Genomic DNA, 144,179 nt, shown 5'->3' on the forward strand with positions numbered 1-144,179 from the left:
CACTGATTAAATAGTATGTGAAACTTTCAACTGTTTGTGTAAAACTTCTTGCCCCCAGCCACGGTCCGTCCCTACCCGCAGTACAATTTCATTATTTGATTATTAGTCCGATTTCCTGAATTACAAGGCCAATAATTAAACCACTCAACACAGTGAATAACTTTACAAAGAATTACAAAATGGTGACCAAACCTAATACCAACTAAACATTCGGATCTTGAACTGAGATACTATTGTCTTCAATAACAGCAAGAGGTCTTACAACGCCAGGTTAAAGTCCAACTAGTTTATTTGGAATCACTACCTTTCGGAGCGTAGCTCCTTCATCATGTGAGTTATGCTGCTCCCCGAAAATTTGCAATAAAACAGCCACCAATCCTCCATTTTGCTGGGGGCTATCAGCCGAGCAGCGTAGAGCACCCGGCTCTAACTTTTGGTACGGCCCGGAGAATTGGCAGGTCCTTGGCCACGCATGCACATGGCGGGAGCCTGCAGCGGCCGTGCAACATGGCGCCGGCCACTCGCGGACCCAGCCTGCAAAATAGTGCTCCCCTTTGGCCGGCTCGCGAGTCCCGGACCACCCCCCCCCAAACAGTGTCCCCCATCCCCTGATAAATTTCCCCCCCTGCCCGCGTATCGGCCCTCCCTGACGGTGGCAGCGCTGGACTGAGTCTGCGGGCACCACGCCGAGTTCCCGACGATTGATAGCACAAGTGACCGACGCCTTCGGGAGCTCGGCCGGTCGGATGCGGAGCATCGGGAGGGTGGGCCTCAGGCAACGTCCTGAGGCTGTCGGTACAGTGAGTGGCGTAGTCTGCGATTATACCACTTTGGAGGGGGTGCCGAATGGTCGTGACTATATCTTATTCGATTACATTTCGAACTATCCCGAGATGCTGAAGCTGCCAAACCTCACCTCACGGACCGTCATCAAAGCGTGTAAAGAGACATTCTCACGGCATGGCATCCCAAATACCATCATGAGCGACAATGGCCCGTGCTTCCACAGTCGAGAATGGTCCACATTTGCCAAGAGCTACAATTTCAGGCATGTCACCTCCAGTCCACAGTCCAATGGCAAAGTCGAAAAAGGGGAGCACATCGTTAAGCAGCTCATCCGCAAGGCCTCGGTTTCCGCTTCCAACATACACCTTGCACTATTTGCGTACCGGGCGACTCCCTTGTCCACTGGCATGTCACCAGCTCAACTCCTGATGAACAGGGACCTGCGGACGATGCTTCCAGCCATACACCTGCCCAACCTTGATCACATCCCGGTGCTGCAGAAGATGCAGCAGCTTCGCGACAGCTAGAAGCAGGGCTATGACACACATGCCATCGATCTGGACGTGCTATCCCCGGCAGACACGGTCAGGATCAAGCTACCGGATGTTGTTGTTCGACAGGCCGTGCCCAGATCCTCTGTCATAAGTATGGCTGATGGCTCCATTATGCGAAAGAATCGAAGGGCACTGCAAAAAATTGCTTGCCCACAACCACTTTCCCCTCCATTTCCACATGTCGAATTGCCATCTCCAGCCACCTCGAACCACAAGGCCACCAGTCGTGCCTCCCACTGGTCTGTCAAGGCATCGTCATCCCCTCCACCACCTCTCCGGTGATCGACGAGGATCAGGTGCAAGCCTCAGAGACTGGACTTATGAGCATTTGTTTTGTTTGTTCTGTTCTGTATTCCTCATTCAGTCACATTAGGCAGACACATTCATATGTATATACATCTTTTAAAAAAAGGGGGAGATGTCATGATATGCAAACATGCAACCAATGAACACTCAGAATAGGATACAACCAATGGGCAGTCAGGACACTCAGAGGTGGCATCACCACAAGGGGGCATGACATAAACACTATGAAAGGGATGAGGCACTCACACCCTGCCTCGTTCCACAGACAAGACATTGAGAGAGTTAGACAGGGTTGATCAGCAGCATCACACCCCAGCACGTGGCTTAGAGGAGGCTGGTACAGTTAGACTGAGTTACTACAGTTAGATTAGCAGAGAGTCAAACTCATTTGAGAACTGTGTTAATAGTTCAATAAACACGTTGAACTCATTTCAGGGTCTGGAGCATCCTTTAGTTAAGACTGCATCAAGTAGCAGCCTGTGTTATCCGAAGCAGCATAACACAACACTGGCCTCTTTGGGACTCAAAGTTAACCCTAAAAAAGGTCTAGCTGATGAGATCCCAAGTTATGTCTTTGGGAACTATGGTAAGCAGAAAACTGAGGCTAAATGAACATTACAATTATCCCTCCTGAGGGATGTGAAATCTCTCATCCTTTCCAGCATTAGTAGGATATTGACAAAATAATATGGATGGCTTTGCCCACTGTCAGACCTGCGAAAAAAAAAAACCCCACGGCAATGGACTGAACAACATACTGCGAGAACTAAAATTAGCCCTGGTAAAGGCCTTGGAAGTATCAGATCCAATCCTCTCTTTTGCTTTGGAGACTCCACAGACACTACTATATCGGTGGTCCCCTTGTAGGAGTGAGTGCCGTGGGGGATTCGGACCTGTTGCATATGCGTCCCAACTCCGATGCTCTGTGGAACAGAGATTCTCAGTCTGCGAGCGCCACCTCCAAATGTTTTTTGGATAGTGCAACATTTTACATATATAATTGGCCTGAATCCCTTAACCATTCTCACAGGTCACACACCCATCCAACTGCTCCTGGAGGGGAGGATTAAGGACGGTACTGTCGGACAAAACCAGGTAGCCCAATGGACCCTCATGTTACATGGTCACGATATTGCCGTCAAGCAAACTAAAACACTAAAAGATGGACAATACGTAGTACCAAAACCAGCCAGTAGGTAAATAATCTATCAGTGCCATGACATTGAGGGACATCAGGGAACGGAGAAAACAATTGAATGGATTAAAGACTTATGCTGATGGCCCAACAGAGGAAACCTATGACCACTATTTCGTAAGGATACCCTTGTAAAACCTTGTCCGTTCTGTTTCCTTTTTAGTTCTTGTCCTGCTGGCTGCCTTTAATCCAGTCTTCTTGCTAGCTGCTGCAACATTGAGACCTTTGCTTAAGCTAGACTTTAGGCAAACTGAAACATCCCTGGTCTAATGAACTAGCCCACGACTTCCCCTTTATACTCTGTGGCAGAGCCCGTGATGTTAGTTTGATAGACTTGGCAATCAGTCCATCTGGAATTCTGAGACATCGCCTGTTCTCGCTTGGAATTGGTGGAGCCATTCGGAACATTCTGGAAGAAAGGCGGGTCATGTGAAGAGCTCCATTTTGTCAGTTCTGTAAAAATATTCAGCCAGGAAACAGCTTGAAGGCACTCTCTCTGCCAGGCTATTTAAGGGACTCCCAGCCCAGCATAGAAGGTACTATTTCAAAGACTGCAGGTAGCAGCCAGATCTGTGAAGGGAACTAAGGGAATGAAAGGCTGCAAGCAGGTTCTTCAACCAGGTTTGTAACAGTTTAATCCTCTGTCTGAATGTTTGGGAAAAGCCAGGATCGCTGCACCAAGATCATACCAGCAGAAAAGTCTAAACCCTCAGGTATAGAGCTCCAGGCAATATCTCAGGGAGATGGAGGCTTCATCCAGTGGTCAAAGAATAGGATTACACTGACCTAAACCTCCTGTGTCAGGCTCCATCTGATGATCAAAGGATAGAATTGCATTGACCTTAATCTCCTGTGTGAATCAATTCCCCAGTGGGTCACATTCAAAAAAGACCAGTGCCTACAGAGACCACAACCTCAGCAGCAAAGATTAATCTCAAACCTTTTCCTTCAATTGCCATTATTCAATACTTTTCTTAACCCTACCATTTGTTTGCCATGTTTGGCTGGAAGGTGGGATGTGGTTTTGGGAATAGGTTGACTAGTAGACCCATTGTCCCGTTATTTCCATTATATTAGGTGGCACGTTGACACAAAGGTTAGCACTGTTGCTTCACAATGCCAGGAACCCAGGTTCGATTCCAGGCTTGGGTCACTGTCTGTGCAGAGTCTGCACGTTCTCCCCGTGCCTGTGTGGGTTTAGTCAAGTGTGCTGATTTCCTCTCAAGTCCTGAAAAACGTGCTTGTTAGGTGATTTGGACATTCTGAATTCTCCCTCCGTGTACCCAAAGAGGCACTGGAGTATCCCAACGAGGGGATTTTCACAGTAACTTTATTGCAGTGTTTTTTTATTATTTAGAGCACCCAATTAATTTTTTCCAATTAAGAGGCAATTTAACGTGGTCAATCCACCGACCCTGCACATCTTTGTGTTGTGGGGCCGTAACCCATGCAAACATGTGCAAACTCCACACTGACAGTAACCCAGGGCTGGGATCGAACCTGGGACCTCGGCGCCATGAGGCAGGAGTGCTGACCACTGCGCCACCGTGCTGCCTCATTGCAGTGTTAATGTAAGCCTACTTGTCACACTAATAAAGATTATTATTAGATTATTATATGTTCACATTTGATTCTTGTTATAAAGAAACAGTTTGCAACTCATTGGAGCAATCAAGGGTTAAGCATTTCAGGAAAACACACAAATTATTGGTTAATTCATTTTGTTGGGACTCTAGGGTCGAACTGACCGTGCATTCACCCAGCGTATTGTAACAACGTGGATAATTGTCTAGTGTGTGCCCAAAATAATCCAGATCATTAGGCCAACAAATGAGAGCTCAGGCACAAGACCAGTAAATGGACCCTGGAGAAACCTACAGATAAATTTTGTAGGCCCTTGTCACATTGCAAGGGGATATATGGATTTGCCACGAGAACAAATACGGCAAAGACACCAGCTGATATATCGGTGCAACTGGTGTTTACCAGGTGCGGATTCCCGTGCAGTATCAAGTCCGACCAGGGTACCCATTTCACTCAGCTTATGCAGAATTATTGGGAATCAACCACAAATTGCAAGTAGCCGATCATCTAGTCTAGTGAAAAGGATGAATAGGCCCCTGAAAGGCATGATTCAAAAAACTGTTAAGCAGAATTAACTCGAGCTGGAATGTGGTCCTACCCTTTGTCCTAATGCTGGCATGCAACATCGTATCAAACTCAAGAGGTTCTGCCCCACATGTCCTGATGGCAGGACATCCTGGAGTGGAATTGAAGCCTCCCCTGGATTCGACCCCTCAGAATCTGAGGCTCACAGTCACAAGAAATCCATGCAACAATTATTGGACAATGCACAAATGGAAGCCGCAGTTAAAACAGGACAAAGAAAAGTGCAGCAAAGTCTGTTTCGATGGCATAGTGAGGCCCATCGAAAATGACATTTGACAGTCATGCTCCATGTTTAAAAGCCAGGAACGTTTTGTCCTCTAGATATATGGGCAGCAGGGTAGCATAGTGGTTAGCACTGTTGCTTCACAGTGCCAGGGTGTTATGTTCGATCCCCGGCTTGGGTCACTATCTGTGCAGAGTCTGCACATTCTCCCCCTGTCTGCGTGGGTTTCCTCCGGGTGCTCCGGTTTCCTCTCAAGTCCCAAAAGACGTGCTGTTAGGTAACTTAGGAATTCTCCCTTGGTGTCTCCAAACAGGCACCGGAATGTGGCGATTAGTGGTTTTTCACAGTAACTTCATTGCAGTGTTAATGTAAGCCTACTTGTGACAAGATAGATTATTATTATGGCCACATTCCATAGTAGGCAAAGCTGGTCAGTCGGTATACAAAATCCTGCCGGACTCTGGAAAGACTGAATGGTGTCATGTGAACCAACTAAAACTATTCGGTGCCCAGGCCATCCATCACATTCGCCTTGATGTTATGTCATCAGCTTCAGGTCCACTGACACCGGTTGCAGTACCCATTCTCCCAGCCTCAGAGACTGTCCGTGGAGACAACAAAGATTGGGGTCCCCTGCATGGGGAAGGGAAATGGGAAATAAGAGACGCCTGGTACACCTTGATCGAGATTATGCAAAGTCCCAGATCCCAGCCAGGAAACTAATGTCACTGAAGAATTTAAACAAACTTTAGATAAATACTTTGGAAAACATAAAATTAGCATTATGCTTGTACTCAAGGATTTGCAAAGGATCAAAAAAAAAAGCAGCTAGCCAAGACTCACCAAACATTTGTCAGTCACTCAGAGAGCCGAGGGAACCGGGCAAAAGCCTGAAACGATTAGAGTAACCAACTGGTGGGATGATAGTTGGAACTGAATGAAATTAATGAAAATCGCTTATTGTCACAAGTAGGCTTCACATGAAGTTACTGTGAAAAGCCCCTAGTCGCCACATTCCGGCGCCTGTCCGGGGAGGCTGGTACGGGGGCCTGCCTTGGGCTGCTTTAAAAGCCAGCGATTTAGCCCAGTGTTCAGTGGAACTGGGATAGGAACTTACAGATATACCCGTGGATAAGAATTGCTTCACACCTTATGATTGGGATATTTCTGATTTTGTTGCATCAAATGTATACTTTATGTTTAAACGTTGAAAAGTAAAGATAAAGGGGAAAGTTAGCAATGGCATTATATGTGCGAAAACATGAGCGAATTACAGATTTAACTAAAATGTAACACGGCATGGACTTGAATGTCTGCTTACACGATATGGGGTATGATCACGAATCCTTTATGACCCAGTTCACTAACGCTTAATGGATCAAAGGGTAGATTGTAGCCATATGGCCAACAGCTAAACCTCTGCAAAGCCTGATGGGAAACATAGCCAACCTTACGGAACGCCTGTGAAACAGCTTGTTGTACAAGCAAGTGTGATGTGTGTAGTGATCTTTACATGGGTATGTACAAAAGGGTCTGATGGATAATGGAAAGACCACTAGGGGGCAGCACTGGCGTGTATAAAAGCAGGACGCAAGCAACCCTCTGGTCTCTTTGGCTGATTTGACTGCGAGGACGACAGGGGCAGAAATTTAGATCAGAGCTGCTAGTGTGGTCAGGCCTAGTTGTAGAACATAACCTTTCTGCTAGTACAGTTCTTAAAGTAAGAGCTCACGCAGATATTTAAGTTGTGTTGCTCAATAAACCTTCTGTAAAACTTCTGGACGACTTCGAGCCTTCTTCCAAAGCCTCTACTGTAACTGAGTTCAGTAGCACAGATTACCTGCTTTACAGATAACAAAACAAGGTGCTCAACAGAGAAAGCAAGCCCAGCAGATGTGTGCTGTTTTTGCAAGCTAACATTGAGGAAAACAGGTAATAGGTCATCAGTGTACATGGTAAAAGGAAAATCCTCAATGCTGTAAGAACTGGATTAAAGGGAAATTATATCAGCCTTAACATTGAGATCTGCAGGACCAACCATTGCATTAAAAGACATCCCCGAGTACAGAACAGATAGGAGAAAGACCAATCCAAGTTAAGAAGGGGGATTGGTCACCTCACTTGTAACGGGTAGTATTTGAGCCCAGGGTGAAGCCATACCCGAAAGTGGCAGTCTTCAGGGTATCAGACCAGCCAGAACTCTTTCTGGTGAGGAGGGCCGGTGCCCTAGCCTTGGCTTTCCTAATCACCCGCCAAAGAATTCTGCCTAGCTGGTAATCAGCAGCACCACTTAAAGCTGCAGACTGGCTGTCCGACCTGTCGGAATTTCTCCAAATGGAAAAAAATCAAATTCACTATCCAGAATCAGAAGAGGGCTTCCACAAGGTGTGGAGGTCATTCACCAACCTGTTCCAGAACCTGTTTGTAGCCAACAGCCAATAGACTGGGGGGGGGGGGGGGGGGGGGAATAGGGAGGCACACAAGTCAAACACACCCCATGCAGGGGGGCACTCCCCACCCGCCAGACCGCACATTTGTAAATACAGCAACTAAATAAGAACTACCACAGTGTAACCTATGTATCATTATACTACCCCACTATGTACAGGATTGAAGAACCAGTGAATAAAGAAAACACGCCCTATAACAAGGGTGGGGGTTTCGGGGAAGTAGGAGCTCGGAGGCTATCTCTAATGTGAGGCTTTTGTAAATTGTAAACTGTAACTGGTGTGTACAGATTGGTTTAAGTTTATATTTGTTGTGCATAAAAGAAAAAACTCTAACAAAAACATATTTTGTTTTATAAAGTGTTTGAGTCCAACTGTTTTGATGAGCCATGAGTCTTGTGGTTCATTGTCACAAGTAATCAGTACTTCAACCAGTAGAATAGAGAGCAGTTCAGTATTTATCTAGTGTTTGAAACAGTAATAAAGATTCAGTTGTATGAAATATCCTGTGTAAGAGTTTCTTCGTCTGCCACATCAAGTGATGCCTCAGTCAGAGGGCAACAAACAAGAGTCCGAGGAAGACTGAGGTGGTGAGGAGGATTGTGGGAATGGGCAGGAACAGATGAGCAGTAAAACCCGACTAGCCCATGCAGACACTTGTGTAGGATGCACGTATGGTACCGACCCATCCAGTCCACAGGTACGTAATCAACACATCAAAAAGAGATACTTTAATCCAATGGAATTTATTAAATTATAAATTTACAGTCCCACGATGTACAGAGAACGAACAGTCCTTTCCTTTCTGAATGTAATCATTTGCTGACTTCATCAAATTTTGGTTCTGAATAACAAACAAAAAAATACATTTTATTTTAAATGCAAGTTTTTAACCTTTCATTTAAAAAATTTTTTTTTTTTTAAATATAGATTTAGAGTACCCAATTATTTTTGTTCCAATTCAGAGGCAATTTAGCGTGGCCAATCCACCTACCCATGGGGAGAATGTGAAAACTCCACACAGACAGTGACCCGGGGCCGGGATTGAACCCGGGTCCTCAATGCCGTGAGGTAGCAGTGCTAACCACTGAGCCACCGTGACGCCCTACGTTTTTAACATTTAATGCACTGCTTGTTCCAAACCCACTCCTTCACTGGAGTCCAATATTCCAGCCCCAGTGCGCCTACTACTCTTGTGTTTCTCAGAGCTATCGCAGCAGAGATGCTTTACTACTCTAGTTGCGTTTAAAGTTAAGGCAAGTTATACAAATCATATTCTGATTGTTCAACACCAAAGAGGCCACCTCCAAAAAGCACACAACCTGTAATTGCTGTGAAATTAGCAAGTTAAATATTTTACAAAGCCTCTATGTAATTTGACATTACACGGCGCTGCCCAATATTTGCAGGTTGGAACCTCCATTGCCCGTTGGCATTATAGTAAAATGCTCAAACCCGCCAGGGAGCCCAGAGCCACATTTTTTAAAGATTCCTTCGGTTATGGTTTGCACTCATAAGAACTTACCCTCAAATTTAAAATCTGGGAATTTAATGAGGTCGCCTCCCCCATAGGCCCGCTGCAGTTTGACAATCTCCTCATCCATGTTTTTCTTGTATTCTGGACCAGCGTCAACAGGACCACTCCCTTTCCTGTTTTGATAGGGAAACGTGGAAAATGCAAAGACTTATGTCAAATACCTCACCACTGTGACCAATTCAGAGCCAAAGCAATTCGGCCAGTATCATTACCGAACATGAAGTTAAAGCAGCACCTCTGGCTCTGTATTGGCATGCATTCAACTCAATCCCCCAACCCACTTGATTAACACATAAATTAATCATATAATATACAAAATTTATATGTTAATCACATACCTCCTTGTGACTCACTTTACTATTTCCTACGGGAAGTAACTATTTCCACAGCCCCTCAACAGAGGATAACCGTACCTCCCTCAAACTGCTTATGTGTTTGTACAGTGAAAAACTGAGTCTTATTGATCAAATCTGGGGATCGGATTAAGAGTAAACCGCATTCTTCCCGAATCCAATCGAAGCAGTCTTCTTCCTCTTAGAGACCAAATTTAAGGTTACCTTACCATTCCTTCTCAATTTCTCATTTCCTCACCTGCTTCCCAGCTTTAGTGCTGTCGGAACGGTCTGTGTTTTGACTTGGGTTTCAATGGAAAAATGAAAAAAAAACTCCCGATTGCTTTGTTGTTTTTCTCCTCGCTAGCCTCTGGCCGAGGAGAAATTAGATGTGCAGTCTACAGCTCATTGTCGTCACAAAAACAAGAGGGCAGATCTCCAGGACGCTAGATCAGGGTCAAACTCGGGGGTTGCGGACGGGTGTCGGGAGGGTCGCGGAGCCGTCCGTCACGGCGTTCCCGTTCGTGCAAATCTGCGTGCAACAGCCGGCTGTTAATAACGCCAGCTGCAAGCGGCCTTCAAAATGGCTGCAAACATTTTTTTGAAAATGCGACCGCCAAAACTATGCGCATGCGCGCCGATGATCGGGCACGCATGTGCAGTGCGGCCGCTTTTCTTTTTTAAAATGGTCGCAGCTTTTTGTTTTACAAGTTCGGGGGGTTTTATTCATTTATTTTATTCATTTTTTTTACAAGTTCAGGGGGGGTTTTATTTGATACAATTTTACAGGAAAAAAAATGCAGAACTTTGGACAGATGGAGACTCCATACTTTCCGACACTGGAAGGCTTCACCTTCATCCAACAGGTTCCATTGGAGGAGTGTCTACGAGGGCCAAAGGGACGCAAACCATTTCCTCCATTTTTGTCAGCAGCAAACAAGGCAAGAGAAAATGGTGGGTCGCGCACGTCGGCCGGCTTGGGTCGCGGAGGTTGGCCAGCATGGTTCGCAAATGTCGGCCGAGTTGGGTCCTGAAGGTTGGTCGGTTGGTAAAAATGGGTCCCCGGAAAAAATGTTTGAAGAACACTGTGCTAGAGCAACACTGGTTGAATTAACTTAAACAGAACTTCAAAACAGGGAAGCTTTAAATGCATGGCATCATACTTTGGGAGTGAACACATTGTTGCGTTGTGTTGAAATAGTTAACCTGCCCTTAGGCACCAGAAGCAGCACTACAAGTGGCCTCAATGTACTTCCTTAGGGGGTGAAAACACAAGCAATATTCTCATTCCCATCTTCTGAGAAAGACTGCACAGCACCCGTAACGCACCTACATTTAAATAGCGCTCGCAAGGTCAGCCGTGGCTCAATTGGTAGCACTCTCGCCTCTGTGTCAGAGCTGAGGAGGTTCAGATTTCAAGTAGCTTGATGGGATCTTTATGTTCCCTCGAGCAGTCAGACCCTAAACTGAGGGCCCGCCTATCCCCCCAGGTGGATACAAAAGATTTAATTGTGCCATTTCAAAGGTGAGTTTTATCCTACCCAGTATTCAGCCCTCAAGCAACAACATGGAGAGAGATGATCTGGTCATGATCACACGGCTGTGTGCAGAAGCTTGCTGTACATAAATCAGCTGCTCCATTTTCTACAATACCAACAGTGACTACTATTAGGAACACAATAATAGGGTATTTTTAAGGGATTTATATTTGTATTGGTAAACATCGGAAATTAGGAATAGTTCTAAATGGGTTTAATTTAATGTTTCTGCGTAAGGAAGGGGAAACCTAAAGTTAGATTCATGTAAGTGTGGGGGTTGGTCAAGTGTGTTTCCATTAGAGAGGGCTACGGTGTGAACAATAAATAAGGATTGGCGGAAGTAGCAGGTGTTGCTTAGCAACTGGAGGCCCTTTTAAGGTGCAACAGCTTTTGAGTTGAAGTTGAATTTGTTTGCCATTGAAGATAGGTCACCAAGAAGTGAACATAAGAACTAGGAGCAGGAGTAGGCCATCTGGCCCCTCGAGCCTGCTCCGCCATTCAATTAGATCATGGCTGATCTTTTGTGGACTCAGCTCCACTTTCCGGCCCGAACACCATAACCCTTAATCTCTTTAATAAGACATCTCTCTACTCTGCCATGAGAATGCAACTGGACAGGACAAGGGAGCTGCAAAGCGACAGACTTCCCAAAAAAACTAAACAGTCCAGATATTAAAGGTAATCGAGTATAGAAATGGAGCATAGTGATCAATTCTGGTCGCCACACTTCCAGAAGGATGTGGAGGCTTTAGAGAGGGTGCAGAAGAAATTTACCAGGTTGTTGCCTGGTATGGAGGACATTAGCTATGAGGAGAGGTTGAATAATCTTGGTTTGTTCTCACTGGAACGAAGGAGGTTGAGGGGTGACCTGATAGAGATCTACAAAATGAGGGGTATAGACAGTGGATAGTCAAGAGACTTTTTCCCAGGGTAGAGGGGTCAATTACTAGGGGGCATAGGTTTACGGTGTGAGGGGCACGGTTTAGAGGAGATGTATGAGGTAAGTTTTTTTTTTTACACAGAGAGTAGTGGGTGCCTGGAACTCGCTGCGTGGAAGCAGGGACGCTAGTGATGTTTAAGGGTCATCTTGACAAATACATGAATAGGATGGGAATAGAGGGATATGGACCCCAGAAGTGTAAAAAATGTTAGTTTAGGCTGGCAGCATGGCCGGCGCAGGCTTGGAGGGCCGAAGGGCCTTTCTTGTGCTGTACTTTTCTTTGTTCTTTTGTATAACTTCTTAAAAGAACAGAGATCAAGGTATTGTTCAGGAGAAATCGAGAGAAGCAGGCAAAGTGTTGTGAGTGAAAGAGACAGTTGCTGTAGCGAGAGCTAATGTGGGAAAGCAGACTTCAGGGGCAAACCAAATGTTTAATGCTATTTTAATAGTCAGGAAATTGCAGGCAGCACGGTGACACAAGTGGCAAGCACTGTGGCTTCACAGCGCCAGGGTCCCAGGTTCGATTCCCCGCTGGGTCACTGTCTGCACATTTTCCCCATGTCTGCGTGGGTTTTCTCCGGGTGCTCCGGTTTCCTCCCACAGTCCAAAGACGTGCAGGTTAGGTGGATTGGCCATGCTAAATTGCCCTTAGTGTCAAAAAAAGGGTTAGGAGGGGTTATTGGGTTATGGTGATAGGGTGGAAGTGAGGGCTTAAGTGGGTCGGTGTAGACTCGATGGGCCGAATGGCCTCCTTCCGCACTGTATGTTCTATGTTCTAAAGCAATCGTGAACAGGTTGTACAGTATCAAGACAAAGAAATCCCGCAGAGGAAAGTGTAAAACCTGGATACTGGATTTATTGTTAAAAGTGGAGTGGAAGCTTTAGTTGAAAGCGCAATTTTGAAAACCTGGAGTGGATTTTGGAATGCAACCTGCTGATGGAAAGCATTGTTGTGAAAGAAGACTTTAAAGCGAGTCCTTTTGGAAGTGTCATTTGGAAATGCTCATGTGACAATCATCTGGGGGGTAGGTCAGAGGAGAAATCCACACTCGCTTTGGTTCAGAGCAGTGTGTACTTGACCACAGCCAATCTGTGGTGGAAGCAGGGATGATGGTGATGTTTAAGGGGCATCTTGACAAATACATGTATAGGATGGGAATAGAGGGATACGGACCCCGTAAGTGTAGAAGATTTTAGTTTAGACAGGCAGCATGGAGGGCGCAGGCTTGGAGGGCCGAAGGGCCTGTTCCTGTACTGTACTTTTCTTCGTTCTTTCTATATTTAAGAATGGACTTTTGTGTTACTGAGTCCATTGTAGCCCTAGATATATTAGTAATCCATAAAAACCTTAAAATGTGTGCGTATTTACGAAGCTAAGGGGGAAGTAAAGGAATATTGTATTGTAATCTAACTTTGCATATTTAATCAATGCTTAATTTTCCTTGTTGTTAAAAACTAATTTACGGTCCTGACTCTGTTCCTCCACATTTTCTAAAAAAAGCAAACATTATTTTTGGTCCATTGAGCCAGCATTCCATTCTGGGATCTTCCTGTCCAGTTATAATAACATCTGAGATTGCAACTTTCAAAAGAACTTCATAAGCTGCAAAGTGCTTTGACCTGCTCAAGGTCACGAAACGTACAGTATAAATGCGTTCTTTTTTGTTTTAGATCACTTACTGGCTCTTAGCATCGTAATCATGGATCTTATCGATGAAGAGCTTTTGGATTGGGTCGAGGCTCTTGGTCTTATTAAACATCACCGCCGTGAACCCGATGTTTCGCCGGAGCTCAGCAGAAAGGGAAGATCGCAGCATGTTGGAAAACCGGAACAAGCTTTGCAGGATCATGGTGGTCTGGTTAAACAGGGCAAAGCTAACACTGTGGAAAACAAAATAACATGGGACATAAAACCTCAAAGACAGACGAGCATTCACCCAGCTGCAAAATCTGCAAATCGCCTTCCTTTTCTCCCCATATAAGAGAGCAAATTCAATTGTAGCACCAAGCAAGATCAGCTCCAGCTGATTACTACCTAGCACCCTTTCTCAGCTGATGAATCAGTACTCTTCCATGTTGAACATCACTTGGAGGAAGCACTGAGGGTATTAAGGACCTAGGTGGTGGTGGGATGTACATCAGTGGTCATGTGGTAACACAACTATGGTTTGAGCTGGATGAGTCGTGAAGGACATATCCACAAATTGGACCCACAGCAGGCAAGAGGAAACCAAAGAGGGGAAAACCTATTCCTCACCAATCTACCTGTCACAGGTGCATTTGTCCAAGACAGTACTGGCAGGAGTGACCCTTGAGGAGGTGAATTCCTGTCTTCACAGTGAAGATACTCTCCATTGTGATATGTGGCCCTACCACCATGCTAAATGGGATTGATTCAGAACAGATCTAGCAGCTCGAAACTGGGCATCCATGAGGTGCTGTGGACCATCAGCAGCAGAGTTGTATTAAACCAGAATCTGTAACCTCATGATCTGGCACGACCCTCACTTTGCCAGGGATCGCAAAGTTTCGAGCTGCTAGATCTGTTCTGAATCAATCCCATTTAGCATGGCGGTAGGGCCACATATCACAACGGAGAGTATCTTCACTGTGAAGACAGGAATTCACCTCCTCAAGGGTCACTCCTCCATGATCTTAGGCCAGGGATCAACCTTGGATCAATGAACAATGCAGGAAGGCAAGATAGAAATAACAAGCATATCTAAAAAATGGTGTGCCAACCTGACACACAGGAGTATTGGCAATGTCAAACGGCATGTGGCAATGTCAAACGGCATGTGACAAAGTCACAACCAAACGACAAGATCAAAGCTCTTGGAATGACAAAGCTGAAACATTTACAATCATCTTCAGCCAGAGGTTCCAAGGGGATGATCCATCTCAATGTCCCCCTGGGAACTCCAGCACGGTTGCCGCACAGCGCCAGGGACCCGGGTTCAACCCCGACCTTGGCTGTCTGTGCAGAGTCTGCACATTTCCCCCCTTCCCAGTGCCTGCGTGGGTTTCCTCCGGGTGCTCCGGTTTCCTCCCACAGTCCCCAGGATGGGGGGGGGGGGGGGGGGTTTCCCGAGCTCAGGGGGGGGGGGGGGTGGTGTCCCGGACTCGGGGGGGCCGGGGGGGTCCCGGGCTCGGGGGGGGGGGGGGGGGGGGGGGTTACATTTTATCTCTCTCTCCGCTCTCACTCTCACCTTGTCCTGACTGACCGCCGCAAAGGATCAGGGGCGAGGAAGCTGAGGGGGAATAAATAACCCGGAGTTCAAACTGAGAAAACTGCAGGAAACTCCGCCCGGATCCGACACTCCCCCCCGGACCACCCCGTTCACGACCTCCGCCCGCCGCGATTCGGAAAATTACCGCAGCTTGACGGCGCAGCGACAGTGAACCGGAAGTATTCTCCTGCCGGGCAAAAGGGTCAAACCATTCATTTTCTTTTTAAAATGTATCCGACCTGCTGCTTTGATACCGAGAATGTTGAGGCTCATTGATTATCGATTGGTTATCAATAATCGATTGATTTGTCAATTGACGGTTGGAGGTTAACCCCCGGGAGTGACCTCCTGGCACCGGAAGTGGAGGATGGGCTTCCGGTTGTCGCGAGCGGGCTGGCGCAAGAAAAATCAGGAATAAAATTCCCGGCGGAGGAAGAGAGAGAGAGAGAGAGAGAGAGATAGGGGGGTGAGTGAAAGAGGCTTTGCCCCGCCGCGCAGTGTCTGTCTGCACCGGGAAACTGTCCCCTTCTCGGGGCCCAGTGTCTGTCTCCCCGGGGCCCAGTGTCTGCACCGGGCGACTGTTCCTCTCCCTGGGGCTCGCTGTCTGTCTAGACCGGGACCCTGTCCCTCTCCCTGGGACCCTGTCACTCTGTGTCTGTCTTGACCGGGAGACTGTCCCTCTTCCCAGGCTCGCTGTCTGTCCAGACCGGGAGACTGTCCCTCTGTGTCTGTCTAGACTGGGAGACTGTCCCTCTACCCGGGGCTCGCTGTCTGTCCTGACCGGGAGACTGTCCCTCTTCCCAGGCTTGGTGTCTGTTCAGACCGGGAGACTGTCCCTCTTCCCAGGCTTGGTGTCTGTCTAGACTGGGAGACTGACCCTCCCTCTGGGGCTCTGTGTCTGTCTAGACTGGGAGACTGTCCCTCTCCCTGGGACTCTGTGTCTGTCTAGACTGGGAGACTGGCCCTCCCTCTGGGGCTCTGTGTCTGTCTAGACTGGGAGACTGCCCCTCTCCCTGGGACTCTGTCTGTCTAGACTGGGAGACTGTCCCTCTCCCTGGGGCTCGCTGCCTGTCTAGACCGGGAGACTGTCCCTCTCCCTGGGACTCTGTGTCTGTCTAGACCGGGAGACTGTCCCTTGGGTCTCTGTCCAGACTGGGTGACTGTCCCTCTACCCGGGGCTCGCTTTCTGTCCAGACCTGTGTCTGTCTAGACAGGGAGACTGTCCCCTTCCCTGGACTCAGTTTCTTTTTTTTAGCAGACAATTTTATTGAGGTATTTTTGTCATTGTAAACAGTAACAATATACATTAGTGTGCAGATACCAATTACAAAAAACATAGTGCTAGTGCAAATAACAGTACCACTCTCGCAGATAGACTTGCCTATTCTTCCCCCCTACTCTACACTGGACTCAGTTTCTGTCTGGACTGGGTGGCTGTCCCCCTTCCCTGAACTAGGATTCTGTCTGGACAAGGCCACTGTCCCCCTTCTCTGGGACACAGTTTCTGTTTAGATGGGGAGACTGTCCCCCTCCCAGTAGTTGCTGTCTGTCTGGACGGGGATATGGTCATTCGCTCTCCTCTTTCTCCCGCCCCCCCCCCCCCCCCCCCCCGGAGCTCCATGCATGTCCAAATGACGGTCTTTGTGCCACCCCCCCTTGTATCTCATTGTCTGTCTGCAAGGGGAGAGTAGCCCTTGGACTGATTTGTGATGACTAGCAGTTCCTGTAGTAAGGGCGTGGAATGCCCTGCCTGCAACAGTAGTGGACTCGCCAACACTAAACGCATTCAAATGGTCATTGGACGATAAGGGAATAGTGTAGAGGGACTTTAGAGGGGTTTCACAGGACGGTGCAACATCGAGGACCGAAGGGCCTGTGCTGTGCTGTTATGTTCTATGTTTTGGCTTCATTACAGTGTGTTGTACACAGTCATGTAATATTCATAGAATCATAGAATTTACAGTGCTGAAGGAGGCCATTCGGCCCATTGAGTCTGCACCAGCACTAAGAAAGAGCACCCTATTTAAGTCCATATCTCCACCTTATCCCAGTAACCCCACCTAACCTTTTGGACATCAAGGGACAATTTAGCGTGGCCAATCCACCTAACCTGCACATCTTTGGACTGTGGGAGGAAACGGGAGCACCCGGAGGAAACCCACGCAGACACGGATAAAGTGCAAACCTCCACACAAACTGTCATCCGAGGCCAGAATTGAACCCGGGATCTTGGAGTTCTGATGCAGCAGTGCAAACCACTGTGCCACCGTGCCGCCCCTATTGTAGCCAGCGTGAAGCTCCTTGTAGATAATTTTTATTTAAATGTTTGGATGAATGACGAAGGGATTGGGGTAGCTGAACTGGTGCTACTTGCTATACTTTGCTCTGAGCTAAGGCACCCAATTGACAGTTTTGGTAGAAAAATGTAAAACAACCTTGGTGCTTAGCCATATAACAAAACCAACGGCTGAAGCCACAATTGGCTTCAGCTTCCATCCAAATTTAGGGCTAAATTCCCAGGATTCCTGCTATCTATTTGCGCACTCTTTGAAGATAAAATGAAAATCGCTTATTGTCACGAGTAGGCTTCAATTAAGTTACTGTGAAAAGCCCCTATGCTGTGCAATGCAACCATTGAGTGTGGAAATGTTGGACTTGACTGGATTAGACTACAGAGCAACTTGTCACAAGAAGAATGGTTACTTTGGTGACGTGTAGAACAGCACCAGCAGTACCATTTCTCAGGAAGTGTTAGCACCTTCAAGAAAGCAATAAATCCGGAACATAGCAATACAAGCAGATTTAATTCAAGATTGAATGGAGAGATGTGTTGTGGCTGAAATAAAAGGGCAAGTAGAAAGAGTTCTGCCTGCCTCTTGCTGCACATCCAGGAGGGATTAGCCTTACTGTGGGTGTTTCTCTGCTTGGTTAAGCCTGGTGTAGGACATTCAGAACTCAGCTGTGACAGGAAACTCCCATGAGGAGAGCGAGAAAAGGCTTTAGGGATGTCCTCCAAGCTTTGCTGAAAAGGCCAAACATTCCCGTTGACCCGTGAGAGACCCTAGCTTGTGACAACAATTGAGAAGGCTCATGAAATGAAATGAAAATTGCTATTGTCACAAGTAGGCTTCAAATGAAGTGACTGTGAAAAGCCCCTAGTCGCCACATTCCGGCGCCTGTTCGGCGAGGCTGGTACGGGAATTGAACCGTGCTGCTGGCCTGCCTGGGTCTGCTTTAAAAGCCAGCGATTTAGCCCGGTGTGCTAAACCAGCCCCTCAGTGCATTCAGGAATACACAGAGAGATCGAGAGACTGCATCCAGAGAGGGAGCACACAAGTCTCCAAACAACACAACTGCCCAACCCTTCATGTACCACCTTACCCACTTGTGGCAGTATCCGCATCTCACACATTGGACTTAACAATCCTCTCGGAACCCATTGAGCCGGAGTAGAGGCAAATCATCCTCTATCCCGAGGAACTGCCTAAGGAGAGGACAGGACATTGTACCTGAATCTCTTAAGCATCAGCATAGTTAGCATGTCAACGGCTCCACATAACTAAAGAGGAATTTCTGAGACTCAAAAGATTATTGTTGGAAAGCATTGTCAGGAGAAGAGATATGAGCTAACATGTTTGTGTGGCTAAGGTTTGGTGCCTTCATGACTTTGTTGCAAAGCAACAAACAGATGTTGCTGAAGTTCGCCTCCAACTGTGGAACTGCTGATAGACCAGGTGTGATGTGTGTTCATGCAGTGATCAGTGCACGACTCCATGTGTGTGTGTGTTGTGTGTTGTGTGTGTGGTGTGCTTCCTCCGGGTGCTCTGGTTCCCCCCCACAGTCCAACGCTGTGCAAGTTAGGTGATGGGGTTGAAGGGGTAGGGTGGGGGAAGTGGGTCTAGGTGGCTGCAGACTCGATGTGCCGAGCCCCTTCTCTCTGTAGGGATTCTAAAGTTCTTGTGAATTGTGATGTGACCTAAGCCATTTGACAGAGGTTCCTGAATTTGATGTGCATCTCACAGCTGATCAAATCTACACTTGTCACGGGTTAAAAATGGTATAGCTGGCTCTGATGGTCTGAACTAGGTCAGGCCTCTATGGGTGATTTGATAGTCTGATATTTGAGCCAGGTAGGCTCTTGATAATGTGCAGGCCACCAACAGTCTGGCTCAGTAATGGAACTCAAAGCATCGTTGACATTGTTAACACTTCCATGACCAAAGCTACTGTTCAGCTGGTAGAGTGGCCCTGTCCCAGTTTACGAATCAGTTCGGCTCATTCACACTTTGAGGGCATCCTATGACAGAGCAGTATGGTCACTGAACCAGCAATCCAGAGGCCCAGGCTAATATTCTGGGCATATGGGTTCAGATCCCACCAAAGTAGCTGATGGAATTCAAATTCACTTAATAAAAATCTGGAAATGAAAGTATCATTGATTGTCATAATTTATCTGGTTCAATAATATCCTTTTAATGAAGAAAATCTACCGTCCTTGCATGGTCTGGCCCACATGTGGCTCCAGATCCACAGTCTTCTGGGTGACTCCTAACAGCCCTCTGAAATGGCCTTGCAAGTCACTCTGTCCAAGGGCAATTAAGATAGAGCAGTAGCTGCTGGTCCCTTGGCAGTGACGCCCACATCATTTATAAAGCAGAAAATGCCTTTGCTGAGCAGAAACTGTAATGCAAGAACATAAATAAGAGCAGGAGTCGACCACACAGCCCATTGAGCCTGCTCCGCTATCGAATACCATCATAACTGATCTTAGACTTCAGCTCCACGTTCCCATCTGTTCTCCATATTCCACGATTCTCTGAGACCAAAAACCTGTCGATCCCAGCCTTAAATGTATTCGATGATAGAACACCCGCAGCCTTCTGGAGTAGAGAATTCCAGAGATTCATGACCCTTTCAGTGAAGTAATTGCTCCACATTCCAGTCCTAATTAATCAACCCTGTGCCTCCGTGCATAGGGTGCCCAGCCTACGGCACAAACCTCAATGTCTGCCCTGTCAAATTCCGTTAGAATTTAGTACGTTACAATGAGATCACCCCTTATTCTTCTAAACTCCAGAGAATATGGACCTAATTTACTCAGCCTGTTGTACTGCCTTCAATCCTTCCGTAAAGGCAGAGATCAAAACTACCCATAGTCTTGCCGGTGTGGTCTCATCAAAGTCCTATGCAATTCAAAGGTGCCGCAGGGTTCAGTCCTCGGACATCAACTGTTTACAATCTATATAAATGATCTGCAGGCAGGGACAGAGTGTAACATAGCAAAATTTGCGGATGATATGAAAATAGGTGGGAAAGGAGGCAAAGTAGAGGAGATAAAGATTTTAGAAACAGATATAGAAATGGTAGGGGAACAGACCAAAATTTGGCAGGTGGAGTTTAATGTGGATAAGTGTGAGGTTATCCACTTTGTCTGAAAAAATAGAAAGGCAAATTATTATCTAAATGGAAAGCGGATTCGAAATGTGTCTAGGTAGAGGGATCTGGGTGTCTTTGTTCATGAATCGCAGAAAGTCGGTATGCAGGCACAGCATGTAATTAAAAAGACAAATTGCATTTTAGTGTTTATTGCAAAAGGACTGGAGTATAAAAGTAGAGAAATGTTGTTGCAATTGTATAGGGTCTTGGTGAGACCACATCTGGAGTATTTTCTAAATGGAAATAGACTTGGGAAATGAGAAACGCAAAGGGACTTGGAAGTCCTAATTCAAGCCTGGGAACAAGAGGGCAAAGATCTATTCTCCACAGAAACTTCTAGACATCACTTTTTGAAAAAGTCTTTGGCAACATGTAATATTGGAATATAGAAGGTTATGGGCTGATTTGAATGTGGTTTATAAGAACATAAGAACTAGGAGCAGGAGTAGGCCATCTGGCCCCTCGAGCCTGCTCCGCCATTCAATTAGATCATGGCTGATCTTTTGTGGACTCAGCTCCACTTTCCGGCCCGAACACCATAACCCTTAATCCCTTTATTCTTCAAAAAACTATCTATCTTTACCTTAAAAACATGTAATGAAGGAGCCTCAACTGCTTCACTGGGCAAGGAATTCCATAGATTCACAACCCTTTGGGTGAAGAAGTTCCTCCTAAACTCAGTCCTAAATCTACTTCCCCTTATTTTGAGGCTATGCCCCCTAGTTCTGTTATCCACGACCTCCTCAGCATCGCGGATGCTCCAAAGTGAGTCCATCCGCAGCTCCAGAGCCGTCAAGCGGTCTAACAAGAGCTGCAACTGAACACACTTCTTGCACGTGAAGGAGCCAGGGACAGTGGACATGTCCCTGAGCTCCCACATCGCACACGAGGAGCATGACACGGGTCTGGGATCTCCTGCCATGTCTTAAACCCTTGGTAAACTTAAACAACTAGAATTTCAAAATAAAAATAAATAAATTAGACAATGAAAAGAAAAAGAGAGACTACTTACCAGTCACTTACCAGGGTAAAAAAGCACCTCCTTACACTCTGCACCGAATTACCTCACTGCACCAAATTACCAAGTTTCAATCCCCCACTCTGGATGAGTCTCACTCCGGATGTGTCTCCTGGAAAAGTGCTATATGATTTTTGAAAGGAATTTATCGGTAGAAGGAGAGAAGCTTTTTCTGTTTTGGGGAATTCTAGGGCAAGGAGATAGAACCTGAAAATCAGAGCTTGGTCATTCCGCAGAGAAGTTCAGAAACACTCTGTGGTGGGATGGGTGGTGTAAGTGTGAAACTTTCTCTATAAAAATCAGTATTAAAATTTCTCCTGAGACATTGGGTCAATGCAGTACCTGGTGTGACACTGAGCCATTACACAATACAAGTTACAGGTTTGGACTCTGGACTGAGCCTCCCTCAGCTTGGGCAGCAATTGGTCAGTGGACAGTGGATTCCCAGTCAGAGTTTGACCTTGAGATTTCAATTATGCCTGCTAGAAGGTGAAATGGACCAGACTTTGGGTGAGAATAATTTGTGTTTTTGTATATCTACATTCAGATGTATATAGTTGAGGTCGGGTATCAGTGAGAAGAGGGCTAGAAGAGGTCAGGAAAAGTAATTGGCAAACAGGGTTAAGGAAAAACCCAAGGCTTTTTACATGTACATAAAAAGCAAGAGGGTAGCCAGGGAAAGGGTTGGCCCACTCAAGGATAGGCAAGGGAATCTATGTGTGGAGCCAGAGGAAATGGGCGAGGTACTAAATGAATACTTTGCATCAGTATTCACCAAAGAAAAGGAATTGGTGGATGTTGAGTCTGGAGAAGGTGTATAGATAGCCTGGGACACATTGAGATCCAAAAAGACGAGGTGTTGGGCGTCCTGAAAAATATTACGGTAGATAAGTCCCCAGGGCCGGATGGGATCTACCCCAGAATACTGAAGGAGGCTAGAGAGGAAATTGCTGAGGCCTTGACAGAAATCTTTGGATCCTCACTGTCTTCAGGTGATGTCCCGGAGAACTGGAAAATAGCCAATGTTGTTCCTTTGTTTAAGAAGGGTAGCAAGGATAATCCAGGGAACTACAGGCCAGTGATCTTTACGTCAGTGGTAGGAAAATTACTTGAGAGAATTCTTCGAGACAGGATCTACTCCCATTTGGAAGCAAATGGACGTATTCGTGAGAGGCAGCATGGTTTTGTGAAGGGGAGGTCGTGTTTTTCGAAGAGGTCACAAAGATGGTTGATGCAGGTAGGGCAATGGATGTTGTCTATATGGACTTCAGTAAGGCCTTTGACAAGGTCCCTCATGGTAGACTGGTACAAAAGGTGAAGTCACACGGGATCAGGGGTGAGCTGGCAAGGTGGATACAGAACTGGCTAGTCATAGAAGGCAGAGAGTAGCAATGGAAGGGTGCTTTTCGAATTGGAGGGCTGTGACTAGTGGTATTCCGCAAGGATCAGTGCTTGGACATTTGTTGTTCGTAGTATATATAAATGATTTGGAGGAAAATGTAACTGGTCTGATTAGTAAGTTTGCAGACGACACAAAGGTTGGAATTGCAGATAGCGATGAGGACTGTCAGAGGATACAGCAGGATTTAGATCATTTGGAGACTTGGGCGGAGAGATGGCAGATGGAGTTTAATCTGAACAAATGTGAGGTAATGCATTTTGGAAGGTCTAATGCAGGTAGGGAATATACAGTGAATGGTAGAACCCTCGAGTATTGAAAGTCAGAGAGATCTAGGTGTACAGGTCCACAGGTCACTGAAAGGGGCAACACAGGTGGAGAAGGTAGTCAAAAAGGCATACGGCATGCTCGCCTTCATTGGCTGGGGCATTGAGTATAAGAATTGGCAAGTCGTGTTGCAGTTGTATGGAACCTTAGTTGGGCCACACTTGGAGTATAATGTTCATTTCTGGTTGCCACACTACCAGAAGGATGTGGAGGCTTTAGAGAGGGTGCAGAAGAGTTTTACCAGGATGTTGCCTGGTATGGAGGGCGTTGGCTATGAGGAGCGGTTGAATAAGCTCGGTTTGTTCTCACTGGAACGACGGAGGTTGAGGGGCGACCTGATAGAGGTCTACAAAATTATGAGGGGCATAGTCAGAGACTTTTTCCCAGGGTAGAGGGGTCAATTACTAGGGGGCATAGGTTTAAGGTGGGAGGGGCTAGGTTTAGAGGAGATGTACGAGGCAAGTGTTTTTACACAGAGTGTAGTGGGTGCCTGGAACACGCTGTCGGAGGAGGTGGTGGAAGCAGGGACGACAGTGACATTTAAGGGGCATCTTGACAAATACATGAATAGGGTGGGAATAGAGGGATACGGACCCAGGAAGTGTAGAAGATTTTAGTTTAGATGGGCAGCATGGTCGGCACGGGCTTGGAGGGCCGAAGGGCCTGTTCCTGTGCTGTACTTTTCTTTGTTCTTTGAGAAGGAGGCCTTAGATACCTGTGCAGCTGTATTGCTGCACCTGTTCTGTGCGCCAAGCCAACACCATCAGAATCCTTCCCTCTACTAAAAATGATGGACATGCAGAAAACCCACTCGGAGTGGCTAGCTTCATGTGGTGCACCTTTGCTGCTGGCTGAAGAAACCCATCTGTGAGATGCAGGTTCTGCCTCATGCTACACGTGAAGTGGTGATCAGGTGTTATTGTGGGTTTGTTTGTGCCTGTTGCCAACTGATATAGCCACTGATCATCCTGATGGCGCACACTGGCCCACACATGTGGTCCACCATTTTCCTCTGTCATCAGCTTGTACCAGCAAAGTCACCTCCGCTCAATGCGCAGCAATATCTTTGGGAGATTTGCCTTTGAGAAGACTGTTGCATTTGTGATTTTTGTCCATCCGTGAGCTCCCCAGAAAACGGCAAAGTTGGAAGTTGCTGAGCTTCCAACTTTAATTTGTCCACGTTTCACAAAGTACTGAGAATGCAGGACATGGCGCTGAGCATTGAAGGGAATAGTAGGGAAGAACTTTCACGTATCTTGGACATGACCTTTCTCTCCTGGAGTGCCACCAGTGTTCTGTCCCTGCTCTTATTTCACAACCCCCCCGCCCCCAGGGTTGTGAATGGAAAAAGGGATCAGCAGGAACCCCATCTCCTCTCCAAAGAGCTGCTGATGCCATGAAGTGTCTATGACAATTACCCACAAATATGGCACAAACTCCACTTCCTTCAAGGCCGTCTGATTAGTTTTTCTAAAATGACATTCTGCTACCTCTGCCACATATCTTTTTTTCCCACCTCCCTTGTGTCAGCCGTAGCTCAGTGGGTAGCGCTGTCATCTGAGTCAGAGCATTTCTGATTCAAGTCCAACTCCAGAGACTGGAACATACAAATCTCGCAGGCACTCCAGTACAGTACTGAGGGAGTGCAGCAACCTGAGAAGTGATTTGTTTCAGATGCAACATTATACAGAGACCACATCTGTCCCCTCAGGTATATCTAAAAGATCGTGCACTATTTTGAACAAAAGAAGGGAATTCTCCCCATTGTCCTGGCTAATATTTATCTTTAATATCATCAAAGCAGATTAGCTGCTCATTATCACTTTGTCTTTGTAGGAGTTTATTGTGCTCAAACTGATTGCTGTCTTTCCTACATGACAACGGTAACTATAGTTCTAAAGTACATCATTGGCAGTGTAGAACTTTGAAATGAAATGTGGTCCTGAAAAACACCTACGTAAATGTAAGTATTTGTTTTCCCATATCAACCGCATACCTCACTTCACTTTAGGAGTGCTTTGAATGTTCTGGTGTTTGGCATGTCTCTAATTCTACCCCACTTCCTCTCTGTGTGACAGTGATTTCCCGGCTGTGTGAAAAGTCCCACTTTGTTACTATTTCCTCAAGTTAAAAATAAGGGAGAACTGGCTTTGTGTTTGTAGCTTTCTTATGCTGTTAAGATTCAGCAAGGTGAGAAAGAATGATCAGTTCAAAAACAGCTCCAGTGGAGGCCCAGTACAAACTATCCAAATGCATTCCCCTTTATTGGAGAGCAAAATTAAATAAAGTGAAAACATATATTTAAAATTGTGTAATTCCTTTTAGTTAGTCATAACAGCGAGTGAGTGGCAGAAAAGTCCCTCCTTCGAAACAGAAGCCAGAAGTGTGCTTTACAGTAACACTGTCTGAGGCATGTTTTGACCACCCTGCCTCAACATGTTTCCTGTGTGTGGGAGTGCAGTGAGCATGAATTACTGACAGCATCAGTCACCCAACCTGAGTCAGTGCTTTAATAATGTTCCTATCTCTGTACAGTGGGAGCATGTTATGTTGAAGTAGAATTAACTGTCTCCAGAAACTGTGACAAGTAAATGTTTTCGGGTCAGGACTTGTACCAGTTGGTTAGTTTGATCATTTGAACTTTCCCGATTTATAAAGATAGATAAAACCTCTATTTGTTAACATGGGTTCTTGTGCAGCAGTAGTTGAATGCAGGTCTGCAGTGATTTGATTTTTGGGTATTGATGTTGCACCTTGCGCTAATGTACTGTAGCGCTGCATTTCGATGTGACACAGGAAGTTGTGTTTGTGTTCTTGCTAGATATGTTTTGAATGTTTGCAGCACATCATGTTATTGTGAGCTGGCACGATCTGTGTAGTACAAACGTGAAATGGTGTGGGTACTAGAAATTGAAATGAAAACATGGGCTATCTCCTGTCACTTTAGATATAGTTACATGCTACTGGATTGCCGGGTGCCACGGTGGCGCAGTGGTTAGCACTGCTGCCTTACAGTGCCAGGGTCCTGGGTCCGGGTTCAATTTGAGTGACTGTGAAGTTTGCACTTTCTCCCCATGTATGCATGGGTTTCTTCCGGGTGCTCTGGTTTCCTCCCACAGTCCAATGATGTGCAGGTTGGGTAGGCCTTACATGTTTGCCGGGATAGAGCAGGGAAGTGGGCCATCATAGGGTGCTCTTTCAGAGTGTCGGTGCAGACCTGATGGGCTAAATGGCCTCCTTCTGCACTGTAGGTATTCTGTGATTGTGAGAGAGATCGGGAAGGGGCATACCATACGGCCCCAGAACAGAATAATATATATTTAAAAATATATATATCTATATAAATAGATATACGCTTCCCCTGTGTATTTGTATTCCTTACCCAGTCTTGCTACTATGTGACTCCACGCCAATGTGATTTGTTTAAAACAATATTTTTATTGACGTTTACATTTTTGCACTGTACAGGAGATGACTGAAACGGTTATTATTTACAATTTATGTGCTGCAATGTGATTTTAATTGCCCTCTGAAGCAGCCTTGCACCCTGCTCAGTTGTATCACCATCCCCTCAGGGCAACAAGGAATGAGCGAGGCTATATTCAAATAGTGATTTATAAAAATGACTTGGTGTGCTGGCTAAATTTCTGTTGGTCATGAAGGAAGTGGATGAAGTCTGTGGTTATCCAGGGAAGTTTAAAGCCAATGTGGAAGCAATTTGCAGCCAGTGTCCAACTTGCAGCTATTTCCTCCTTTTGAGGCGGTTTTTAATTTTCAAAACGAGATGGAGCTTGCAGTCTACAGGGTATCAGTGCTGCCGGGAGAAAATCGTTTTCTAATTTAAAGATTTTTTTAAATTTACTTTCCATTGCACCATTGCCAGTCTCCCTCTGGCATCATATCTAAATGGGACATTGGCTGTGAAATTTGATATTCTGTTTGTTTCTATATGGTCCTACTGGCCCAGGGTCCTCATGTAATGTTTCCAAGTAGCCACAGCCCTGTACTTCACCAGGTAATAGTTTCCAGTCTTCAGTTGCTGGCTTGCCTTTGAACTTTGCAGTTTATATCCCAATGCAGTAGGTTGCTAAGTTGACATTTAGCTTTGCAGCATGTCCTGCGCTGTTTAATCCGTCTGAGATGAATTAGCCAAAGAAGCAACCATCCACCAAGTGATCATGTGCACAGCAAACCTATGAGCATGAAATGGCGAGAGTGACGTGTATAAATTTTTAGGTTAGACTGAAAGAATATTTGAAGTAAAGAAATTAACAACTTGCATGACAGGCGTGCGATGTATTTATATTTGAACATGGATTTGAAAATTGAGTAATTTAATCAAGTTTCCCTTGGCACTGTACGAATGAAAGTTGTTGATATGATGCTTGAATTTGTCTGACTTTTTATTTTTCAGAAGCGTTACTGGATCCATTTTCCAACCCTTTCAGAACTGGACAGATCAAAGTCCCAGCTTGACATTGTAAGTCAACTATACAGGATTCTTTTGTGTAACCTTTGCCTTTATAATGGAATTTGTGAAATTTGTTTATGCTCCGTGCATACGATTATAGGTATCTTATTACTGGAGCAGGTGATTTATGAGGGTATCAAATTCTATAAAATTCTGCATTTAACTTGCGTAGCTTGATTTTCTGCCCAAATGCTACAGCAGTGCATCAAAGCGCCTGCGCTAGAGCTAAAATCCGATTTTTGCTAAGTGCTAATAAATCACTTGTTCTTGTTATTCTGCCTCCTCGGGTGTAGATGGCAGCCCTGGCTTCAATAGTTCTTCCAGTTTGTACCACTTACAATGCAGGATAAACCTGTTGGTCCCTTTATTGTACAGAATTATCTGTACTCAAGTAGTTCTGTAATACATATTTTCTCAGGTGTTCTGATAAGTGTTGAGTTTTTGCTTGCGGTGACTTTGGGACGTTTGTGACGAGCTTAAACAGACCTGCTCTCTCATTTTCATGTTTCTGGTGATCTTTTCTCAATGGCAAGAGGGCAGATGTCAAAAGGAGCACTTGTAGAAGTGGGCCCAGCATGTAGACAGATAAAGTGTAAACCTGTTGCGCCACACCCTACATGTTCTGGAGGGGCCCTGCATATCACTTGGGACATATTGTTGCCTAAATCAAGTCTACTGTTGGTAACACAGTGAAATATAAAAGTATCATTAGAAATACAATGGTATCTGATATAAAGGTTGGATATCCGCAATTCAAAACAGTTGAACAAATAATATTATTTCATGTTTGTCATCTTGTGCGCAGGACAGCATATTTAGTGATGAAAGTGCTGAGTTCAAGAAAATTGTAGTCATAGAATATAACATAGAACATACAGTGCAGAAGGAGGCCATTCGGGCCATCGAGTCTGCACCCACCCACTTAAGCGCTCACTTTCACCCTATCCCCGTAACCCAATAACCCCTCTTAACCATTTTTGGACACTAAGGGCAATTTATCATAGCCAATCCACCTAACCTGCACGTCTTTGGACTGTGGGAGGAAACTGGAGCACCCGGAGGAAACCCACGCAGACACGGGAGAACGTGCAGACTCTGCACAGACAGTGACCCAAGCCGGGAATCGAACCTGGGACCCTGGCGCTGTGAAGCCACAGTGCTATCCACTTGTGCTACCGTGCTGCCCGTCTATGGACAATTCTTTTCTTGACTCCTGATTTCTGTCATAATTAATGTTGCTGTGTATGAAGATCATGAAGTTCATCTGAGGCATAAATGCAACATCCTTTGTAATGTATCTCTTCCTGACATCTTCACTGTTAAAAACAAGACTCTTTGCACTGCCTTCTCCTCTAAACTTGTTTCTTTCACTAGAAGTTCCAAACGTTGAAAATATTTTCCTAGTTCTTGTCTTTCCATCCTTTTAATAAAAACGAATAACTGCAGATTCCTTAACATTTCAAGTCTGTATGATTCTCCTTCAGACCTGCAGAGCTTCCCCAGCATTTTCTATTTCTATTGCATTCCTTCAGTGTCACCAGATCTTGATTTTGCTCCTTTATTTTATTCTTTAAACTTTGATCATACAATGCACTTTGGCCCACAGAGCACTTTTTTTTGGCGTTGAAGGCAGTCTCATGTTAGTTACAGTCAGATAATGTTTAGTCTACACGAACAGTGCATGAAGAGCAAGGAATGTGCTTTACGTTTACTGCTCGGCAATAATAATGATAATGAAGAGCCTAAAAGAATCCTTACTTTTGCAGATGCAAGCTACTGGAATCCATAAGAGAAAACCCTTCAGGATTGTTTTTGACCGGCCCAGGCACGATGGGCGGATGGTCTTTTCTGTGCTGTAGACCTCCGTGACTCTATGACCTTGCACTACATTTATTATTGTGCCACATGTGTGAATTTTGAATTCATTACTTCCAATCACTCGCAGTATCACTTTAAGATGTTTGTCACTGGTCATTGGGCTCAGAATAATGTCCCCAAGCACAGTCCAAATTTGCCGTCGAAGTATCCTCCCCGGAATCATTAACCTCCCTTTCGCTTACCAAAATGGATTGCCCTACTGTGCACTTCCAGCATCTTCCACTTTTTTCTCCACTTTTTCATTGCTTGCCTTGCTCTTTTTGTTTTGTCATGAAATACGCACAAATTTCTTCAATAATAATCTTTTTCGTGTCACAAGTAGGCTTACATTAACACTGCAATGGAATAACTGTGAAAAGCCCCTAGTCGCCATCTTCCGATGCCTGTTCAGGTACACAGGCAGAATTCAGAATGTCCAATTCACCTAACCAGTCTTTCGGGACTTGTGGGAGGAAACCGGAGCCCCCGGAGGAAACCAACGCAGACACGGGTAGAACGCACAGACTCTGCATTGACAGTGACCCAAGCTGGGAATCAACCCTGGAGCTGTGAATCAACCCTGGAGCTGTGAAGCAACAATGCTAACCAAGTACAATGATGCACAGTTTCCACACCTCTGCCCAAGCTAGTGCTGGAGTACATGCATTTGTAATGATACATGCTTTGTACTAGAATGTCTGATCATGAAATTGATTATTTAGTGAACACACTGACTGTTATGTGAGCTGGCATCCTGTAAGAAACTGTGTGATGAGCAAATAATTATCTGTTGGTGCTTGAGAGAGAAATTGTTGGCCAGGTACCAGGAGAACTCCCTACTCTTCAAATAAGTTCAAGGATCTTTAACAGCCCCCAATTCAGGCAGATGTTGTCTCAGTTTAATATATCACACAAAGAATGGGCCATAGCCCTCCAATGGCACTCTTGCTTCTGTGTTGGAATGTTGGCCTAGATTGTTCACTTGTTTTATATTCACAAAGGATCCAGCACAGAGACAGGCTATTAGACCGAACTGGACCCCTACCTAGCCGCCTCATTTATTTAACCCTATTAGCACAGCCGACTGTTCCTTGCTCCTTTGTGTGTTTATTGAGCATCCCTTTAAATGGATCTTTACTGTTTGCCTCAACTGCCCTGTGTGGTGCCAACTTCCACGTTTTAACCATTCTCAGTAAAGAGGTTTCTCCTGAATTCCCTGTTGAATCTCTGTGCTACCTACTTAAGGTTGGCTCACGGCTCACTTTAAGCTTTGCAAGTGAACATTACAAAATGCTCCTTATTTTTCCCTCTTCCTCCCAAAAGTAAATTATCTTTGCCACGCAGGTGAATTAATTTCAAACAGCCTCGCAGCTAGGGGGAGGAAATGATAGTGGAACTAATTGCCTTTAATTAAAAAAGATTCAGTGCCATTCATCAGCTGATGCTGCTGCAGTGACCTCGGGTCCCCACTCAATTGGGATTGTTTCAGAGGGTTTGAGTCAGCATGTGTGTAAGGGTGATAAATTGGCACGTAAATTAGGAAGAAGGTTTCTCCAAATTTAAGTCAAGATTTGTGATTATTGGAAAGATGTGCATGAAATGATTAGATTAGGCATGGATGACACGCAGCCCCCATTCTTGCCCTTCCCCATTATCCTTATTGAATTAACAGAAAATGCTGGATAAACTCAGCAGGTGTGGCAACATCTGTGGAGAGAAATAGAGTTAATGTTTAGGATGTAAATAAACCTTCCACTGAACCGCAATTGAATTGTTGTGCGTGCTCGCGTATGATGAATGACTACCTCTGTATGATGTAAAGAGTGGCTGTCTTGTACTGCTAAATGCTGATATCTCCCATAGGGGAAAATGTGAAGCGCAGGCTGTACTATCACCTGACGCAGTCTTAGGAGTCCCTTTGTTCAGGTTTGCCAAAGAAGGTGCAAATGTCTTTAAGGAAATTAGGGCTCCTATTGGTATCCGGTCACAGGTACAGTGTGCTAAAACTTGTATCCTTTCCATTTGACCATCATTGATCCTTGTGCTACCAAGTGTGCACTTTCACTTTGGGATCAGTAAATAGGGTTCCTACCTACTTTCTCCACCCTGATCAATCCCCCCTCTGCCTTCCTCCCAACAAGTCAGCTGTGTTGGGGTTAGTTATAGTACCTGTGCTATTGAGACTTGCCAGAGACTTGCTTGGGGAGGCAGTGGCTTAGTGGGCTTGTCACTAGGCTAGTAAGCCAGAGCCATGTTCTGGGGACCTGGATTCTAATCCCACCAGGGCAGATGGGGAAATTTGAATTCAGTTAATTTTTTTTAAAGTCTAAAGGTGACCATGAAACCATTGTCGATTGTTGTAAAAACCCATCTGGTTTACTCATGTCATCCTTACCTAGTCTAGCCTACGTGTGACTCCAGATTTACAGCAATGTGGACTCTTAAAATGCCCTCGAGGGATGGGCAATAAATGCTGGCCCAGCCAGCACTGCCCACATCCCATGAACGAATTTTTTAAAAATTGGTTAAGTTATTGCAGTATAGAGATCAAACGTGTGCGTTTCTGATCTGTGTTACTAAACCCTGAATAAACAATCCATCAGCAAGGAGTCAAGTGGCATAATAATTTAAAACTGTCTTCTGCACCAGAGTTGGGCATTTCTGCTGAATAGAGACCTGAAGATATCTAATTTGTAAAAGGGTGTGCATAGGAAAATATGGTCTATCGTAACCTCATTGATGTGCAAGTCAAGCTGGAAATGGGGTGGAGTTTTTTCAGTTATGGTTATGCAATTTACCAAACCAGAGTGTAAGATTGGTGTCTACGATGCAGGTTGTTAGTAATCAGTAAAAAGTCAGTGCTTATCTCTCTTTTCTCTCTCTCTCTCTCTCTCTCTCTCTCTCTCTCTCTCTCTCTCTCTCTCTCTCTCTCTCTCTCTCTCTCTCTTCTCTCCCCAACTTTGTGCTCAGAATACTCACCTCACCTGTAAAACTAGATAGCTGCGATAGCCTAGCAGTTACAGCACTGAAATAGCAAGCTGGACACAGTACTTAAAACTCCCACTTGCCCACCCATACTAAATTATGAAGCTGAATTCTGTAAATCTAGTGATTTCTGAGCTGGACGAAGGATAGAAAGCCATTGAGGCTGCTGGAGTGTCATTAAAACGTTAACCCATTCACTAATTCCCCCAATCCGACCTGCCCCCAGTCCCTTATTATTGCCCTTGAGACAATGAAATAGATAATATGTCATACCTAACATCACCAAGAATGATTTTTTCCCCCAAAAGATGGTTATTTGTGGGTGTTGGGGGGCATGCTCATTGCATTTAGATATTTTGGTTCTAGCAGACCAAACTGATAAGATCCTAAAAATGGTTAACCAGGACACGGCTTCCGGCAGAGAGTGGCAAGTCCTGGGCCTCGAAAATGCCACGGACCTAGATGCACCTGCTTGATCTGATTCAGTACTGCACTAATTAGAGTTTATAGACAGCAAGCTGTTGGTAGATTCTGAAGCAGTTTTATTTAAACCCCTTATGACAAACCAGTTGCTGATGATTTTAACATTTTGGTAAGAAAAACAGCAGCTGCTGATACATCACCAATTTGATCTGCAGAAGCAAATGTTTCTCCTGTTTTGCTTAGGATAGATCAGGAAACATGTAGAACAACAAATAATGTGACCGGTTTGAACCAAATAGCTCCCCCACTCACCCCCACCAGGTTTAGCGCAGTGGTTGAAGTAATACTTTGTTCACATTTGCAGAAACGTAAACAGTTGCCTTTGTCCGAAAATATCTTTTGAGTTCGTGTTTTCCCTCACCTCCGCACAACTCCCACTCCTGTGAATAAGTCAGTGCATGAACACACAAAGTGATCCAGTGCTAAATCATACAAACCGAAAAAGAAAGACGTGCATTTATATAGCACCTTTCACCGCCTCCGGAACACCCAACGCACTTTATATCCAATGAAGTACTTCGAGGTGCAGTCACTGATATAATTAATAATAATAACCTTTATTATCACAAGTAGGCTGCAATGAAGTTACTGTGAAACGCCCCTAGTCGCCACATTCCAGCGCCTGTTCGGGTACACAGAGGGAGAATTCAGAATGCCCAATTCATCTAACAGCATGTCTTTTGGGACTTGTGGGAGCAAACCAGAGCACCCCGAGGAAACCCACGCAGACACAGGGAGAACGTGCAGACTCCGCAAAGACAGTGACCCAAGCCGGGAATCGAACCTGGGACCCTGGTACTGTGAAGCAACTGTGCTACCGTGCCACTCTCATATGGAAAACACAATAGCTAATTTGCACTCGACAAGCTCTAATGAGCAGCAGTGTGACGATGATCAGTTTTTGTGATGTCGATTGAGGGATAAATATTGGCCAGGAAACCAGGGAGAACGTCCCCTGCTCCGCTTCATAATGGGATCTTTGACATTCATTTTAGAGAGCCTCAGTTTAATGCCTCATCTGAAAGGGGTATATGAACAGTGTCGCCTGAATAATGGAACAGCAAAGAGAAACATGCAACTTGAACCGAACATCAGTCAGCACCTTCACGCTGAGGATAGAATTGGGGAGGGGCATGAGAATGAAATAATGTTGTGGCAGGGGAACTGTAAACTGGTCATTTTGACAGATAGTACGTTTAATTCTGCAGCTTCCCAGCCCTCTCACATGTGCTTTATTTTTCCGATTAATTGCGTGGAACTTCCTTTGCTGAAAGATGTGTCTTGCTTTACTTTAAACACAGATTGTGAGTTCCAGATCCCACCACCATGACGAAGAGATCAGCGGAAATAGAAATAGAAATAGATGGCGAGGAGAAGCGGCATTGCACAGAAGAGAGGTAGACTGGAAAATGTTTCGACACACACCGCACTCTCAATGGGTGCATTGATCAGTGCTGTTGTTTGAATGTTGTATGGATTCTTTTTGCTCAATGATTTGTTTAAATTGTGTATTTTCTTATCAAGGATATTTTTTTTCCTGCATGGAGAGAAATCGTCTATTCCTGGGAAATGGCACATATGTAGAAATGGGGTAACGGCAGGGACGGAGAAAGTACAGTTGGATACAGAGTGAAGCTCCTCTGCTCCCAACAATGAGCCTTTACCATAATCTCAAAATTGTGCCTCCAATCAACATCAGGGATATTTCTGCTCTTGTCACTAGTCTCTCGATTTTCAATGCTAGCTGAGTGTGCAGTTAAGAGGCAAATGTATGCTGCGAACTCTGACCATAAATTCTTGACTTTAAATTCCAATACTCTTTATTAGTTTGGGTCCTTTTAATATTATTCGGATATCTTCACATAATACGAGTCCTTCCATGTTGTGAGTAATATTCCTTGTAGAATTTTTTGTCCTTCAGGAACATTTTTTTTTTAATGTTTTATTCTCCTTTTTCACATTTTCTCCTAAATTTACACCCAGTAATAAACAATAATCAATAACGAAGGCTACAACATCTGCCTCCGCAACTGTTTCCAACCCCGAGTATGGCTTCCTGAGAGCCCGGGCCCAGTTTCACGTGCACCACTTTAAAGATTACCCTAAACACTTCCTTCCAGTAAGCCTCCAGCTTTGGACAAGACCAAAACATATGAACGTGGTTTGCGAGGGCCCGCCCCCCCCGCAACGTTCACATACATCTTCTACCTCCTCAAAGAGCTGGCTCATCCTCGCCCTTGTACGGTGCGCTCTATACACCACCTTCAGCTGTATCGGTCCCAACCTCGCACACGAGGTGGAGGCATTCACCCTCTGGAGCACCTCACGCCAGAACCCCTCCTCCATACCCTCTCCCAACTCTTCCTCCCACTTTGCCTTGATTTCTTCTAGTGGCGCCTTCTCCTCCTCCAAAATAGCCCCGTAAACCGCCAATGCTATCCCCTTCTCCAGTGCCCCTGTCGTCAGCACCTCCTCCAGCAATGTGGAAGCCGGCTCTACTGGGAAGCTCTATATCGCCTTTCTGGCAAAGTCTCGAACCTGCATGTATCTAAATATTTCCCCCTGCTCCAGCCCATACTTCGCCCTCAGCTCCTTCGGTTCCGCAAAACGACCCCCAAGAAACAAATCTTTTAGTGTCCTAATTCCTTTCTCCTCCCATCCCCGAAAATTTCCATCCCACTTCCCTGGCTCAAATCTGTGCATTCACTCGAATCGGCATTTCCCGATTCGAGCGGCGCCTTCAATCCCGACCCCCCTACCCAAACTCTCCTCCATTCTGACCCATTGGGAGTCAACCCATCCGACTCAGCTCCGTACCTTCTCCACATTCACTGCCCAGTAATAATACATCAGGTTCGGAAGACTCAAACCCCCTGCCTGCCTTCCTCTTTGTAGTAGCACCTTTTTAATTCTGGCCACCTTCCCTCCCCATATGAACGAGGTAATCATCTCTTAAATCTCTCGTTTTTAAAAAAATGCCTTTTGGCAGGAAAATTGGCTGGCATTGAAAAATAAATAGGAATCGCAGCAGCCCATTCATTTTAACCGCCTGTACCTGACCTGCCTGTGACGGAGGGAGACCATCCCACCTTACCAGATCAGCTATCACCCTCCCCACCAAACTAGAAAAGTTTTACCTACGGACCCCCCCCAAAATCTTGAGCAACCTGCACCCCTAAGTATCTAAAGTGAGTCCCTGCTTTACGGAATGGCAGCCACCCCATCCCTGCCCCCACCCTGACCGAGACACCACAAAATACTCACTCTTGTCTAGATTTAATTTGTACCCTGAGAAAGACCCAAACACCCGAAGCAGCTCCAGTATTCCCCCTATTGACACACTTGGTTCCAACACGCATAATAACAAGTCATCGGCATATAAGGTCCCACGGTGGAGAGGAAAGTATTCTGAGCTGATATTATTTGTGCGGACACTGGCCCTCGGCTCCTTGTATAATAACCTTACCCAGTCCACAAATCTGGGTCCAATTCCAAGCCGCTCCAGAACTGCCATCAAGTACCCCCATTCTACCCGGTCAAACGCTTTTCAGCATCCAATGCCACAACCACCTCTGTTTCCTTCCCCTCCGCCGGTACCATAACCACATTCAATACCCTCCTAATGTTCGAAAAGAGCTGCCTCCCTCTCACAAACCCTGTCTAATCTTCACCTATCACCTTCAGGAGGCACTCCTCTTGCCTACCTGACAGTACCTTTGCCAATATCTTTGCATCCACGTTTAAAAGTGATATGGGCCTATACGGCCCACACTACTCCGTCAGATCCTTATCTTTCTTAAGTAACAGGGTAATCGATGCCTGCTCCAAAGTTTGTGGTAACACCCCCTTCCCTATTTCCTCCTCAAACATCCCCACCATCAGCGGTACCAGCTTATTTTTGAATTTTTAATAATATTCCACCGGAAACCCATCCAGCCCTGCCACCTTCCCCGACTACATCCTCCCAATCGCATCCTTTATCTCCTGCTCCAATATCGGCCCCTCTAATGTAGCCCTGTCCCCCTCCCCTAACCTCGGGTACTCCAGCCCATCTAGAAATTCTCGCATCTCCCGGCCTCCCCCAGTTGGCTCTGACCTGTACAACCTCTCATAGAATTCCTTAAAGACCTTGTTAATCTGATCTGGCGCTACCACCAACTTCCCTGCCCTGTCCCGCACCTGGACAATTTCCCTTGCCGCAACCTCCCTACAGAGCTCACCCACCAACACACGACCCGCCTTCTCTCCATGCTCGTAAACTGCCCCCTAGCTCGCCTCAATTGGCGTACCGCCTTCCTGGTAGATAGTCGGTCAAAGCTCGCCTGGAGTTCCTTCCTCTTTTCCAACTGCGCTGGGTCCCTGTCTTCTGCTTACCTCCTGTCTACCTCCAGCATCTCATCTGTTACCCTCTCCTCTTTGTCTAGCCTAGCCTTGAACGAGATCACCTCACCCCTCACCACTGCCTTTAAAGCCTCCCAGACAACCGCCTTTGACACCTCACCCGTGCAGTTAAAACCTTTCGCACAGTGGGCTAAACAGCTGGCTTGTAATGCAGAACAAAGCCAGCAGCGCGGGTTCAATTCCCGTACCCGCCTCCCCAAATAGGTGCCGGAATGTGGCGACTAGGGGCTTTTCACAGTAACTTAATTGAAGCCTACTTGTGACAATAAGTTATTATTATTATTATTATTACATATTCCTCTATTACTTTTCGAATTTTGTCACAGAACCCTCGGTCCCCCAACAGTCCCACATCTAGCTTCCACCCTGGTCTCTGTCCCATCCCCTTCTCCAGTACCATATCCACCCAATGCGGAGCATGATCTGATATTGCAATTGCCAAGTACTCCGACCCTTTAACCCCAGCCAGCAGCGCTTTCCCCACCATGAAAAAGTCAATCTGCAAGTACACCTTATGGACCGCTGAGAAAAATGAGTACTCCCGCTCCCTCGGATGCAGAAACCTCCAGGGGTCCACCCCTCCCATTTCCACCATTAGCCCAGCCAGCGCCTTTGCCCCCCCCCCCCCCCCCCCCCCACCTGATGGGACTAGCGAGCACGGCCATGACCTGTCCAATTTTGGCTCCTGCATCAAGTTCCAGACACAGACACACACACACACACACACACACACACACATCAGTTCGTGTGTGTCCCAAGTCGGGGATGGCCCCACACAACGTCTTCGCGAGTGCCACATCGTCCCAATTGGGACCATATACACTTCCCAGCGCCACTAACCTCCCCTCCAGCGCCCCTGTCACAATCACATACCTACCCCCCTGATCTGCAACCACCTTCTCCATCTGGAACTGTACCCTTTTGCTGACCATTACCGCTACCCCTCGAGCTCTTTCATCAAATCCAGAATGAAACACCTGACTAATCCAGCCTTTTTTAAGTCTCACTTGGTCCTTCACCCTCAGGTGAGTCTCCTGCAGCATTGTTGCATCGGCTTTCAAACTTTTAAGATGCGCCAGTGTTAATTCCTGATTATTTTGCTGTCAGTCTGGATTCAATAAAATCTGAGATGGATTTGCAGGTATCATATCATTTAATAATAACTAACTTGCAAGGCTGACTCCATCCATAGGACCTCAGGACACACATACCGTCTTCTGAGAACCCAGGATAAAGAGAACCTCAGAACAAAGGAACACTGGAGATATACTTCAAATGACATCAAGATTCGCATACAAACTTCCCATTGGTCATTTACACACCTCCTGACCTGGTCATATATCCTAATTGGCTCACTTATCCTGGGCCTCTTGTTACCCAGCATCCTTTTCACTATTCTCTCCACGAGGCAAAGCTCCCCTCCCCCTTCCTAGCCATGCTGTGCTCATCCCTTTGTTCTCTGTCTGTGAACTCATTACCCTCAGGGTCCTACTGTCCATCATATTCGTTTGCTCACTTCCTCATTCCCTCCTTTTATCATTTCATGATAACCCATCATTCCTTGCTGTAGTTATGGCCCCTCAGCTAAGAAAACTCGTTGCTGCATTTCTAAATCCTATTGCAGCACCCCATCAGCCGCTGCACCCTCGTGGACCCTAACAGTCAAGACTCTAGGGGTGGCTATCCGTTCCAGCGCACCCTGCATTTTACCCATCACGCATTTGAGGATTGCCAGGCCCACAAAGGTGCAGGTGAGATAGTCAAGAGCATATCGGTTCTGCATGGCAAACAACCCGAGTTGAGATAATTCCTTGGTTATTGCCCCGAGGGCCCCCAAGGTTTTATTGCCCAGGATGGTAAGGCCACAAATAACTGAACCTGCCCAGCGTGCCAACTGGTGGTGCAGTATCCACGCAGAGGGGCAAGGGACAGTAATAGGGACTAGAGTCCCGATAGCAAGTTGGTGGGGAAATGGGGCTGACAAAACATTGGTCCTCGCTCTGTGTACAGGCTAGCATCACAATCAGTATATTGGTGAAGTAGGGATTCCCCAGTAGCCCAGTTCATCCAGCTTCGGAACGCCCATTCAGGCCTCCTAGCAATGCAGACCCTTGACCCCCCCCCCCCTCCCCACTTGCTCGCCTCATAGGCTCATCAAAACCTGCTACCCAGGCTCCAATGTCCGCAGCTCTCCTCTCACCTCACCTCCATTCACTAGCCGACTTTAGTTAGCTAACGCGGGTAGTCCCCCTCTTCCCCCAAAAAAGCATACTGTCCCCTTCCACCCAGTCCAGGAAGAGAAAGAAAAACAATAACCCATGCAATTCAATGAAATAACACAAAAGAAAAGGAGCAAAAATGCCAATCAAACCAAACAAAAACTTTAACTCTGTAACAATGTGAAGTCAAGTAAGTTACAATACAGGACAGTGAAAAGAAAGTTATAACATTTATACATTTTCCAGCTCCCCAATCACGGTCCACAATCTCCCTTCCAGCTCCACTCCTCACTTTTGTCCCAAGCCTTCTGCCTTTATGAACACCTCAGCCTCCTCCACCGTTACAAAATAAAAATCTTTGTCGTGTACGTCCCCCTCAGCTTTGCCAGGTATACCATACCAAATTGCAGTCCCTTGTTCACTCGGCTGAATGCCACTCGTCTCTTTGCTGTCAAGACGTGGTAAATCCGAACTCTAGCACCATTCCACTGCACCTTCCGCTTCTTCTTCGCCCAATTTAACACCTTCTCCTTCATGTGGTATTTATGGAAGCAGATAATTACTGCTCTCGGCAGCTCATTGACTTTGGGTTTCGGCCTTAACGACCGATGAGCTCGATCCAGTTCATACCGGGAGGGGTCTTCACCCTCCCCCATCAACTCTGCCAGCCTCTTGGCAAAGTACTCAGTTGGCTTTGAGCCCACTGCCCTTTCAGGCATACCCACAATTCTCAGATTTTGCCACCTCGAGCGGTTCTCCAAGTCCTCAAGCTTTGCTCGGAGTCCTCTGTTGACCTCCACTACCCTCTGTAGTTCGTCTCCCATCGAGGTGAGCTGGTCACTGTGCTGCGACATGGCCTCCTCCACTTCCTTCATCTTTTCACTCTGTTGTTTTACCTCGGCCGATGTCTTTGCCACATCCACCTCACCGGGGCGATTGCCTCTTCCACCAATGATCTCAGTGCGACTGCCATCTCCTTCCTCAACGCCTCCATGTGTCTCGCAAACTGCTTCGCCAGCTCCACAGCCGTCACCTCAGTCATCCTTTCCACTAAGTAGTGCGGTCCCACCACGCGGTCAGGCATCCGCCATCTTGTCAGCGCTTTTACTGGTCCTCTCCTTTGGCGGTGAACCCGCGTTTCCTCCCTTCTTCACAGCTGCTTTTGGCATCCCTTAATCACTTAGTATTTTTCTCCTTCTTTCCTCAATCTCGAGATAAATAAAATACATAAACAAAATAAAAAATTTAATTAAACAAAAAAATAATAATTTTTTTTTTAAAACTTTTTTTAAATAAAAAGATTTTCAAAAATCAAAGTTCAAAATATCTCTTCTCCTGGGACCGGATTTCAAACACCCCAGACATGCATTTTCAGCGGGGGGCCACCCGGTGTGCGCTGCTCCCCCTCTACATCTGTGCTGGATCCAGGCCTCGCCTCAGGCCACGCTCCTCACCCGCCGCTTGCTTCAGGCTTGATGCCCCTGCTCCTCCGGTCATGGGGGTCTCCACCGGCTCCAAACCTGCCCGACCCGGCGCCCGTCCCTCAGGCTCCACCAGCCGAAGAAATCGCGACCGGCGAAACCATAGGGAAATGCCGGCGACCGGCGGGTGCCCCCCCTCCAGCGTGACTGCTCCCCACCTGAAGTCAAGTCCTTCAGTAACGTGTTCCACCATCTGAAACCTTAGCTTGTGTTTCCTTGCACAGAGGGTTCATAAATCATAGAATTTACAGTGCAGAAGGAGGCCATTCAGCCCATCGAGTCTGCACCGGCTCTTGGAAAGAGCACCCTACCCAAGCCCACGCCACCCTATCCCCATAACCCAGTAACCCCACTCAACCGACACTAAGGTCAATTTTGGACACTAAGGGCAATTTAGCATGGCCAATCCACCTAACCTGCACAGCTTTAGTTCATCTAATCAATGTGTTTAAAATGTTACAAGCATTTGATAGGATGATAAAAGTCTGGAATTCTCATTCCCTAAAGGCTGTGAATGCAGAGTAGGGTGAAGTCAAGGGGTGGGGTGAGTGGGCGTTGGAGCGGGTGGGCGGAGCAGCTGGAACTTGCTAGACAGAGCGTGGTAAATTTTTGTTAGTTGATGGTCACGAGCGATATGAAGCCACAATGGGTGAATGGAATTGAGATTCAATCTACCGCAATCTATTTGAATGGTGGAGCAAATCGAGTGGCTGACTGGCCTACTATGAACAGGGGGTGAAGGCCAAACTGTGTTGTCAGGGCCTAACACCTGTATTTTTTTCCATTTGTTGTATCGATTATGTACAGTATAAATTTTTTTAAAGTCTGATCTCAGTTCATTTATAAGAATAAGCTTTTTTAGAAAACTTCTTATTCCTTGATACTTGCTTTTCAGCATTGCAGAGCAGACAACCATCACCACTGCAGAGTTTGTGAGCCAGTCTATTGACATCAATGAGCCCGTTGGCAACCTCAAGAAGCTGTTAGAGCCACGCCTTCAGTGTTCTTTGGAAGCACACGAGATTTGTCTCCAAGATATATTGGTAAAGAATAAGAAGATTTTGATTAAAGTTTTATCAGGAGTGCAGTATTATTTTGGAGCATTGAGTAATGGCTGTCCAATTTCCTAGCTTGATGGGCTCCTAGTTTATGTTGCAGCATTGTGTGTGCTAGGTGGCGATCAGCAGGTGCCTCCAATAGAGTTGTTTCTGGTACTTTCCTAATCTTTTGCTTCCATGGGCTACGGATAGAAACTGAGAGCCACTTGCTCTCCCCTTTTTGCCACTGTTGGTACATAACCCAGGCTGACCAAAAGAAAAATGAAAAGAGTCTGATTTTAAATAAAATGTCATGCGGGAAATGTTACATGCTTGACCAGTATAGGAACCTGATGCTAATAGATGCAAACACCCCAGCTTCACTGACCTCCATTGGCTCCTTTCCTCCTTGAATCATCATCTTCCCCGTCAAGTCCCTTAAGAGCTTTTTCAAACCCCAGCATATCCTAAGCTGTACTTTTCCTCTGCTCCAATCTCTGAGCCTGAGACTTCAACTATAACATTATCGAGGGGATGAAGGTTTAATAGTAATGTCACTGAATTAGCAATCCAGAGATCCAGGCTAATGTTCTCAGGCAGGGATTCAAATCCCACTTGGCCCATCGGATGCTCTGCCATTCGATCATGGCTGATATTTTTCTCATCCCCATTCTCCTGCCTTCTCCCCATAACCCCTGATCTTATTAATCTAGAACCTATCTATCTCTGTCTTAAAGACACTCAGTGATTTGGCCTCCACAGAATCTGCTGCAAAGAGTTCCACAGATTCACCACCCTCTGGCTGAAGAAATTCCTCCTCATCTCAGTTTTAAAGAATCGTCCCTTCATTCTGAGCAGGTGCCTTCTGGTTCTAGTTTTTCCTACGAGTGGAAACATCCTCTCCACGTCTGCTGTATCCAGGCCTCGCAGTATCCTGTAAGTTTTAATAAGATCCATTCCCCCCCACCCTTCTAAATTCCAACGGGTACAGACCCAGAGTCCTCAACCGCTTCTCATATGACAAGCTCTTCATTCCAGGGATAGAATCGTAGAATTTATAGTGCAGAAGGAGGCCATTCGGCCCATCGAGTCTGCACCAGCTCTTGGAAAGAGCTGTCTACTTAAGCCCACGCGTCCACCCTATCCTCGTAACCCTGTAATCCCACCTATCCTTTTTGGACACTAAGGGCAATTTATCATGGCCAATCCACCTAACCTGCACATATTTGAACTGTGGGAGGAAACCGGAGCACCCGGAGGAAACCCATGCAGACACGAAAACGTGCAGACTCCGCACGGACAGTGACCCAAGCCGGGAATCGAACCTGGGACCCTGGAGCTGTGAAGCAACTGTGCTACCTGCTGCCCTCATTCTCGTGAACCTCCTCTGGACCCTTTCCAAGGCCAGCATATCCTTCCTTGGAAAAGGAGCCCAAAATTGCTCACGATATTCCAAATGGGGTTTGACCAGAATCTTATACAACCTCAGAAGTACATCCCTGCTCTTGTATTCTAGTCCTCTCAACATGAATGCTAACATTGCATTTGCCTCCCTAACTGCTGACTGAACCTGCACATTAACCTTTAGGGAATCCGGAACCAGGACTCTTGAGGTCCCTTTGTGCTTCTGATTTCCGAAGCATTTCTCCGTTTGGAAAATAGTCGATGCCTCCATTCTTCCTTTCGAAGTGCATAACCTCAACACTTTTCCACTTAGGGAAGAAAACCACCTAGTCTGGCCGACATGGGACTCCAGATCCATGGCACTGTGGCTAACTCTAAACTGCCCTCTGAAATGGTCTAGCAAACCACTCTGTTCCAGAGCAATTGGGGATTGAGCAACACAATGTTGGCCTTGCCAGTGATGCTCACATCCCCTGAAAGAACAATTTTTAAAATCCCTACGCTCTGCCTATATCCCTTGCAGTTTCCTTCTGCAGCTTCAGCAGTTCCTCAACTTGATTCTTTGACCTGAGTTTTGTTACCTCCCTTAATTTCTCTTCCACTCACTGCTTCGGCCCTACAACCCTATCATGGCTCCTTCCAGTGTGTGTATTTTTCATTCATCCACAGGATGGCAAGGCCGACGTTCAGTGGCCAAGCTTATACAACTGAGTGACTTGTGGTCTGGGATCACACGCCAGCTAGACTAAGAACAGATATCCTTCCCTGAGTTATAAATTATTTTGACAAAGCAAATAGCAAAGGACTGTGGTTAATGAATCGGGGTCATCAATTTAAAATTATTAGAGGGAGGAGAAATTAGAAGAGAAATTTTACACCAAGGATTAATGGACCACGGGATACTGGGCCATCGGGTACGGTTGAGGGAGAGACCTTGGCATCTTTTCAGGGGAAAATGGACATATGTTTGAAGTAGCAGAAGATAGAAGGTTATGAGGAGAGATCAGGGTAGAGGGATTAATGTGGGATTGCTTCAACAAAGAGCCAGTACTTAAACAATGGACCAAATGGTCTCATCCGTGCTGTAAACTTGAGTGCTTCTAATTATTTTAGTGAGAATTTTTCATTAAACTTGTCTGTTGCTGGGTGGAGATAGGAGGAAAGGTAACTGCTTGTTTTATATCTGAATACCTGTTTTAGGACGTTTAATGTGCCCTTTCCAGCAGACTGCGCAACGGCGAACTGATTTTGCGGTGTGTACAGTAGTTCTCTGCCTCTAGTTTATTGCCAACTTCAACTTGTATAACTATCAACTTTTCCTTCTGCTGCACAATCCCATCTAATGAATTACACTTGGAATGACCTTTGAATCTAATAACTTTTCTTGCTTTGTCCATCTTCTGTTATAGCTGGATCCTAACCGCAGCTTATTTGACCAAGGAGTGAAAACTGATGGCACTGTTCAACTCAGCGTGGAAGTCATTTCCAGACAAGGTAAGCTGGGTCTAAATCTTAAAACAACCTGACCTTGCATTGCATGCATGCTGTGTTCAAGGCCTAAGAACAAACATATTTTTCCTATTCAGGAAGCATGAGCTAATCGGGCCGATTGAAGGGAGCCTAATCAGAAATGTATTGGCACGTTCCCAGATTGTTTTTACTTATTTGCTCTCCGCCTCCTCCTCGCCCACCTCCCTCCAGCTGTCAGGAGCATTGCCGGACTGTATGAGGAGCGTGATCAGAATTTCATCTTAACCTGCCGATAATCCTGTATAAATAGGACACTGGTGCCACTGCTGGTGACAGCCCCCAAATTAAACTTACTGGGTTTGCCAAGGCTGGTTGCCAGTAAAACCCCCCAAAAAAAACAGACGGCACGAACAACAGATGTAAAAGCAGCTTTCCAGACTTTTCCCTGTAGGCTATGAATTTGTTTTACAATCACAATTTATTTAATCTCCCACTGCCTAGCCCAGAAACACTGAGACAATAGCAATTCTCCTACAGAAACCGTGGATGAGGTCAGTTGGCTTAAAGCGGAAACTGAGATCGGTGCTTTGCTGACATAAAACCACCGTTCTCTTATACAGAATATACAGTATGGAAACAGGTCACTCAGCTCCACTAGTTGACGTGCGCCTCCTCCCACTCTTCTTCTTCATATAAGTCTATCAATATATCACATTCCTTTATACCCTTGTGTAACCTCTCCTTAAATTAATCTATGCTATTCACTTCAACTGTTCCTTGAAGTGTGGCCACTCCACCTACCCTGCACATCTTTTTGGGTAGTGGGGGTGAAACCCACGCAGACACTGGGAGAATACAAAGTCCACACAGACAGTGACCCCGGGGCCGGGATCAAACCCGGGTCCTCGGCGGCGTGAGGCAGCAGGGCTAAACATGTGAAAAATGAAATGAAAATCGCTTATTGTCACAAGTAGGCTTCAATGAAGTTACTGTGAAAAGCCCTTAGTCGCCATATTCCGGCGCCTGTTCGGGGAGGCTGATACGGGAATTGAACCGTGCTGCTGGCCTGCCTTGGTCTGCTTTTAAAAGCCAGCGATTTAGCCCAGTGTGCTAAACCAGCCCCTTATGTACCACCGTGCCACCCCCTTTCATAATTTTAAACACCTCTATTGGGTCACGCCTCTGCCTACTTGAGGGGAAAAGATCCCCAGTTATTCAGTCTTTGCCGATATGTGTGAAACCACTGGGACTGGTATCAGCCTTGTCAATCTTTCTAGAGATTTTTGCAGTGCCGCTCCATCATTTGTGTAATATGGAGACTAGAACTGCTGGGACGATTCAAAGTGAGTTCTAACTAAGGTTCTTCACAAGTTTAATCCATCTCTCCAGGAATGATTCCCAGTTCCTTGTTATTTTTATGGCCTTATTAATGATTTGTCCATTTATGCTCCTAGATTCCTTTACTCCCCTATCTCATTTAGATTCTTAATAAAGAACTTCTTTATTAAACATAGAACAGTACAGCAAAGAACAGGCCCTTCGGCCCTTGATGTTGTGCCGAGCAATGATCACCCTACTCAAGCCCACATATCCACCCTATACCAGTAACCCAACAACCCCCATTAACCTTATTTGTTAGGACACTAAGGGCAATTTAGCCTGGCCAATCCACCTAACCCGCACATCTTTGGACTGTGGGAGGAAACCGGAGCACCCGGAGGAAACCCACGCACACACGGGGAGGACGTGCAGACTCCGCACAGACAGTGACCCAGCCGGGAATCGAACCTGGGACCCTGGAGCTGTGAAGCATTTATGCTAACCATCGTGCTTCCAGTTAAAATGCAACACCCCAATGTTCTACATTGAAATTCGTCTCCAGTTACACGCCCATTCTGCAAGTTCATTAATATTGTCTTGTTGTCGGGCAGTGGTTAGCATTGCTGCCTCACGGCGCCACGGTCCCAGGTTCAATCCCGGCTCTGGGTCACTGTCTGCGTGGAGTTTGCACATTCTCCACATGTCTGCGTGGGTTTTGCCCCCACAACCCAAAGATGTGCAGGGTAGGTGGATTGGCTCGATAAATTGCCCCTTAATTGGAAAAAAATGAATTGGGTACTTTTAAATACTGTCTTGTTGTTTGGCTCTTGTTCGTCTGCCTACCTTGTTGCTGGGGAGGGGCATATATCTTCTACGGTTACTTTTGTTTAAGCATTATTACTTTTAGCAGGAGTGGAACCAAAGTTGAACATCCTAGAGATCGTTAAGCCGGTTGAAACGGTTGAAGTTGTAATCGACCCTGATGCAGCACATCATGTGGGTGCCGAGGCTCAGCTTGTGGAGGAAGCGCAAGTGATAACGTTGGACGGCTCAAAGCAACTGACAGCAATACCAGACGAGACATCTGAGCAAGTTACGCGATGGGCTGCAGCCCTCGAGGGTTATCGGAAAGAGCAGGAGCATCTTGGAATTCCATATGGTACGGAACTGACTTTACCTAGTTCCATATAACATAATATACAGCATAGAACATGCAATTGACTGCTTTATCCAGTGATTACGGTGCTTACTGAGCTGGCTAAACATTAACCGGAGTTGAGATTCTTCACTTGCTCTCATTGCCCCAGAAAAGGCCAGAAAATGTCCACAGGTTCTCGGTTTCACTCGCAACAAACAAATACCACTGAAAATGCATTTGAGGATAGGATCAGGCTTTGCTGTACAGCCTCTCCTAGTCAAATGCCCTGTTGCCAGAGCCGAGGTGCCCAAATAATGGCTAAATGAGTGCGGTATGAAAAGACGACTGCTGGCGTATGGCCCGCTGGATGTCAGTGAGTCAACCACTTGGCAGGGGAAAAATGAGGGGGATTAAAGCCAAACCATCAATTTAGAAAATGCTTGTTTTGGTCCACTCCTCTTTCTAAAAGCCCTGTAGGAGTTTCAACAATTTAATTCCCACAGTGACTCATCACCATCGGCTGCATGTCCTACACCTCTATAACGTGACCTACTCTTCTATAGCAGTACCTACGCCTGGTCTGTAATTTTGGACTTTGAGCCAGTTTTGTCTCCAGTCTCTGACCATGCATATGTTTTTTTAACCCAATGTTGTTGAGACTAGGGAGATAAAGTCACAAGATGTGAACAGTCTAGACCAGAACACAAGTTTTCACTAACTTGCTAAATGACTTCCTGTCCTGCTTTCTAATCGGTGTCTTAGTAGGTGCTCCATCAGTTGGCTAAAAAGTCACAAAGTCCTTTGTTGGATTTACTACCGTTATTTTAATTCCTTCTTGGGCTGTGAACATCACTGGCAAGATCAGCATTTAGTGTCTGTCCCTGAGAAGGTAATAGTGAGCGCTCTCCCTACATAACTCCCATCCTGTCCTCGCTCATCTTTGGTCAGGCATCCCTCATCGATCCAAGGCCTATGGGGTGCATAACTGGCGGTTTCCACTACTCCTCTAGATACCCACCCCCATAAGGTCTTTGATCCTGACTGTTACTTAATCACAGAATTTACAGTGCAGAAGGAGGCCATACAGCCCATCGAGTCTGAACTGGCCCTTGGAAAGAGCATCCTGAAAATGAAAAATGAAAATCACTTATTGTCACGAGTAGGCTTCAATGAAGTTACTGTGAAAAGCCCCTAGTCGCCATATTCCGGCGCCTGTCCGGGAATCGAACCGTGCTGCTGGCCTGCTTGGTCTGCTTTAAAAGCCAGCGATTTAGCCTGGTGAGCTAAACCAGCATCCTACTTAAGCACACCTCCACCCTGTCCCAGTAACCGCACCTGACCTTTTGGACACTAAGGGGTAATTTAGCAGGGCCAATCCACCTAACCTGCATATCTTTGGACTGTGGGTGGAAACTGGAGCACCCGGAAGAACCCCACGCAGACACTGGGAGAAAGTGCAAACTGCACACAGTCACCCGAGGCCGGAATTGAACCCGGGTCTCTGGAGCTGTAAGGCATCTGTGCTAACCATTGTGCCGCCATCCCCACAGAAGGTAATGCAGGGCTCTCTCCTGCTCTCAAGCCAATGGGCAAGATCCCTGTCACCTGGATTAAATTCCACTCCATGTTACTGGGGAAGGATTACTGATCATGAGTAGTGGTGGACTTATTCTGAAGCTGGGGACAGGAGGTCACTTTTATCGGGAGGAAATCCTTCACAAATCTACCTACAGTATTAGGAAAAGACCACTTCTATTTCTGACTATAATGCGGAATATATCTGGTATTATTGTTGTAGACTTCATTTTGTTTTCATCAAAAACCTTTCCACGACTTGTGGGAGAGCCTTTGCCCGCTGAAGTCGATATTTTATCTAGCTGATGAGGTTTTTTCTCCCTGGTTTATGTAGAGCTTCATCTAAGCTTTTCTCTCTAAGGCCAGCACGGTGGCACAGTGGTCAGCATTGCTGCCTACGGCGCTGAGGACCCGGGTTCGAATCCCGGCCCTGGGTCACTGTCCATGTGGAGTTTGCACATTCTCCCCATGTCTGCGTGGGTTTCACCCCCACAACCCAAAAAGAAAAAATGAAATGAAAATCACTTATTGTCACGAGTAGGCTTCAATGAAGTTACTGTGAAAAGCCCCTAGTCGCCACATTCCGGCGCCTGTCCGGGGAGGCTGGTACGGGAATCGAACAGTGCTGCTGGCCTGCTTGGTCTGCTTTAAAAGCCAGCGATTTAGCTGAGTGAGCTAAACCAGCCCCTAGATGTGCAGGTTAGGTGAATTGGCCACGCTAAATTGCCCCTTAATTGGAAAAAATAATTGGGTACTCTAAATTTTTTTTTTTTTTAATCTAAGCTTTTCTCTCTGCCTTGCCTCTCCCCTCCCTCTCTTCCTAGCAAAGCTTTCAACAATTACACTTGTAATATCTCCATAGTTCACGCCAGTATTGGCTGGTCCCGGAGTGTGTGACAATTGCAGAGATTATGTACAAAATAACTCCTCAAAAGCCATGTGTTTAAATAGAACGTTCAGAGAACTGACATTGTTTACATGTGTTTCATCTGGTTGCGAGTCTGAATTATTTTTTTTTGCTTTAGATCCAATTCAGTGGTCAGTGGACCAGGTGTTGCATTGGGCTGTGTGGGTGATGAAGGAGTTTGCCATGATTGACGTGGATGTGAAGGACCTGAACATTCTGGGAAAAGACCTGTGTACCCTCAGCCAGGATGAATTTCTGCAGAGAGTACCAAAAGGAGAAATTCTGTGGAGCCATTTGGAATTGCTGAGGAAGTGTGAGTAAACCTCAATTTAACAAGTGCGTTTGCCAGATAACTGAAGATTAGAATTTTGATAATTGAACATGCTTTCAAAGAGAGTCACATTATGTCACTAGTATTCAAACTGACGCAGGCCCCAAATTAGCTGAATCTGCCCTCTTAACTACAGAAATGGTTGACCTCCACTCTTGTCTCCAGTTTCTTTCCATTAAGTTCAGAATTTTGTTGGATATCTGTTTTGTCCCGTTTATTTTTTCCTCGCTCATGTCACCCACTTTCCAAAAATTAGTTTCCAATCATAATTTTGTTTCCTCTTTCTTACATAAGTACATACGAATCAAGAGTAGGGCACTCAGCCCCTCGAGCCTGCTCCACCATTCAACAAGATCACGGCTGATCAGAATGTAACTTCAACCCCACATTTCCGTCTAGCCCCAATGACCTTTTGCTCCCTTGTTACTCAAGAATCTATCCAGCTCTGCCTTGAAAATATTCAAAGACTGTTTCCACCGCCTCTTGAGGCAGAGAGTTCCATAGACTCATGACCCTCAGAAAAAAATTCTCCTCATCTCTGTCTTAAATGAACGATCCTTTATTTTTATTTTTTTAAATTTAGAGTACCCAATTCATTTGTTCCAGTTAAGTGGCAATTTAGCCAATCCACCTACCATGTTGGATGTTTTTCACACAGAAGCCCCAAACATCATTTTGTAGATTAACCATTGTGTGTGGATAGAACCACAGCTAATCCTAGTCTTGCCAGACGTGCATGCAATATAACCAAGTTTTGAATTCACCCTTACATACTGGGCATTGCTGGCAGGGACAACATTTATATCCATCCCTCATTCCCCTTGAGAAGGTTGTGGTGAGCCTCTGCAGTCAGTGTGAGGAAGATCCTCCCACACTCATTAACTAGATAGATAGCTCCAGGATTTTGATCCAATGACAATGAAAGACGAGTGTTTGTCCAAGTCGGGTACTGTGACTTCAAGGGATCTTTGAAGCAATGATGTTCCTATATGCCATCTCCCCTTGTCCACCTACGTAGTGGAGGTCACGGATTTGGGACCTACCAAGAGATGCGAGTGTCCAAAAAAAATGTGCATCTGCCTCTGCCTTGGCCTTGACTGATGGTTCTTCACCTCCAACATCCCTGCTGGCCCCTAACACCAACTCCACTCATAAATATCCACGTTGGGGTTGTTGAGGCTAATTCTAGCATCAGTCGGCCCTGTTGAGCATCTGGCTCAGCACAGAGCTGTGACTGAGTCTAACACTTTCATTGATTGAATAAAATGTTGTACTCTTATCACAATTTTGTTCTGTTTTGGGCTATGGTGAAGTACTTTGGCAGATATTTCTATCGAATGGGATTAAAATGCTTTGGTCAATGAATGAATGAAGTCTCTTTTTTTCTCCCTTACAGACGTGTTAGCAAGCCAAGAGCACACAGGGGAAATAGCAACGGTTACCATTGACCAACGTGAGTTCTCAACTCGAAGTACAGCCATCCGCATTAGGAAGAGAATATATGTTGTGCATCTGTTGTTTTAACTCCGGTTTACCCTTTCCCCTGCTCATTTGGTCAATGCACAGCCATGTTTTACAATGGCTTTGTATTGATTTTCACAGCCTTTCAGCTACTATCAACCACACTAATGGCTCTCTGAATAAAGCTTTTAAATTTGCTGAGTTATTGATGAGTCAGGTGATTTGTTATTAAGTCTGTAATGTGTTTTTATTGTAGTCAAATTGCAAGGTATTTTGGGGACCACATTTTGCATTTCCACCATTTTTATATTTGTCCCTGTGCGGACATGGTGGCTGAGGCCAATTTGTGTTGCACACGATTATGGTATTTCTGATGTTTGAGGATCACGTTAATTTAGTCCTTCCAGTTTACCATGAAAATGATAAATTTAGGCTTGGGGTATTGCTCAAACAACGTGTTTGCACACAACTGCAACTGTGGTATGTGTGGAAATGGTTCGGTTGTTGTGCCACAGGGCTCCCTGGAGATGGTTATTTATATCCACTTGAAGTGAATTGAGACTAGTTTCACGCACATCCCTTGGAGCCAAAACTGAGAGGAGACTTCCATTCCGTCAGTCTGGCCTAAATTGGAGCTGTCATCGCTGGTTCAGTCTTTTGGGTATTGTTGCAGTCAGCAAGTTTATTTCAAAACACCAGGAGCCTCCCCTTGCAGGATGCTTGCAAGTCAACCTTTTAGAATGAGTAATGGACACTTGAGGAGTAGTGTTGTTTTTCTTTTGATAAATTGCAGCTTAACCTTGTTTTGCTTTTCTTAAAAAATTAAACAAATGTTCTAGTATTAGGACGAATAAATCCAATCGCTACAGAGGGTATTTACACTTGTGACGAAGAGCAAAACTGGAGCCCATCAGAATTAGATAACCACCAAACGATCACTTGGGGAATTCAGAAGACACTTCTTTACCCAGAGTGTGGTGAGAATGCGTAACTTGATACCACACGGGAGTAGTTGAGGTGAATAGTATGGATGTATTTAAGGGGAAGCAAGGTAAGCGCACGAGATAGAAGGGAATGGAACATTATGTTAATAGTGGAATGAAGAAAGATGTTAAAAAGCTCAAGTGGTGTCAACACCAGCATGGACCAGTGGACTAAATGGCCTTTTTCTGTGCTATATATTCTAGGTGTGGTAGCAAAGTGTGCCCATTGAGTGGAAGGTGGATTAGTGTGTGTGTGAGAAAGGAATAGAAAGGTATGTTGCTGGGATGAATTGAAGGAGAGGTAACTTGGGAATAAATACGAGCACAGAGCAATTGGACTGAATGGCAGAAATACCATGCAGCAATGCCCGGAGTGTGATGTACTGTTTATAATAATGTTGTTTTACTGTGTAACAAACAATATGTTATTCTGCTACGATGAACCTGTGTTCAATGTGTCCTGTGCCTTTAAGGCCACAGTCTACTTTCTTTAAGTCGGTGTAGCCTGAGGTCAGTCAGACTTTGATTGCTCTTTAGTGAAGAAAAATTGGAAGGTGCTTGTAAATTTTCAGCTCCAGGTCACAGCAACATTTTTTTCATTCTTTGGAAGTGTGGCAGACACTGTTGATTTTTATAAGAGAGTTTCTGCATTATGCTGCTGAAAGGCAAAGAGCTATTGGAATTTAAGCACCTTGTCTAGAGTCCATGTAATGGATGAACACAGTCCTGTAAATTTATGGATTTAATTTTGTGAGCTGAGCGTTGCCAGGAATAGTAGGAGTGAGGTTCTCTGCACCATCTGCCTGATGCAGCTCATTTAAATTTTACGCTTTCTTTTCAGCTGTCCAAATAATTCCTGCAACTGTGCAGTCGTCAGCTCCCACCACCATCAAAGTCTTCACTGGAACACCCAAGTCTGCCAAAGTCCCGCGTGCTCCGAGAATCTCTGGTGAAGACCGAAGCTCACCTGGGAATAGGACGGGTAAGGAGAGATTGATGCAACAAATGGGTTTGAGTGATAGTGTGTTGATCCTCGAGCAATATCAGGATACTGCAGTGTTCATGTTGGCGATAGGTGTCTTTTCAGTACTTTGTGCATGTTCTGCCATTGGGTTGGCTCATGGTTCAATTTACGCAAGTTTCCCTTTTCTTTCCTGCCTGAATCTACCAGTACTCCAACTCCTGGCTTTGTGCATTTCCCCTGACACCATTTCATTGTACATTTTTAATGGCAGAGCCTTTAGGTAGCACTTTCCCATTTCCTGCTGTAGCCAGTGATCCTGAAACTCTGCTCTTTTGTTCGTCCAATTCCTCCATTCACCTTCTCACAATTGATGGCAGAACGTTAGGTGTCTCAACTCCATATCCTCTTCATTTCTCCCTTCATCGTCTTTAAAAATATTCTTGAGGCTCATATTTTTTTGGATAGGCACTTGACAACTTTTCCTGTCACTTCTAATCTGGCTTTGTGTCTGCATTTATGACATTCAATTATTTCCCCTCTCCCTTCTCAATGTTGAAAATTCTGTATTAATGGAAGGTGTGCATTTCTGCATCCTAAAAAATATTTAGTCCGACAAAGGTTGATGCACGAGGCAAGGGCTCATGTTGAGGTAATCTATCAGCATGATGGAAAATTGGTTAACAGACAGGAAATAAGAGTTGGGATAAATGGGGCATTTTCAAGGTGGCAAGCAATGGATTGGTGCTGGGTCTCTGCTACTTAGTCGACATTAACTTAATATGCTCAGAATGTAAGCTGTGAGGAGAACACATGCTGCAAAGAAATATAAACAGGTTAAAAGAGTGAACAAAAAGGTGACAGATGGATCATAACGCAGAGAAGTGTGAAGCTATTCACTTTGGTAGCAAATTTAAAAAGCTGATTTTTTTTTTAAATCTGAAACTTCTAAATGTTGATGTTCAGAGAAACTTGTGTGTACTCAAACAAGGGGCACAAAGTTAGCATGCAGGTACAGCAAGCAATTGGGAAGGCACATGGCATGTCGACCATTATTGCAGGGGAGTAGAGTGCAGGAACAAGGAAGTCTTGCTACATTTGTACAGAGCTTTGGTGAGACCACACCTGGAGTATCTGCACAGCTTTGATCTCTATATCGAAGGGAAGGAAAACTTATCTTGGAGGTGGCAAAGGCTCACTAGATGGTAGCTGAGGTGAGAGAATTGTTTTATTTGGGCCTATGCTCTCGGGCGTTTGGGAGAGTGAGGGGTGATCTCATTGAAACATACAAGATTCTGAAGGGGCTCAATAAAGACATTAAGATGTTGTTCTCCCCTGGCTGGGGAATCAAGAACACAGGGGACACAGGTTCAGGATGAGAGGTCAGCCGTTTAGGACCGAGATGAAAATTTCTTCAGGAAGAAAGTTGTGAATGTTTGGAAATGTCTAACTAAAGGGTTGTGGATGCTCCATCATTGAACGTCATTGCAATAGAAGAGTTCTGTACTGTATCTTTTTATCCTTTTTCTTCAGAACTCGTGATACTCTTGCCCTGAAAAGAATCTCAGTCTTGAAACGTTCAATGAACCCAGTCTCCAAAGACTTTCACAGGCCCTAACTTCATTCCTGACTGACCTAGCTCTAAGATTGTAATTCATGATTTCCCCAACCAGAAAATGTAAACTTTCTATTTCTTCAAATCATTTTTGTCTTTATAACTACTTTGGGTAGATCACCTCTCAACATTCTAAGCTGAAGGAAATTCATGCTAACTTTATGCAATCTGTCATAATGTAACCCTGTAAGCTATACGGCCATTCTGGAGAGTCTATGCTGTACCCTTTCCAAGGCTCAGCTTTCTGAATTCCAGCTGCCCCTGATAATCCTCTTCGGTCTTGTGTGATGGTAGATTAGCCTGTTGACATTCCAGTGTATTGTGTTCAAGGCCAGACAGTTCTTGCCTCAGAATCCCTTGGTGGCGTTGGGGAAGATCTCCACTTCTGCATCAGTTTCTCTCTACCACCCATTTAAAACAAAAACTCAGGTGAAAGTCCCTATTTCAGTCATAATCCATGGGTGTTATGAACAAATGATTCATCTCAATAATAAGTGGCAAGGAATTTGCAAGATTACTTGCCCCAATGACAGATGCAATCCATGGTATTTCGGAAAGACTCTCCTTTGATTTATGGTAGGACCTGGTTTCGAACAATCCATAGATGCTATTAAGATTCCACCATCCACTAAGTGTTAATTCAGGAGTGTGGGGGAATACTTTCCACCTGCCTGGATGAGTGCAATATTCAGGAAGTTTGACACAATCTAAGACGTAGCAGCCTGCTTGATTGACATTCAAACGTTCACTCTCTCCACCTTCGATGCACAGTCGCAACAGTGTCTACCACCTACAAGATGCACTGCAGCAACTCATCGAGGCTCTTCGACAGCATCTTCCAGATTTGCAACCTCTACTGTCTTGAAGAATAGAGACGGCAGATACAAAGCAACACCCCACCTGCAAGTTCTCTCCGTCATCCTGACGTGGAACTATATCAGCATTCCTGAGTCATAATTCTGGCACTCCCTCCTCAACAGCATGGAGTGCACTCTACCTAGTCCACGCAGACTGCAGCAGTCCAAGGCTGCAGCTCACCATCACTTCTCAAAGACCATTAAGATGGGCAATAAATGCTGGTCAACATCCTGTAAATTAATGAATGAAAAAAACACAATATTTGGCAAAGAGCCCAGCGACAACATGTTCAACTCTGATGGCAATTTCTGAAATTAAAATCATGATGACTGGCAGGGAAGCACCAAGGATCATAGTGACCTTGGTCTGCACGTGCACCATTCCCTTAAGGTAGCAGGGCATCATAGAATTTACAGTGCAGAAGGAGGCCATTCAGCCCATCGAGTCTGCACCGGCCTTTGGAAAGAGCACCCCGCTTAAGCCCCACGCCTCCACCCCATCCCCTTTATCCCTGTAACCCAGTAACCCCACCTAACCTTTTTGGACACTAAGGGCAATTTAGAATGGCCAATCCACCTAACGTGCACATCTTTGGACTGTGGGAGGAAACCCACGCACACTGGGAGAACGTGCAGACTCCACACAGACAGTAACCCAAACTGGGAATCGAACCTGGGACCCTGGAGCTGTGAAGCAACTGTGCTATCCACTATGCCACCATGCTGCCCAGGGCAGGTGGATAAAATGGTTAAGAAAATGTATGGTGTGCCTTTATTTGCCGAGGCATGGAGTTTTAGAGCAGGGCGATAATGCTTGGAACTGTATAAAACATTGGCTAGGCCACAGCGAGTGTGCAGTTCTGGAATCCACATTATAGAAGAGATGTGATAGAACTGGAAAGGGTGCAGAGGAGATTTACCAGGGTGCTGCCTGGGGCTGGAGAGTTTCAGAGAGATTGGATAGATTGGGGTTGTTTTCCTTAGAGCAGAGGAGACTGATAGGGGACGTAATTGAGATGTAGGGGCGGCACGGTGACGCAGTGGTTAACACTCCTGCCTCACGGCACCCTGGACCCCACGTTCGATTCCGGCCCTGGGTCACTATCCCTGTGGAGTTTACACATTCTCCCCGTGTCTGCGTAGGTCTCATCCCCACAACCCAAAGGTGTGCAGGGTAGGTGGACAGGTCAGGCTAAATTGCGCCTGAATTGGAAAACATTTTTAAAAAATGATTGAGATGCATAAAATTTAGGAACATAAATGGAGTGGACGGGAAGAATCTTTTTCACTAGGTGGAGAGATCAATGACCAGGGGGCATAGATTAATGGTAAGGGGCAGGAGGTTTAGAGTGCCTGTGAGGAAAAATGTTTTTACCCAGAGGGTGTTAGGAGGTGGGAGTCTGAAACGTAGCTGCCTGAAAGGGTGGTGGAGGCAGAGACCCTCATAACATTTAAGAAGTATTGAGATGTGCACTTGTAATCCCAAGGCATACACGGCTATGGACCAAGTGCTGGAAAATGGGATTAGAATAATTAGGTGGTTGTTTTTGACCGGTGCAAACGGGATGGGCCAAAGAGCCTTTTCTGTGCTGTCGACCTCCATGACTATAAACTTGGCAATTGACAGGCAAACATCAAAAAAAATGTCCACACAAAGCAACTTGATTAAAATCCCTCGGGGAAGATAGTTTGGGGTGTATGTAGCTTGAATCCATATTACACAGTTAGCTCTGAGCGCCGTCGGGATGTTAGTTGTCCATGATTGAAGAACCAATAGATATTCATCTAAAAACACTAAGATGATTGATTCTCTGTGTATACAAACTAATGTAGAAATGTGTGTGATAATTCAGTTATTTGCTGCTTTTGCTTTCAGGCAACAATGGGCAGATCCAACTCTGGCAGTTCCTTCTGGAGCTTCTGACAGACAAAGATGCGCGAGACTGCATTTCATGGGTTGGGGACGAAGGGGAGTTCAAGCTGAACCAGCCAGAGTTGGTGGCCCAGAAATGGGGTCAACGAAAAAACAAGCCCACCATGAACTATGAGAAACTGAGCCGAGCACTTAGGTAAGTGAACTGAGCAGAGGTTCGTCGACCCTAACCTAGTTGTACAGATTATTCCGACCGATGGGATTGTGTGCTTTCAGATGGCTTAAATGAAATGAAAATCGCTTATTGTCACGAGTAGGCAGCTGTATTGTGCAGACTACACTTCACTGAGATGCCACTGTTACCTGTTCTGCGACTAGTGTATTTAGGCCAACACCAGTGCAATCCTAAATATGGTCATCTATCAAACATGCATTTCTTCTCTCTGCTTGTAGGTTTACCATCAACGTCCAGTACCTTGCTCAAATGTTAATTCTTTGCATTTGACCCGAATAATAGCAAGCAGGTCATGGGAGGTTTAATGTAGCATAATCCTGTCCTTCGATCCAGGCACATTTGTGCGCGCGCACTCACACTCACACACTCACACTCACACACACACACGCTCACACACACATGTACTTTACACCAAGGATTGAAAGCAAAATTCTGCAGATGCTTGAAATCTGAAATAAAATCCCAGAAAATGCTGCAAAAACTCAACAACTGTGGAAAGAGGAACATACTTAACGTTTCGAGTCCAGTATGACTTCTTCAGAAGAGGAGGTCATGTTGCATGCAAAACGAAAACAAGGTTAACGCCCCACTGGCTCCCTCACTCCATACCCACTCTGGCTCCCTCCCTCTCGCCCACCACCACGGGCTCCCGCCCGGGCTCGCTCCCTCTCTTTTCCCCCGCCCCGGGATCGCTCCCCCACCCCGGGCTCGCTCACTCTGTCTCCCCAGCCCCGGGCTCGCTCACTCTGTCTCCCCAGCCCCGGGCTCGCTCCCTCTCTCTCCCCCGCCCCGGGCTCGCTCCCTCTCTCTCCCCAGCCCCTGGCTCGCTCCCTCTCTCTCCCCCGCCCTGGGCTTGCTCACTCTCTCTCCCCAGCCCCGGGCTCGCTCTCCCCCGCCCCGGGCTCGCTCCCTCTATCTCCCCCGCCCCGGGATCCTCACTCCCTCTCTCTCCCCCGCCCCGGGATCCTCGCTCCCTCTCTCTCCCCCGCCCCGGGATCCTCGCTCCCTCTCTCTCCCGCCGGGATCCTCGCTCCCTCTCTCTCCCGCCCCGGGATTCCTTTTTTTCTTTTTTTGCCCATCTCTCTCCCCCGCCCCGGGTCCTCGCTCCCTCTCTCTCCAGCCCCGGTCCTCGCTCCCTCTCTCTCCCCCCCCTGGGATCCTCCTCCCTCTCTCTCCCCGCCCCTCCTCCTCCCTCTCTCTCCTCCCCCGCCCCGATCCTCGCTCCCTCTCCCCCCGCCCCGGGATCCTCGCTCCCTCTCCCCCGCCCCGGGCACGCTCCCTCTCTCTCCCCGCCCCGGGCTTCGCCCCTCTCTCCTCCCCCGCCCCGGGCTCTCTTCCCCCCCCCCGCCTCGCTCCCTCTCTCCCCAGCCTCGCTCCCTCTCTCTCCCCGGGCTCGCACCCTCTCTCTCCCCAGCCCCGGGCTCGCTCCCTCTCTCTCCCCAGCCCCGGGCTCGCTCCCTCTCTCTCCCCGCCCCGGGCTCGCTCCCTCTCTCCCCCCCCACCCCCCCGGGCTCGCTCCCTCTCTCTCCCCACCCCCAGCCCCGGGCTCGCTCCCTCCTCTCTCCCCAGCCCCGGGCTCGCTCCCTCTCCTCCCCAGCCCCGGCTCGCTCCCTCTCTCTCCCCAGCCCCGGGCTCGCTCCCTCTCTCTCCCCAGCCCCGGCTCGCTCCCTCCTCTCTCCCCAGCCCCGGGCTCTCTCCCTCTCTCTCCCCAGCCCCGGGCTCGTCCCTCTCTCTCCCCAGCCCCGGGCTCGCTCCCTCTCTCTCCCCCCAGCCCCGGGCTCGCTCCCTCTCTCTCCCCAGCCCCGGGCTCGCTCCCTCTCTCTCCCAGCCCCGGGCTCGCTCCCCTCTCTCCCCCCCCCGGGCTCGCTCCTCTCTCTCCCCAGCCCCGGGCTCGCTCCCGCTCTCTCTCCCCAGCCCCGGGCTCGCTCCCTCTCTCTCCCCAGCCCCGGGCTCGCTCCCTCTCTCTCCCCAGCCCCGGGCTCGCTCCCTCTCTCTCCCCAGCCCCGGGCTCGCTCCCTCTCTCTCCCCAGCCCCGGGCTCGCTCCCTCTCTCTCCCCAGCCCCGGGCTCGCTCCCTCTCTCTCCCCAGCCCCGGGCTCGCTCCCTCTCTCTCCCCAGCCCCGGGCTCGCTCCCTCTCTCTCCCCAGCCCGGGCTCGCTCCCTCTCTCTCCCCAGCCCCGGGCTCGCTCCCTCTCTCTCCCCAGCCCCGGGCTCGCTCCCTCTCTCTCCCCAGCCCCGGGCTCGCTCCCTCTCTCTCCCCAGCCCCGGGCTCGCTCCCTCTCTCTCCCCAGCCCCGGGCTCGCTCCCTCTCTCTCCCCAGCCCCGGGCTCGCTCCCTCTCTCTCCCCAGCCCCGGGCTCGCTCCCTCTCTCTCCCCAGCCCCGGGCTCGCTCCCTCTCTCTCCCCAGCCCCGGGCTCGCTCCCTCTCTCTCCCCAGCCCCGGGCTCGCTCCCTCTCTCTCCCCAGCCCCGGGCTCGCTCCCTCTCTCTCCCCAGCCCCGGGCTCGCTCCCTCTCTCTCCCCAGCCCCGGGCTCGCTCCCTCTCTCTCCCCAGCCCCGGGCTCGCTCCCTCTCTCTCCCCAGCCCCGGGCTCGCTCCCTCTCTCTCCCCAGCCCCGGGCTCGCTCCCTCTCTCTCCCCAGCCCCGGGCTCGCTCCCTCTCTCTCCCCAGCCCCGGGCTCGCTCCCTCTCTCTCCCCAGCCCCGGGCTCGCTCCCTCTCTCTCCCCAGCCCCGGGCTCGCTCCCTCTCTCTCCCCAGCCCCGGGCTCGCTCCCTCTCTCTCCCCAGCCCCGGGCTCGCTCCCTCTCTCTCCCAGCCCCGGGCTCGCTCCCTCTCTCTCCCCAGCCCCGGGCTCGCTCCCTCTCTCTCCCCAGCCCCGGGCTCGCTCCCTCTCTCTCCCCAGCCCCGGGCTCGCTCCCTCTCTCTCCCCAGCCCCGGGCTCGCTCCCTCTCTCTCCCCAGCCCCGGGCTCGCTCCCTCTCTCTCCCCAGCCCCGGGCTCGCTCCCTCTCTCTCCCCAGCCCCGGGCTCGCTCCCTCTCTCTCCCCAGCCCCGGGCTCGCTCCCTCTCTCTCCCCAGCCCCGGGCTCGCTCCCTCTCTCTCCCCAGCCCCGGGCTCGCTCCCTCTCTCTCCCCAGCCCCGGGCTCGCTCCCTCTCTCTCCCCAGCCCCGGGCTCGCTCCCTCTCTCTCCCCAGCCCCGGGCTCGCTCCCTCTCTCTCCCCAGCCCCGGGCTCGCTCCCTCTCTCTCCCCAGCCCCGGGCTCGCTCCCTCTCTCTCCCCCAGCCCCGGGCTCGCTCCCTCTCTCTCCCCAGCCCCGGGCTCGCTCCCTCTCTCTCCCCAGCCCCGGGCTCGCTCCCTCTCTCTCCCCAGCCCCGGGCTCGCTCCCTCTCTCTCCCCCAGCCCCGGGCTCGCTCCCTCTCTCTCCCCAGCCCCGGGCTCGCTCCCTCTCTCTCCCCAGCCCCGGGGCTCGCTCCCTCTCTCTCCCCAGCCCCGGGCTCGCTCCCTCTCTCCCCCAGCCCCCGGGGCTCGCTCCCTCTCTCTCCCCAGCCCCCGGGCTCGCTCCCTCTCTCTCCCCAGCCCCGGGCTCGCTCCCCTCTCTCTCCCCAGCACCGGGCTCGCTCCCTCTCTCTCCCCAGCCCCGGGCTCGTCCCCTCTCTCTCCCAGGCCCGGCTCGCTCCCTCCTCTCTCCCCAGCCCCGGGCTCGCTCCCTCCTCTCTCCCCAGCCCCGGGCTCGCTCCCTCTCTCTCCCCAGCCACCGGGCTCGCTCCCTCTCTCTCCCCCGCCCCGGGCTCGCTCCCTCTCTCTCCCCCCCCCCGGGCTCGCTCCCTCTCTCTCCCCCGCCCCGGGCTCGCTCCCCTCTCTCCCCCGCCCCGGGCTCGCTCCCTCTCTCTCCCCCGCCCCGGGCTCGCTCCCTCTCTCTCCCCCGGGCTCGCTCCCTCTCTCTCCCACGCCCCGGGCTCTCTCCCCCGCCCCGGGCTCTCTCCCTCTCTCTCCCCAGCCCCGGGCTCGCTCCCTCTCTCTCCCCAGCCCCGGGCTCGCACCCTCTCTCTCCTCCGCCCCGGGCTCGCTCCCTCTCTCTCCCCAGCCCCGGGCTCGCTCCCTCTCTCTCCCCAGCCCCGGGCTCGCTCCCTCTCTCTCCCCAGCCCCGGGCTCGCTCCCTCTCTCTCCCCAGCCCCGGGCTCGCTCCCTCTCTCTCCCCAGCCCCGGGCTCGCTCCCTCTCTCTCCCCAGCCCCGGGCTCGCTCCCTCTCTCTCCCCAGCCCCGGGCTCGCTCCCTCTCTCTCCCCCGCCCCGGGCTAGCTCCCTCTCTCTCCCCAGCCCCGGGCTCGCTCCCTCTCTCTCCCCCGCCCCGGGATCCTCGCTCTCCCTCGCCCCGGGATCCTCGCTCCCTCGCTCTCCCCCGCCCCGGGATCCTCGCTCCCTCGCTCTCCCCCGCCCCGGGATCCTCGCTCCCTCGATCTCCCCCGCCCCGGGATCCTCGCTCCCTCGCTCTCCCCCGCCCCGGGATCCTCGCTCCCTCGCTCTCCCCCGCCCCGGGATCCTCGCTCCCTCTCTCTCCCCCGCCCCGGGATCCTCGCTCCCTCTCTCTCCCCCGCCCCGGGATCCTCGCTCCCTCTCTCTCCCCCGCCCCGGGATCCTCGCTCCCTCGCTCTCCCCCGCCCCGGGATCCTCGCTCCCTCGCTCTCCCCCGCCCCGGGATCCTCGCTCCCTCGCTCTCCCCCGCCCCGGGATCCTCGCTCCCTCGCTCTCCCTCGCCCCGGGATCCTCGCTCCCCCTCTCTCTCCCCCGCCCCAGGCTCGCTCAATCTTTTTCCCCGCCCCACACACTCCTGGAATTATTTCTGAATCTCATTGCCCTCTTTTGCTCGCTGAATCCTGACCATACTCGTGCTTTTGCTCCTGCTTCACCAAATAGAAAACAAATAACAAGCACCACTCTGTTCATCTGCCTCCTACAGTTATGGCTTCTGAGTGTTAATTTACTGTGAGATCTAGCTCTCCATTACGCCGCACAGATGTCTGATCCACTTGACAATCTTTTATGTGAAGGAGCTTTAGTGAAATTTGCCGTTTTACACGTGGCCAGTTGTCCAATACTATCTGTTTTTGCCAGTATCTTGTACAATTACCCTTACTGTCCCATTTATTGGCTTCAATATTTGGATCATAGAATCTCTGCAGTGCAGATGGAGGCCTTTCGACCCATCGAGTTTGCATTAGCCCTCTGAAGGAGCACCTGATCCAGAGTCTACCTCCCCGTCCTATCCCCAAATCCCCACCTAACCTTCGGACACTAAGTGCAATTTCGAATGACCGATCCATCTAACCTGCACATCTTTGGACTGCGGGAGGGAGCCGGAGCACCCGGAGGAAATCCAGTGGGAGAACGTACAAACTCCACACAGCCAGTCACCCGAGGTTGGAATCGAACCCAGGTCCCCGGTGCTGTGAGGCAGTAGAGCTAACCACTGTGCCTGTCCCTTTGCTTGAATCTAGTTTTATGTTCTTCACTCTGGTACTCAGTTGTAACCTTTAATGCTCCAGTGAGCTCCAGTTGATAAATATGCAGCTTGATTCATTAAGTGGGTTTTAAGAGGTTGCAGTTACTCTTCAGTTGTCAAACAAGCAAATTTCAGAGTCCGTGGACAAATAAGGAATTTAATCTGCCGAGACTTCCCATTATTGGATCAGAGCACATTCGGCTTGCTGCCTGTTGTTGCCGTGTTTTAAGCTGACCTTTCTCTTCGCCGCCACAAATTTAATTCCTGTAAATAACATTGTCTAAGTTTGGATGGCAATCACTATTGATGTAGCTAGTTTTCACAGTGGACGTTTGTGTGAATTTCTGGCATCAGATCAAAGAACGGGAATTTAGAATAGCTGCTATCCTATTTCTGGTCTTTTCATTTGCTGAATTATATCCGCTCCAAAGCTTGTATATGAAAGTTTGTCAAATATTGTGCTCTCTGTATCCCGTTTCCTGCTTTTTTTTCCCCCAAACTTGTCAAAGTTAGACGGGGTCTAAAGGGAATGGGGCAGTGGTTAAGTTGGTAGAAACGCTTATGACTTCTCAACAGAGGTTATATCCAGGCTGTTTGCCCCACTTAACGTGAACTACAAGGAAAGGATGGGTTTAAATATGAAGAGTGGGAGGGAATGAGGAGGGAGGCTCTGGGACCTCACAGAGAGCCAAGGGTGGGTGGTGAGACGGAAGTAGAGAAAGATTTGATGTTTTTGGAGGAGTGTTTCGGTTCAGAGTATGGGGGGGTGGGGGTCATCAAGTATCTAATGAGCATGCCTGGAGCCTGCATTTTCAGGAAGAAGAGGTGTGACTGTGACAACAGTTCCCAGGAAACAGTGTCTTTCAGCGCATTGATACATTCCCAGGTCACCACAATCTTCCTTTCGATGCCTGTGACTTTGGCTTGGAACACAAACACTATCCCACTGGACCATCCACCAAGTGATTCATCATACCCAGAGAAGGAGGGGGTGTTACGGACTGATTTGAAACAGTTATCACTCTGTTCTCTCTCCCAGCTGTTCTAAAACTCATAAACCCCAAAACACAAAAATTAGAAGCAGGCCTCTGAGGATGTTCTATGTTTCAATAATATCACCTCTCATTCTTCTAAAGTGTAGCAGGTATCAGCGCAACCTGCTTACGTGTTCCTCATAAACGAACCCCTTTCAGCCCAGGAATCAATTGAATGACCTTCTCTAAAGCAGTTATATCCTTTCATGAGACTAAAAGGCCCTGCACAGCAGTGGCAATACTTCCCTCCTTTTATACTATGTTCCCCTTGTGTTAAACGTGAACATTTCATTTGCCTTCCCAATGACTTGCTGTACATAGAACATACAATGCAGAAGGATGCCATTCGGCCCTTTGAGTCTGCACCGACCCACTAAAGCCCTCACTTCCAACCTATCCCCGTAACCCAATAACCCCTCCTAACCTTTGTGGACACTAAGGGCAATTTATCATGGCCAATCCACCTAGCCTGCACATCTTTGGATTGTGGGAGGAAACCGGAGCCCCTGTAGGAAACCCACGCAGACACGGGAAGAATGTGCAGACTGCGCACACACACTGACTCAGCAGGGAATCGAACCTGGGACCCTGGCCTGTGAAGGCACAGTGCTATCCACTTGTGCTACCGTGCTGCATAATAATGTTTTGTTGTTCACACTCCAGGACACCCAGATCTCTCTGTACTGTAGAGTTCTGCAATATCTCTCCTTTTGAATAATATACTTATCTTCTCTTCAAGTTCACATGTTCCCATGTTATATCCTCTCTGCCAGATTTTTGCCCACTTCACTAAACTCATCTGTATCCCTTTGCAATTTCTTTTCATCCGCTTGACAATCAATTTATAGCAGCAGTGGTGGCGATTTGATGATTGTTTTGCCCAGGATATAGAGTCTACATGCAAAGATATGGTTCAGAAGCAAGTAGAAGATGATGCGATAAAGGGAAAAATAGCCATCTGTTGATTTCAGGCTTTGGTTTGTAAAGCTCGCAGTTGGTAGGAAGAAAGGGCTGAGCAGATAGTTGTGTGTGTGTGTGTGTGCACTGTTTAATGCCTGGTCCTCTTTCTTGTCCAGATATTATTATGATGGAGACATGATATGCAAGGTCCAAGGGAAGAGATTCGTCTATAAGTTTGTGTGCGACTTGAAGACGCTGATTGGCTACAGTGCAGCGGAGCTGAACCGCCTCGTCACGGAGTGCGAGCAGAAGAAACTGGCCAAGATGCAGATTCACGGTATGGGGGGACAGTCGGTCACCACGGTAACGCTGGCTACGGCCTCCCTGCAGAGTGAGAAGGATAGTTGAAGTACCCCGCCTGAGGCCTGAAGCTTGGCGTGTTGCCGGGCTGCTCGTCTCCCCCACCTTTTGGACGGCGCCTGTATCCTGGTATCCTGGTTGGGTCGAGTGGCTTCTTCCTTCTTCAGCTTCTGGGACTGTACAGTGTAAACGTAATGAGCTGCCTCAGAGGGAGGCCGAGGCAGGGACTCTCTGTCTCACTGTCTGTATGCACACTGTGTCATCAGTGTCAGAATGGAGCAAGCATTAGCAGCAGACTTCATGGTATATTAAAAAAAAAAGTGTACCTGCTTCACCTTATTCTATCAAATTTTTTGAGTTATTTTTGCAGATATTTTTACCCTTATGTGAATTTTGAATAAAAAAGGTATACTCCACCCCCACATGTGTGATTAATGTCGCTGCAGTTGTAAATGCTACTGTTGGTTATTAATGGTCACTCCTATCCTCGCCAGCTAAATGTTTTCTCCAGTTATCTAAAAGCGCTGGTGCCACCTCCCCGTTGGGTCAGAAGGTTATAGGTTCAAACCCCATGACAAGACTGGAGAACGTGACTTGGGCTGGCCTGACTGCAGTGCGGAAGATTCAAACTTCAGAAAAAATGACAGCACCTTGATTTTGTGGAGGAAAAGCATTCCATGCAATTTCACAGAAGTGTAATCTGACCAAATCAAGGATGGAGTTATTAGGAGTGTGTCCAGAAAGCTGATTAAAGTATTGGCTTATCGGGACACTTCGCTGTGGTGCACCCAGCATGGAAAGAATTAACCATGCCATTGTCAGAAATGTAACTTCTGTCCCGGAATGGCCCTGAGAGCATCTTTCTTGACCAAAAGCAACAACGCTCCTACGATTGGAGAGGAGATTATTCTTCCAGCTGCTGTCTAAATCGGCAAAGTGATGGTGAGTGAGGATCCAGCACAAACGTTGAACGTCATCCCACGTCCGAGTGAAAAAGTAGAAGAATAAAATATTTTGAAAGATGTTAAATGCCAATTGCCCAAGAAGGTTTTGCCAATATCAACAGTTTGCAATTCGGCTCTGAGACAGCTGATGCTGGTCGTGCAACACAACATTTAATTCTGTTTGGCTGGGGAGCCATTTCAGAAGATTTTACTTTTCTGTGCGATGTTACCAAAATGCAACAGTCACCTTTTTAACATTCATTCAAGGGCTGTGGACTACACTGTCTAGGCTAGCAGTTATTGTCCATCCCTAATTGCCCGCGGTGGTGATGCCTTCTTGGACCACCGCAGTCCATGTGGTGCCGGTATACCCGCAGTGCTGTGAGGGAGGGAGTTCCAGGATTTTGACCCAGTGACTGAAAGAACTCCGATATATTTCCAGGTCAGGGTGGTCAGGGGAACCTCCAGCTGGTGGTGTTTCCCGGTTACTGCTGCTCTAGATAGTAATGGTCATGGGCTACTCTTAAATGAGAGACAAGAGTAAAACACTGAGGAAGAAAATTGAGATTTGGAAAACCTGACTGAGCAATCAAGTTTCTGACATTTTCCCATTACTAACACAGTTTCTGTACAGAAAGACAATGATTGATGAGCTCATTGTGCATTGTGCATGGGATGTGGATATCGCAGGCTGTGCCAGCATTTATTGCACATCCCTAATTGCCTTTGTGGGGAAGATAAGAGTCAACCAAATTGCTATGGGTGTGGAGTCCCATGTAGAACAGACCAAGGATGGCAGATTCCCTTCCCTGAAGAGCATTAGTGAACCAAATGAGTTTTTACGATAATTGGCAATGGTTTCATGGTCATTGTTAGACTTTTAATTCCAGATTAATTTAATTCAAATTTCACTATCTGCAGATGAAGGCTATTGGACGCCACAGTAGCACAGTGCTTAGCACTGTTGCTTCACAGCTCCAGCGTCATTCCCGGCTTGGGTCGCTGACTGTGCGGAGTCTGCACGTTCTCCCCGTGTCTGCGTGGATTTCCTCAGTGTTGTGGTTTCCTCCCACAAGTCCTGAAAGACATGCTGTTAGGTGAAGTGGATATTCTAAATTCTCCCTCGGTGTACCCGAACAGATACCGGAATGTGGCGACTGGGGGCTTTTCACAGTAACTAGATTGCAGTGTTAATGTAAGCCTACCTGTGACAATAAAGATTTATATTATTATAGGAGATGCTGTTGCCTATCCTGACAGATTGTGGTCTGTTGGTGAGGACGTCAAGGGTCCATCTGCACAGGGAGAGGTCAAGTGCAAGATTGCAGAGTTTGGTTATTAGTCTTGTCGAGATAATAGTGTTGAAGGCGGAGCTGTAATCTATGAACAAGTCTGACGTAGGTGCCCTTGTTGTCAAGGTGTTCAAGTGTTGATTTTTGAGCCAGGGAGATAGTATCTGCTGTGGACCGGTTGCGGTGATAGGCAAACTGCAGTGGATCGAGACCGTTTGGGAGACTGGCGTTGACCATGGGGGTAGGACAGTAGCACAGTGGTTATCACGGTTGCTTCACAGCTCCAAGGTCCCATGTTTGATTCCCGGCTTGCGGCACTGTCTGTGGGGAGTCTGCACATTCTCCCCGTGACTGCATGGGTTTCCTCCGGGTGCTCCGGTTTCCTCCCACAGTCCAAAGATGTGCAAATTAGGTGGATTGGCCATGATAAATTGCCCTTAGTGTCCAAAAAGTCTTACAGGGATCGGGTAGAGGTGTGGGATTCGGTAGGATGCTCTTTCCAAGGGCCAGTGCAGACTCAATGGGCTGAATGGCCTCCTGCACTATGACCAGCTGCTCGATTGAGTAAAAAGGCAGGACTGAAGTGGGATCTGTATTGACTGATTTCCTCAATTCTGATCAAATAACCTTCAATATTCGGGTCTTTACATAAGTATTTGAACGAGATATCATGCCTGCACTGCAACCTAGCCAGGAGGAGAGGGCACCTAGTAGCTTTACCTTCCCCAAATAGAATATAGGAATAAGAGTAGACCATTCATTCCCTCAAGCCTTTTCTGTCATTCAATTGAGGTCCTGTGCCTGATCTCTGGTCTTGGTTCTGTAACCCTTAATGCCCTTACCTAGTGAAACTCATGTCAGTTTCCCCCCCCCCCCCCCCCCCCCCCCCCCCCCCCACCCCCGCGCCAATCAAAAGGCCATTTTTGTTACGAGGTGGGGGAGGCGAGATTTGTCGATTTCCGCTGCCCTTTTAAGAAGTACTCTCTGACGGTGTATTCCTGAAGAGCCTAGCTATAATTTAATGTCCCCTTAAATCTGGATAATAATCTTTATTAGTATCACAAGTCGGCTTCCATTCGGTCAGCACGGTGGTGCAAGTCGTTAGCGCTGTTGCCTCACGGCGCCGAGATCCCAGGTTCGATCCTGGCTCTGGGTCATTGTCCGTGTGGAGTTTGCACATTCCCCCCTTGTTTGCGTGTTTCCAAAAGATGTGCAGGGTAGGTGGATTGGCCACGGTAAATTGCCCCTTTATTGGAAAAAACCAGGGTCCCTGGCATTGTGGAGCAACAGTGCTAAGCACTGTGCTACCATGCCGCCCATAGAGGTAGTTATTTAATGTGATGGAGGATGAATATAACATTGTCCCCCCAGGCCTCCGATAGGTGAGCTAGAATACATCCATCACATATTCCTGCTTGTGAGACATTCTCCAGAGGCCTGGCCTCTCTTCCTATTTTGGTAGCTTTGCTGTAATTATCGACCGTTCACTGAATGATTCGAGTCAATGCAAATCTTAGTCAAGGTTAATTAAACGCTACTATCCATATTTGCCACCATGGGTTTCTCTAAGTATGTCCAGTGCAGCCGGCCGCAAATCATAGGGGCTGGTTTAGCACAGGGCTAAATCGCTGGCTTTGAAAGCAGACTAAGGCAGGCCAGCAGTACGGTTCAATTCCCGTACCAGCCTCCCCTAACGGGCGCCGGAATGTGGCGACTAGGGGCTTTTCCCAGTAACTTCATTTGAAGCCTACTTGTGACAATAAGCGATTTTCATTTCATTTCAGAACCAGGTTTCACTAGAATTACACTCATAAATTACTCAGCAATATTCGGGTAAAAGTGTAGGGGTCTGCGATTACAAGAATGTTTGCATTCTTATAATTGTCTAAACTCAGACGTGTAAGTGATGTAAACGTAAAACACAGCTGTTTGACTTGAAATAACACTCCGAACTGGAGGCATACAGTCAAAGTGAATCTGTCTCGTGTGACTGGACAGAAGCAATTCAGCCCCCTCCCCCAAGCTCAGTTAAACTGGTTTTGGTGGTGTGTTTATTAGAGAAGGATGTTAACCGGAACAAAGCGATTTGGAAAGTCGCACAGGGTCTTCACCATCACTCTGCTCCAAAGCCCATGCAGATAGGGCCCCGGTTTCACAGCTCATCTGAAGGTCGATGCGGCAGTGTTTCAGTCTAGACAGCACGCATAAATCCTTAATCGGGGCTCAATCCTTTGTGAATCACTGAGCCAGAGGGACATCCATATGCTGCACCCCCTTCTCTGAGCACCAGCACCATCTAGTTTTAGTCTAGACAAAAGCTCTCGACGAGACTAGGCCTCGGAGTGACTGTCTTTTATTCAGACATTATTGAATTTCTTTGTTTTCCATCTTGGCCATGCGATGCAGTTAGCTTCTCCATCCACAAGGTGGTGCCAAGTCTTGCATTATCTGAGTGAGGGAAACAGACAAAGGGCATTGACTGGATGAATTAACCCATTGTGCAAGATGTCTGTACATCCTGGTCCTATTTCAGCTTTAAAGCACATTTTTTTGTAGATTCCACTGATTGTTGATCAGAGCCTCTGAAGAGATTTGACAACACAAGAAGGTGTTGGAGGAAAGCAGCAGGACAGTGGATGAGATCCTGGCAATGCAGGGGCAGCACCAGATTTGTGTTATATGTCCTGACCAATTTCCACAAAGCGATTCAAATGTCCCAGTTTTCAGCCTTCCAATTTATTCTGCAGCAATGGAAAAATATTAAATTCATGTTGTCGCATGTGTCCTAGATCTTTCCCCCTCACTCAGTACAATGTGCCCCTTTACCCCTCAGTCAGTGCAATGTGCCCCTTTACCCCTCACTCAGTGCAGTGTGCCCCTTTGCCCCTCGCTCAGTACAATGTGCCCTTTACCCCTCAGTCAGTGCAATGTGCCTCTTTACCCCTCACTCAGTACAATGTGCCCCTTTACCCCTCAGTCAGTGCAATGTGCCCCTTTACCCCTCAGTCAGTGCATTATGCCCCTTTACCCCTCAGTCAGTGCAATACGCCCTTTACCCCTCAGTCAGTGCATTGTGCCCCTTTACCCCTCAGTGAGTGCATTGTGCCCCTTTGCCCCTCGCTCAGTACAATGTGCCCTTTACCCCTCAGTCAGTGCAATGTGCCCCTTTGCCCCTCGCTCAGTACAATGTGCCCCATTACCCCTCAGTCAGTGCAATGTGCCCCTTTGCCCCTCGCTCAGTACAATGTTCCCCTTTACCCCTCAGTCAGTGCAATGTGCCCTTTACCCCTCAGTCAGTGCAATGTGCCCCTTTGCCCCTCGCTCAGTACAATGTGCCCCATTACCCCTCAGTGAGTGCATTATGCCCCTTTGCCCCTCAGTCAGTGCAATGTGCCCTTTACCCCTCAGTCAGTACAATGTGCCCCTTTACCCCTCAGTCAGTGCATTGTGCCCCTTTGCCCCTCACTCAGTACAATGTACCCCTTTACCCCTCAGTCAGTGCATTGTGCCCCTTTACCCCTCAGTGAGTGCATTGTGCCCCTTTACCCCCTCAGTCAGTGCATTGTGCCCCTTTGCCCCTCACTCAGTACAATGTGCCCCTTTGCCCCTCAGTCAGTGCATTGTGCCCCTTTACCCCTCAGTGAGTGCATTGTGCCCCTTTACCCCCTCAGTCAGTGCATTGTGCCCCTTTGCCCCTCGCTCAGTACAATGTGCCCCTTTGCCCCTCAGTGAGTGCATTGTGCCCCTTTGCCCCTCGCTCAGTACAATGTGCCCCTTTACCCCTCAGTCAGTGCAATGTGCCCTTTACCCCTCAGTCAGTGGAAATGTGCCCCTTTGCCCTGCAGCATGACATTGCATTTCTGGATCAAGCTTGTAAAGCACTTCTGGGTGAGGCAGGCAGTAAATGGGCAGCATTCACAGATCATGGGTTAGTTCAGGAATTCAGGGAATCAACTTTGAGGGGAAGAAAGGTGTCTGAAACTTAGCCGCCACTTGTTTCAGAAGTGAACAATGATTAAAAATGGGGAAGGAGAGACAAAAGGAAATCAGTTTATGGTATGAGGGAGCATTACCTCAGCGAGTCACAGTTTTCGCTTTTGAAAAATCTGTTCATCCTCTGCAAGGGATGCCTGAGATTTCAGATCTCGCCCGAAATAAGGGGTTGGATTCTCCGTCCCGCCACGCCACATTTCTGCCTCGCCACGCCGGCGGGCTGCTCTGTTACGCCGGCCGGTCAATGGGGTTTCCCATTGTGGGGCAGCCCCACGTCGTCGGGAACCCCCCGGGCAGCTGGCAAAATGGAGCATCCTGTCAGCGGAGAATCCAGCCCAAGGTCTTTTCACTGTACAATGAGCGCTTCAGTTCAATCTTGAGTAAAAGATTTTAAATCGGCCCATTATACTGCAAGCCACAGGGGCGGCACGGTGGCGCAGAGGTTAGCACTGATGCCTCACGGCGCTGAATACCCAGGTTCGATCCCAGCCCTGGGTCACTGTCCGTGTGGAGTTTGCAAATTCTCCCCCGTGTCTGTGTGGGTCTCACCCTCACAACCCAAAGATGTGCAGGGTAGGTGGATTGATCACACACAATTGCCCCTTAAATGGAAAAACATAATTGGGTACTTTCAATTCATATTTTAAAAAATACTCCAGGTTTGAATTTGTGCTGTATTTGGCTACATTAAGCAGATATTCTAACTCCTGACAGTCAATCTGTTGCTGTTGCACCATCACAGCGACTGATCGAAAGATTCAGCTAACGTTTTAGTCTTATCTTTCCGCTTTCTCTTGCCGTTTGCGTAAGTAGACGCACTTTCGCTTCAGTTTGTTCTCCACTCTGATTGCAGAGGATAGGCCTTGTATCAGGCCTTGCATTTGTTAACATGTTCCTCCTGACTCTCTGCCTTGTGCTGTTATCACCCAGGTGCAAATGTTGGGATTCCAGCATCTTGCCCAAGCTGTGGCCCAGTGGGTAGCACTCGCACATTGTGTGTTCAATTCCCACTGTGCACAGAATTCCCAGCTTGCAATCCTGAGTGGGTGCCTAACTGCCAGGAGTAATCTCTCTCCTCTCGGATGTTAAACCGAGGGCCTATCTACCTTCTTTGGGGTGGATATAAAAGATCCTCTGTAATTATTGAACAAGAGCAGCGGAGTTATTCTTACTGTCATGGCCAATATTCCAAATTCAAAGCTAGTGAAAATAGATTTGTAGGGGGGTGGGAGAGCAGAAAGCCTCAGGAGTAGGACGAAGATTCTGCAAAGAAAGAGGAACATGGGAGGCCTGGCCCTCTCAAACCTCAAATTCCACCACTGGGCGGCCACCGCAGAAAGAGTGTGGGCATGGGTCAAGGAGTGGGGAGCAGAATGGGTCAGAATGGAGGAGAGTTCCTGCAAGGGGACATCCTGCTCAAGCACTGGCCACAACCACACTCCCATCCCACCGACCCACTCCCACCCCCACCCCCAGCCAGATACTCAAACAGCCCAATGGTAGTGGCCGTGCTGAGAACGTGGAACCAACTGCTGTACTCCTTCAGTCTGACTGGGATGTCCACTATGGCCCCCATCTGCAAAAACCACAAGTTCATCCCCCGTGACTATGGACGGCTCCTTCAAAAGGTGGACACAGGAAGAAGGGACACTGACGGTAGGAAACATATACGTAGAAGAAAGAGTAGCGACTTTAGGGGAACCCACGGACAAACTCCAGCTCCCGAAAGGAGCTTCCCCCCCCCCCCCCCCCCCCCCCCCCCCCCCCCCATGGAAAACACGACATTCCCCCAATACCAGAATACTCACTATTGAACCGACTACTAATGGAGAGCGAGCTAGGAAACGGGAACTATGCGGACATGTATGAATGACTACGGGAGGAGGTATCCTTCCTCCTGGACTAGTCAAGAGAAAAGTGGAAGTACCCGGCAGGGAGATAGGGGGAGGACTCTGGATCGAAGCACTACACAGGGCAAACTTCACCTTCACCAGCCTAATGCAGTTAAAGATGGTACACAGGGCACCTAACCAGGACACCTAACCTAGCAGAGCAGGTTCTCCCCAGAGCTGGACGGCAATTTGAACGGTGTCAGGGAGGCCCGGCTAACCACGCCCACATGTTTCCCCAGTCTTATCGGGTACTGGATATCCTTCTTTGAGGCCATGTTCAGGGTTGTGGGGGGTGAGGTTGCAGTACTGCCCGGTTAGTGGCGGTCTTGGGGATATCAGAACAGCCAGCGCTCTTCATGGGGAGAGGGGCGGATGCCTTAGCCTTTGCCTCCGTGTTCACCCACCAGAGAATCCTGCTCAGATGGCGATCGGCAGCACCACCCAAAGCTGTCCGACCTGGCAGAATTTCTCAAACTTAAGGAAATAAAATACGCCTTTGGAGGATCGGAAGAAGGCCTCCACAGCACGTGGAGGCTGTTCACTGCGGGGTGGTGGGGTTTAAATGCCAAGATTGTATACTATGTGTACAATAACTAAACCCATTGCTGGGGTGTTGTCATTTTTGATACATCTGTTGCTTTTCTCTTGTTCTGTAACTATTGCTTCAAAATGTGAAAAGTTCAATAAAAAGACTCTCAAAAAAATACAAGCCCTTTTTTCTTTCAGACACCAAAATCTGACCTTTTGGTGGAATAGGGCAAGTAGTCAGGAGTTCAAAACCTGCAGTTAAACATTGAAGAAATCAATTGGAAAACAATGAACACGCTGCCAAGTTGGTTGTAACAACATGATGGATCACTCTGCTACTCTGAGCACAATAGAACAACAACAGGAATTTGCATTTAAATAGCACCTTTAACTTAGTAAAATGTCTCAAGGCCCTTTGCAGGAACTATATCAACAGCAAGCCAAGGAGCTCTTTGGACAGATGACCAAAAGCCTGGTCATCGACGCAGGTTTTAAGGGGGGGACAGGTAGAGGGGGTTAGGGAGAAAATTTCAGAGCGTAAAACATTGGCAATTGAAGGTGTAACCTATGGTAAGGGCAGCAGATATATGGGATCATCACCACCTGCAAGGTCCCTTCCAAGTCACTCACCACCCTGACTTGAAAATATTTAGCCGTTCTTTCACTGTCGCTGGGTCAAAATCCTGGAGCTTGCTCCCTAATAGCACTGTGGGTGTACCTACACCTCCGTGACGACAGCAGTTCAAGACGACAACTCACGACCACCTTCTCAAACATAATGGGGGGGGGGGGGCAATAAATGCTGGCTGAGAAGCATCCCACAACAAAATACTTTTAAATACCACTGACAGTGGAGCTGTTAGATTCAGTGACGCACGAGAGGCCAGAATTAGGTGAGTTTAGAAATTTCAGAAGGTTGTGGGGCTGGAAAAGATTGCCAAGTTTGGGAGGAGCCAGACCATACAGGGATAAGAAAACAAGGATGCCAGTTTTAAAATCAAGATGTTGCGTAACAGGGGGCCCAACGTAGGTCTGCGAGCTTAAGGGTAATAGAAGAACAATAGAGGGGGATCAAAAAAGAATAAAATTATGAAGGGAATAGATAGGATAGAAGCAGGGAGGTTGTTTCCACTGGGCGGGTGAAACTGGAACTGGAAGGACACTGCCTTAAAATAAGGGGGAGCAGATTTAGGACTAGGTTGAGGAGGAACTTCTTCACCCAAAGGGTTGTGAATCTTGGAATTCCCTGCCCAGTGAAGCCATTGAATCCACCTCGATTAAGGCAAAGGTAGATAGATTTTTGAATGGTAAAGGAATTAAGGGTTATGGTGAGTGGGAGGGTAAGTGGAGCTGAGTCCACTTGTCGAATTGCAGAGCAGGCTCGAGGGGCCAGATGGCCTACTCCTGCTCCTAGTTTTTATGTTCCTATGTTCCAACAAGACTTGCTGCAAATCAGCAGTGTTTTTGATGACCTCACCTCTATCTCAAATTATGTTTAAATAGTGACCCCTAGTTCTAAATTCTGCCACTTTTAGAGGAAACATTCTCTCCATTCTCTCCACATCCACCCCGTCAATACCTCTCAGGATCTTAAAGGTTTTGATCAAGACACCTTGAACTCTTCTACACTCCAGTGGATACAAGCCTAGTCTGCCTAATCTTTCCTTAAAAAACAACCCACCCAGCTAGATGATAATGGAAGACAATGGTGTAGCTAACTGTGCTAAAGGTTGCAGATAGGTCAAGAAGGACAGGAACATAGAACATTACAGCGCAGTACAGGCCCTTCGGCCCTCGATGTTGCGAGGACCTGTGAAACCTCTCTAAAGCCCATCTACACTATTCCCTTATCGTCCATATGTCTATCCAATGACCATTTGAATGCCCTTAGTGTTGGCGAGTCCACTACTGTTGCAGGCAGGGCATTCCACGCCCTTACTACTCTCTGAGTAAAGAACCTACCTCTGACATCTGTCCTATATCTATCTCCCCTCAATTTAAAGCTATGTCCCCTCGTGCTAGACATCACCATCTGAGGAAAAAGGCTCTCACTGTCCACCCTATCTAATCCTCTAATCATCTTGTATGCCTCAATTAAGTCACCTCTTAACCTTCTTCTCTCTAACAAAAACAGCCTTAAGTCCGTCAGCCTTTCCTCATAAGATCTTCCCTCCATACCAGGCAACATCCTGGTAAATCTCCTCTGCACCCTTTCCAATGCTTCCACATCCTTCCTATAATGCGGCGACCAGAACTGCACGCAATACTCCAAATGCGGCCGCACCAGAGTTTTGTGCAACTGCAACATCACCTCATGGCTCCAAAACTCAATTCCTCTACCAATAAAAGCTAACACACCGTACGCCTTCTTAACAACCCTCTCAACCTGGGTGGCAACTTTCAGGGATCTATGTACATGGGCACCGAGATCTCTCTGCTCATCCACACTGCCAAGAATCTTACCATTAGCCCAGTACTCTGTCTTCCTGTTATTCCTTCCAAAATGAATCACCTCACACGTTTCTGCATTAAACTCCATTTGCCATCTGTCAGCCCAGCTCTGCAGCTTATCTATGTCCCTCTGTAACTTGTAACATCCTTCTGCACTGTCCACAACTGCACCGACTTTAGTGTCATCTGCAAATTTACTCACCCATCCTTCTACGCCCTCCTCCAGGTCATTTATAAAAATGACAAACAGCAGTGGCCCCAAAACACCACGAGTAACTGGACTCCAGTCTGAACATTTCCCATCAACAACAAGGAAAGTTATCTTTGACACAGTCACATGGATTTCATTTGTGATTTTGATAAGAGTAGGCTTGGTACTGATGGGTACTAGAACAGGAACTTGCATTTATATATTTCTCTTAACATCGATACAACACCCCTGGGATCTTCGTGAAGGAATAATTAGGCAGTAAATGGATATTGAACCAGAAAATGGGGCTTAGGGAAGAAATTTCAGAGTGTGCAGCTAGAGGGAATGCCAATGTGGGGTGCAGAAAGGGGACAGTATCGATGGGGTGAGAGGCTGTAGCAGGTTACAAAGATGGGAAGGATGATTCAATCAAAATAATTCAATTTGAGGATGAGATTTTTAAATGGAGGCTTTAGGCTTCAGGAACCAATATAGTTCAGCAACCACAGGATTGATTGGTGAATGCACCTTGGTGCGACCCAGGGCAATGGCAGCAGAGATTTGGGCAATCTGAAGTGAGTGTGAGGATGGGAAGGCCAGGAGACAATTAGAATCATTGGAATAGTTGGAAGGTGACAGAAGCATAGATGCGAATGTCAGCAGCAGATAGGCTGAGGTATGTGGAGCTTGGGTGAAACAATGGGTGGGGGTCTAAGAATATGGTTACGTTTTTACACTACTTTTGTTTTTAATGTTGACAGAACTATAATAAGTAAAGGATTTGGTTAAATCTTATTCTGTGGGGGCAGCACAGGGGCGCGGTGGTTAGCACTGCCGCCTCATGGCGCCGAGGTCCCAGGTTCGATCCCGGCACTGGGTCACTGTCCGAATGGAGTTTGCACATTCTCCCCCTGGTTGCGTGGGTTTCGCCCCCACAGCCCAAAGATGTGCAGGATTGGCCATGCTAATTGCCCCTTAATTGGGGAAAAAATGAATTGGATATTCTAAAAGAAAATTTAATCTTATCCTGTGAAAGAAAAAGCCCATTTTCCCCTGACTTGTTCTCATAAGGTCTTCTCAATACAGCTGAAAAAATGAAATGTTTTTAATTACAGCCTGGAATGCCATTAGCGCAGACATCAGATTAGAGACAGGGCTATGAATAATGAGTGACAATCCAGTGTAAAAGGAGTATGAGCCTCATGGGGATTCTGTTTACTAAACTATTTGAAACAAATGGATAGTTGTAAAACATGAGGCGAGGATTCCACTCATGCAGGAATGGACAACACAGCCCCTAGAGCCTGCTCCCTCATTCCATCCAATCATGATTGATCATTGCTGGGAGGGTGCACCCATGTCCCTGGGTGCCAGCCTGCACTGAAGATGTCCAGAAAATGGCGCTGGAGCGAGGCGACTCTCTGCGAGCTCTCCCCAACAGATCCACTTTTTACTTAATTTATACTCATTCTAATCTATTGAAATTTAATTCTAAGACTAAAATTATTACTAACCTCTCTCTTTTATCTTTTCTTGCAGGCTTGAACATCCTCCCGTGGAGACCTTTTGACCCGACCCGACCTGACCTCCACGCCCTGGAAGTGGATCGGGCCCAAACCGGAAGTGAAGCCCCGACCTCGATTTAGAGCCGACCCGGATCTCGGAGCTCCCAACCCGGCCTAACAGCCTACGTCAGTCCCTGGATCGCCCGGCCCAGTCCCCGGAGCTCCAGACCCGACCCCCGACGACGAGATCCAGCCCAACTCGACCCCGAGAGACCCGCCCAACGACCAGACCCGGAGAGGCCCGCCCAGCAACCCGACCTACCTGGAGATGGAAGAAAGAGAAATCCACGTAGAGGTCCTACTTCAAGACCCGACCCCAGGAGGTTGTGTGACTGGGGCGATGACTGCCACGTTCATCGTCTCGCACTGCTGCTGCGGTACCTTCTTCATGAGGGGGTGGGGCACTCACTGTGGAGTAAAACCTCATGCTGGTTTTAGAATGATCTCGCAGCATGATCCTCTGTGTGTCTTTGAAACGGCCCAATCCTGTAAAGAGCTTCATGAATTCACGTTTGTATTTGGAGCCAGGTCGTTGTCGGTTGACATCCTCAATCTTTTGCAGAGGAACTTAGAACAATTATCATCAATAGGGGAAAAGTGCTGAACAAACTATTGGGATTGAAGGCAGACAGGTCCCCGGACCTGATGGCCTATCTCCTAGCGTCTTATGGAAGTGACACGGAGACAGCGATTCCATTGGTTATAATATTCCAAAATTTCCTGGATGCGGGAAAGGTTCCAGTGGATTGGAAAAATGCTAATGTTATGCCCTTATTCAAAAGGGAGGGAGGCAGATTGTAGGAAACTGTAGACCAGTTAGTTTATCATCTGCCCATTGGAAATTGTTAGAATCCATTATTAAGGAAGGAAAACAGGACATTTGGAAAGTTGAAACGCAATCCATCAAAGTCAGCATTGTTTTATGAAGGGTAAATCATGTTTGATTAATTTGCTAGAGTTCTTCGAAGATGTAACACGCCAAGTGGATAATGGGGATCCAGTAGATGTAGTATATCAAGACTTTCAGAAGGCATTTGATTAGGTACTGCACAAAAGGTTAATACAGAAGGCACGATCAAATGGGACTAGAGGTAATTTATTATTAGGGGCTGGTTTAGCACAGTGGGCTAAACTGCTGGCTTGTAATGCAGAACAATGCAAGCAGCGCGGGTTCAATTCCCATACCAGCCTCCTCGAACAGCGCCGGAATGTGGTGACTAGGGGCTTGTTACAACAACTTCATTGAAGCCTACTTGTGACAAAAGTTATTATTATTAGTTTGGATAGAACACTGGCTTACCGACAGAAGACAGAGAGTTGGGATAAATGGACCTTTGATTTGATTTGATTTATTGTCACATGTACCGAAGTACAGTGGAAAGTATTTTTCTGCGGCCGAGGGAACGTACACAGTATGTACATAGTAGACAAAAAGAATTATCAACAGAGTACATTGACAAATGGTACATCGCCAAACAGTGATTGGTTACAGTGCGGAACAAGGGGCCGAACAAAGCAAATACATGAGCAAGAGCAGCATAGGGTGTCGGGAATAGTGTTCTTACAGGGAACAGATCAGTCCGAGGGGGAGTCGTTGAGGAGTCTTGTAGCTGTGGGGAAGAAGCTGTCCCTATGTCTGGATGTGCGGGTCTTCAGACATCTGCACCTTCTGCCTGATGGAAGGGTCTGGAAGAAGGCAATGCCTGGGTGGGAGGGGTCTCTGACAATGCTGTCTGCCTTCCTGAGGCAGCGGGAGGTGTAGACAGAATCAATGTGGAGGTGGCAGGTTTGTGTGAAGCGTTGGGCTGAGTTCACCACTCAATTTCTGCAGTTTCTTGCGATCTTGCACCGAGCAATTGCCATACCAAGCTGTGATGCAGCCAGATAGGATGCTCTCTATCGCACATCTGTAGAAGTTTGTGAGAGTTGATGCAGACATTTGAAATTTCTTTAGCTTCCGCAGGAAGTAGAGATGTTGTTGGGCTTTCTTGTTGCATCAACGTGAGTGGACCAGGACAGACTGTTGGTGATGGTGACCCCCAGGAACTTAAAGCTATCGACTATCTCCACTTCGGAGCCATTGATGCAGACGGGGGTTTGTGTCGTGCTACGCTTCCTGAAGTCGATGATCATTTTTCTAGTTGGCAAGTGGGGTGCCACAGGATTTGGTCGTCAGGCCCCAACTATTTACATATATATGTGTATGCAGGGATGGAAGGTGCAATAGCCATATTTGCAGATGGCATGAAAATAGGTGGGAGAGTAAGTTGGAATGAGGAAATTCCGGGATTGGAGTCTCCAAAAATGTGGCTATGTCCACATGCTCGCGTAACAACGTTGGCGTTTCACGCCAGACTTTCCTTAACAAAATTAAGACCTATTCACCTACCAGCAAGGGGCTGGCAGGGTCCCGGAGTGCTTCTTCAGCGGCCGTGCTCAACGGGAGGGCAGGCTCAGCTGGCGGACCTGGACCAACAAAGAAGGTCCCAACGATCTGCCCCATTCTCCCTGTATCTGCATGGGTTTCCTCCGGATGCTCCGGTTTCCTCCCACAAGTCCTGAAAGACGTGCTGTTAGGTAATTTGGACATTCTGAATTATTCTTCCGTGTACCCGAACAGGCTAGAATGTGGTGACGAGGCGCTTTTCACAGTAACCTCATTGCAGTGTTAATGCAATCCTACTTATGACAATAAAGATTAATATATTATTATATTATAGATACGCACTGGCTGATTATGAGGGGGGGGATTTTAATCTGGTCCTGGAACCGAGCCTGGATCGGTCGAGTCCAAAGTCGTTGAGGAGGGCGGCAGTGGCTAGGGAGTTGAAAGGGTTCATGGAGCCCATACAGGGGGTGGACCCACGGAGGTTTGGGAGGCTGAGGGCGAAGGAGGTCGACTCGGTGTGTTCGGCGATTGTGGTCTCTGATCGTGCGCCTCACTGGGTGGATTTTTAATTTCAATTTAGAGTACCCAATTTTCGTTTCCAAATAAGGAACAATTAGCGTGGCCATTCCACTTTTCCTGCACATCTTTGGGTTGTGGAAGTGGGAGTGAGACGCACACAGATACAGGGGAGAACGTGCAAACTCCACACGGACAGTAACCCAGGGCCGGGATTCGAATCCGGGTCCTCGGCGCCGTGAGGCAGCAATGCTAACCACTGTGCTGCCCCAAAATGCACTGGGAGAATTTGCAGGTGGTTCAGCTGGGAGGCCCAACGCCCACAGTGGAGGGTGGATGTGGGGCCGTTGATGGATGAGGGGAGTGGGCGAGTGGGTGAGGGCTACCATTCAGGGTTATGTGGAGGTGAATGATACGAGGGAGGTCACAGGTGCCACGTTGTGGGAGGCATTCAAGGCTGTAGTTTTAAGGGGCTGGTTTAGCACAATGGGCTAAACAGCTAGCTTGTAATGCAGAACAAGGCCAGCAGTGCGGGTTCAATTCCCGTACCGACCTCCCCAAACAGGCGCCGGAATGTGGTGACTCGGGGTTTTCACAGTAACTTAATTGAAGCCTACTTGTAACAATAAGCGATTTTCATTATTATTAGTTATGGGGGAGTTTATTCCGATTCGGGCGCACAGGGAGAGGATGGAGCATGGGGAGAGAGCAAAGCTGGTCGAGGAGATCTTGAGGGTGGCTGGGAGGTACTCGATGGCGCCGGAGGAGGGGTTGCTGAAGGAGAGGCAGAGGCTCCAGATGGAGTTTGGGTTAGTGTCGACGGGGAAGGTGGTGGGGCAGTTGCGGAGGGCGTCAGAAGCAATGTATGAGTACGGGGAGGAGGCGAGCAGGATGCTGGCCCATCAGGCAGCAGGCAGCAACGAGGGGGATGGGTACAGTGAAGGGCAAGGGTTGGTGATGGATCCGGAGGGGGTGAATGGGGTATTTGAAGTCTTCGATAGGAGGCTTGTCAAGTTGGAGCCTCGAGGGGGGAAGAGGGATGTACTTTCTTAAAGGAGCCACCAGATCCAGATGGCTGACCACACAGTAGAACTCAGCTCCACTTAGAAGGGTTCGCCCGGCGGTGGAAGCCATTCATTGTTTTCTCACAGGAGGATCGAGGGATCATCGAGTGGAGGGAGGTTTCAGGGGGTTAAAAAGAGAGAAGGCAGGACATGGTGAGGGGCAAGTGTCAGTGGGCTGGAGGGTTGGGGTTGTTGGGTGTGTTGTTTAGTTGCTCTTTGGTTATCCTTTTGATATTTTGTACATTTATATTTCGTTGAGAAGCCTTGAATAAAATATTTTTTTAAAAGATGAACTGCGTCTTTAATTCAAAATCCGGAGGTCTCAACAATCTGTGCTGCTGCTCTGACATCAATGATGACACCTCTTGATGGACTTGGTTGTCGACCAATGGGCGACTTTATTTTACCGGGTTTTAACTGACACTCAATGCTTTTTTTAAAAAATAATTTTTATTCAAATTTTTCAACTACAAATTTTCTCCCAACAATAAAATAAACAGAGTATAAAAATAAACAGAAAAAACACCCCTTCCCCCCAATACAAAGCAATAAATTAATAACAATACAAAAAAACAAGAAGGTAGCAAACAAACAGTCGCAAAAACAAACCTCCTTAACAGATCCCTAAACCCCCCCCCTACCCCCCCCCCCCCCCCCCCCCCGCCCTCCCCCCCCACCCCACCCCGAGTTGCTGCTGAGATTGACCACCCTCTAACCCTCCGCCAGAAAATCAAGAAAGGGCTGCCACCGCCGGAAGAACCCTTGTACCGACCCCCTCAGGGTAAACTTAACCTTCTCCAGCCTGATGAACCCGGCCATGTCGTTAACCCAGGCCTCCAGGTTCGGGGGCTTCGCGTCCCTCCACTGCAAAAGAATCCTACGCCGGGCTACTAGAGACGCAAAGGCCAGAATGCCAGCCTCTCTCGCCTCCTGCACTCCCGGCTCCGATGTTACCCCAAAGATCGCGAGACCCCAGCCCGGTTCCACCCTGGAGCCGACCACCTTGGACAAGGTCCCCGCCACCCCCTTCCAGAACCCCTCCAACGCCGGACACGCCCAGAACATGTGGGTGTGGTTCACCGGGCTCCCCGAGCACCTCCCACATCTGTCCTCTTCCCCCAAAGAACCGGCTCATCCTGGCCCCAGTCATGTGCGCCCTATGCAGCACTTTCAGCTGAATCAAGACTGACACTCAATGCTGATTGGTGCTGATCGTTCCGGAATGTTCCTTACTTTGTGAGACTGTGTTTGCTTTCAGTTTTGTTTTGATCAAGAAGCTAGAGGGCCACAGTCACGTGGAGTTGAGGCCGAGATGAGATCAGTCATGATCATATGGAATGGTAGAGCAGGCTCGAGGGGCTGAATTACCATCTCCTGCTCCTCGTTCATATGTTCTTAAGATCACTCTGCTTTGCTGCTGAGTGTATTCCAACAATCTAGCTATCCAATTATCCATATGGGCGGCATGGTGGCACAGTGGTTAGCACTGCTGACTCACAGCGCCAGAGATCCGGGTTCAATTCCGGTGTTGGGTGGCTGTGTAGAATTTGCATGTGCCCCCCCTGTCTGCGTGGGTTTCTTTCGGGTGCTCCGGTTTCCTCTCACTGTCCAAAGAAATACAGGTTAGGTGGATTGGCCATGTGAAATTCCCCCTTAGTGTCCGAAGACCTGCAGGTTAGGCTGGGTTATGGGGTTACGGGAATGGGGGGGGGGGGGGGTGAGTGGGCCCAGGTGGGGTGCCCTTTTAGAGAGTTGGTGCAGATTCGATAGGCTGAATGGCCTCCTTCTGCACTGTAGGAATTCTATGATTCTACAAATTGTCTTGACCAGGGTTAGATCTTCTTTAACTTATAGATCTGCAGACTTTCTGTTTAAACCTGAAGCGAGGCTGTAGGTCCGGAAGCTTTTCAAACAAAATGACCAATTATGTGACTGGTCAGGGCCTTGGGCAGGTCCAGATTGAGGTGAACGAGTTGAATTGTCCTCAATGTTAAAAATGTTTAAACTGCGTGTGCCTTTTACAGGCATCGACGTTGACTCCGAGTCAAAGGGATACCTCGCACCTACTGGGTTTGGCATGTTCCGCAAACTCATAAGGACATGCTTGCAGTCTCGAGAGAAAACAATGCCAACTTGTCAGCAAATACCTTGGTATGAAATACCAGCCCCCTGGAGAACCCCTTTTCCAGAATCCTCTCTCTGTGGACCAGGGTAGGACAATTGATGATGAGCATGTGTTTGGCCTTACATATAGTGAAACGTCTAGATGGCTCAGCAAAGCTGAAGCTGCCCTCCAGAGACCCTTCCATTGCTACCTGACAGTATTTTAAAAAAACAATTTAGAGTAACCAATTCATTTTACCAATTAAGGGGCAATTTAGCGTGGCCAACCCACCTAACCTGCACATTTTTGGGTTGTGGGGGCGAAACCCACGCAGACACGGGGAGAATGTGCAAACTCCACACGGACAGTGACCCAGAGCCGGGAAACGAACCTGGGACCTCAGCGCCGTGAGGCATCAGGGCTAACCCACTGCGCCACAGTGCTGCCAGCTACCTGACAGTATTGACCCTCTTTCCCGATGATATTGACTCCCTCCCCCTGACAGTATTGACTTGCTCCCGATGATGGTATTGACTGCCTTCCCCTGATGACATTGACTCCCACCCCCTGACAGTATTGACTTGCTCCCGATGATGGTATTGACTGCCTTCCCCTACGATACTGATTTCCTCCCCTGACAATGTTGACTCCCTTTCCCAAACAATGGTGACTCCCTCCCCTTGACGATATTGACTCGCTCCCCCTGTCGATATTGATTCCCATTCCCTGACAGTATTGACCCCCTTCCCCTGACGATATGGATTCCCACCCCGTAAAGGTATTGATTCCCTCACGCCAACAGTATTTATTCCCTCCTCCACCCCCACCCGATGATATCGATTCCCTCCTCGGGACGGTATTGACTCCTTCCCCTGACAGTGGTGTTTGCCATTCTCTGCCTCGCTCTGTCAGTGTTGCATGCTTACTGGAATGGAGTTTGCACAGACACCTTGCCTTGTTCACCTGCACCCTGCCCAACTGTTTACTCATGCGTGGTTTTCACTGATTGCTGCCAGACTCACTCAAAATCAGATCCTAATCAAATATTGACACAGATACATTTCATCATGGGTCACTGGGTGCAGTGAAACACAGCAGGAACCTGGCCCTTTTCCTTCTCCTCTCCCAGTCTTGGAGGAGCGGCTGGGGAGGGGGAGAGGGAGGGGCGGCAGGTGAGGAGCTCAGTTTATGGGTCACTCTCCTCCATCACAATTCCAGCCTGATCGAGGCCTGGAAAGCTCTTTCTCTCCCTGCAGGAAGCTCATGATTGTTATCTGTGGAAGTGAGAAAGATCTTTTTCCATGAAAAGTGGATGAGGTAAAATCCAAGGGGAGAAAGTGGACGCAATATCCTAAATTGACCAGTAGGAGAGCAGGATTGTCTTTCTTTATCGCCTGAGCTCGCAGCGTTTTACTTCACTGGCAACATGCCCAGCTTCACAAATGCCTGTGATCTTCCGATGTGGGGCCTTATGCCAGGATCAGATCGTAACCGGAAGCTTTTTCTCCACACATGCCTCTTGTATCCTCAGATTCATTACATTTTTAAAAAAGACACGCGTATCAGATTCCCAGCCTTACAAAGCTGCTCACAGTCTGTCACAGGTTGGTTTAGTAAATAAAGCGGTCATTCAGGAAGGCCCAGAAGGTCAAACTGAGGATGAAGCTTAATAAACAGAGATACCGGGCTGAATGGTAACCCAACCCAACCAGCTCGGGAATGATGGGATGCAGGTCAGAGGCTGATTTTACAAAACTGCCCATTGTATAACTCGACAAGTTAGATTAAAGTGATCCCTCTATATCCATCACAATTGGGAATGGTGAAAGAGAGCACGATTTTTTCAGGATTTCTCTCTGGCTCTTTGTGAGTTTGTCCATCTCTCCAGCTGAGGAGCCAAAATTGCCTCACCTCTTGACTATTTAGCGTCCCAAGATGCATCACTGGGACGTTACGAGACAAAAATACAGCAGCGGGACAGCAAAGTGATAGGAGGACAGGTAGGTTTTAAGGAGCGTCTTTAAAGAAGTGAATCATGGAGAGGTTTAGGGAAGGAATCCCTGAGTTTACACCATTGGCAGCTGAAGGCACAGCCAGCAATGAAATGAAAAAAAATGAAAATCGCTTATTGTCACGAGTAGGTTTCAATTAAGTTACTGTGAAAAGTCCCTAGTCGCCACATTCCGGCGCCTGTTCGGGGAGGCTGTTACGGGAATTGAACCGTGCTGCTGGCCTTCCTAGGCCTGCTTTCAAAGCCAGCGATTTAGCCCTGTGCTAAACAGGGGAGGAATAGGGGAGGAAGGAAAATCCCGATGTGAAGGAGGCCAGAATTGGAAGAGTGCAGAGACCCTCGATTGCTATAGGGTTGAATGAGGCTATAGAGACAGAGAGGGACAAGCTGACTGAGGGATGTGATTTTCAAATCGAGGCCTTGCAAGACCGAAGTTACTGTCGGGCAGCGAGCAGAAGACACAATGGGTGAATGGTGCAAGGGATGAGGTAAAAGTCCGGAGTATCAGGAAAACTCTCCACTCACCTGGAACAGGGAAGATCCAACAAAACTCAAGAATCTCGACACCATCCAGATGTAAGCAGCCCACGGGAATGGCACCCCATCACCACCATAGAAATTCACACCTCCAGCACGGATGCCCAGCGACCACAGTGTGTACCATCTGCAGGATGCAGTGCAGCAAATCACCAAGGCTACTTCTAATCCCATGCCCTCTACCACCACCTTCTTACTTATTGGCAGTCCTTTAGAATTAACAATGACTTCTTTCCACTTCAGTTTAATGATAGATATATACATTCAGAGATGGCTTATAAGTTCAATAAACTCCATCCATAACGACAAGGGCAGCAGCTACCTGGGAACAACATTACCTGTACATTCCCCTCTAAGTCACTCACCATCCTGCCGTGTAAATATATCAACCATTCCTTCGCTGTCGCTGGGGCAAAATCCTTGATCTGCCTCACTAACAGCACTGTGGGTTTGCCTACCTGCTTTTCGAAAAAGTGGCTCAGCACCTCCTTCTCTGTGTGTCTGTGTGGGTGTGTGTATCTATCTGTGTCTCTATGTATATGTACCCAGCTGTGTATATGTGTGTCTGTGTATCTATCTGTCTGTGTGTGTTGTGTGTCTATCTTTGTCTGTGCGCCTGTGTCTGTGTTTGTGTCTATCTGTGTGTGTCTATCTGTGTCTGTGTTTTTGTGTTTGTCTATCTGTGTGTGTTTCTATGTGTGTCTGCGTCTGTGTGCCTGTGTGCGTATCTATGTGTCTGTGTTTCTATCTGTGTCTGTGTATCTGTGTTTCTATGTGTGTCTGCGTCTGTGTGCCTGTGTGCGTATCTATGTGTCTGTGCCTGTATCTGTGTCTGTGTATCTATCTGTGTGTGTTTCTATCTATGTCTGTGTATCTGTATGTGTGTGCATATCGATGTGTCTGTGTCTGTGCGTTTGTCTATCTATGTGTGTGTCTATCTGTGTCTGTGTGCATATCTATGTAATGTAATGTAAATCGCTTATTGTCACAAGTAGACTTTAAATCAAGTTACTGTGAAAAGCCCCTAGTCGCCGCATTCCGGCGCATGTTCGGGGAGGCTGTTACGGGAATCGAACTGTGCTGCTGGCCTGCCTTGTTCTGCTTTCAAAGTCAGCGATTTAGCCCTGTGCTAAACAGCCCCTTGTGTCTGTGTCTGTGTGTTTGTCTGTCTGTGTGTGTGTGTCTGTGTGCTTATCTATGAAATGAAATGAAAATGAAAATCGCTTATTGTCACAAGTAAAATCGCTTATTGTCAATGAAGTTACTGTGAAAAGCCCCTAGTCGCCACATTCCGGAGCCTGTTCGGGGAGGCTGTTATGGGAATCAAACCGTGCTGCTGGCCTGCCTTGGTCTGCTTTCAAAGCCAGCAATTTAGCCCTGTGCTAAACCAGCCCCTGACTCTATGTGTCTATGTGTATGTACCTGTGTCTCTGCGTCTGTGTGTTTGTCTATCTGCATGTGTGTCTACCTGTGTCTGTGTACGTATCTATGTGTCTGTGTGTCTGTGTATGTGTGTTTGTCTATCTGTTTGTGTGTCTGTGTCTGTGCGCATATCAATGTGCCTGTGTGCCTGTGGCTGTGTGCGTGTCTACCTGTGTCTGTGTGCGTATCTATGTGTCTGTGTGTCTGTGTATGTGTGTTTGTCTATCTGTTTGTGTGTCTGTGTCTGTGCGCATATCAATGTGCCTGTGTGCCTGTGGCTGTGTGCGTGTCTATCTGTGTCTGTGTACGTATCTATGTGTCTGTGTTCTCTAATGTCTTGCCCAGTGGATAAGAAATATAAAGTAATCTTATATCTCCAGTTAATTCCCCTAGTTGCCTTTAGGCTGGGCGTGCAGACAATGGCCCCATTAATGATTGAATGAGGGGAGGGGCAGTAATAATGGGCCTGGGGGCCTGCAATGACAGAAGGGAATGAAGTCCGTTTGGTGAGGCTTGTTCTGCTTCAAGATGTCTGCAGCTACAGCTGGGTGTCACTCGCCTGAAACATATTAAAGCAAAGGCCTGGCCTACAGAATCAGTCTCTCAGCTATATTTAGAATTCTCCGTGTGCCTGCCTCCGGGATATTTCAATGATGCCGAATAAAAATCTTCCCTTTTGCTTGTGAAAGGAGCCGACTTTTTCCTGCGGTCTGTTCTTAATTTGTTCTCGGCATCTGGGTGTCACTAGAAGACTGATATTTATTGCCCACCCCTCGCTGCCCTGAGAAACTGGTTCTGAGCCCCCTTCTTGAACTACTGCAGCCAATCTGGTGTAGGTACAACCACGGTGCTGTTAGGGAGTGACCCTCAGGGCCTAGCGACGGTGAAGAGAGGGCAATATAATTCCAAGACAGGATGGTGCGTGATTTGGAGGGGAACGTGCAAGTGTCTGCTGCCCTTGACCTTCTAGCTGGTAGAGGTCAGATGTTGAGGAGATGTTGTCGGAGGAGGTTTGGTGAGTTGCTGCAGAGCATCTTGTCCACACAACTGTTACAATGCGGCTGGAGTGATATGTTCTTGTCATTGTGGATGGGCTATTCACCTTTACAATGCTCACCATCAGGATCAGTTTGATCCCATCCTCATTTCCTACAGGAATCACTGAATCACCAACAGGAATGGGAGCACCTGAGTGTCCTTCCCATAGCACGGGGCCACTGAGGGCAACTGTAGCACAATTTTCAAATACATGGACAGGATGGGTATAGAGGGATACGGCACAAGGTAGTGCTGAGGGTTTTGACCAAGGGTGGTATCATGACCAGTACAGGCTTGGAGGGCCGAAGGGCCTGTTCCTTTGCTGTATTGTTCTTTGTTCTAATTTCCCTGATGTCCTGGTTGAGATCCCCCATCTCAGCACAGACCGGGGATTGAACCGGTGACCTTTTCAGGGTTCACTGCTGCCCAGAGGCACTCGGTTAAGTGGAAAGCTTTCTTTCATATAGCACCAAGAGCAACCTCAGGATTTTGCAGCGAATTAAGCATTTTTGAGGTGTCGCCACTGTTGTAATGTAGGAAACATGGCAACCAATTTGCACACAGCATGATCCCGCAAACATCCATGTAATAATAAGCAAATATTGACTGGAGGATAAATATTAGCCAGCTTTCTCCTTAATAGTGTCTTTGGGATCTTTTACATCCATCTCAGAGGGGCAGCAGGGTCTCAGTTTAATGGCTTATCCGAAAGACGGCACCTCTGACAGTGCAGCACTCCCTCAGCACTGCACTGGGAGTGTCGGGCTGGATTAGCTGCCCGAGATTCCTAAATGGGTCTTCATGTCCTTCTGCTCAGGGGCAAGAGGGGTACCAACTGCTCAGGGGCAAGAGGGGTACCAACTGCTCAGGGGCAAGAGGGGTACCAACTGCTCAGGGGTAAGAGGGGTACCAACTGCTCAGGGGCAAGAGGGGTACCAACTGCTCAGGGGCAAGAGGGGTACCAACTGAGCCACGATAAAACAGGCAGCACCGGCCTTATCTGTGTGTGGTGCCTACTCTAATCACCCACCCTCACTGAGCCCCACCATGAAGGTGATCAGAGTACCAAGAAAGTGAGGGGGGGGGGGGATTTAATTAGTACAAATGGAGAGGTTATTACAGCTTCTTGAATTGTGGCTTTGAATTTGTGAAAGTGGATTGAATAATTAATGTACACACGGATATTGTGAACAGTTTGGCTGCAGACAGGCTTCGCTGAGGGAAAATGCACACACACATATGGTTGCTAGTCTGTGTTTAGTTATCTTATCTGAACTGGGGGCAACAATGGGGGTTTCAGTTCCTGCCCCGTCTTTACCAGGGAACTAAAAACAATCCGGGAACGCCATAAAGTATAAGATAATTTGACACACGGCATGTGGTGAGTGTAGTATTGCCCCTGAGGAACAGATTCCAGATTCCCCAAGCGCTTCATCACGGGGCTGGGGTGGGGGGGGGGGGGGGGGGGGGGGGGTCCCCTCGGGGCTGTTATAGTCTAATTGATAGAGACTGATTGCTCTGATTAGCCAACAATTCCATTATCATTGTCTCAGGCGATTATGAGGATGGTACAAGGTTCATTCGATGGATCTTGGCCTTTTATTCCATGATTATTTTTACATTCTTCTCAGACTCCCCGGTCCTAATTGTCACAGTGGTTCACCTTCCCCAGTTGCCTTAAGAACACACAGGATAGGAACAGGGAGAGACCACTTGGTCCCTTGAACCTGCTCTGCCATTCATTAATATCATGGCTGATCTGATTGGGAAATGCATTGTTCTCCTTATTTAAGGCAGGCTAGAAATGCACTGGGAGCAGTTTGGAGAAGATTTTCTGAGCTAATACCAGGAATAGGCAGGTTATCTTCTAAAGAAAGGTTGGGCAGGCTAGGCTTGCGTCCGCTAGAGTTTAGAAGAGTACGATTCTGAAGGTCTTGACAGGGTGGATATGGAGAGTGTGGTACTGTATTATCAGACATGAAAGTAGTGCAAGGGGTAATGAAGCATATACAGAAAGCCACTAGAGGGAGCTAGTCCTATAAGTATATAAGGGATGACGCTGAGCCTTGTGGGTCAGAAGATTTGGAAGGACTGATAGATGAAGGTTAGAGAAGATGGTGAGGCATGAGAGAGAGGGCAGTTGTGTACTTGCGAGTTCTACAGTTAGAGATAGCATAGTTTACGACAGTAACCTTCTACTTTGGGAATGTGAACAAATCTTAGTTAGTAGTAAATAAATTTACAGTTTTGATCGTTAACAAAGCTTTGTGTTCTTTATTCAACACCACGCATCCAAGCCATCCAGGTAAACCAAAATAGCGCACACAACAGAGAGGATGTTCCCTCTTGTGGGAGAATCTAGAACTAGGGGGTCACTGTTTAAAAATAAAGGGTCAGAAGGAAATGAGGAGAATTGTTTTCCCTCAGAAGGTTGGAAGTCTCTAGTACTCTCTTCCTCAAAAGGCAGTGGAAGCAGAGTGTTTGAATATTTTCAAGGTGGAGGTGGATAGTTTTGCAATAAACAAGGTTGCCAGGGTATGTGGGAGGTTACAGTCAGATCAGCCATGATTTTATTAAATGTCAAAATAGGCTCGAAGGGCCGAGTGGCCTAATGCTGGTCCCGGCTTCTATGTTCATATGATTGTGGCCTGAACTCCACTTTTCGCCCTGCCTATCTTAATCCTTGATTCCCTTGCAGGCCAAAAACCTCAAACATCATTGCCAACATTTGGTTGGAACAATGTCTATATTGTAAAGAAGACAAGGTGTTAACAATTTCATGTTAATACCTCTCACCACCAGATGGGGATAAAGAGTAGTCATATAAATATCATGTGACCCCCTGGGATTCTGGGAGAAGGTGTTTAGACGTGAGGGAGATTAGTTGCATAGTGAGAGAATTCTGTAGTTGGAGATGTCGTATAGTTTAGTTTAATATCCTTTTACCAAGGAACTTGTTTGAATCAAATTTAAGTTGTGTAAATAAATCGGCTCTGTTCATTTACTTAGCTTGGTGTTCTTTGTTCAACATTACTTACTCAAGACATTCTGACAAACAAAATAGAGAATATCGCATTGGTATCCAGGATATTGTGAATGACTCTAGCACAGGCATGATGTTCGGGGCGGTCTCCTTCTGTGCTGTAACATGCTATGAGTCAGATGCAGGGGAGCAGCAGTTACATGCTGATGGGTAGGTTGTTGCTCGTTCTGGGTGAGTGTGCTTAACACTCAATTTGGCTCTGTTTCTTTACTTAGCTCTGGAGTCGCCAGGTATCGTTAAGATACCGCCACAAATTTCAAGGTGAAGTTCAAAGCAATAAAACCATACACCAATTAGTAAGTTCAAACAACTGAGTTTATTATAATACAATTATAATAACTACCCATGCACACGCTAAAAGGATTAAACTATTCCTACCGCTAAATAAACAAATACTTATCTCGAAGGAACTGCCGGGTCAGGGAACAAGGCCTCTTGCTCTGCTCTGGTCTGCAGACTTCAGGTTGGTACAGGTTAAAAAGGGGTCAGGAGTGTCTATCTCTGGTAGCAATCATTGTGAGGCACTTACTTGCTGGTGGCTGCTGTCCCAAACCTCTCCTCTCTCTCGTTCAAGGTCTTCTTGGCAAAAGCTGGTCGAGGTGCTGGTCCACAGAGGAGGGCTGGTCAAGGAGAGAGGAGGGCTGGACAAGAAGAACGAACTAAGTGTGGGACCTGTCTTTTATAGGTCCCTGGGATCCGCGCCCCTTTGGGCGGACCCTTTTACCTGCTCAGAATCCATTGGGTCTCTTCCCAATCGATATGTTTGAATCCCCCCAATACTGAGGTTGTTCCTTGAGTACTGGGCGGGCCTTCAGGTTCTTTGTCTTCGAATCCCGCTGGTGCCGGGGTGTCTGGTATCCTATACAATGTTGCAGTTACTTCCCCATTTGTGTCCATTGTTTCTGGGATCGTTCCATTAATATGCTAATTATCCCGGAGATTGCCTCATTAGTATGCGGAATGTTCGTTTCGGTGCTGTCTGCTCTCTTAGCAGACAGAATCCACATTTGCTTGGTGCAGCCTGCTGGTGCTGCAAACAATGTCCATTTTAACATGTATGCTTTGCGTTCCTCCATTTTGTATTTAGGGAATGGCCAACCTCGGTGGCTACAAGGTACTGATGCCTTCAGGGTAAGAGAGTTAAAACGAGGAAAATGCCTCCCAGACCCGGGGCCGCCAGTTCTCGGAGGCTGCGTGCTGCCAAGGGGGCAAGGCGTCACTTTGGACAATCTGGATATTGGTGAATGAGAGGTGGGCGGCCTCTGACTAATCACTGATGCTCACACTTTTTATTTCTCTCTTGCTGAGGTGAGGAAGATGTCAGGCAGAAAATGATTGTAAACCATGAGGTGAAAGATAAAACAGTCAGCAGAGGGTGCATCCAGCAGTAAGGTTCTGACCGAGGCCTCAGTGGGTCCATTATTTGTCACTCAGTTCCACTGCATGAATCCCAGGCAATAAAATAATGTTCGTCAAAAGCTGCCCTTGAAAGTTTGGCTGACAGGATCGCACAGCAACAGTAAAGTCTACAAGTAAGCTGGCAGTGAAATAAAAATGCCACAGGGGACAGAGCTCCATCTACACTCAACAACAACAACCAATATTTTAATAGCACCTTTAATTCAATAAAACATCCCATGGCACTTCATAAACGTGTTAGAAAACACACCAGGAGGCGGCATGTGGCATAGTAGTTAGCACTGGGACTGCGGCGCTGAGGACCCGGGTTCGAATCCCGGCTCTGGGTCACTGTCCGTGTGGAGTTTGCACATTCTCCCCGTGTTTGCGTGAGTTTCACCCCCACAACCCAAAGATGTGCAGGCGAGGTGGATTGGCCACGCTAAATTGTCCCTACAGTCAGACCCCCTCCACCCAACCATCCCACAACCCTTCCCCCAATGTTCCATGTTCAATGAGTACCCAATTATTTTTTTTTCCAATTAAGGGAAATTTACCACAGAATTTACCAATTCTGTGGTAAATTGCCCCTTAATTGGAAAAAAAAAAATTGGGTACTCATTGAACATGGAACATTGGGGGAAGGGTTGTGGGATGGTTGGGTGGAGGGGGGCTGACTGTATATGTTAATGGTAACTGTGGGTGATTCCTGATTCCTTTTTGCCATTTGTTTATGTTAACATGCGGGCTAATGTTTGGGGGTTTGGAGGGAGGATGGGATTGTTGTTATTGATATGGGGATTGACATAGCATTTGTTCCTGATTATTGTTGGTGGGTGTAAATTTGGGAGAAGATGTGAAAAAGGAGAATAAAAATATTTTGAAGATAAAGAAAACACTTTAGGACACAGAGACACATGAACAGACATTGGGCGGGATTTGTGGCAGCGGAGGTGGCCTGTCATTGGTGGATGGCGGGATCCTCCCATCCCGCTGTTTTCAACAGGTTTTCCTGTCAGTCACAGCTTCCACCGTCGGGGGTCCTGCTGGAGCAGCGGATCACTGTCGGCAGAAGCTGGGAGATCCCATTGGAACAGCTGGACAAATACGGCCAATGGCAAAGATGAGAAAAGGCCTTGGCCCCAAGTATCTTAAAAGGAGGGTAGTGGGGCAGAGGAAGGGAGAGGCTCAAGAGGGAAATCCGGGTGAGGGTCGAGGCAGTTGAAGACATTTCCACCAACAGTGGAGTAATTAGAATCGGGGGCGCACAAGAGGCCAGATTGAGAGGAGTCTCGGAGGGCTGTGGGACTGGAGGAGGTTACAGAGGTGAGGAGAGGCAGGGTTATGGAGCGATTCAAAACAAGGACGGAAATGTTAAAGCTGACGTTATTAACTGGGAACCAGTGCGGTTCGGCGAGTACAGGGATGATGGCTGAACAGGAGCTGGTGTGAGTGAGGACAGGCGCAGCAGAGATTGGATGATCCCAAGGGTAGAAAGTGGGAGGTTGATCAGGGACGTATTGGAATTGTCAAAAGCTGGAATCTTACATAGTGTACGCCCCGTTGCCAAATGAAGCATTCCACTTACTCATCGATGAGAAGAGGTACATCTGCAGTTCTATTTGTGGATGTCTTCACTTGGAGCATTCGAGGGTGTCAGCCTGGGCTCAGTCAGAAGCTATCTGAGTCAGAGGTTGGGGGAGAAGAGAAGGTCAATGCCTTGCCAACACCCACGGTCTGGATTCATAAAGGAAGAATAACGAAAATACCAACATACTGGGGTTACCATTGACCAGAAACTGAACTGAACCCGCCCTATAAAAGAACAAAAAACTGAGTATTATTTAAACTGAGAAAAACCTACAGAAAGCTGCAACATAAAGGGACTTGGGGGAATATGTGCTCAAAACACAGAAAGCTAGCACACAGGGGGAGCAGGTAATCAGGAAGGCTAATGGAATGTTGGGCTTTATTACAGGCGGGTCGGGGGTTGGAGTACAAGAGTCGGGAAGTCTTGCTGCAACTGTACAAGGTACGGGTGAGACCGCATCTGGAGTATTGTGAACAGTTTTGGTCTTCTTATTTGGGGAAAGGTATTATATCATTGGAGGGGGTCAGAGAAGGTTCACCTGGATGATCCTCAATATGGAGGGATTGTCTTAAGAACAAAGGTTAAACAGGTTGGGTCTCTACTCTGGAATTTAGAAGAATGAGAGGTGATCTCACTGAAACAGGATTGTTCAGGGGCTTGACAGGGTAAATGCTGAGAGGATGTTTCCCTTTGTGGGAGAGTCTAAGACCAGAGGAGAGAGTCTCAGAATAAAAGGTGCCAATTGAAGGAGAAATTCCTTCTCTCAGATGCTTGAGAGTCTTTGGAATTCTTTGCCTCAGAGAGCTGTGGAGGCAGAATCTTGGTACATATTTAAGGTTGAGATAGATAGTTTCTTGATCAGTAAGAGAATCAAGGGTTAGGGTGAAAGGGCGGGAAAGTGGACCTGAAGAATTTTGGATAAGTCATGATCCTATTGAATGGCGGAGCAGGCTTGAGAGGCCGAATGGCCTACTGCTGTTCCTATTTCTTATGGTCTTAAATAATGTGGTTACAAGAGCAAGTCAGAGGCTGTGAATTCTGCAGCGAGTAACTCACCTCCTGACTCCCTAAAGAAACATCAGAGAGTCTTGAACACTAGGGGCTTTTCACAGTGACTTCAATGAAGTCTACTTATGACAATAAGCGATTATTATTATTAACACAGCCCAGTCCATCACACAAACCTGCCTCCCATCCATTGACTCTGTCTACACCTCCCGCTGCCTGGGGAAAGCGGGCAGCATAATCAAAGAACCCTCCCACACCCGGCTTACTCTTCCAACTTCTTCCATCGGGCAGAAGATACAAAAGTCTGAGAACATGCACAAACAGACTCAAAAACAGCTTCTTCCCCGCTGTTACCAGACTCCTAAACAACTCTCTTATGGACTGACCTAATTAACGCTACTCCCCGGTATGCTTCACCCAATGCCAGTGCTTATATAGTTACATTGTGTACCCTGTGTTGCCCTATTATGTATTTTATTTTATTTCCTTTTCTTTTCATGTACTGAATGATTTGTTGAGCTGTTCGCAGAAAAATACATTTCACTGTACCTCGGTACAAGTGACAATAAACAAAATCCAATCCAATCCAATCCGCTGCCAGGCCCAGATTGTTTTATGGTGACCTTGTCAGGAGGTTTCTTTAATTCCTCATGGTGATCTGTAGGATTGTTGTTCTTCGATGTTGCTCCCGGGTGCGTTTTGGATCTTGCCTTTGATGCAATAGGAATGTACGATGGTTGAGGAGTTGGGCTGGATCTGATTTGAGCTCGGTCACATCTCACCATCACGCCTTTGTGTGCAATAACGTCGGAGGACCTCGGTTCCGAACAAATCCCTGTCATTTCAGCTGGTGGCCACATTCCTTCTGCGGTAACATGGATGTGAATTTATTGTCCCAACTGTAAATTTGGCAATTCTGTACCCACAATTATATCAGGCATGTTGGTCACCTTCTCTTGTAATTTTAAAAGTTGTCTCTAGTTTCTGAGAGAGTAGAATGGGTAAGAATAGCTAAGTTGGTACGCAGGGGTCTGCCAAACATGAGCTGTGCTGGTGGTGGAATAGTTTCACTTAAAGGTGTCACTTGCAGATGTGACATTGCAATGTGTAGTGTCATGTGAGAGTACCTTTAAGAAATGGGTTTTATAAAATAGCTGTAGTGGGTGTACCTTTAAGAAATGGGTGTTTATTACTGCAGTAATATCAGAGTGAGGGTGGAGCTGGGCTGTCTCTCTGCTTTTATTTTCGCTTTGGGCTGTCTGCCACAGGGTGTGTTTTAGTTTCGTTTTGAGAGCTGGATAGCTGCAGTCACAGCAAGAAGGTGTATTATTCTCTCTCTCTGCAATCTAAAGACTGTCTACAGTTCCTTTGGTGATTTGAAAATAATACCTGTTTCTGTGGAGAAGTTAAACCTGATGTCTTTCTGTAAAAAGGTTTTTATTTTGTCTTATGGATGTTGCAAGGAAAGATTAAGAGTTACTTATAGAGTACTGTGTTCTTTGAGGGATTTGTTGGTGTTGATAGTTGTTAAGATGTTTACTGTGGGTTTATAAAGTGTTAGCTGGTTTCATAAATAAACATTGTTTTAATTTAAAAGTACAGTAGATCTCTATTGCATCACACATGTAAAGTAGGCCCGTGTGCTCCACATAACCACAATCTATTAAAAGTTGTGGGTCAGGTGAACTCCATGATACACTTTGGGGTTCTCTAAACCCTGAAACCCTGGCCCATAACAGTAGATCTTGCTTGGTCTGTTTGCATGGTAGCATAGTGGTTAGCACAATTGCTTCACAGCTCCAGGGTCCCAGGTTCGATTCCCAACTTGGTTCACTGTCTGTGCGGAGTCTGCACGTTCTCCCCATGTGTGCATGGGTTTCCTCAGGGTGCTCCGGTTTCCTCCCACAGTCCAAAGATGTGCAGGTTAGGTGGATTGGCCATGCTAAATTGCTCTCAGTGTTCAAAATTGCCCTTAGTGTTGGTTGGGGTTACTGGGTTATGGGGATAGGGTGGAGATGTGGGCTTGGGTAGGGTGCTCTTTCAAAGAGCCGGCGCAGACTCGATTGGCCGAATGGCCTCCTTCTGCACTGTAAATTCTTTGATTCTATGAATTGGGGATTTCGCCATGTGAGTCATTCATTTAGCTAGGCTGTTAGATCTAGTGTAATGAGGAGAAGAGATAATGTGATTGATATTCCACTACCATGGGCAGCACGGTAGCACAAGTGGATAGCACTTTGGCTTCACAGTGCCAGGGTCCCTGGCGTTACACTATTTCTTCTGGTAGCTGCTGCCACTTGTGTGTGAAAAGTACCAGATCAATTTGGAGAACATCTTCAAGTCCAATATCAATAATGTCAACTTCATAGAATCATAGAATTTACCGTGCAGAAGGAGGCCATTCAGCCCATCGAGTCTGCATCGGCCCTTGGAAAGAACACTTTACCCAACCCCATGTCTCCACCCTATCATTGTAACCCAGTAACCCCCACTTAACCTTTTTGGACACTGAGGGCAATTTAGCGTGGCCAATCCACCTAACTCGCACATCTTTGGACTGTGGGAGGAAACCGGAGCACCCGGAGGAAACCCGCGCAGAGACGGGGAAAACATGCAGACTCCGCACAGACAGTGACCCAAGCAGGGAATCGAACCTGGGACCCTGCAGCTGTGAAGCAACTGTGCTAACCACCGTGCTACCGTGCTGCCCAAACTTGTTGATCTGAGGATGAATCTTCTGTTTAATCTGTTAGACAATCTGCAAGGCTTGTATCTAATTATATTCTCGTCGCCTTGAATCATTATCAAGAGATAAATCTTGGTGATGCATTGGTCAGTGGTTTTCACCAAATCATCTCCAGTGGCTTGTGGTCGGCCTCGACAACAAATCTTTTACTAAATAGATAGGTATGAAAATGTATGATTCCAAACATGAAAACTATTGGATTAGATTCTCCGTTTCTGAGGCTAAGTGTCACCTGGAACAGAAAATTCACGGGAGGTTCACGACAGAAAAATCAGCATGAACCGCTCACCGATTCCGGTACCGGTGAGACACTAGCACCGACGCAGCATGAAACTCCCACAGATAGCACCAAAACGGCCAGGTCCTGGGCCGTGCATGCGCAGGGCTTTTTCTAAAAATAAATTTAGAGTTCCCAATTCATTTTTCCAATTAAGGAGCAATTTAGCGTGGTCAATCCACCTACCCTGAGCACCTTTGGGTTGTGGGGGCGAAACCAACGCAAACACGGGGAGAGCATGTGCAAGGCTGATGACCTGCACTGGTCGCATCGTAAAACATGGCGCCGCCGTGCTCGAACCCTAACCCGCTGCCCCACAGCCCACCCCCTGGTCACCCCCACCAGTCCCCCCAGCCCTAGCAGAAGTCCCCCTGGCCAACAGAAAAGGTCCTGGAGGAGTGTGGCGGTGCTGGACACTGTCCACAGCCGGCACGCCAAGGTCCCGACCACTGGGACCACACGTGGCCCGCGCCGTCGAGAACTCGGCCAATCGGGGGCGAAGCATCACCAGTGGGCCGGCTGATGATGCGCCAACAGCGTTGAAATGGCGCGTAGCATGCGTCACGATGATGCCTGTTTGAAGGGGGCAGAGCATGGCGGACTGGTGTCAAACCAGTGCAGGCCCCGATTCCGGTGTTCAAATCCATTCTCCGCCTGATCGCCAATTACGATTTTGGCGTCAGGCTACGGAGAATTCAGCCCAATGTTTCTTGCCCAATTTTGTAGTTGTTGGATTGTTTTACAGAAATTTTGAAGCAAATGCAATGCAATTGGTCAGCCTTTTTGTATTATGCATGCTCGCACATCTTTCTATGAAGCATTTATCACCAGGGATGTGTTTCCCAAGAATTGTAAAATTGCAATGTCGATGCTTCTGCTAATGACTGTGTCATTGTTTTGATGAGACTTTGGCCGTCTTCATGCCAGAGGAAAGGCAAAATTTGGGGCGGCATGGTTTCACAGTAGTTAGCACTGCTGCCTCATAGCACCAGGGTTCAATTCTGGCCTTGGGTGACTGTCTGGAGGTTGCAGGTTTTCCCGTGTCTGCATGGGTTTTCTCCGGGTGCTCCAGTTTCCTCGCACAGCCCAAAGATGTACAGGTTAGGTGGATTGGCCGTGATAAATTACCCCTTAGTGTCTAATGGTTAGGTGTGGTTATGGGTATGGGGCAGTGGAGCTGGTCCAGGTAGAGTGTTCTTTTAGAGGCTCAGTGCAAACTTGATAGGCCAAATGGCCTTCTTCTACTGTAGGGATTTTATGAAATTTCCTTTAGTGATGAAGATTTTTGAGTGAAGGTGGGACTGTATGGAGATATGAAATTAAAGAGAGCTAGACATCTTCAGAGATCATTCTTATGTTGAGGAGTTGGCAAGATTTTAATATTCTTCATTTCAGTTGGATCGGGACATGTGCCAGGACAGGAATCAATAGAGCAAAAGAAATTAGCTTGCTGCATGGTGATGGCTCACTTCAGGCTGCTGAACACCAATCCCTCATTCCATTCCACTTGCATCAATAGTGCAGCTTATGGTAATGTTCTTGCTTCATTCTGCCACAACAGCAAAGACATCGATTTAACAGACACATCCAGGCCCAGGGCCTGTAATATAGTCCGTGTAAGCTTGAAAGAAGTCCTGCCTAACATATAACCCCCCAAAAAATCTTGAAAACAGTACAGTAGGAATGGGGAACAAAATGTAGTAAGTTCTTGGGACTTCTCTGCGATCATTTGGCACCAAGAATCAATAATAATTTTATTTTATAATAATAATAATCATCATCATTTGGCACCAAGAATCAATAATAATTTTGCAGCAGTGTATCTTGGATTTAACTCTTCTAGTGTGGGTATTTTGGAAGGACAACATTTCAAAGTTGTGTTCAAACATCATGAATCAAGGCGTGGCCATCAATTGCCTGCCGTTCTTTAGGACACACCTAATTGAGCTACACTAATTTGTGTGCTCTTGTAATCTTCTAATGATTCCGACCTTCGAATTGTCTTGTATGTGGATGCTACGCTTAGGGTTGTGAATCAATGGACAGACTTACATTCTCCTGCAAGTGTAATGTTGCAGCTCCCTTGAACAATAGTAATCTTTATTAGTGTGGCATGGTGCACATTGACCCCGCTGGCGAAGCACCGCATGGCGAAGCATGGCTGTTGGTTTGGCGCCAAAGTTCATTTACGGCTGACACCCGATCGCGATTCATGATTCTGGCGCCGCGACTCAGAGAATCCAGTCCTGCATTCCTGCCTTACTCCATCTTTACACAATTGTAAACTTCCGTCATATCACCCTCATAATTTGCATGATTCTACTAACAAAAGAATACCCATGTTTCCAAGTATTTCTCTAAAATGTCACTGAAATTTAGATATTTACATAGACATAGAATTTACAGTGCAGAAGGAGGCCATTAGACCCATCGAGTCTGCCCATCCGCTCTAAACCTTGCCCCTCGCACCTTAAACCTATGCCCCCCCCCCCCCCCAGTAATTGACCCTTCTACCCTGGGAAAAAGCCTCTGAATATCCACTCTGTCTGGGCCCCTCATAATTTTGTAGACCTCTATCAGGTCGCCCCTCAACCTCCTTTGTTCCAGTGAGAACAAACCGAGTTTATTCAACCTCTCCTCATAGCTAATGCCCTCCATACCAGGCAACATCCTGGTAAATCTCTTCTGCACCCTCTCTAAAGCCTCCACATCCTTCTGGTAGTATGGCGACCAGAATTGAACTTTATATTCCAAGTGTGGCTGAACTAAGGTTCTATACACATGCAACATGACTTGCCAATAATTATACTCCATGCCCCGGCCAATGAAGGCAAGCATGCCGTATGCCTTCTTGACTACCTTCTCCACCTCTGTTGCCCCTTTCAGTGATCTGTGGACCTGTACACCTAGATCTCTCTGCCTGTCTCTACTCTTGAGGGTTCTACCATTCACTGTATATTCCCAACCTGTATTAGACCTTCCAAAATGCATTACCTCACTTTTGTCTGGATAAACTCCATCTGCCATCTCTCCGCCCAAGTCTCCAAATGATCTAAATCCTGCTGTATCCTCTGATCGCTGGAGCTGTCAGGCAGCAGTGCTAACCACTGTGCCACCATGCTGCCCCATGATGACCATGAGACCAGTGGAGAAAAGCAAATTACTGCGGATGCTGGAATCTGAAACCAAAAGAGAAAATGCTGGAAAATCTCAGCAGGTCTGGCAGCGTCTGTAGGGAGAGAAAAGAACTAACGTTTCGAGTCCAGATGACCCTTTGTCAAAGCTAAAATGGATGGAAAATGGGAGAAATGTATACAGTGGGGTGAGGGAATGAAAGATGAGTCATAGCCACAGAAACCTAGGGAAAAGAGTATTAATAGCCATGAGACCATTGTCGAATATCATTAAAAACGATTCACTAATGCCCTCTAGGGAAGGAAATCTACTGTCCTTACCTGGTCTGGCCTACATTTGACTTCAGACCCACAGCAATGTGGTTGACTCTTAAATGCTCTCTGAAAAATGGACGAGTGAGCCACTCAGTTCAAGGGCAATTAGAGATGGGTAACAAATGCTGAACCAGACACTGACGCCCCCATCCCATGACTGAGGAAGCATTTGGTTATCTAATAACCCTTCTTTGGCCCGAGGTCAGCTTTTGGCTGATAATGCACCTGAGAAGCAAATTCGGGAATGTGACAAGATTTTGGAGGCAGTGGGGGATTGTAAATTGTTATTGTGCAGAGAAGCTGCCATTCAAGTCGATGGGGGAAGCCCATTTCCCATCTCTGCTCTGATGTGGTTCTTGTTACAGATCAGCCTGTGGCTTCAATTCTGATGCCCAATAAGTGAACACTCAGTGATTGATGGCCCCGCTCCTGTGTAATGTGCATTGCTTAATTGATGGACTCTCACAGATTTCCTAGTCTTCTCCATCAGCGGCACCGCAGTGCGGATAACGTTCCCGTTAAACCTTCATGGAGCCTTGAGGGGGAACGACTGGCTGGAATTCCTCCTTTCGGCAGTATCATTATGAAGCTGGATTAACGTCGCATGACAACGTCATTATCCGAGGGAGCACTAACTAGTTTTTCATTCAGGCAGCCTGAATCCATTTGCCCTGTCGATGATGGTGTTCGGAAACCATTGTTCAAAGCAAGAAGTAAATGAACTGCAACAAACCAGCAAATAAAAAACCCAGCTCATTAACAATAATTTGCATTGATGTAATGTTTTTAAGATAGTTAAAGCATCCTTTGGCACTCAAGGGCATAATCAGAGAGAATTTGATGCTCATAAAGGTATAATGGGGCTGGTGATCAATTACTTCGTCAAAGAGTTATAAGTTAAATAGAAATACATTTGAGAGCAGATCCCTGGTGTTCAAATTTACAGGTTGTTGAAGGTGACAACACAAGATAAGGCCTTGGGACCTTGGTTTTATATCGATTAGCAGAGGGGGCAGCACAGTGGCACAGTGGTTAGCATTGCTGCCTACGGCGCTGAGGACCCGGGTTTGAATCCCGGCCCTGGGTCACTGTCTTGTGTGGAGTTTGCACGTTGTCCCTGTCTCTGCGTGTGTTTCTCCCCCACAACCCAAAGATGTGCAGGTTAGATGGATTGGCCATGCTAAATTACCCCTTAATTGGTAAAAAGTAATTGGGTACTCTACATTTATTTTTTAAAAATATCTATTAGCAGAGAACATAAAAACAAAGGATGTAATGTTAAACTTATACATCTGCGCAGCTGGTTTACAGCTGAGAGAATTGTTTAACATGGAAAGGTACAATGCTAAGTTCTCTGGGATGTTAGCAGGGTGAGATATAAAGGCAAAGGAAGGCTTGCATTTCATATTGCATCTTTCAGAGTTGCAGCCTGTCATACGAACATACGAATCAGGAGCAGGCCACTCGGCCCCTCGAGCCTGCTCCACCATTCAATAAGATCCCGGTTGATCTGATTGCAACTTCATTCCCACATTCCCACCAACCCCGATGGCCTTTTACCCTCTTGTTAATCAAGAATCTATCTGGCTATATTCAAAGACTCTCTGCTTCCACTGCCTTTTGAGGAAGAGAGTCCCAATGATTCACAACCCTTTGAGAGAAAAATTCTCCTAATCTCTGTCTTAAATGGATGACCCTTTATTTTTAAACAATGACCCCCCTAGTTCCAGATTCTCTCACAAGAGGAAACATCCTCTCCACGTCAACCATGGCAACGCTCCTCAGTGTCTTAAAGGTTTCAGTCAAGTTGTCTTTTGCCCATTCCAGGCATTAGTTTAGTAAACCTTCCCTGTCCTGCTTCCGACTCATTTACATCCTTTCCTGAAGTAAGGAGAGGAAGACCGCACACAGATATGATCTCACCAATGCCCTGTACAACTGGAACATTGTTTGTTTGTTTACATAGAACAGTACAGCACAGAACAGGCCCTTCAGCTCTCGATGTTGTGCCGAGCATTGTCCGAAACCAAGATCAAGCTATCCCACTCCCTGTCATTCTGGCGTGCTCCATGTGCCTATCCAATAACCTCTTGAAAGTCCCTAAAGTGTCTGACTCCACTATCACAGCAGGCAGTCCATTCCACACCCTAACCACTCTGACTGTTTATTGTCACGTGTACCAAGATACAGTGAAAAGTATTTTTCTGCGAGCAGCTCAACAGTTCATTAAGTATGTGAAAAGAAAAGGAAATAAAAGAAACTAACGATTGTAAATGAAGTCAAAAGTGGATCTGTTAGGGAGAGCTCGCAGAGAGTCGCCGCGCTCCGGCGCCATCTTGTGCTCTATTTTTGTATTCAACTCCCTCTGCAATAAATGCTAACATTTCATTAGCGTTCCTAATTACTTGTCTCAAAGCAATTTACAGTAATTAAGTGATTTTAACATCTACTCACTGTGGTAAGGAAAGAATGGCAGCCAATTTACACACAGAAAGATCTGTCAAACAACAATGTGATAAAGATCAGTAAATCTGTTTCATCATGGTGATGTTAGTGAGGGGTAAATATGGACCAGGACACGGGGGACTAACTCCCACAACCCTGCCCCCAGTCCTCTCCTTTACAATAACGCAATGGGATCTTTTCCCTCTGTTGTCGAGGGCAGGTTTAATGCCTCAACCAAAAGGTGGCAGCTATGACAGTGCAGCATTCCTTCAGTGCCGCACTTGAGTTTTGGCCAACATAATGGGCTCAAAGCTCAAAGAGCTAGAGCTTTCGTAGTTTGGAACTGAGACTACGGGTGGCACGGTGGTACAGTGGTTAGCATTGCTACCTCACAGCGGCAGGGACCTGGGTTTGATTCTGGCCTTGGGTGACTGTGTGGAGTTTGCACGTTCTCCCCATGTCTGTGTGGGTTTCCTCTGGGTGCTCCAGTTTCCTCCCACGGTCCAAAGATATGCAGGTTAGATGGAATGACCATGCTAAATTGCCCCTTAATGCCCAAAGATTAGATGGGTTCATAATGTCACAGGATCATGCGGTAGGGCAGTGGAGTGAGCCTAGGGTGCTCTTTCAGAGGCTCGATGGGCCAAATGGCCTCCTGCACTGTAGAGATTCTATGGATTGAAGGCTGCGAGAGGCTTCAAGCTTTATGACTAAATAAACAGTGCTGGATGCTTGGGGCGAAAGATATTAAAGAATATGGGGAAGACAGGAACAGGCTAGTGAGTTGGATGACCATGATCATAATGGATGGCGGAGCAGGCTCCAAAGGCAGAATGGCCTCCTCCAGCTCCTAGTTTGTATTGGCATGATTGAACAGCCTCGTCGCACCCGACTTGGTGACGAGGCCATTAAATCTCGCAAGAGGCCGATCGCGTGATTTGCGATGCTTGCGAGATCTAACAGGATCTCGGGAGACATCACGATCTGGATCTCATCCTTGCCCAGCAAGATCCAGCTAAACATATTTAAATGAGGCAGTAGGCTAATTTAACTATGTCTGCGCCGGATCATCCCAGCCCCAGAGAACGAACTGCCATGCCTAGGAGATCTCGCCATGCCGCCATTAAACACTGGTCAACACAAATATGGACCAGGTGTAATGGCACCTGGGGGGGGGGGCGTCTCCCAGGCCCCTGGGTGGTTAGGGACATGGCAGGGTGGCACCCATGCTCTCCTTCTGGCACATGGGCACCTTGGCACTGCCAGGCTGGCACTGCCATAGTGCCCGGGTGTCACTGCCAAACTAGCAGGAGCACTGCCAGGGTGCCTAGGTGGCAGTGCTAGAATGTCCAGGTGCCAGGGTGGCACTACCAAGGGCCAGGGCCTGCAGGGGCTATCCCCATGAAAGGGGTTTGGGGGGTATGAAGCTGGGGGGTGGGGGGGAAGGTTTGAAAATGGGTGGCCCTCAGCGAGCCACCCCACAGTGGGGTATCTTCATTTGGAGGGGTGTGAGGTAATGTGCATGTGTGTGTGTGGTGACATTGCCCAGGGGGTGGAGTGTGTGGGGGATCCTACAGCTCACCTAAAGACTAGAGCACCCTTTCAAAATGGCAGCGTGATCTCTGAGAAGCCGGTCTCACCAGTGAGTTCAGCTTCCCACTGTGGAACAATTTCTATGGCCGCGATTTATCTGAATGGGGGCAGAGCATGGTAGCACGCGATTAGGTGGGTGTTCCCCTCTGCTTGGAGCACCAAGAAACACCCCACTATCTAACCCCCACCCAGGTAGATCAGGGAGGTCCCTGGGCCCTGTGCCCCCCTCCTCCCCCCTCCCCCTCCTTCCTCCCTCCTCCCTCCTCACCTCCCTACACCCAACAGGACACACCCCAGTCTGCTCACCATTGTGCAAGAAAATGCCAGCTTGGCACCTGGCAGTGTTCCTGCCAGCTGGCAGTGCCACCTGGGCATCTTGGCAGTGCCAGGCTAGTACCCAGGTAGTACTGCCAGTGTGCAATGCTGGCAGTGCCAGGGTGTCTAGCAGGCATCAGCAGTGCAAGGGTACCATCCTGCCCAGAGGGCATGCAGCTGGGGTCCTTCAATCCCCTAGGACAGTGCTTCTCAAAGTGTGGTACGCGTACCGGTGCCGGTACGCGAGCCATCGTCTGCCGGTACTTGGAGTGTTTCCAGAAAAGAAAGAGACAGTAATCCTGGATTGGCTTGTTTCGCTCACCGGTCCCTGGCACATTGAAAAAAATAACTGCCGATCCGCCACATCAGATAGTTTGAGATGCACTGCCCTAGGAGACCTCCACAAGTGTCATTCCATCCGGTCCCCATTTGTGGAGACCGTGGAGCACTCATCCAAGACCTCCAAAGGCAAGGGAGTTAGATCCCATACCTTGGTTAGATCTCTGGAATGCATATTAGAGTGAGACTAGCTGTCTGTTTCTAATATGCAGATATGCCACATCTCGCGATGCATGACGAGCCGCATATATCCCAGAAGTTGGATCTTCCGGCATCAGTAGGTCCCACCCTATTTTTGGGTTAGACCAGGGGGGAACTCCCCAATGCCCACAGAAATGACTCAGAAGTGTGGGTAAATACCAGTGTGGGTCTCACTGAAAAGGCCGACGGAAATACCCCACCAAGCCCGCCCAAAACGTCATTTCGAGATTTTTCTGTTGAATCGCGCTCTATGTTCTCATAGGTTAATGGAATGTGAATAGGAAAGTATAAATTTAATATAATCAAGTATAAAGGGGGCGATTCTCCGCACTCACGACGGTGCGGAGAATAGCGGGGGTCGTAAATTTTTACGGCCACGCTGGTCTGACGCCCTCCTGCTATTCTCCCCCCCCCCCCACGCCCGCCTCCCGACACGAATTCTCAGCTGGCCGATGGGCCGAATTCTAAGCCCTTTACGACTGTTTTTAGGAACGTCAAACACACCTGGTCTGACCGTTCATAAAAACGGTCGTAAAGTCGCGATCTGGGGAACCATGGCACCGATTGGCACGGCAGTACCACGGCCGTGCCAAGGGTGCCATGGGCCCGCGATCGGTGGGCACCGATCGCGGGCAGCGGGTACTTACCCCGCGCACTCTTTATCCTTCCGCCACCCCGCTGTATCCATTCGCGGGGCGGCTGAGGGGCATACCGGCCCGCGCATGCGCGGGTTTCACGCAAATACGTGATGACGTCATCCGCGCATGCGCGGGTTGGAGTCTTCCAATCTGCGCATGCGCGGCTGACGTCATGTGACGCGTCAGCCGTCGCAAACTCTGGCAAGCGGGCTTAACGAAATTCGTTAAGCCCGCGATGCCGGAGTTCACGGCCGCGGGATGCTAGCCCCGACCGGGGACCAGAATCGGTTTCCGGTCGGGGGGGCGGAGGCTGGCGTCAAACCCGCCCGTTTTTGACGCCAGCCTCACGATTTCTCCCGGGTTCGGAGAATCACGCCCAAAGTTATTAATGGGCGGGGTAGAAACTATTTCTTTACATTGTGATGAATGTAGGAATTTCAGTTATATTGTAAGTATTTGGTGAAGTACGGGTTAAAAGCTGGGTTAGAGTGTGTTTGACTGCTGCAGTCATGTTTTTAAAAGATGCTTTGGTTGAAAGACAACAAAGCTTTTGGGAGCCAGAGGTGCAATTAACCATCGTAAAAAGCTTGGGCTGTTGCAATGCTGCTTTGATTAAGGGGATTCCTTGGGGAGTTAGTTAGTTTTCAGCTTGGTGAGATGATGTTATTGCTGGATGGAGGTACGGCATCAGGCTTTATGAGCAAGCATTTTCAGTTCAGATCTGAGCTGGATGAACCTGGGTCCACGAAGTGAGGAAGTTCTGCTCTCACTGTAGGTTAGTTAAAAGTGCTTAATAGTATTTAAAGTGGTGCAAACTTACCTAAGGACAAGCAGAAGCTGAAACAACCAGTTGAAACAACTTGTGAAGACAAACAACCAGAAGTTCTGACAGAAGTCAGATTTTTCTGTAAAACGTGCCAAGAGATCTCTTTCTCAAACAGTAACTCTGTAAAGCAAGTGTTCCTTAGTGCCAGTGGTGTTTAAGGTGGATTGAGTGCTGTGATGGTTGTTTTCTTGTTGTTTAAGTGGGGATAAAGATAGCAATTAAGGGTATTCATTGTATTGAGTAGTATTGTTTAAGGGACAATTCTACAATATTGTGATATTAAAGGTTTTAATACTATGTTATTAATAAAGTTTGATTTAATATACGGCATCCCTATTTCTTTGTGCAATCACTCCTTTCCTCACAATCTTATAAAATTACCATTGCTGTTTGGTCTGGGATCGTAATAACATGGAGGGCAGATGATGGAATTCCTTCAGGATTTGTGGAACTAATTGAATCAACATGTTCGGGAGAGGAGAAGAAATAAAAGGCGGAGGTGTGGCGCAATATCATCACAGCCATCGTGAGAAATAAAGAACATTGCACGGAATTACACGGTTATAGCACAAGTTAGAACACTGGGGCTGGTTTAGCACACTGGGCTAAATAGCTGGCTTGAAATGCAGAACGAGGCAGCAGCATGGGTTCAATTCCTGCACTGGTCTCCCCGGACAGGTGCCGGAATGTGGCGACTAGGGGCTTTTCACATTAACTTCATTGAAGCCTACTTGTGACAAAAAGCTGTTGTTATTATTACTACAAGAAACAGAGCATTCTTCCACAAATCCGAGTCAGTGTCTTTGTTCCACAGGAACCTTCTCCCGCACTTGAAATGAAATGAAAATCGCTTATTGTCACGAGTAGGCTTCAAATGAAGTTACTGTGAAAAGCCCCTAGTCGCCACATTCCGGCGCCTATTCGGGGAGGCTGTTACTTCTTCATCCAACCCCAAAAAACAGGCTTTGAAGAAAGGGACGTCCTCTCGATCAAGCATTGTGGGACTTCACCCAGGGGACTATGTAAGTAGGACAGGAACATCGTGGAGCAGTGGACTGAGATTATTTCTGCTCCTCAGTCCTCTGATAATTCAATTTCTCATGTGGTTATGAAGGTCAAGGTATTTAGTGCTTCAAATCAAGCAACATAATTAGGAATGTGGCAATTTAGTAGAGAAAAACTGAATTTGAATGAAATTATTTGGCAAAAGAACAAGGGTGAAATGAAGTGCTTTTTTTTAATTCAGTGAGTTTTACAATTTGGAACACATTGCCTCAGGATGGGGAAAGTAGATTCAATGGTAACTATCAAAAGGAAATTGGATACAAATTTGACAAGAAGATTTAGTGGAGTGTGGAGAAAGAGCAGGGGGGTGAGATTAATTAAATTGCAAAGAGCTGCCACCAAAACGATGGACTGAATGGCCTCTTTCTGCATGACAAATTCTGTGATTCTTTCACCCTATGGGTGAAGAGATTTTTTTTTAATAAACATTTTATTGAGGTATTTTTTGTATTGTAACAACAAAATAAACAACGTACATGAAACGACAAACATAGTGCAAAAGCCGTCTCCCTTCCTTACAGGTCCCACCTTTATTAACCCCCTACTCTAAGCAAAACTAACAATTAATTTTCCGCGAAGAAGTCGACGAACGGTTGCCACCTCCAGGTGAACCCTAACAGTGCCCCTCTCAAGGCGAACGTGACTTTCTCCAAACAGAGAAAGTTAGCCATGTCCGATAGCCAGGTCTCCGACTTCGGGGGCTTTGAGTCCCTCCAAGCTAATAGTATCCGTCTCCGGGCTACCAGGGAAGCCTCTTTCTCCTCCTGGATTCCCAGGTCTTCCGACACCCCGAAAATCACCACCTCTGGACTCAGTGCCACCCTTGTTTTTAACACCGTGGACATGACATCTGAAAACCCCTGCCAAAATCCCCTAAGGTTCGGACATGTCCAGAACATGTGGACACGGTTCGCTGGTCCTCCCGCACATTTTGCACACCTGTCTTCCACCCCAAAGAATCTGCTCATCTGGGCCACTGTCATGTGAGCCCAATGAACGATCCTGAATTGTATCAGGCTAAGCCTGGCACATGTTGCAGACGTGTTGACTCTATTCAATGCGTCCGCCGATAGACCATCCTCTACTTCTTCTCCCCAGCACCTCCTCCCATTTGCGCTTCAGCTCCTCAGTCTGCGTCTCCTCTGACCCCATAAGTTACTTGTAAATGTCAGAGACACTCCCTTCTCCAACCCACCCTCTGGAAACTACCCTGTCCTGAATCCCCCTTAGCGGTAGGAGCAGGAAGGTTGACACCTGTTTACGTAGGAAGTCCCGCACCTGCAGATACCTGAATTTGTTTCCCCTCACCAAACCAAACTTCTCCTCCAGCGCCCTCATACTCGGAAAGCTCCCCTCTATAAACATATCCCCCATCCTCTCAATCCCAGCTCTCCGCCATATCCGGAACCCCCCATCCATACTTCCTGGGGCAAACCGGTGATTATTACAGAATGGGGACCAGACCAATGCTCCCTCTGCTCCCACATGTCTCCTCCATTGTCCCCCAGACTCTCAGGGCCCCCACCACCACAGGGCTGGTGGAGTACCGTGCCGGTGGGAACGGCAGAGGTACAGTTACCAACGCCCCCAGACTGGTGCCCTTGCATGAAGCCACCTCCATATGCTCCCATGCCGACCCCTCCCCCACCACCCACTTCCTGATCATGGCTATGTTTGCCGCCCAGTAATAGTTACTAAAGTTTGGCAGCGCCAGCCCGCCCTCTCCCCGACTCCGCTCAAGCATTACCTTCCTTACCGTGCTGCAAGCTCTGTAGCTAGCGCGAACAACAGTGGGGAGAAGGGGCATCCCTGTTTTGTCCCCCGGTGCAGTCTAAAATAGTCCGATGTTGTCCTATTCGTTCGTACGCTTGCCACAGGACCCTGATTCAGCAACCTGACCCAGTCAATTAAGCCGTGCCCGAGTCCGAACCTTCCCAGCACCTCCCACAGATAATTCCATTCAACCCGATCAAAAGCCTTTTCTGCATCCATTGCGATCACTACCTCCACCTCCCTACCTTCCGGGGGCATCATGATCACGTTTAACAACCTTCTTACATTGGCCACTGATGCACTATCAATTACAACGAGACGAGAGTAGAGAGTAATCAAGGCTTTATTAAGCAGAGATGTGTGGCCTCTTGCAACTGTTACCAGAATGGAGGCAGCTCGGGTGTGCACACACATTTATACTCCGCCTACTGGGCGGAACCAGCAGGCAGGGATTTACCCCCGTACCTATAGTACAGGAGCCTTACCGTATTACCTCTAATAATCATCGTTACAACTATTATACAATCAGTGGTGACTACCACAGCCATCAACTGCCTACCCTTAACAAACCCCGTCTGGTCCTCCCCAATAATGTCCGGAACACAATCCTCAATCCTGGAGGACAAAATTTTGGCCAGCAATTTGCATCCACATTCAACAGGGATATCGGCCTGTAGGACCCACAGCCAGGGTCTGTTTAGCACAGGGCTAAATCGCTGGCTTTGAAAGCAGACCAAGCAGGCCAGCAGCACGGTTCGATTCCCGTAACAGCCTCCCCGAACAGGCGCCAGAATTTGGCGACTAGGGGCTTGTCACAGTAACTTCATTGTGACAATAAGCGATTTTCATTTCATTTCATTTCAGCTCCGGCTTCTTGTCCTGCTTCAGAATCAGCGAAATCGTGGCCTGTGACATCGTCGAGGGCAGCACCCCTCTTTCCCCGCCTCATTGAACATCCTCATCAACACCGGCCCAAATATCCAAGAGAACTTTTTATAAAACTCCACTGGGTACCCATCCGGCCCCGGGGCTTTACCCGACCGCATGGCCGATCGGGGCCCCCAGCCCTTCTACCAGCTCCCCGTCCACCTTTGAGAAATTCAGCCCCTCCAAGACGTGCCTCATCCCCTCCGGCCCCATAGGGGGTTCCGACCTGTACAGCCTACTGTAGAAATCCCTAAACACCTTATTCCCCCCTTCTGAATCTCCAACCAGGTTCCCATCTCCGTCATTTAATTTCCCTATCTCCCTGGCTGCCTCCCTCTTTCTAAGCTGCTGTGCAAGCATTCTGCTGGCCTTCTCTCCATGCTCGTAGATCACCCCCTCGCCTTTCTCAGCTGCTCCCAGTGGTTAACAAGCCGAACTCCGCCTGTAACCTTCGCCGTTCCCTTAGAAGCCCTGCCTCTGGGGTCTCCGCATACCTCCTATCGATCTGTAGTATCTCCTTTACCAGTCAGTCCGTCTCTGCCCTGTCCACCTTCTCCCTATGGGCCCGTATCGAGATCAGCTCCCCTCTGACCACCGCCTTCAGTGCTTCCCAGACCACCGCTGCTGAAATTTCCCCCGTGTCATTGACCTGCAGGTCGTTCTGAATGCATTTTCTCAACTGCTCGCACACCCCTTCGTCAGCCAAAAGTCCCACATCTAACCTCCATTGCGAGCACTGGTTACTGTCTTTACTAACCTGCAGGTCAACCCAGTGCGGAGCATGGTCTGAGATTGTGATCGCCGAGTACCCCGTGTCCACCACCTCTGCTAGTAAGGCCCTGCACTGTTGGGAATGGAGGTGTGCTTGTTTAGATTTTGGTGTTTTTCTGTCGAACAATCGGACAATCAAAATAAAGAAATCAATCCGGGAGTACACTTTATGCACCTTCACCCTCGGCTGCCCAAATCTCCATGGATCCACCCTCCCCATCTACTCCATGAACCCTTTTAGTTCCTTTGCCATTGCTGGCACCCTGCCCGTGTTCAAGCTAGGCCGGTCCAAGCCAGGGTCAATAACTGTGTTGAAGTCCCCTCCCATGACCAACCTGTGCGAGTCCAGGACCGGTATCTTCCCCAGCATCCTCTTTATAAACTCCACATCATCCCAATTTGGCGCATACACATTTACTAATACCACCTGCACCCCCTCCAGTTTCCCACTGACCATAATGTACTGATCTCTCACATCTGAAACTATTCTACCCGCCTCAAACGCCACCCGCTTATTGATCAGGATCGCGACCCCACTAGTCTTTGAGTCTAGTCCCGAGTGAAAGACCTGACTGACCCAGCCTTTCCTCAATCTAATCTGGTCAGTTATTCTAAATTGCGTCTCCTGCAACATTACCACGTCCGCTTTCAGTCCCCTAAGATGCGCAAACATATGTGCCCTCTTGACCGGCCCATTTAACCCTCGAACATTCCAGGTGATCAGCCCAGTTGGGGGGATCTTTGCCCCTCCCCCGCTTCGCCGATCAGCTATCCCCTTTTTTGGCCCCGCCTCCAGATCATGATCCACGCCTCCACCGATCTGCCCCCAGGCAGCCTCCGCCCCCAACCTCCTCTCTGTCCCTTAGCCCAAGTCCCTCCCTCATCAACAGAACATTTACCCCCCCACCCCCCAGTAACAACACTCTGTAACCTAACCCCTCTAAGAAACCGCACATATGCACACACCCCCACTGCGCTTCCGTGAGCTAGCCCGCCCAGCTAGCTTGGTGGCCCCCATCCCTGGCGCCGGATAGTCTCCCACATATTATTCCCTCCCACCCTACCCCCCCCCCCCACTCATATAAACATACTCCAACATCAAACAATCCCCACACAATTGTCCGACAGAAAAACCCCAAGGTCTAAACAAGCACACCTCCATCCATCAACAGTGCAAATGAAACCCTTAACTCACTCAGTTCTACCGCTGGTCCCAAATTAATGCAAAAGGCATTGTAAACAGCTTCCACAAAACGAAAAACACTAGGCTTTTTTAAAAAAAGAACAGAAAAACAAAAGAACAAGAAAGTTGCAGCAAAGTTCAAAAGTTCTCAGTCCACCACCAGTCCTTTCCTTTTCGCAAAGTCCAGTGCGTCCTCAGGTGACTCGAAATAAAAGTGCTGTTCCTCGTGCGTGACCCAGAGACGGGCCGGATACAACAGTCCAAACTTCACCTTTTTCTTAAATAGGATCGACCTAATCTGGTTGAAGCCTGCTCTTCTCCTGGCCACTTCCACACTCCGGTCTTGGTAAACCCGCAGGATACTGTTGTCCCACTTACAGCTCCGTGTCTGCTTGGCCCTCTGTAGAATGCGCTCCTTATCCAGGTACCTGTGGAATCTCACCACCATTGCCCTCGGGGGGTCTCCCATTTGTGGCTTCCTCGCAAGTGCTCTGTGAGCCCTGTCCACTTCCAAGGGTCGGGAGAATGTCCCCTCCCCCAACAGTTTCTTAAACATACCCGCTATGTACGCCCCTAAGTCCGTTCCTTCGGACCCCTCCGGGAGCCCAACAATCCTCAAGCTCTGCCAGCGGGACCTATTCTCTAGGTCCTCCACCTTATCCAGGAGCTTCTTCTGCTGGTCTCTCAGCATCCCCACCTCCTACTCCACCGCAGTTTGATGTTCCTCCTGCTCAGCCAGCGCATTCTCCACCTTCTGGATCGCTCGATCTTGGGCGTCCAATCTAAGCTCCAGCCGCTCAATTGACTCTTTTATCGGGTCCAAGCAGTCCCGTTTCTGCTTAGCAAAGCCTTCCTGAATAACTTGCATCAGCTGCTCCGTTGACCGCTGGGTTGACAAACCAGAGGTCCGGTCCTCCGCCATGCTGTCTCCGCCATGCTGTCTCCGCCATGCTGTCTCCCCCATGCTGTCTCCGTCATGCTGTCTCCGCCATGCTGTCTCCGCCATGCTGTCTCCCCCATGCTGTCTCCGCCATGCTGTCTCTGCCATGCTGTCTCCGCCATGCTGTCTCCCCCATGCTGTCTCCCCCATGCTGTCTCCGCCATGCTGTCTCCCCCATGCTGTCTCCGCCATGCTGTCTCCGCCATGCTGTCTCCCCCATGCTGTCTCCGCCATGCTGTCTCCGCCATGCTGTCTCCCCCATGCTGTCTCCGCCATGCTGTCTCCCACTGCAGCTTCAGCCCAAGCCTTCTCTGTCTTTCTGTTTCTGCCTTTACGAGCACTTCTAGTCCTTCTCTCCATGCACCGATGTGGGAATTCAGTACACAATTGCCTCTGTCATCAGTTTTACAATTCAAGTCCGGTAGAAAATCAGGGGAAAATGTCCAAAAGTCCGACCAGAGCGGGAGCCACCAAATGTGCGAATTACTCCTTCATAGCCGCCACCGGAAGTCATGGGTGATGAGATCTGTCCCACACTGTGCCATCAGAGGAGCTACATGCCTTCATTTCAAAGTATCTGTTCTTTAACTGCATGCACGCTTCACCAAAATAGCCAACAATTTCTGAAGACATGGAACAGCTTTGTTATTTGGTTTGATCTGTTTGACCTGCCAACCGATCAAGACAAATATAACCTGCTGTCAGAAAAAAACAATCAGCCTTTCATCTTCTAGCCTGCCTCACGAGGCCAACATTAGTTTCAATTGAGCCTTCCAGCTTCTTTGACATAAGTGTGTTTGATGTCCTTCCATTGTAGAAATCACAGTTGATAGAGATCAAGGTAATGTTCCCCTCTCCATGTCTCAAACGATCTAGGAAGGACCGCCGATCGGACTGTGATCTGTGTAAAGTTAACCAGAGCAGTGATGCCGTATGACTGCTCCACCAGGTGATCCGGGGAGAATAAGGAAATTAAATCATGGTCCCTACTCTTGATCACTTTACCATGACATCTTTGTGTGTGTAAGTGTTAACGCTCCCCCGCCACCTTGTCCTGCCCTCATCCAGATACCCCCACCTCAGTATCCATGGGCATGCAACAGTCAACTTGCATTTAAAACACCATCAACATGATGAATGTTACAACATAACTGATTCCAATGTGTTTTACACTGGAAAACACTAATTACTGAGCTGGATTGAGAGCTTTGGAAGGAATAACAGAGTTGAAACGGCACTGCTGCCTCACAGCACCAGGGACCCGGGTTCAATTCCGGCCTCGGGTGTCTGTCTGTGTAGAGTTTGCACATTCTCCGCATGTCTGCGTGGGTTTCCTCCGGGTGCTCCGGTTTCCTCCCACAATCCAAAGATGTGCAGGTTAGGTGGATTGGCCATGATAAATTGCCCCTTGGTGTCCAAAGACGTGTAAACTAGGTGGGGTTACGGGGATAGGGCCGTGGAGTCGGCCTAGGTGGGAGGCTCTTTCAGGGGGTTGGTGCAGAGCCGATGGGCCGAATGGCCTCCTGTGCTGCAGGAGTTCTATGGATTGATTTTTAAGACAGTTGTTGTGAAGAAGTCCTTTGAGCACAAGGTGAGAAACAGGTAACCTGGGGGAGCCGGAGATTAAAAATGCAATTGATGTGAAACTGGGAGAGTACTATGAGGTTGAGATTTTGAAATGAAATGAAATGAAAATGAAATGAAAATCGCTTATTGTCACAAGTAGGCTTCAATTAAGTTACTGTGAAAAGCCCCTGGTCGCCACATTCCGGCGCCTGCTCAGGGAGGCTGGTACGGGCATTGAACCGTGCTGCTGGCCTGCCTTGGTCTGCTTTAAAAGCCAGCGATTTAGCCCAGTGTGCTAAACCAGCCCCTGTTTTTGTGCTGGAACTTACTTTTAATCCTAGATGTTTTTTATTTAGTGTTATAACGTCATGTGGCAGCGCTTTTAGAATTGTTAATTTAAATGTAGGAAACATTAGGCCATTCTTCTTGACCTCCCTGTCTCGAGGGACAATGGGTGCATGCCAACGGGTCACTGATTAGTTTGGCAGCGTCTGGCTCTCTCTTTGCCATGTCGCCTCATGTCTTGCCAGCTGCTGCCACTCTGCTCTCCATCCTCCACTGCTGTGCACCAACTCTGACACTTGCTGGAGATTTGCTCCCAAGGCTTATGGCCCATGTCACAGGACTTCATGTCATGTTTGCAGCAAAGGGATGGGCGGCACATGGGCCCAGTGCCAGTGGCGAGCTGGCTGTCTTTGTTATGATGCTTGGTGCGGGGACACAGTCCACTTGTCGGGCAATGACCCTCAGCTCCAAGCCCGTATCGGAGCAGGTGGACTGTGGCAGGATGGCACCTCACTGACTGGGAACTGCCCGATGGGAGGTGGGTAGTAGCTGTCCAATGAGACGGGATGAACTCTGCTGCCAAAGGCCTCTATGCCAATCGAGCTGGGCTTCTAATCGTAACTGATGCCTATTGTGTTGTTCTGGTCGCTGCATGGCGACAGGGGCTTGACCCCTCCATGGCGCTTGCCTGGCCGGAATATACAATGGTTTTCAGCTGCTCACATGTCAGGAACCCCCTTCCGTCCTTGCTGGTGGGGTCAAAAGGAGTGATACCAAGGTGACTGCAGGAGCTGTCGAGACATGCGAAAAATAACGCATGACTGCCTTATGGGGCCCACTCTAGATTTTCTATTAGGGTTTATGCCCTTAACCATGATCCCTCCCGAAATGCCACAAGGCAGTGGGGCCCATATCCCTGAGTAGGCACCGTGACCAGCTGTTGTCACCAGCTGTTGTCACCAGCTGAGCCCGGGTCTCGTGAAGGCAGGGTAGACGCTCGCGGAAGTAGCTCCACTTACAATGCTACCCACTACCTATATTAGATCATTAAAGCTGCATTAAGGCAATGGGGGAGGAGGAAGATGAGAAACAGCAGCTCACTGTTCGTACTGGGGAATTCAAGCAGGAATTAAAAACACTACAATTATTAGATGAAAAGAATATCAGTTTAGATAACATACTAATTACAGTAATTGGCAAATGAATGGCACAAACTATCAGCACTGAAGCTTGTTCCTCTTTCACCAATTACTTTGTCTACACATGACATTTTCCTTGGCTTTAATTATCGCTCTGTAAATATTTACAGGAGATCGCACTGAGGAAGGATTAAGGGAGGCGAAGTAAGTTTAAAATGACAAGGAAGAGATTGCAAAGTTTGAGGGGGAGATGGTGGTGCTGTGGTACATGTTGCTGATGCAGAGGCCCAGGCTAACGTGCTAGGGATAAAAGCAAATTACCGGAGATGCCGGAATCTGAAACAAAGACAGAAAATGCTGGACAATCTCAGCAGGTCTGACAGCGTCTGTGGAGAGAGAAGGGAGCTCACGTTTCGAGTCAGGACGACTCTGTCAAAACTGGAGAGAACTGGGAATAGGGTCAGATTTACACTGCTGTGGGGGGTGGGGGGAGTGGGGGGGGGGGTGCAGCATTGGGGCTAGATAGAGAGACAGTGATAGGTGGGAATTGACAAAGATGTCGCGGACAGAGACAAAGGAAATGTAAATGGGGTGATTAAGGCTAAGAAGGGAGTTGATAGTGGCACATAGAGATTAGAATGTGTCAATGGCAGAACAATGGTGAGCAGTGAATTAAAGGGCAACGAGGAACAGACGGCCCAAGTGGGGTGTGGGGGGGGGGGGGGGGGGGGGGGAGGGGGGGGGGAACAATGGTGAGGGTAAAACAGATCAACGGAAGAAATGAAAATAAATGGATGGAAATAAAAATGGTGTGAAGGTAGAGGAGAGAGTTCACAGTCTGAAGTTGTTGAAGTCAATGTTACGTCCGGAAGGCTGTAACGTTCCTAATCGGAAGATGAGATGCTGTTCCTCCAGTTTGTGCTGGCCTTCACTGGAACATTGCAGCAGGCCAAGGACGGACATGTGGACGTGAGAGCAGGACGGTGAGTTGAAATGGCAGCGACAGGAAGGTCTGGGCCCTGCTTGCGGACGGACTGAAGATGTTCTGCAAAGCGGTCACCCAGTCTGCATTTAGTCTCTCCAATATAGAAGAAACCGCATTGAGAGCAGCAAATGCAATAGACCAGATTGAAGGAGGTGCACCTGAAGCGCTGCCTCACTTGAAAAGAGAGTTTAGGCCCTGGGATTGTGAGCAGGGAGGAGGTAAAGGGGCAGATATTATACCATTTGCGATTGCATGGGAAGGTGCCGTGGGAAGAGGGTGAGGTGTTGGGGGTGATGGAGGAGTGGACCAGGCTATCCTGATCTGAGGATTTAGATGTAATTACAGAATCATAGAATTTACAGTTCCAGAAGGAGTCCATTCAGCCCATTGAGTGTACACTGGTTCTTGGAAAAAACACCTTACATAGGCCCACGCCTCCACCCTATCCCCGCAACCCACCTAACCTTTTTGACACCAAGGGGCAATTTAGCATGGTCAATCCACCTAACCTGCACATCTTTGGATTCTGGGAGGAAACCCACGCCGACACGAGAATAAAGTGCAAACTCCACACATTCACCCGAGACTGGAATTGAACCTGGGTCCCTGGAACTGTGAGGCAGCATTGCTAACCACTGTGCCACCATGCCGCCCATGCGCTAGGGACATGGGTTCAAATCCCACCATGGCAGCTGGTGAAATTTAAATGCAATGAATACATTTGGAATATAAAGCCAGCTTCAGTTAATGATGCCATGTGACAATCATTGATTCTTGTTAAAAACCCATCTGGTTCACTAATGCCGTTCAGGGAAGGCAATCTGTCAGTTAAGATGCTGTCAGACCTGCTGAGATTGTCCAGTATTTTCTGTTTTTGTTGTTGAAGGAAATCTGCCATCCTTACATGATCTGGCCTACATGTGACTCCAGACCCACAGAAATGTGGTTGACTTAATGGCTGAAATAAGACATAAGACATAGGAGCAGAATTAGGCTACTCGGCCCATTGAGTCTGCTCCACCATTCAATCATGGCTGATATTTTCCCATCCCCATTCTCCGGCCTTCTCCTGTTGTTCTATTAGTAATGTTGGTGAACCACAAGCCTTCCCTTATATCGATCAAATAACCACACAACCAGTTAGTTAGTTCAAAAGATAGTTTATTTACATACACAAGAGTTATCTCGACATGCAAACACAATATCTACTACGAGTTAAACTACACCTATCAGTTACAGTAACCTAAACTTAACTTCAGGGAAACCGGCACTGTGCAAATGGATAAGGCCTTTATCTGGATTTCACTTGGCTGGTTCGAAGATAGTGGCTCTGTCTCTGCTGGGCTCAGCCATCAGGTAGCGATCGTTGGTCTTGAACTTAGCTGGCTGTTCCTGCTGCAATTGGGTGGCACAGGCCGGATCCAAGAGAGACAGGACACATGGCTGTGCTCCCTTTTATCCCTCTGGGATTTCACGCTCTTTGGGGCGGTCCTTAACCTTGGACCCAATAGTTCGACAGGGCTCTGATCACTGTCTTTGATTTCGGCCAATAAAGGCGCTGGTGCCTTGGTGGCTGGGCGGGTTCTTAACGGTCATTGACCTTGGCAGTTGGGCTTTCTGAGTAAGGGGAGTGGCGCCGATCAGTCTGTGGCTGTACCAGTTGCTTGATTGGAATTCTATTGTCCTGGGAAAATGGGCCATTAAAATGCAAACGTGCGGGGGTTTCGATCAGGTCTGGTTACCTGTGTTTCAGATACACATAGGCTCTGTATCTGTCTGAGTCCTGGGTTGGCCATAATTCCCATGGTCCTTTGCAGATGGCCATCTTAGATGGCTACACTTCCCATAACCCCTGATCCCCTTATTAATCAAGAACCTATCTATCTCTGTCTTAAAGATATCTTAAAGATGGTCAAGCAAGCCATTTCAATCAAAGGTAATTCGCGATGGGCAACAAACGTTGGTCTTGCGATGTTTCCCCACCTCTCATGATGAAGGAAAAATATGTTCCATGGATTTTCTAAATGCAGAATTGTGACATTTGCTTCTCCATCTGTGAGAGCTGCAAAGTTAACAGGCACGACTGGCTTTAATTAATTGAGGAAGCTTTTGGAGGGGTTAGAACAGGGGTGGGCAAACTTTTCCGTGCAAGGGCCACATTCAGATATTCACAATTTTAAAGGGCCGCATAGTATATTAAGTAAAATAATTACTTCACCCGGTTATGATTCTGGGCGCCTCATGTAGAACATAGAACATAGAACAGTACAGCACAGAACGGGCCCTTCGGCCCTCGATGTTGTGCCGAGCAATGATCACCCTACTCAAGTCAACGTATCCACCCTATACCAGTAAGTAACCCAACAGCCCCCCCCCCCCCCCCCCCCCCCCCCATTAACCTTAAAAAAATAATAATTTTTTTCAAAAAATTTATTTTTAATGACTTGGTGGGCCGCATAAAAACCTTTGGCGGGCCGCATGCGGCCCGTGGGCCATAGTTTGCCCACCCCTGGGTTAGAAGGTGGGTAGGGTAAGAGACCACTTGGAATTCAAAATTATGAGAGATGAGAGGGTGAGGTAAATCAAGAAATCATAGAATCGTAGAATCCCTACATTGCAGAAGGAAACCATTCAGCCCATCGAGTCCGCACTCAAAATAATGATGAGGAGATAGCCAAGAAAGACTTGATTCTAACTCAACAGTGAGATAAGTGACCGGCTAACCCACTTTTGGTTCTGTTTATTAGAGTTTGGGATGTTTTAACTTGTAGATTACAGAGCAGCCTGAGGGAGGGCTGGTATTTCAGACGTCCTCAGATAAGTTTAATTAATAATAATAATAATAATAATAATAATAATAATTGCTTATTGTCACAAGAAGACTTCAATGAAGTTACTGTGAAAAGCCCCAAGTCGCCACATTCCGGCACCTGTTTGGGGAGGCTGGTACGGGAATTGAACCCACGCTGCTGGCTTTGTTCCGTATTACAAGCTAGCTGTTTAGCCCACTGTGCTAAACCAGCCCCTCCTAATTAGCACACGGGCCTCTCAACAATTTCACTTCCCCCCCAGAGGATAAAAATTCGGTGGACCTGTTGTAACACAAGGAATTATTCTGAATACATTTTAGTAACACAAATATATTTATTCATTGCCGTTTTCAGTTTACTGACTGTGAAATTTGCCTTTGGGGCTGAGTAACATTCCTGCCGAGGAGTATCTTCAAAAAGGACATGCAGATGTCATAGTCAATGTTCATCCTGGCTCGAACGTTTCTTTACAATGAGATCATTGCTGAATCACCAGCTTTGTGTAAATAAGTTGTACTCCAGGAGATTCGGTGCTGCAGATAAGCATTGTTATACATGTCAGAACATTTCCACCCAGAGCCCTCAGTGTCGTCAATATCCAGACACCTCACTGTCTACCAATCCAATCTAGCCAATTATCACCCCACTGGTTCACTCTCAATCACCAGCAAAATGATGGAAGGTAACAGTAAGACCATAGGACATAGAAGCAGAATTAGGCCGCTCGGCCCATCGAGTCTGCTCCGCCATTCAATCATGGCTGATATTTTCTCATCCCCATTCTCCTGCCTTCTCCCCATAACCCCTGATCCCCTTATTAATCAAGAACCTATCTATCTCTGTCTTAAAGACACTCAGTGATTTGCCCTCCACAGCCTTCTGCACCAAAGGGTTCCACAAATTCACCGCCCTCTGGCTGAAGAATTTCCTTCTCATTTCTGTTTTAAAGGATCGTCCCTTTAGTTGGAGATGGTGTGCACTGACTCTAGTTTCTGCTACAAGTGGAAACATCCTCTCCACATCCACTCTATCCAGGCCTCGCAGTATCCTGTAAGTTTCAATACGAGGCTTATTGGAAATCCTTCTAAACTGCAACGGGTACAGACCCAGAGTCCTCAACCGTTCCTCATACGACAAGTTCTTCATTCCAGGGATCATTCTTGTGAACCTCCTCTGGACCCTTTCCAAGGCCAGCACACCCTTCCTTAGATACGGGGCCAAAACTGCTCACAATACTCTAAATGGGGTCTGACCAGAGTCTTATGTAGCCTCAGAAGTACCTCCCTGGTCTTGTATTCTAGCCCTCTCGACATGAATGCTAACATTGCATTTGCCTTCCTAACTGCCAACTGAACCTGCACGTTAACCATAAGAGAATCGTGAACAAGAACTCCCAAGTCCCTTTGTGCTTCTGATTTCCTGAGTATTTCCCCATTTAGAAAATAGTCTATACCTGAATTCCTCCTTCCAAAGTGCATAACCGCCCACATTTCCACATTGCATTTCATTTGCCACTTCATTGCCTACTCTCTTATCTTGTGCAAATCCTTCTGCTGCCCCCTTGCTTCCTCAATATTACCTGTTCCTCCAAAGATCTTTGTATCATCTGCAAACCTAGCAACAATGCCTTCAGTACCTTCTTCCAGATCATTAATGTAATGAGTGCACCATTATTACATGGGTGGCATGGTAGCACAGTGGTTAGCACTGTGACTTCACAGCACCAGTGACCAGGGTTTAATTCCTGGCTTGGGTCACTGTACGGAGTCTGCACGTTCTCCCCGTGTCTGTGTGGGTTTCCTCCGGGTGCTCCGGTTTCCTCCCACAAGTCCCGAAAGACGTGCTGTTAGGTGAATTGGACATTCTGAATTCTCTCTCAGTGTACCCGAACAGGCGCCGGAGTGTGGTGACTGGGGGATTTTTACAGTAACTTCATTGCAGCGTTAATGTGAGCCTACTTGTGACACTAATAAAGATTATTTTCTAAGTGCTATAAGTACCTGGTGCTATTGACTTTACATCTCCCTCCAAGTCTTTAACCCAAGTATATGCATTCTCCTAACTGAGGAGTTGCAATAGAATCATAGAATTTACAGTGCAGAAGAAGGTCATTCAGCCCATCGAGTCTGCACCGGCCCTTGGAAAGAGCATCCAACTTAAGCCCATGCGTCCACCCTAACCCCGTAACCCAGTGGCCCCACCTAATCTTTTACAAAGATACATACATAGAAGATAGGAGCAGGAGGAGGCCTTTTGGCCCTTCAAGCCTGCTCCGCCATTCATCATGACCATGGGTGATCATCCAACTCAATAGCCTAATCCTGCTTTATCCCCATAACCTTTGATCCCATTCTCCCAAAGTGCTAGATCTAGCCACCTCTTGAATATATTCAATGTTTTAGCATCAACTACTTCCCGTGGGAATGAATTCCACAGACTCATCACTTTTTGGGTGAAGAAATGCCTCCTCATCTCTGTCCGAAATGGTTTACCCTGAATCCTCAGACTGTGAACCCTGGTTCTGGACACACCCATCATTGGGAACATCTTCCCTGCATCTACCTTGTTTAGTCCTGTTAGAATTTTATAAGTCTCTGTGAGATCCCCCCTCATTCTTCTGAATCCAGCGAGAACAATCCCAACCTAGTCAATCTCTCCTCATATGACAGTCCCGCCATCCCTAGAATCAGTCTGGTGAACCTTCGCTGAACTCCCTCGAGAGTAAGAACATCCTTCCTCAGAGAAGGAGACCAAAACTGCACATAATATTCTAGGTGTGGCCTCACCAAGGCCCTGTATAATTGCAGCAATACATCCCTGTTTCTGTACTCAAAACCTCTCGCAATGAAGGCCAATATACCATTAGCCTTCTTTACTGCCTGCTGCACCTGCATGCTTACCTTCAGCGACTGGTGCACAAGGACACCCAGGTCCCACTGCAAACTCCCCTCTCCCACTTTACAACCATTCAGGTAGTAATCTGCCTTCCTGTTTTTGCTTCCAAAGTGAATAACTTATCCAAATTATACTGTATCTGCCATTGGCTTGCCCACTCGCCCAACCTGTCCAGGTCATTCTGTAGGATCCCTGCATCCTCGTCACACCCAACTTGGTATCATCGGCAGAATTTGAAATGTTATATTTTGTTCCCTGTGATAACCACTGTGCTACCATGCTGGACATTGTGCAGTCATCTACACAACCTGCAATCTTGACCTTATGATGGAAGGAAGGTCATTGATGAAGCAACTGAAGATTTGAGATGCTCTTGGTGTGGTGGGTAATCCCTGGCACAACTGTGGAAATTTAGGACTTTGAAAGTAAAAGTCAATTCAAGTAATTCATGGGAAGAAAGGGAAAATAAGAAGACAAACTCAAATCCAAGAAATGAAAGAGTCACAGGAGAAACAAATAGCCTCCCTAGGAGTAATAAACTAAACAGAAAATAATTATTGGAGCATTAAATTAGAAGTTGATGGTCACCCCTTAGAGTTCAAGTTAGACACTGGTGCAGGTGTTTCAGTATTATTTGGTGAAGTAAAGTGATTTAAATATATCGGGCTTAATTCTCTGCACAACGACGGCAAAATCGCGGCCAGGGCCGGGGCGGAGAATCCATTTTGGCTCCCGAAATTGGAACTGGCGCCGGTTTCCCGATTCTCCGGGCTCCAAAAAGCGGTGTACCCGGGAAGTACGCTGCGCCACAAAGCACTTACCTGCGGCCATTGCTGGAGGCCCGCCCCGCCATTCTCCGACCTCGACCGGCCGACGTCCCGACGTCATGACTCTAATATGGTTCCGCCAGTCAGGATGCTAGCGTGGTGGCTGCGGATTCAGTCAGAGTGCGGGGGGGGGGGGGGGGGGGGGGCCTTATACTTGGCCGGGCAATGTTCTGGTGGGCGGTTGGGATCGGGCGCGCGGCCGATCGAGGGGTTTATTTTTAGTGTTTGGCTCCGTGTTCTGAGTCCACCATGGAGCACGGCGCAGCTGCTGGAGGCCGCCGCCGTGCGCATGCGCGGCCTCCGACCCGGAAGTGCAGGGGCCCGTATCTGCAGCAAAAGCAGAGAATCCAGCCCATCATGTTACAGCCATCCTCCATCCAGTTACAATGTCCACGAGTGACAATGGTGAAAGTAAGAGATCAACGCACAGCAAGATTATGGTACAAGGTTAAAGGAATAATTGTGCCCCTCTCCATGTTATACAGAATCAGGGATCATCATCGTTGATCAAAAAAAGCATGTTTGCAGTTGAAGCTGATTTACCAGGTCGATGAAATTGCTGCTGTGCAGTCCAGTAATATTTTCAGAAGTGGATTTCCCTCTTCGGGAAGCGGGGGACAGAATATCATGTAACCCAGAGCAGATGCTAAGCTTATATCTTTCTTCACAGTGAGGAAGGTCCCCCATCTATCCTTAAACAAAGTCAAGAGCAAGAACAGAGGAATCGTCTCTCCGGTTACCATATTGACAAAGTGGTGTCCTGGATTGGTCACATTGCCCAACTCTAAAGGGTCGATTAGACTCAGTTGAGCAAGTCAGTCGAGTGTGAGACCCACCCGATGGTATCAGTAGATGAAAGTCTCACCAACTTAGCAAAGAGCAGCCTCTTCACAAAATTGGAGGCAAACCGCGGCTTTTTGCTGGAGCCTCTGGTCAGAGAATCCAGATTGTTTAACTACTTTTATCACCCCATTTGGTTGTTATTATTTCAACCGTTTATCGTTTGGAATTGCTTCAGCACCTGGGATATTCCAAAGAACAATGCCTCAGAGCCTGGAAGGCATGAAAGGGGTTATATGCCATATGGATGACATTTTCATGCATGGGTCATCGAGGGAAGAACATGGCCGCTGAGTGAGAACAGCCCTCGAGTTTCTACAAGGGGCAGTTTTGACATTGAACGACAAATGTGAATTTACAAAGCCGGTGGCGAAAATCTTAGGGCACATTGTGGAAGCTTCAGGAATTACTGCTGGCCCACAGAAAGCCAAGGCGATTAGAGAGTTCCCACAGACTAAAAACATCACAAAATGACAAAGATGGATGCAGAGAAGAGGTGAGCAAAAACTAAGAAAGCAGCATTAGCAGCCACGTGGTCCTGCGAGCAGCTCTCTGATTATGTCAGGTGATTAAGGTTTAAAATTGAAACCCTGGTGGACAGGCATCAATTACTCCATTGAAGGGTTAATCATGGATTGCCTCACATGGATTACTACTCCAGATATTTTGAAGCAAGTAGGCGACAACACGGCAAAGGCAGCCATTATATCACTAAGAAGAATCCTTATGACAGGTGGCATCCCAGACAATGGTTCTCAGTTTCAAACGAGCTGTTCCATAACTTTGCTCAAGAATATGGTTTCAAGCACACGACTGGTTCACCTAGATATCCTCAGTCGAACAGAGAAACGGGAAGAGGCGTTAAAGCAATCATGGAAAAATAAAAACGATATTAACCTAATTCTTCTTAGGTTATGGGGTTACATAGGTAGGGGTGGATGAAGGTGTGTAAAGGGGTAGCTCATTCAACGGGTCAGTGCAGACTTGATGGGCTGAATGGCGTCCTTCTGCACTGTAGGGATTCTATGATTCTTAACTACAGAACCTCACCACTAAAAAACAGGTTTGTGCCATCTGAACTATTGATGAGAAGACAGCTGTGAACACAATTCTGAGCTCCACAAGAAACACGATGACCTAACACGATAGAGCTGGGAAGTGCGAGGAGCAATAAAGAGACAGTCAAGCTTGTAATTTAAAATTCAGGCAGGGAGCTCAAGATTTAAAAGTGCAACAGCCCGTGGAGAGAGTGAGGATATGAGATCAACCGAAAGAAGGCATTGTAGTAAGATGTTAGAGAAGTGGTAACAGAGATAGTGGATCCATTGGTTATAATGTTCCAAAATTCCCTGGGCACAGGAAAGGTTCCAGTGAATTGGAAAAATGATAGTGTTAACACCCATATTCAGAAAGGGAGGGAGGCAGATTGTAGGGAATTACAGACCAGTTAGTTTAACATCTGTTGTTGAGAAATTGTTAGAATCCATTGTTAAGGAAGTAATATCAGGACATTTGGAAAGTCAAAACGCAATCCATCAGAGCCAGCATGGTCTTATGAAGGGTAAATCATGTTTGATTAATTTGCTAGAGTTCTTTGAAGATATAACAAGCCTAGATGTAGTAGATATGGATAAGGTGCCGCACAGAAGGTTAATACACAAGGTAAGATCACATGGAATTAAGGGTAACTTATTAGCTTGGATAGAAACTGGCTGACGGACAGAAGACAAAGAGTTGGGATGAATGGGTCTTTTTCTGGATGGCAAGATGTGACTTGTGGGGTGCCACAGAGTTCGGTTCTTGGGCTCCAACTATTTACAATCAATATTAATGACTTGGACTCATGGATAGAAGGTTCTATAGCCAAATTTGCAGTTGACACAAAAATAGGTGTAATGAGGAAGTTGTAAGTTGTAATGAGGAAATAAAAACCTTACAAATGGATATAGATATGTTATGTGAGTGGACCAAAATGTGGGCAGATGGAGTTTAAGGTGAATGAGTGCAAGGTCATCCATTTTGGTCGGAAAAATGAAAAGGCAACTTATTATCTACATTTCAGTGCTCCGGTGCACAGGGATCTGGGTCTCCTAATGCATGAGTCACAGAAAACTGGCATGCAGATAGAGCAGGTAATAAAGAAAGCAAATGGAATGTTGGCATTTATAGCTAAAGGAATAGAGTATAAAAGTAGGAAAGTGTTGTTGCAACAGTACAAGGCGATGGTGAGACCACACCTGGAGTACTGTGTACAATTTTGGTCCCCTTATTTGAGGGAAGATGTAGCGGCATTGGAGGAAGTTCAGAGGAGGTTCACTAGGTTGATTCCAGTGATGAGGGTTTGTCTTGTGAGGAGAGATTGAACAGTTTAGGCCTATACTCTCGAGAGTATGGAAGAATGGGAGGAGATCAAATTGAGGTGTATAAGATGCTAAAAGGTATGGATAAAGTAGACGTGGAGCGGATGCTTCCTCTTGAGGGGCATTCTAGAACAAGAGGTCATAGTCTCTGGATAAGAGGTAGCAAATTTAAAACGGTGATGAAGAAAAACTACTTCTCCCAAAGGGTTGTGAATCTATGGAATTCGCTACCCCAGAGTGCGCTGGATGCTGGGACAGTGAGTAAATTTAAGGAGGAGTCGACCGATTTTTAATTAGTAATGAATGAGAAGGGGTAGGATGGTGGAGTTGAGGCCATGATGAGATCAGCCATGATCATACTGAACAGTGAAGCAGGCTCGAGAAGCTACATTGCTTACTCCTGCTCCTAGTTTTTACGTTCTTATGTTCCAAGAAAGAACTATTCTGTCTAATTCCACCTTCCAGCTCCTGGTTTGTAGCCTTGTAGCACTTCAAGCACAAATCTGGTGTTCTTGATTAATAAGCGGATTCCTTGATTAAAAAGAGGATTGGGGTTATGGGGAGAAGGCAGAAGAATGGGAATAGCCGCCATGATAGAATGACAGAGTAGACATGATGGGACGAATGGCCTAATTCTACTCCAGGATCTTATGGTCTTATGGTAATAGAAAGAGCTCAAGAACCAAGATCTTAGAGAATTGACACGGACGAGGGAAATATCAGAAGGAACCAAAGAAACTCAATATCATTGGGAAGGAAACTAACAGAATCTTGGACGTACTGTTTAGATCTGGATGGTGACGAAGAACCAGAAACAACTCAAATCTATACAACCACCTAGGTGGAAAGCACTCCAACTGAACGATGAGTGAGATCAGAACCAGTTCAGGGAGATTAGTCAAGGTAATACAAGATCAAACCTTGTGGAGTCTGAGACATTTGTGAGGGGAAATGTTGGAGGATGTATATGGCTGGGGAAAAGCTTGAAGGAAGCTGTAGACCAAAGGGTTAACATCAGGAGCACGCGACACACATTTAACTGCTGATGTAACTATGACGCAATGTCACAAGATTAAGTAACAGATTTGGTGGGAAGCAGAAGTACAACCTCATGTAGAACACAGATGAATATATCTGTAAATAAACAAGAAAGTTTTTTTACAAATTACAGACTAGAAGTTTCCTTCAGGTAACAGACAAACCCTAGAGAAACCCCATCCACGCCTTGAACTTAATACAAAACACTGAGATGCTGAACCAGTCCACTTCCATATCCAGCAAGACCTAGGCAACATTTAAGCTTGGGCTAATAAGTGGTAATTAATATTTGCATCACACAAGTGCCATCACCAAACAGAGGAAATCTAACCATCTTACCTTTTTAAAAATAAATTTAGAGTACCCAATTCATTTTTTCCAATTAAGGGGCAATTTAGCGTGGCCAATCTACCTACCCTGCACATTTTTGGGTTGTGGGGGTGAAACCCACGCAGACACGGGGAGAGTGTGCAAACTCCACACGGACAGTGACCCAGGGCCAGGATCGAACCTGGGTGCTCAGTGCCGCAGCCCCAGTGTTTTTTTTTTAAATTTAGATTACCCAATTATTTTTTCCAATTAAGGGGCAATTTAGCGTGGCCAATCCACCTACTCTGCACATTTTTGGGTTGTGGGGGCGAAACCCACGCAGACACGGGGAGAATGTGCAAACTCCACACGGACAGTGACCCAGAGCCGGGATCGAACCTGGGACCTCAGCGCCGTGAGGCGGTTGTGCTAACCACTAGGCCACCGTGCTGCCCTTGCAGCCCCAGTGTTAACCAATGCGCCACGTGCCTCCCTCCCCTAACCATCTGACCTGGACTTTCAATGGTATTACCATCACTGAACATGCCACTGTCAACAACTTGAGGATTACCATTGACCAGAAACTGAATGGGACTAGCCATATAAATACTGTGGTTACAAGAGCAGGTCAGAGGGTGAAAAGTCTGCAGAGAGTAACTCACCTCCTGATACCCCAAAGCCTATCCACCATCGACAAGGCACAAGTCAGGAGTGTAATGGGATACTTTCCACTTGCCTGGATGAGTGCAACTTCGATGACACTCGATATCATGCAGTAGAAAGGAGTCTGTTTGTTTATTTTGAACCCCATCTACCACCATAACTATTTATTCCCTCCACCGTAAAGTATATATCGGAATTTGGTTATATCGGAACGGATGCTTTATGGAATGTGAAATTAAAATCCTTATTGTCACAAATAGGCTTCAAATGAAGTTACTGTGAAAAGCCCCTAGTCACCACATTCCAGCGCCTGTTCGGGGAGGCTGGTACGGGAATTGAACCGTGCTGCTGGCCTGCCTTGGTCTGCTTTCAAAGCCAGCAATTTAGTCCTGTGCTAAACCAGCCCCTAACTGCGCCGTTGACCCAGTGCCCCCTCTCAGTGCTCCAATGTTTGAAGCGCGAGGGCACGATTCAGTGGCCTCGCCATGCACGCCTTGGTGTTGGGACAAGGCCGTTGAATCTCGCGAGATTTGCGACATTCAAAACGCCTCGTGAGATTCAACAAAGTCTCGTGAGACATCGTGGCCTGGATTTCACCCTCACTGGGTGCAATCCAGATCTGCCTATTTAAATGAATAATAGACTAATTTAAATATGCATTCACGGGATTCTCCCGGTGCCCAGGACCTAACAGCCAAAACTGGGAGACTTTGCTGGGACACAGTTTTGTGCTGGTTTCCACAAACGTGGACCTGTTGTAATGACACCTAGGGGGGGACCTCCCTGGCCATTAGAGACCCTTGGGTGGTTGGGACAGGTCAGGGTGGCACCATAGTACTCCCTGGCAGTACCGTGGTGCACTTCCAGGCTGGCAGGAGCAGTGCTAGATGCCCAGGTGCCAGGTTGGCACTGCCAGGTGCTGGGGGGGGGGGGGGGTGGTGAGGGGTTGCACCTGGGGCCTCCCTAGGTTGGGGGAGTGAGGGCGGTCAAAAACGGAGGGGGGGGGCAGCACGGTGGTGCAGTGGTTAGCACTGCTGTCTCACGGCGCCGAGGTCCCTGGTCGATCCGGGCTCTGGGCCACTGTCCGTGCGGAGTTTGCACATTCTCCCCGTGCTTGCGTGAGTCGCGCCCCCACAACCCAAAGATGTTCAGGGTAGGTGGATTGGCCATTCTAAATTGCTCCTTAATTGAAAAAAATTAATTGGACACAGTAAATTTTTATTTAAAAAAAGGAAGGAATGCATTAGCGTCGCCTGTCCTCAGGAATCAGGCAGAAGCAGCAGTGTTTACACACGAGGATTCTGGTTCATCAGATGGTGATGGCAGCAAATTCCCACCTGTCACTGGAGGCAAACAGATTTACAGAGTAAATCACCACCTACACCACACGTTAAGCAGTGAGATTTATTCTTTGCAACTGTCAAGGCTCTCTCTGCGTCGCACGATTGGGAACAGGAAATGATGGGGATAATTAACTAAAATCAACTTTCCGTGTCTAGCTCTGCAGGCCAGGCAGTTAGGGGCTGTCTCTAACACACCGACTACATTGTCAGTGTCAGCAGTTTATATTTCTAGAATAATCAGGGGCAACGGCGTTGTCTAACATTTCTTCTCGTTAGCCTAGGTATACCACAGCCAAGTACACCATGGTCATGTTCACTGACATGGCGACGGCTCAGTAATCAAAGGCAGGCTAACCTTCATGCTTCTGTATATATCCTGGAAACGTGTGCGATCAATACTAGCCCCAGTCATCCCAGAGTTACAATACAATAATAATAATAATCGTTTATTGTCGCAAGTAGGCTTCAATGAAGTTACTGTGAAAAGCCCCAAGTGAATTAACCAATAATTCTTATTAAAAAATATTCAAATCCTTTGGCCCTTGGCTGTCCAATAATTACAGTCACTGGGCTGGATTCTGCCAGATTTTGAGGCTATGTCCCCAATGTCGGCATGGGAATGATGGCGTTTTACGACCGAACATTCGGCGCAAAACGCCACCGATCTTCCATTTGGCTGGGGGCTGGCAGCCAAGCAGCGAAAAGCACCCGACTCTAGCAGCCAATACGGACCGGAGAATTGCTGGGTCCCTTGCCGCGCATGTGTAGGGTGGCGGCCTGCAGCGGCCGCGCTGTGCAACATGGCGCCAGCCGTTCATGGACCCAGTCTGCAAAATAATGCCCCCCATTTGGCCGGCTTGCGAGCCCCGGACCACTCCCCAACAGTGCCCCCAGCCCCCGCCTGCAGATCGGCCCTTTCCCGTATCAGCCTCCCCGAACAGGCGCCGGAATGTGGTGACTAGGGGCTTTTCACAGTGACTTCATTGAAGCCTACTCATGACAATAAGCGATTTTCATTTCATTCGTGTGGCGGCGCTGGACTGAGACCGCAGGCGCAATGCTGAGATCTCGACGGATGATAGCATACGCGACAGATACCGTCGGGAACACGGCCGGTCAGTATCTGGTTGTATCACAGCTTGGTATGGAGCCTGCTCTGCCCAAGACCGCAGGAAACTACAGAATGTCGTGAATGTAGCCCAGTCCATCACACCTCCCATCCATTGACTCTATCTATAATTCCCGCTGCCTCAGAAAGGCAGCCAGCATAATTAAGGGCCCCACGCACCCCGGACAAAAAAAAATTACAGAAGCTGTTAATAGCATGTTTAAAAGATCCATAGTTCGGGCAGCACGGTGACACAGTGGTTAGCATTGCTGCCTATGGCGCTGAGGACCCGGGTTCGAATCCCGGCCCTGGGTCACTGTCCGTGTGGAGTTTGCACGTTCTCCCCTGCCTGCGTGGGTTTCACCCCCACAACCCAAAGACATGCAGGTTAGGTCGATTGGCCACGCTGAATTGCCCCTTAATTGGAAAAAAAAATAATTGGATACGCTAAATTTATTTAAAAAAAGATCCACAGTTTTACATCTAAAAAGAGCTTATGGAGTCGGAGGAAACTCAGATAGAGGAGCTAAAGGGCAAGTGGGAAGATGAGCTCGGGGGAGAGATAGAGGCGGGTCTGTGGGCGGATGCTGTGAGCAGCGTTAACACATCCTCATCATGTACCAGGCTTAGCCTGATACAATTTAAGGTGGTTCACCGGGCACACATGACGGTGGCCCGGATAAGCAAGTTTTTTGGGGTAGAGGACAGGTGTGCGAGGTGTACGGGGTGGGGGGGGGGGGGGGGGCAGCAAATCATGTCCATATGTTTTGGGCATGTCAAAGCTTAGGGGATTCTGGCAGAGTTTTGCAGATGTCATGTCCACGGTACTAAAAACATGGGTGGTGCCGAGTCCAGAGGTGCCGATTTTTGGAGTGTCAGAAGATCCAGGAGACAAGGGGGCAAGAGAGGCTGACGTCTTGGCCTTTGCCTCCCTAGTAGCTCGGAGACGGATATTGCTAGCGTGGAGGGACTTAAAGCCCCCAAAATCAGAGGCATGGGTCAGCGACATGGCTGGGATTCTCAGTCTTGAGAAAACCAAGTTCACCCTAAGAGGGTCAACGCTAAGAGTTCATCCGGAGGTGGCAGCCGTTAATCGACTTCTTCGAGGAAAATTAACCGTCAGCAGAGGCAATAATCTAAAGAGGGGGTGGGGTGGGAGTGGGGGAGGGGGGGGAAAGTTAGGCTAATATTCTGTTAAGGGTAGGAGGGACTTGTTAGGGATGGAAATGATTTATGCACTACGTTTATATTTGGATTTGCTTTCTTTTCTGTTGTTGTTATTGTTATTATAAAATTACAAATACCATAATAAAACGTTTTACACAAATATGATCCACAGTTTGGTTAGCAATAGTTTAGTTTAGCCACAGTTTATTCAACATTATATAACTAGACTTGAACTAGATGTTCTGTCATACACTGATTAATTTATTATCCTAGCATACGAACATAACTCTGGCTAATCCAGCATTTATTGCCCATCCCTAATTGCCCTCAAGAAGGTGGTGGTGAGCTGCCTTCTTGAACCTCTACAGTCCATGTTGTGGAGGTACACCCACAGTGCTGTTAGGGTGGAAGTTCCCGGATTTTGGCCCAGTGACAGTGAAGGGCAGGCGATATATTTCTATACCTGGATGGTATGTGGCTTGGTGGGAAATTTGCAGGCGGTGGAGTTCAGATGTGCCTCCAGGTGGTAGGGGGTCATTGGTTTGGAAAGCGCTGATCAAGGAGACTTGGCTCAGCAAAGTTAATAAAGGGCAAAAAATTAGCTGTTAACGAATCCTTGCTGGCTCTCCCTTATTACCCAGCGCTTGTCCGTGTGGCTGGTAATTTTCTCCAGGCTTAGTGCCTCTAAATGTTTTCGACCACATCCTGCAATTGCACTTGCTCAGTCCTCTGTTAAAATGATAACCACATTTTCAGGTGCAACAGGAAACAAAATCGTTTTGCTGTTGCGTTCTGCAATTTTTTGAGGGTTTTTAAAAATAATATTTTCGGAGGCCTGCTGTAAATTCAACAACAATGTGCATTTATGATGGCACCTGGAGCGATTAAAATTAACATTTCAGAAGATTTAATTCGGATTCAGATAATGTCCTACTCTGGAGTCAAGCTTCATGGCGTCTGTAACTATTATCTTTAAATTATTCCAGAGCAGGGAGGAGAAAATTCACACTTTTTATTAGTTTTTTTTTTGGCTAGCACCAAATATTATGGCAGATGTCAGCAGCTCCTATTTTCTGTTCTGTTGATTCATAACAGTGTTTGTGTATTAAGCCGCATTGACTAACAAGTCCCGACATCAATCTTGAGTCTGTTACTGTAATTAGACTGTACATTCAGCAATCTCAGCTGGCCTGTTCAAAGTGATCTCAGCAACATTGCGGTTAGATAACACAAAGTTCTGCTCCTGACCATTATCCAGTGACTCCTGCTGTGATGTGTTTAATGTGTGTGTATGTCTGTTTGTGTCTGCCTATGTTTGTGTTTCTGCGTGCGCACATGTGTGCGTGTCTATGTTTGTGTTTCGCTATGCTTGTGTGCGTTTGCTTGCATGTGCATGCACGTGTGTGAATGTATGTGTGGGAATGCATGTGTGTGCCTGTGTGTGTATGTATGTATTTGCAGGCATGTGTGTATGTGCATGTATATGTGCCTGTGCAAGTGCATGTATGTCTGTTTGTGTATGTGTGCTTGTGCAGGTGTGTATGTGTGTACATGCACATGTGTGCATGCCTGCCTGTGTGTGCATGCATGTGTATGTGCATGCATGATTATGTGTGTGTGTTTGCATATGTGTGTGTGCACTTGTACGTGTTTGTGAGTGCATGTGTCTGTGTATGTATGTACTTGTATGTGTGCGCCTGCGCATACACAGAAGTGTCTGTGTGTGAAAGAGAGCAACAGAGAGAGAGAGGGATAAGAAGATATTGCACGGGGGAATGGCTTCTATACTTCTGCAAGAGGTATAGCCACTTGAATTAAAAACCAGACTGTGAATAACTGCGAACTGCACCTTGACATGAAGGAAGAAAATTGCCGTGAGAATGGTTACAGCAGTGGGTAGTAAACCTGATATTGAGAGTTTCAATTTCACCATTGTTTAGTAGGCTGGCAGCAGAAGGAAAATGAGCATGAAAGCTGCTGGATTGTGGAAACAAAATCTAAATGTTTCACAAATGTACTCCTGGGAGGGGATTTCCCATGCCTCTTCTTATGTGGGATTGGGCATCGCTGGCAAATTCAGCATTTGTTTCCCATCCCTAATCTCCCTTCAACTGAGTGGCATACGAGGTGTAATAATGCACTTTCAGATACTTCATTAGTGAACATCAAAGGATTTATTTGCAAGGATCTACAAGAGAACCAGCATGTCTGCAGCTAGTTCTGGAAAGCCTCCAGCCCAAGAGAACTCTCCCCCTGTGGAGGATTCCCCACTCTGAGTCCTGATTGGTCACCCAGGTCACATGACCCTTCCTCCGCTGTTTTGCCCTTAAAGGGATAATCATCCACCTTTTAACTCCTTTATACAACCTTCAGTAATTTACTCAGTCCTAAATTCTAACTGGACATTATGTACATGAGTTGGACAATCATAAATCAAGTCTGTGAGAGAACAGCATAATTCTGTAGCCTGGGATACTTCCACAGGATTGACATTAATGGGAATTGGAATTGGAATTGGAATTGGCACAGGAAGTTCATCACTGCTTGCTGCCAAGGAAATATCAGTCCTTCTATAACAGGTTGATCAGGTACTTTGGTGCTTACAGGTTAGGAAACATTTCTTGATGGCAACACTGGCTGCTGGATCATCTCTCTACTCCTCAAGTGGTCCACGGGCTTACAAACAATCTGTCACTCCACGTGCACTCAGTATGAAAGGGATCTGGGCTTAAAGACAATGATTCAGGGGATCCAATTTGATCCACTACCAAAGTTTCATATTAGGTACCTAATACGGGTTTTTGATGTTGCAGTGGCAATGGCTAATTGACAAGATCTTGAGGCATGAGTGTTTAAACATAAACACTTTTATTGTTAGGAGTTAACTATGTACTGTTCCAAATATGGCCTTAAATGGAGCTGTTCATAAAATCATTGTATCATAGAATTTACAGTGCAGAAGGAGGCTGTTCGGCCCATCGGGTCTGCATTGGCCCTTACAAAGAGCACCCGACTGAAGCCCACCTATCTACCCTATCCCCGTAACCCACACTTAAAATTTTTTGGACACTAAGGGCAATTTAGCATGGCCAATTCACCTAACAAGCACATCTTTGGACTGTGGGAGGAAACCGGAGCACCCGGAGAAAACCCACGCACACACGGGGAGAACGTGCAGACTCCGCGCAGACAGTGACCCAAGCCCGGAATCGAACCTGGGACCCTAGAGCTGTAAAACAACTGTGCTAACCACTGTGCTACCGTGCTGTTCATTGCAGGTTTGCTGCTTACCGAGTTCTGCCTGAGACTGTTCTCTGACCATGTGACTAGACACATTACACTGTGGGCGGAGTCTCTCTCCAGTCCCACGTTAACCCTTGCTTTGCGGAGCACTTCACATTATAACGCATGCAGGCACACATCGTTACACACCCTTTCTTTTCAAAAACATTCCTCACTTGTAACAGAAAATACAACACAATGTTCATTTCCCATCACAATACAACACAGTCTTATGTCTTGACAGTTCCTTTGCAATCTCGATCTGTCACGTGTGAAGGAATGGTTGTGGTTCTCTGTTTCTGGTACTTAGGTCATGTGATAAAGTTTATTCTCTTTCCAGCATTTCAATTCAGCACCTTTTTCATCGACCATTTTATCATATCGGTTCTTGTGCTTTTCTATTGTTAAGAAGGCGTACGGTGTGTTAGCTTTTATTGGTAGAGGAATTGAGTTTCGGAGCCATGAGGTCATGTTGCAGTTGTACAAAACTCTGGGGCAGCCGCATTTGGAGTATTGTGTGCAGTTCTGGTCGCCACATTATAGGAAGGATGTGGAAGCATTGGAAAGGGTACAGAGGAGATTTACAAGAATGTTGCCTGGTATGAAGGGAAGATCATATGAGGAAAGGCTGAAGGACATGAGGTTGTTTTCATTAGAGAGAAGAAGGTTAAGAGGGGACTTAATTGAGGCATACAAGATGATCAGAGGATTAGATAGGGTGGACATCGAGAGCCTTTTTCCTCGGATGGTGATGTCCAGCACGAGGGGACATAGCTTTAAATTGACGGGAGATAGATATAGGACAGATGTCAGAGGTAGGTTCTTTACTCAGAGAGTAGTAAGGGCGTGGAATGCCCTGCCTGCAACAGTAGTGGACTCGCCAACACTAAATGCATTCAAATGGTCATTGGATAGGCATATGGACGATAAGGGAATAGTGTAGAGGGACTTTAGAAGGGTTTCACAGGACGGTGCAACATCGAGGGCCGAAGGGCCTGTACTGCGCTGTAATGTTCTATGTTATATGTTCTATTTGGGTGACCACTTCGGCAATCTTGTTCGGGACCATAATCTCAGTTTCTTTCTCTGTCTGAATTGCTGATTCTTCTGTCAATGTCAATGTTTTAACCTCTTCAGTTAATTTGTCATTATCAAGCTTCCCTTCTTCAAGTTCTTATTGTCCCGATTCATTTATTCACTGGATTTATTCTTATCTTCTAGTTGCTTTTTCATGCCATTCAGCTTGTCTCATTGAGTACTTCTTAACTTCATTTTGTAAATTTTTCTTTTGGAACTGCTTTTCCCCTCAGGTTTGCTGCCAGCCATGTTATCTTGTTGTTTTAATGTCATCCCTCGAGCTTTGATTCTTTTTGCTGATTCCTCTTTATGTTCAACAATTCCGAGTTTCTTTTGAGGTCCTTCATTTCTGCGTTTCTTCCAAGGAGAAGCATGCATTTCACAAACTGGACCTTTATAGTGGGCAGCACGGTAGCACAAGTGATTAGCACTGTGGCTTCACAGCGCCAGGGTCCCAGGTTCGATTCCTCACTGGGTCAGTGTCTGTGCGGAGTCTGCACGTTCTCCCCGTGTCTGCATGGGTTTCCTCCGGGTGCTCCGGCTTCCTCCCACAGTCCAAAGATGTGCAGGTTAGGTGGATTAGCCATGATAAATTGCCCTTAGTGACCGAAATGATATGAAAATCGCTTATTGTCACGAGCAGGCTTCAATTAAGTTACTGTGAAAACCCCCTAGTCGCCACATTCCGGCGCCTGTCCGGGGAGGCTGGTACAGGAATCGAACCGTGCTGCTGGCCTGCTTGGTCTGCTTTAAAAGCCAGCGATTTAGCTCAGTGAGCTAAACCAGCCCCTGAAGGAAGAGGGGCTTCCTACGAGCCAGAACTGAACCAGTGACCTAAGGATGTCAGTCTTAGTCTTCTACAGTCCTCCGCTCTACCAGCTGAGCTATCGAAGGAGAGGTTAGAAGGGGTTATTGGGTTACTGGGGTAGGGTGGAAGTGAGGGCTTAAGTGGGTCGGTGCAGACTCAATGGGTGGAATGATCTCCTTCTGCACTGTCTGTTCTATGTTCTATTTCCACTTGTCTTAGCTTCAGCCAAACCCTGTTGGTTTCATTGTTGACAAGGTCTGTCTCAGGTAAAGTGTTGACATGTTTCAATCCTGCATTTCTCTTCTTGTCCTGCAAATGTGGTCATTCAATGTCCACCTGGGGGTTATTTGTTGCCTGGATTTCCTTGCCCTCCTTCTGGGGCCATGTTTTAAAAATTTAAAGTGCCCAATTATTTTTTTTCCCAATTAAGGGCCAATTTAGCGTAGCCAATTCACCTACCCTGCACATCTTTGGGTTGTTGAGGAGAGACCACGCAGGCACAGGGAGGATGTGCGAACTCCACGTGGCCAGTGACCCGGGGCTGGGATCGAACTTGGTCCTTGGTGCCATGAAGCAGCAGTGCTAACCGCTGCGTCACTATGCTGCCCCACTTTCTGGAGCCTGCCTCTGTTCTGAGGTCTTTGTTGCTTCTCATTTAAGGTTTTTTTTTGCCTCTTGAGGTCTTCCTTTGCCTATTATTTGAAATCTTTATTGTCTTTTCCCATGAGATATTTTATTGCCTGCTCTGAGGTCTTCCATTGTCTCTTCAGGTGTTCTTTGCATCTTCTTCGTGGTCTTTGCAGCCTAAGGATCTTTTTTTGAGAGTTTCCCCTTAACTGGGGTCTTCTCTAATTTTCCTGTCCAGAACCCTTTGTTTCATCTTGTGGTTGCTGCTTTTAAGTGTGTTTCCACTTTAAATGTATTACCTCTTTAAAGATGTTGCCTCTGTAAGTCAATTGCTGCTTTAAGACTCATTTTCTTTCACTCAGCTGTCGGCTCTCTCTGTATTTTCTTCCGCGCATTTTGGCGCAAACCTGGCTGCTCTTTTTGTGAACTTTTAAAGCATCTAATTTTACCAAAGCCAGGCATTTCAGTGATCTCTTTTTTCTTCTTCTGGCCATTTGGAGAGCCCTTTTAGTTTGTTTTTTCTCTGAAGGTGCTGGGCTTTTTCTATTTCTCCTGCACTCGGAGAACGAGCACACCTTTTGGTCTGATCGGGGAATTCTTTTCTTTGGGGTTGATCAGTGCTGTGATTGCAGCCATTTAACCCCTGCACAGACTTTTGTCCTTTGGGGTACATTGCGAGTCTGTCACCCTGCTTCACCTTCTTGGTTTTCTTGTGCTTCGGGAGACTTTCTTAGAATCATAGAATTTACAGTGCAGAAGGACGCCATTCAGCCGATTGAGTCTGACCAGTCCTTGGAAATAGCACCCCACTTAAGCCCACACCAGTAACCCCATCTAACCTTTTTTGGACACTAAGGGCAATTTATCATGGCCAATCATAGAACATAGAACATAGAACGATACAGCGCAGTACAGGCCCTTCGGCCCTCGATGTTGCACCGACATGGAAAAAAACTAAAGGCCATCTAACCTACACTATGCCCTTATCATCCATATGCTTATCCAATAAACTTTTAAATGCCCTCAATGTTGGCGAGTTCACTACTGTTGCAGGTAGGGCATTCCACGGCCTCACCGCTCTTTGCGTAAAAAACCCACCTCTGACCTCTGTCCTATATCTATTACCCCTCAATTTAAGGCTATGTCCCCTCGTGCTAGCCACCTCCATCCGCGGGAGAAGGCTCTCGCTGTCCACCCTATCTAACCCTCTGATCATTTTGTATGCCTCTATTAAGTCACCTCTTAACCTTCTTCTCTCTAACGAAATCAACCTAACCTGCACATCTTTGGACTGTGGGAGGAAACAGGAGCACCCGGAGGAAACCCACGCTGACACGGGGAGAAAGTGCAGACTCCGCACAGACAGTAACTCGAGGCCAGAATCGAAGCCTCGTTCTTGACGCCGTGAGGCAACTGTGCTAACCACTGTGCAACCGTGTTTCCCATGAGTTTACTGTAGTTCACTTATTTTCTAAGTTAAATCTGCAGCAGTGCTTTCTGTGTGCTCTGCTTTTTTTTTTTTTACGTAACAGTGACTCTTAGTTGTGGGGAACATCTCATCCCTTCTCCTAGTGGCCGTTTAAAAAAAAAATAATTAAGCAGCAGAGCTTCTGTTGTTCTGAACAGCAGCAATTCTTCTTTTATTATTAACTTAAGTTCCTTTTTTAAAATTTTAAATCTCAGTTCTTACACTGCATGGTTCTTTCCTCTTTATTGTTGTACTCTGAAGTTTCTTTTGAAACCTTTGCCTCTGCTGGCCAGTTTTACAACGTTTTTTTTGCGCCTGCCTTTCAGCTTCTTCAATGCACTGAGCCTCCTGGACTGCCACCTAGTTTACAATGTAAGTACAGTTACTTTTCTGTATTTTTCTCCCCCCTTCTTGTGGATTCTGACCCAGGGGTCTTGCCGTGTTCCCTTCGTTGCTCACCCATCTTCTGACTATCCATGTTTTCTGATTCAACATTCCTCGGGATTTCAATATCTCAAATGGGTCAATTCACCCAAAGAGAGGCATTCTGTGAGTATATTTGTTCTTTATCTCAAGCGTCGATTAAAACAGGATGCTCATATGGGTCAGGCCAGAGGCAGTGGCAAGATAATTCATCCTCGTCGCCAGATGTAATAATGCACTTTCAGAGACTTCATTAATGAACAACAAAGGATTTATTTACAACGATCTACAAGAGCAGCAGCAACAGCTAGTTCTGGAATGCCTCCAACCTCAGAGAATACCTCACCCTGGGGTGATTATCCCGATTGGACATCCAGGCCAATACCCCTACTATGCTAGATTGCCCT

General features: G+C 47.5%; 2 protein-coding genes across 7 annotated transcripts; one reads left to right on the plus strand and one right to left on the minus strand.

Moving 5' to 3' along the window:
• Positions 1-8,407: 8,407 nt before the first annotated feature.
• On the minus strand, positions 8,408-15,606 carry atp5pf (ATP synthase peripheral stalk subunit F6). Of its 2 annotated transcripts, none has more exons than XM_038801402.1 (4): positions 15,403-15,606; positions 13,708-13,908; positions 9,206-9,330; positions 8,408-8,524 (listed from the first exon to the last, which is right to left on the minus strand). In XM_038801402.1, the coding sequence occupies exons 1-4, from the start codon at positions 15,528-15,530 to the stop codon at positions 8,496-8,498; spliced, it is 483 nt and encodes a 160-aa protein (XP_038657330.1). In that variant the 5' UTR covers positions 15,531-15,606; the 3' UTR covers positions 8,408-8,495. The 2 variants fall into 2 exon arrangements, with proteins under 2 accessions (XP_038657330.1, XP_038657331.1); XM_038801403.1 differs by lacking the exon at positions 15,403-15,606 and adding an exon at positions 15,237-15,396.
• gabpa (GA binding protein transcription factor subunit alpha) lies at positions 15,605-66,704 on the plus strand. Of its 5 annotated transcripts, XM_038801398.1 has the most exons (13): positions 15,613-15,723; positions 25,274-25,400; positions 27,852-27,917; positions 34,535-34,630; positions 42,230-42,377; positions 45,185-45,269; positions 47,473-47,724; positions 50,304-50,498; positions 51,913-51,969; positions 52,817-52,954; positions 53,802-53,942; positions 58,270-58,462; positions 66,105-66,704. In XM_038801398.1, exons 4-13 carry the CDS (start codon positions 34,560-34,562, stop codon positions 66,334-66,336), a joined length of 1,512 nt encoding a protein of 503 aa, XP_038657326.1. In that variant the 5' UTR covers positions 15,613-15,723; positions 25,274-25,400; positions 27,852-27,917; positions 34,535-34,559; the 3' UTR covers positions 66,337-66,704. The 5 variants fall into 5 exon arrangements, with proteins under 5 accessions (XP_038657324.1, XP_038657327.1, XP_038657328.1 ...); XM_038801396.1 differs by lacking the exon at positions 25,274-25,400 and having other exon boundaries at positions 15,605-15,723; XM_038801399.1 differs by lacking the exon at positions 25,274-25,400 and having other exon boundaries at positions 15,605-15,723; positions 47,476-47,724.
• Positions 66,705-144,179: the final 77,475 nt, after the last annotated feature.

Source organism: Scyliorhinus canicula, chromosome 7, assembly GCF_902713615.1.
Source record: "Scyliorhinus canicula chromosome 7, sScyCan1.1, whole genome shotgun sequence".
Lineage (NCBI taxonomy): Eukaryota > Metazoa > Chordata > Chondrichthyes > Carcharhiniformes > Scyliorhinidae > Scyliorhinus > Scyliorhinus canicula.

What these genes read in the sequence shown, in the direction of transcription:
- atp5pf (XM_038801402.1), bottom strand. Translation starts at nt 15,530, where the DNA reads ATGAGCCTCAACATTCTCGGTATCAAAGCAGCAGGTCGGATACATTTT. An exon ending in CGCTGCGCCGTCAAGCTGCG is followed by an intron (nt 13,909 to 15,402) that starts GTAATTTTCCGA and finishes TGTTTTCCACAG; the next exon opens with TGTTAGCTTTGCCCTGTTTA. An exon ending in GATTACGATGCTAAGAGCCA is followed by an intron (nt 9,331 to 13,707) that starts GTAAGTGATCTA and finishes CTATCAAAACAG; the next exon opens with GAAAGGGAGTGGTCCTGTTG.
- gabpa (XM_038801396.1), top strand. Translation starts at nt 34,560, where the DNA reads ATGACGAAGAGATCAGCGGAAATAGAAATAGAAATAGATGGCGAGGAG. An exon ending in TTTGGAATTGCTGAGGAAGT is followed by an intron (nt 50,499 to 51,912) that starts GTGAGTAAACCT and finishes TCTCCCTTACAG; the next exon opens with ACGTGTTAGCAAGCCAAGAG. An exon ending in AACGGTTACCATTGACCAAC is followed by an intron (nt 51,970 to 52,816) that starts GTGAGTTCTCAA and finishes CAAATGTTCTAG; the next exon opens with TATTAGGACGAATAAATCCA.